This window comes from Mytilus californianus, unplaced genomic scaffold (assembly GCF_021869535.1).
Source record: "Mytilus californianus isolate M0D057914Y unplaced genomic scaffold, xbMytCali1.0.p SCAF_3, whole genome shotgun sequence".
NCBI classification, from domain to species: domain Eukaryota; kingdom Metazoa; phylum Mollusca; class Bivalvia; order Mytilida; family Mytilidae; genus Mytilus; species Mytilus californianus.
In genome coordinates, this window is record NW_026262679.1 from 49,744,147 (window position 1) to 49,888,325 (window position 144,179).

General features: G+C 31.3%; 4 protein-coding genes and 2 long non-coding RNA genes across 7 annotated transcripts; 2 read left to right on the top strand and 4 right to left on the bottom strand.

The window, feature by feature from the left end:
* Positions 1 to 7,454: 7,454 nt before the first annotated feature.
* Positions 7,455 to 36,172, bottom strand: LOC127734787 (DNA-directed RNA polymerase III subunit RPC3-like). Its single transcript, XM_052244796.1, has 15 exons — positions 35,986 to 36,172; positions 24,557 to 24,818; positions 23,280 to 23,423; positions 22,557 to 22,639; positions 21,228 to 21,332; positions 20,280 to 20,372; positions 17,783 to 17,863; positions 17,053 to 17,104; positions 15,370 to 15,430; positions 14,494 to 14,560; positions 13,906 to 13,989; positions 12,539 to 12,640; positions 10,282 to 10,331; positions 8,694 to 8,843; positions 7,455 to 7,576 (listed from the first exon to the last, which is right to left on the bottom strand). Exons 1-15 carry the CDS (start codon positions 36,130 to 36,132, stop codon positions 7,468 to 7,470), a joined length of 1,590 nt encoding a protein of 529 aa, XP_052100756.1. The 5' UTR covers positions 36,133 to 36,172; the 3' UTR covers positions 7,455 to 7,467.
* A 68-nt stretch (positions 36,173 to 36,240) lies between these two features.
* On the top strand, positions 36,241 to 50,404 carry LOC127733512 (NAD-dependent protein deacylase sirtuin-6-like). The gene is made up of 7 exons (XM_052242866.1): positions 36,241 to 36,280; positions 44,893 to 45,103; positions 45,941 to 46,048; positions 46,923 to 47,050; positions 48,275 to 48,360; positions 48,914 to 48,994; positions 49,582 to 50,404. Exons 2-7 carry the CDS (start codon positions 44,899 to 44,901, stop codon positions 50,402 to 50,404), a joined length of 1,431 nt encoding a protein of 476 aa, XP_052098826.1. The 5' UTR covers positions 36,241 to 36,280; positions 44,893 to 44,898.
* A 6,509-nt stretch (positions 50,405 to 56,913) lies between these two features.
* Positions 56,914 to 66,271, bottom strand: LOC127734786 (cyclic AMP-responsive element-binding protein 3-like protein 1). 2 transcript variants are annotated; one of them, XM_052244794.1, is made up of 8 exons: positions 65,843 to 66,271; positions 64,062 to 64,578; positions 63,498 to 63,637; positions 62,769 to 62,903; positions 62,076 to 62,203; positions 59,564 to 59,645; positions 59,099 to 59,195; positions 56,914 to 58,727 (listed from the first exon to the last, which is right to left on the bottom strand). In XM_052244794.1, the coding sequence occupies exons 1-8, from the start codon at positions 65,945 to 65,947 to the stop codon at positions 58,375 to 58,377; spliced, it is 1,557 nt and encodes a 518-aa protein (XP_052100754.1). In that variant the 5' UTR covers positions 65,948 to 66,271; the 3' UTR covers positions 56,914 to 58,374. The 2 variants fall into 2 exon arrangements, with proteins under 2 accessions (XP_052100754.1, XP_052100753.1); XM_052244793.1 differs by lacking the exon at positions 65,843 to 66,271 and adding an exon at positions 65,510 to 65,707.
* An 8,221-nt stretch (positions 66,272 to 74,492) lies between these two features.
* On the top strand, positions 74,493 to 76,681 carry LOC127734795 (testis anion transporter 1-like). Its single transcript, XM_052244806.1, has 2 exons — positions 74,493 to 75,431; positions 76,415 to 76,681. The coding sequence occupies exons 1-2, from the start codon at positions 75,411 to 75,413 to the stop codon at positions 76,649 to 76,651; spliced, it is 258 nt and encodes an 85-aa protein (XP_052100766.1). The 5' UTR covers positions 74,493 to 75,410; the 3' UTR covers positions 76,652 to 76,681.
* A 14,890-nt stretch (positions 76,682 to 91,571) lies between these two features.
* On the bottom strand, positions 91,572 to 93,226 carry LOC127734801 (uncharacterized). The gene is made up of 3 exons (XR_007997779.1): positions 93,157 to 93,226; positions 92,837 to 92,916; positions 91,572 to 91,912 (listed from the first exon to the last, which is right to left on the bottom strand). It is a non-coding gene; the product is annotated as an uncharacterized LOC127734801 (long non-coding RNA).
* A 299-nt stretch (positions 93,227 to 93,525) lies between these two features.
* Positions 93,526 to 96,644, bottom strand: LOC127734800 (uncharacterized). Its single transcript, XR_007997778.1, has 4 exons — positions 96,019 to 96,644; positions 95,622 to 95,686; positions 94,355 to 94,429; positions 93,526 to 93,605 (listed from the first exon to the last, which is right to left on the bottom strand). It is a non-coding gene; the product is annotated as an uncharacterized LOC127734800 (long non-coding RNA).
* Positions 96,645 to 144,179: the final 47,535 nt, after the last annotated feature.

Here is a 144,179-nt window from a genome sequence, read left to right on the forward strand (position 1 = left end):
ATTTTGCCTGAGGGAGTTGACACCTTAGTTTCTTTATAATTTAAAAATTTATAAACTGATAAATTTAGAAAGGTTTGTTATAAATCATGTCAGAACCGAAGTATTGCATTTGAAAATTCATTTAAATAGCAATTTTATATATGTATATATATCTTAATAAAAAACGTTATGTTATAAAAATAATGATATGTTAAGAAACAGCAGATATTACCAAATTGAATATTGCCTAATTAAGTTTATCAATTATCATTATAGATATGTACATTGGACTAATAGTTAGAATTGAAATTAAAAATTATTTCTGTCAAAATTTACATGCACATCTTAGTCATTATATAGACAAAATAACCGTTGCTTAAAGTATAATAATTCAGAATTGGATTTGACCATGAAAACTTAACGTTCATCACAGATTATGAAGTGAGGTCATGGTCATCTTTTCCTCGAATGAAACTTATCACAGAATTTTTTACTTACATGAGCATCAAAGGGGGTGCCACATGTGGAACAGGACCTGTTTACCCATCTATTGCACCTGAAATCACCCAATGTTTGGTGTGGTGCCTGTTGCTCATGTTTTAGTTTTCTCTGTTGTGTTTTGTAGACTGTTGTTTGTTTCTGCATAGTTATTTAATTTCTACCATGGCATTGTCCGTATCCCTTTGGTAACTTCCACCTCTCTTTCATAATAAGTGATAAACTCATGTGATAAGAGGCAGTTTTTTACGCAGGCACTGAACCATGAAAATGAAGTCAAGAAAAACGTACAAAGGACAGACGCAAAATTCAGAACACAAGCTAATCTTTCATTTTGGTTTGAGGGTTTTGATTCTGTTTACAAAATGAAATACTGCCAGTAAAATAATACAATTTTCAAAAGATAGTGGAATTGGATACGCGTCTTAAAATCTGGCCCAAAGGTAGATGAATTTAAAAACAAGTACTCAGGTGTTACAATGTTTTAGTAGTTTTCAAATAGAACATATTTCGTGTTGTTAACATTGATATTTAACCCCCTCCCTTTTGTTTTTTTGTGTTTTTGTTGAGCATGTACTGATTTTGTGTCATGGATGGATACCCCATATCCTTTCTTTTCTATTAGAATAGAGTTCAAGACAAAAATGTCTTTTTTGTTGATCTGGCATTGCTGATATTTTTTTTTTTTTGGTTAACAGTTTCTCCCCATCTTCTTTAGTTTTTGCCCAAAACACAAAAAAAAAGGTAAAACAGATCGACATTTAAGAGCAATCACTGCTATAGAGAGTCTTCTAACGATTTCAGCAAAATTTTACTTATTTGTAGACCTTGTATATTTTTCAAGATATTAGGCAAAATCTTAAAAAATGGTAAAAATCTTAATGAAAGATCAAGAACTCTATTAAAGAGTTGACTGACGATTTTGGCCTTTATACTCACTAACTTTGTAGATCTTGTCTTGCTGATCATTTTTGCTATTTAATGTGTCTTATGTGTATTTTTCTATTATTATGTTCAAGATAACAGACAAAAACGCAAAAAAAAATGGAAAAATCGCCATTAAAGGGCAACAACTCAAATAAGGAGTCGTCTAACGAATATGGCCATATGACTTATCTGTAGATCTTGTCTTGCTGGTCATTTTGGCTTGTTAAAGTTTTTCTCTATTATAGTTTTCAAAATAATAGGCAAAAGGAAAATCAAAATGATCGAAATCACTGATGAAGATTGGAAGAGTAGTTTGAATAGTTTTAAACCATATTTAGATATGATGTGTAAAAATCCCTTGATATAGTGCTATTGCAGACAATTGCATTTTTATTGCAGTCCTTTTTAAAAAGATAAGCATTTTTTCAGAGAATATTTAATGAGATAAATGTCAGTAGCAGTTGTACCTTAATTTGCATTTGAAAATTCTTTAAATGGCAATTTTATAAATGTATATCAGACATGGGGTAATCGAAATATGTAATTGTAATTGACCATAATTAATTACAATTTCTCAAGTAATTGAATGTAATGTGTATTTTTCCAATTACAAGTAATTGAAAGTAATGAATTGTATGGCCAAAATTTACTGTAATTGACAATTACTTTTCAAATACAACTCAATTAAATTTGAAGTATGGGATCAGAAAGATTGAATCTTGTGTTTTCTCAAAAAAATGACGAAAAGCCATGACCTTAGATAATGTAGTTAGCCTACACAGTACACTTTCTGTAATACCACGGGAGTTTCTTTTTGTTTTTGTTTTGAATGAACAAAAAATAAAAAAGAAGAAAAATAAAGATTGTAGAATATGTCATAATTTGGGTTAGTAAGTCACTGTCTTATACCTTAATTAGCGTGTTACCTACATGTATATTCAGATAGATATTGCTGCACATTGATTTAAAATTATCATCTTTAAAGGACATAGTCAATCAATAAATATAACCTCTGGCTATTTGTTTTATTATAAACTATATAATGACTGTTTTAACAACAGTCATGTTTGCATGTTAAACAGGTGTTAAGCCAATTATAGAGAGATAAATATACCTCTGGGTACATGTAACTCCTGAAGGAAATATACATATGACAAAATCTAACTTTCAAAAATTGTTCACTATATATGAATGGTGAATGAAAACTTTTTATCAGATGTCAAAATGAACTCCAAGAGTGTACTGGAACATTTTACTGTTCCAGATGATTTTCAAAATGGAAATACTTTCAAAGGAAAATGTATGCATTGTGGCACACTCATTAGTGAAGTTAGAAGGTTACATCCTGTGACTGTATATTTGTTCCGCATGGAACAAAATAGTATATTATAAAAGTTCCTGAGAACTAAAATTACATGATATATATATATATATATATGTTAATATAAAAATGTTACCCGTTGCATGTTTTGTGTTTTCATCTTTAGAAACAGCAGAAAGTACCATTATTATAAAGATTGTCTAATAAAATTTATCAATTATCATTGTAGGACATGTACAGGGAACCAATAGATTGACTTGAAACTAAGAAATTTGTCTCCCAAAATTTACATGAAAAGGTTGTTTTGGGGAATTTTGTAAGTTGAAACATAGGTATACCTTTTTTTCACCTGTAGTTGTTGCTTGTTGGTTTTGCAAACAATTAAATGCCACTGAAGATGTACAGTTGAAGGGAGGTATACAGGAATTTTCATTTCAGAAACTTGCATCATGTATGCATAAAGTTGTTTTTTTTTCTATTGCCAAAAGATGGAGAATTTTTCATTTTTGAGGTATATTCTTTTAACATTGCAAATTTAGAACATGTATTAGGTGCAGATTCTCTTAATATGTCATTAATATCCAATTTGGATGGAAAGATGATTTTCAAATGATGGTGGAGTGCACTTTTAATTTATTGTAATTTCATATTTTCCAGATAAAGCCATTGAAAATGTACTTCTTTGTCATGAAGAAATTAAGAAACTAATTCATTCTTCATTGCAAAACATTCACTGCTTTCTGTATTCAAATATGAAATCTTATATTGATAACAGATATTTGATGGAGAGAAAACACACAAAAAGATTGGTTTGCTCAAGTTTAGAGTTTCCAAATTTTACATATTGCTTCAGAACATTCACTGATGATTGTAACTTAAATTATTGATTGATAATAGATGGTTATTGGACTGATTTAGCTGGTATTTATATACCCCACTTGAATATCTTTATATATACAGATTAAACATATTGACTTTTTATTTGAAAAAAAAACCAGATATTTTTATTTGAAAAAAAACAGATATTGATAATCCTCAACTTTTAATCTTTCAGACATAATTTACCAGCCCAGTAGTCAGCACTTCAGTGTTGACATGAATTACTGTATATGGGCCATAATTATAAGTTAACTGTTTACATAATGCTTTTAATTTTTTCGAAATACTAAGGATTTTCTACCCCAGGAATAGATAACCTTAGCTTTATTTGGCAAAACTTTCCGGAATTTTGGGTCCTCAATGATTTTCAACTTGTACTTAATTTGGACTTTTTAACTTTTTTGATTCGAGCATCATTGATGAGTCATCTGTAGACGAAACACGCACCTGGCTTACAAAACTTTAATCCTTGTATATATGATAATTTTATTTAAACAATCATTTTATGTAGTGTAGATCAAAAGATATAAGTAAATAATTAAATATATCATTTCTATAAATCAAACATCATACAATTGTGTATTGAGCTATGTATCTGCTGAATTATGTAAGAATGAAGTAAATAAGTCATTTGATCAATATCATTGGCATATAGGAGGGTTGAACATTCCAATAAAGGACCCACCTTGTTTCATGATTGTTTGTTGATAATGACAGATGTCAATTAAACTGGTATTGTATCAGTACTCTTATCTACTAAAAATGACCAAACTAGCCAGCAGATTGACAAAACTTAAAAATACATACTTGAATGAACTGCTATAAAGATATTACCTAAAACTTTCACAGTTCATATGTACACAGACATGGGAATTATTGGGAACTATTTTTCAGTGTGGATAGATTTACTATATAATATTCTTGCTACTTTCTGTTTAGGAGGCCGGTGCCTCAGGAAAGAATTGGAACAAGTTTCAATCTTTCCAAACATTGGTAAAATTTGTCATTAAAGGGCAAAACCTCCTGTAAGATGTCATATGACAAACATTCTGAACATTTATGCCCATATCATCTATAGCAGTTTGGTTCAAATTGGCCTAGTAGTTTCAGAAAAGATTTCAGTAAAAGTTATCTAATGACGAACGACGACTGCGGACGCCAAGTGACAAGAATAGTTCACTTGATCTTTTGGGCCAGTTGAGCTAAAATGTTTGCATCATACAAGCAAAATTGTCTATGGTTAACTTACCTTACATTACATTAAAAGAATAACACTAAAAATACTGGACAGTTCAACAGACTTCAGGCTAAAATTTTGATTAAAGGTAATAAGACACGATGTAGTGATCACATCAATTTAAAGCGGAATACATGAGTTCATGAAACAGATTATAACACTAAATATCGTTCAATACGATATTTTCCCACTCTAAGACAGGGACTTTCTATATATAAAACAACGCTCGGCGAGTCTGAAATTAAAATTTTAACTGTCTCGAGTGGACAAATGTCGTATCACACTCGAGACAGTTGTAGAATCTATATATATATCTATATATTCACCCGAAGAAAAGTGCTTAGTGTCACATGCTTTTACATGTATAACTATGGTAAAATGTTTGATATACAATTCGTTTTGATACAGAAATAATTGTCATTGAATACATTTTTTCGCTCTCAAAATATGGAATAAAACAATTACTGTCATTTTTTTCGGTTAATATGTGGTGTAATTGACTTTAGTCAAGTCAATAAATCCACACATTAACCTCACCTAAAGACAGTAACTGCATAAAATTAAACATGCATCTGTCCACTAAAATAAATGGCAGATTTTTTCTGAAAACAGGTTTGGGAACACATGCGGAGGCAAAGATGCCAGTGATACTTTGGCAAATATTTCATGTATATTCAGGATGAGAACAAATTAACAGTTAATGCAGATTCTGCTAAGTGGGTAGACCGAGATGAAAGGTAGGAATCTTGACTGGTACTATAAAAAATTAATGTTTGATAAGGGCGGAAATAATGACTCACACTATGCAACCTTAAAGAGTTGTTCAAGTATATTTAAATGTGCAGAGAGGGTAGCACTTTCCCTACATGACACATCCAATTAAAGGTCCCAATTTCAGACTGGATGTGTCTGTGTATTTATACATCTTGCACAACCAGATGTTCCCTTTTAACATAGATTTTACTGCCAAACAGCTGTCAATGGATGATCACATTTCTATACATCAGTCAACCCTGAGGCTTCACCAAGGCATTATACTGAAACATAACTGATCATTCCCTTTCATTAAAGCCAAGAAAACTTTGATGACAAATTTTCATTGTACAATGAGTGCAAATTTAAAACTATCAACAAACGGGAAGTGGCTGCATGGCAAATGTAAAAATTGCTTACCTGCAACAACTCAACATATGAAACTGGAGACAAAATATAAAATCATTCCCCATTGAAGTCAGTTTCTATAACTAATTGGATTGCAATAACTATTTTTACAATCTATTATAATAAACATGATTGTCCAACAGGATCACACAATCAAGTATATAGTTTTATTATGCAGTCATAAAAATCATGAATATAAGGTTAAAGACAGCTGAGCCAGGCATGCCAAATGGAAAAGACCATACAGCATCTGTATTATGAGAGAGTGTGTATACAAGAAATGGATTATCAAACTAATTTTCCTTCTAATATTTAAAGCTTGATACAGATAGTTTATATTGTCATAGCTGCTGACAGATTAGCATCCCATTTTGTGATAACTTTATTATAGCTTAGTCTGCATTTCTGTATAAATGACCAATGCAAGATTCTGGGGAAATGACTTCTTAACTTTTTTGTTTATTTTCACGTGGTACAAAGAGGCACACATGTGTGCCTGTATATCTCGCCTGGTGAAAACAATCAACAGCTCTAATAACGACTTTCATATGCATGTTTCATTGTTACTCTTCGAGTTGCTGATAATTTTTGTAATTTACATGTAAACATAATGCCTATAGTTGTTTATATAACAGCCAAATTGCAAAAAAAACTAGTAAAAATCAACATTTCATGGACAATAACTTTAAAACAGATTGACACAATTTTTTTTCAATTTATAAAGTTGATTCATCTTGTCATGCTGAGCATTTATAATTCATGCAATTTATACTTTTAACCTAGCTCCTAAAGTTTTTGAAACAAAGGTAAGGAAATGCCCCAAAAGGTTAAAAAATTAATATTTCAGTGGCGATAAACTCCAAAACATGTGGACAGATTTTTCCAAAGTTTTCTGAATAGGATAGGACTTATTATGCTGACCATTTTTACCCTATCAGTTTTTCTTTAATTGCTTTAGAGATATTAGCCAAACTGTAGTTTGACCCCGGTTTAATATTTTTAGAAATTGTAGCCATGTTTCAATCCATGAAGTAGTTTCAGAGGAAAAGATTTTTAAAGAAAAGTTTTCACACAACAGACGAAAGGACCACAGATGCAAAGTGATGACATTTTAAAGCTCACATGGCCTTCAGGATATGAGAGCTAAAAATCATTGCTAATTTCAATTCAATTCTGTGACCTGTTCTTTTTCTTCCATGGTAAGAATTATTACATAAAATTAAACATGGATCTCATGATGGGAACTTGAAAATCGCAACTATGGGTGGGTGTTAAAGACTATTTGGAGAATTGTAAAATTGCCTGTATAAATTGTTACCCCATTTTCAAAGTGCCTTCCTTTGATATTATAGATGTTTTAATGGAAAATCCCTAAACAGTTTTTCAAAATTATGGTAAAATTTATTATGTTTCTTCGTTGCCATGTGTTCTTTCTTTAAAAGCAAATACAAATCAGATACTAAATTTATTTTTTCTTATGTGTACATTTTAATAGTCTGTCTTGATTTGCATAAAATAGGTACATTTCTAATACAAACATAGTGTCATCAATCTGAATCTCACTGGTTTCCAACCTGTAATAAAAAAAAGAAAACATGTACATGGTTTTTAAAAATACTTATCTAAATAAAAAAGACAGCTAATACTTGAATCATCACTTTTATCTCAAACCTTCTTAGTTTGTTATCTATCTCGGTGGTTATTATTGTCTGTTCTATTTCATATTGCTCGATAAATTGACAAACTGACGAGCAAAAGGACAAACAAGGTGAATGCAATATAGCTGGGAATGGAGTTTTTTTAAATTTAAATTATAAACACAAACATGACATATTTCTATGTAATGTTTAAAATACAAGACTAAATGTTTTGATCAATAATATCTAAGTATTATGCGGGATTTTCTCTCTGCGTTGAAGACCTATTAGTGGCCTTCGGCTGTTATCTGCTCTTTGGCCGGGTTGTTGTCTCTTTGACATATTCCCCATTTCCATTCTCAATTTTATGGTCTATCAAAATATGGAGTTTAATTTAATATATATTTGACAGTTAAAAGTATTGGATCCCTATGTATAAATTTTTTTTTCAGACATTACTTGCAAATATCATTGTAAATAATATCACAATTATGCTGTATATTTTTATCATTGAAGTTTTATTCTTAATGTAAATACATGTTGTTTTAGTTGTTAACATCTCACATAAATCTGTACAGCTTGGCTTATGTATAGAAAAATAATGTATATTTTTAAATTGTATTGTGTATAAATTGTAAGCATAAGGTAAAATGTAAATAAAATATTGAAATAAATAAAATATTGAACTGCATTATCATAGGAATCATTTTTTATATACACAGTAGGAAACTCACTTTGTACTAACAATCATACAATTTATTGATTTTTTTTTTCCTGTAGAAATTATCAATGAGCCAGGTGAGCTAAAAAGTGATATAACATATACTTCCTATGATCAAGGTGAGCTAAAAAGTGATATTACATATACTTCCTATGAGTATGGTGAGCTAAAAAGTGATATTTGGAATACTTCAATGATTTGGCTACCTATCTACACATAGATGTAATATAGATTTGAAAACAAAAAAAAATATATGTGCTTCTTTTTTCCTAGTTTTAAATGTCTGATAATATAGACTGAAATACATTGTATAAGGTAAAAATATATGCCTACATTTGAACAGTCCTTTTAACTGTGTTTATCTGATCCCTCTCTGTGGGTGTAATGGTCTGTTCTATTTCATCTTTCTGTGCATCATCTCCTCCTGCCTGCTCAATGGAGGCAATTATTGCATCTACCCTCTCTTGCTTATCGAGTAACCTCCTGTAAATATATTTGTATCTTAAATGTAGTTTAAGGGTATATCTTTGAAAATGTGCTTTGGTATCATATTTGCAGAAAATATGTGTACTGATATATATAAATATATACTTTGGATTCATTTATTTTCATTGCTACCAATTCATGTGAATGTAGAAAAAATAGTGGACACTTGAAGTTTTTAGGTTAAAACAAATATTCTGCATACATGTTTTAAGGAAATATGTGTTTTGTTAACATTTAAACTAGTGGTCCACCTTAAACCAGGAAAAATAAAACACCACATGAAAAACTATAGATCATCATATTTTCTGCACACTGATATAAAAAATATCAGCTGGGACTCACAATGTGCCCAGAAGCTTTTTTATAGCTAGCTTAGAAATTTATACTTTTGGTTGTCCTACAGGAAGTAAGCATGAAATTTTCTGCTCTGATATTGTGATGTCACTGATAACTTCTCCTTTCATATTGTGACATCGCTTTTAAATGCTCTTCTAACAACACAAATCTATGACAGACTTAGGGAGCAACTGAACAGGGTGATATAGGCACAGAAAAGTATGATAATAAAAATCAGCTGCTCGACACAATTTGAAGCCTTTTTAAACTCATTCGCTGCGCTCACTCTACAAAAAGCTTCATATTGTGACTCGCAGCTGATATTTTACAATATCTGATAATTGGTACATCCACAGTATTATCTCACTTATAATGAACTATGAAAATAGAATCTAATTTAACATATTTGTCACCCATACAGAGTTATTTCTAAATAATTTTTTTGTATTGTGGAAACATTGGACACATTCTATAGCTAAAAGAATTTTTTCTGAGTGCAAGCATCTTTATCTTATCTGCATTTATCTTTAAATCACATTTTAATCAGATATTGTGGCAAATGTTTTCTCAAAGAATATATAACTCATACAAATATGTTAAAATCATGGATTTACAAAAAATATTTTTTCAAGGTTTTCACACAACCTACTCATTTCTTTTATATAAAAATCTGAAAAAGAGGTAAGAAATAATTTGATTAACTTTGTTCCTTTTCATTCTTATTACACTTCATCCAAAAAAATTGATCCTGATTTATCTTTGACCATTCCATGTACAACCAATCTCACATGGTCACTACTTTTTACTTTGACTAGTGGTTTATATTAGAGTAACATGTATAATGATGACATGAACAGGGGCGGATTCAGGCGGGGGCATGGCGGGCGTGCACTCCCCCTAAAATTTGTAAAGCATGGGTTGTCCTCAGCTTAATAAAGAATATTTCGATAATATTTCGATAATTTTACCTCAAGAAAATTTAAGTTTGCGCCCCCCCCCCCCTAACCTAAAATCCTGTATCCGCCCCTGATGAAAATAATTTATATTCAATAATGGAAATATATGCCAGGTCTTTACTTAGATCTATATATAAACTAACCTATGTTCTGTCAATTCACTGTCTTTTCTTAACATTGCATTATACATTGCCTGCAAAAAAATTAAAACATTTACTTCAAATAAAACACTAAATTTAAAATGATAACTGCAATACTTATACCTTTGATAGTTTAAAGGTAAGTATCAAAAACTTGGTTGTATATATGTTATTTAAAATCTTTTTATTTCTTGTAGTGAACACATTTTACCATTTCTGACACATTTTCTCACTGGCTTACGAATTATTGAAATACAAATGTGTAGAAAGCATAATACTCTTGGTAGTAATTTATGTAATTTCTGAAAGATAAAAAATTACCTTGTAAAATATAAAGTATATAAGGAGATGTGGGGTACTGTGGATTCATTATTTTTTGTTGGACTCCAATTTCTGTGGATTTCGTGGGTACAGGTGAACCACAAAATTAAATGTTCAACAAATTACAAATTTTCTATCAGGTTATATGCAGACTTTGGCTAAACCACGAAATCAAAAACCCACCAAAATGCGCATTTTCCTCAATCCACGAAATTTGGTACCCACGAAAATAAATAAATCCACAGTATATGTCAAAGAGAAAGTACCCCTATACAAAAAACCTTTAACGTCGATATTCTTTTTGTTTTAAAACTTTTGAAGTTAAAAAGACCATGAATCAAAGAAGACAGATATTTACAGTGTGTTCTTATGTTGTGTTGTTACACCACTATCCCAGAATTAAGTGCCTGTCTTAGTTACATAATTCTAATCACTGATCAATAAAGCATACCCTTCTAAATCATATTCAATTGACCTTGAACCCAAAGTTTCTATAAAAGCTAATAGTTTAAAATTTCCCACTTTTTCTGAATTATATAACAACCTAAAGTGGTACATATCTTTAGTTATCCTGGAAGATAGTATTGGTGGTTGTCATAGGTCACAAATTTAAATCTGTCTGAAAACCTTGTTTAATTTTGAATGGCTAAACATTTGAATAACCTTATATATGCAGTACCTTCTGTATTTTTGTACAAATATATCATGCTTACAAAGGGTATTTGCAAAAAATACAGATTGATAGGTAATAAAAGCTAAAATAGTATTCTACACGTATCAATACAGATACAGATACAGAAACAAATTTCCAAAGCCGTTTACATTCAACCATGTTTGTTATTGAAATTGTAGAGGGCGCCCATATTATTTTTCAAAATAATAATTTACCTAAACCATATTAATATGCAATTTTTATTTCAAAATCCAATATTAACAGATACATATCAAAATCAAATACTTTGTTACAAATTTCTAATTTCTTTCGCTAGCATTGCATCACTTGAAATACAAGTTCACAAGGCTACGAAAAAAAATGAAGAAGTCACCTGGACACCAGCTTATGCATAACAATGTAAAAAACTACAAAACGTGATCAGTTATTTGTTCTGTTTTGGTGTTTCATACTGCTGCATGTGTTTTGTTTTAGCAATGGTCCTTCAAACATTAATGTAATGAATATATATGACAGTATTTCACTAAAGGAAGCGACTGTTTTAATTTCAAAGTTGTATTCTTAAGTGATATCTATAAGTACAGATTTTCTGCACACTCTTACTGTATACATTGTATGTTTGAGATTTACACGTTCTAGATTGTTTCTAGATAATATCAACCCCATAATTTTTACAATTGTTTTTCCTGTGATTTTGTCTTATTTCAACACTTTTAAAGCATTCAAGAATCATTTACAAGCATTTTCAACTTCTACTTGATGATGGAAAACCCATACCGTAAACGATCACACACCCTTTGAAATTACTGGAGTTCCACAATACATATTCAACAAGTGACAAAAAGTTTTTTTCCTAAATTCCCCAGGTGCGGAAAATTTACCAGTTTTGACTTTACAAGGCCAATTGTGGTAAATGAACATTGGGTAGATCTCAACATTCTATACATTTCTGCACCCTAGTCAGATTTCTCTATTTATAGTGTTTTTTTAGACAAATTTGTATTTTACCCCTTATGATTTATTTTTAGCCATGCTGATCTGCAGGCAGGGTCATTGGACACATTTTAAAAACAAGATACCATAATGATGATTGTGGCCAAGATTGGTTAAATTTGGCCAAGTAGTTTCAGAGAAGATTTTGGTAATATAACGGACGATGTACAACCGATGCCAAGTGATGAGAAAAGCTCACTCAACCCTGTGGGCCAGATGAGCTAAAACTTAAGTAATAGGTTTGAATATTTAACTTATATCTTATTTACTTACCTTATAAGATCTTTCTAGTACATGCTGAGCCAGTTTATGTATATCTACTTTAAACAGATAGAATGTTCTAGATGGAGCATGATCTGGGGTTTTGGCTATCTCCTATAGGTAAGCGTAACATTAATTGCAACCAGATATTTTTTTATATAAAATATCAATGTAGGTATTATTTAAATTATCAGAATTTTCAGAAATCTCAAATATTGTTGCATTTCTTTTTAATAGCGACTTCAAAGAGCTTCAATTGCTCACATGACATCCTTGACAAGGTATGGTCATCACAGGTATTCTCTTTATCAAACATTTTCTACTCCATATGAAGAAAAAACATGTAACTTAAAGTAAACATTTCCTTCTTTTTTGCAGTTTCATGTATAATTCTTCCAGGCAATCGTTTGTATGTATTTTAAAGCTAGCCTAATATTTGCATGCATTTTATAAGCTCAATGACCATATTTTAAGTCAAACTTAATTCACCTGAATCAAAGCCTATATTAGCTTTGTAGTTCATCATTGCAAAATTCATGATATGGATTGGCATGGTGAATAATTCCAATATATGCCCAATTAAATTCTGCGTAAATTATATGCCCAATTAAATTCTGCGTAAATTCAGCTCTTTGAAAAAAGTTGAAAAGTTCTTTACTTTATGGTCATTTGCATTTTAAAACAGCACTAAAAGTTCAGCTCAGTCAATTTTTTCAGATAGCAGCATGCCCAATATGTGTTTTGGATTACCTCCCTTACACTGCTTTTAAATTGTCTTAATTGTACAGTAACCAGGAAACCCTTGTTTTACCCCCTTTTTTGCCCCTAATTCCTAAACGGTTTGAGCCATATCCCCCAAAGCCAATCCTAACCATCCCTTTGTGGTATAGAAACTTGTGTATAATTTCAGAGAGATCAATACACTTAAACACAAGTTATTGTCTGGAAACTAAATAAATGCTTATTTGGGCCTCTTTTTGGCCCCTTATTCCTTAACTGTTAGGACCATAACCCCCAAAATCGGTCCCAACCTTCCTTTTGTGGTCATAAACCTTGTGTTTAAATTTCATAGATTTCCATTTACTTACACTAAAGTAATTGTCCGGAAACCAAGTGTCTAAGGACAACGACGACAACTTGATAACAATATACGACCGCAAAAATTGCGGTATTATTTTTGTGGTTGTATAAAAATTGTTTTCCTCACTTTTGAAGCTCATTATTTTGTGATTGACCCATGATCAGTTGACAAAAAGCTCCTCATTTTATGTCTAATGTCGCAATAAAAGAGTTCAACTTCAGAATTTTCTTCTTTATGCAGGGTTTAGTTTATAGACAGTTTTCTATGTTTCTAATAGCTTCCTATATTTCAAACTTACTGATGTGGTTATAAATTTCTGGGAAAACATATTATACAATAGTTCCTTAGCTTCTTTTGCTGAGATCATTGCAAAATCTTCAATCTAAAATTTAAAAAAAATGTACATTAATATCTAAATCTAAGTTAAAGCAACTCTAGACCAGATAAAATGTTATATACTAATCGAAAATTCTTTTTTGCTATTGGTCCTTAAAATAAATGACCCATAAATAATGATTTTTTTACACAGAACTTGATTAAAATAAATCATGCCCTTCTTGTAAAACTCATCTTCGCTAGCCAAGGGTTATGCTCCGACCTGCTACTCTTCATTACATGGATCACATGTCTAACTTAATCAGCTAAGGGTGAAGATGAGCAGGTATGAACCATGGGCTAGCAAAGATGTGTGAAACTACATACATGTAACAACAATATTTGATTTTTACAAGGGCATTCTTTTCATAAATTTGACCTTTGCCTAAATTTCATCTTTAAGGAAAATCAGAATCAGGTACAAGAAAAATGTGTAAATTACAAGTTCCAACTAGGTTTTCTCCTTCAAATTCTAAAAATTTTATATTTCACTACTTTAAAGTACATTAACCTGCTTTTGCTCTACATGCTTTTTCAACAATAGTACTCTAAATATTCGCAGACATTTTGATCCAAACCTGCAAAAGAAGTGATAAATGCATTTTAAACTAACTGAAGCTTTTGAACAATGATTTATAAAAAATAAATAGGGAATGTGTCCATGGGACACACATAATGCCCTCTTCTGCATATAATGTTTTAAAGGGAAATAACTCTAGAATAGTAAAAGTGACGCTACCCAAATTTGTACTTGATCTGAGTTTTGTGGTAATAAGCATTGTTTTGAGTACAAGATTCATAACATTTGGTTGATGCAAACTTAAGTTAGAGAATGGAAACAAAAAAATTCAGCATTTTTTTCATTTGTAAAGAGGCATAACTCCAGAACAGTAAAAGTGACTCCACCAAAATTCAAACTGGATCAGATGTTTGTGGTAATGAGCATTGTATATAAGATTCATGACATTTGCATTGGTTGAGGCAAACTTATGTTAGAGAATGGAAACAAAAAATTCAGCAATTTTTCCATTTGAAATTCTTGTACACATATTTTTATGTCATTTTTTTCTTCATATTTTTATGCTTGAGACTTCTATTTGTGGAAAAAAAATTTAAATGTTAGCATATGCAACAAATGCAGTATCTATTGGCATACATTAGATATAGTGTCTAATATCATTTTTAAGCACTCACTTTATATTTCTTTTTATTCAAAAAGTATATGTTAACAATTTAACACAGTCTTTAGTTTTCTATATGATGTGTGTTATTTTTGTTTGTCTTTTCGTTCTTTAATATTTTTGGTCTGCTATGTCAGTTTTTACGGGACATGTGATTTTCAAATGCCCCTTGGTATCTTCTCTGTCTAATGTCTATTTTAACTTACCTTTCTAATACAACAGATTCCAAATGAGAGGTAGCTATTTGAGTTAATGCTTTATATATATCTAGTTCTGTTAAGGGATAAAATGCTTGTTTCATCTAACCTATCTATCATTATATGCATTGCGTTGGATATAAATCAACCTTATGTAAGTTCATGTATACATGTACATGAATTCGATTGATTTTGGAACATTTAAATGTGTAATAAAAGATGAATTTTGGTCTGTTAAGTAGATTTTCTTATAGCAGCTCAATTTTGAAACAGTTACTTGGAAATTTTTTCAACTCAAAATAGGTTAACATATGTATTGATATTAATTTGCATAAGGTCGACTTCTATCAGATGCAGCTTATATGTTAAAAAATAAATGCTGGTTTAATAAATTCATTCAGGATCAAAATAAATTTAAGCTGTTACAACTTTTCATAAAAAAAGTTATGGATTATACATAAAAAAAGTTTCTACTTAAATGTCATAAAAAACGTATCTACTTTAATGTAAGGCCTTTTATGTCTGAACTCTGTATCATATTGGCTATGTATTTCAATCATTGATGTATTTTCGTTGAACCTACGTCATTTATGTCACCAAAGCTAGACACAGTGATCCTAGATTCTGTCTTTGTAAGTGGCATCAACTTTAATAGGTCCAGTCTGTATAACTATTAGCTAATAACAAGTTCATCCAGTCAATGTTGAACCAATGTAAATATGTCCTTTTCGTATCATATTGATTCTATGTCTATGCTTAGATCAGCAATTCATTAATATTGAAGCAATAATCTTTTAACTCTTCAATTTCCTATATGTGCACCAAAATAAATCAAGTAATGTTTTAAATAGATTTTTAAATACATGTACAATGGTTTCAGATGTAGATTTGAGATCAATCATCTCCAAACAAATTATAGAATTTCCATAAAGATCTCTGATTTTTACTTGTCTTGTCTTTTGAGCCAGAATGACTACAGTTTAAAGCCATTTGGAATTCAGAGACAAATTTTAATGAGTTTGCTTATTATTACAATCAAGACATAGCTCTGTCTAATTGCAGTTTATATGTATATACATGTATGATAAAATCAGATGGGATTCTGCCAGAAATCTTCACAAAAAAATCACAATCTGTTTCCTGGAGATATCAAACCTTTTACCTTTTCATCACTAACCAATAACCAATCAACAGTGCCCTCTTCCTAAACAATTTTATTTTTCTACTTTTCAATAATCAAAACACAAACATTTTGTCAAATTGATATATAGATATAAGAAGATGTGGTATGAGTGCCAATGAGACAACTCTCCATCCAAGTCAAAATTTGTAAAAGTAAACCATTATAGGTCAAAGTACGGCCTTCAACATGGAGCATTGTCTCAAACGGAACAGCAAGCTGTAAAAGAACCCAAAAATGACTAGGGTAAAACCATTCAAACAGGAAAACCAACGGTCTAATCTATATAAAAAACAAGAAACCAGAAACACTTATGAACCACATCAACAAACGACAACCACTGAACATCAGGTTCCTGACTGAATACATGAATGTCATAAAATTTTGAAAAAAAATCCCCCAGCATTTGTTACTAATGAAAATTTAAAATCACAAAAAAAACCACTTTATTTCCTTATCTTAAAAGTCGCCATTGTCACGATCGTTATATGAAGAAGAAGTATAAAGGATACTGACAACATACATTCCTCCGCCACTTTCATCGACTTTACTTATAAAACATGTCTAGAATATAAAAATACATCAAGAATAATTAATAATGAAAAACTGTGTGTGTGATCAAGCAAAAATTAATAAAATATAACATTTAAACTTCTCTAATATTAAGCCTTTAGGAAAACTTGAAATCACATGTTTTCTTGTTAACATGAATCTTGAGAAAATATATCACTTCCAAACAAGAAGAAAATTCTACTCTGTTTGAATGCATCATAATCCACTAATATAATAATCTTTAGTGCTTAGTTACTTTAAAATACTTTTGTAAAAAAAGTTTGTCCATTTTCCTCAAATCAAACATCTTATATATATGCTATAATAAAATCAATTTACTGTTTCAAAGGTCCCTTTTTATTGTGTTGTACAATGTATTGGGTTATTCTCTCATTGACTTATATCCCACATATATCTTTTCAAAGGATACTTTATTTAGCTTATTACATACATCAAATGCATTTCAATGATCTATCAAGATCATTTACCGTGGATTCATGGTTATTCAAGGGATATTATTTTTGAGGATTCCTGGGTGTACCCAATAAATCAAATTTTATATAAGCTTGTGTAGACTTTGGCAAAATAATGAAATCAAATGTTCAGAACAAACAATTTTTCCTAAATCCTCAAAAATTGGTACTCACAAAATCAATGAATGCACAATGACAGTATATTATGCCTACTTACAGAATCTTCACTAATCATAGACAAATAAATCTGTAGTAACTTCCTGGTCAGTCCAAAGTCCTTTGGTAATGCATTAAATATCTAAATACATAGGTGAAAAATATAAGTGTATGGTTCATAAATAGGTTCATAAATATAAGTGTATGGTTCATAAATAGGTTCATAAATATAATTAGTATATGACGAAATGTAATAAGAAAATGAAACTGTTGCCAAAGACTGCAAATCTCCTTGTTCATTTCTAATTTCATTTTATTATAGACCTTCATTTTAGGGGCACCTTGACTCAAGATTTTGCAATACTTGATATATTGATGTCATACAACAATCACTTTTCCATTGTGGCATTAGGCAATTTCTCTTGTGATATGAACATTTTTCAGGAATGCATGAGATGTCCAGAAATGGCAGACAAATAAAATGTGCTCCCAAACAGAGATACAAATCTTTGTCATTTAATATGAAGCATCAACTAAAAAAAAACATTCCTGTTTGATTTTTAATTGTGTAGCTATACATAGGTGTACAAAATTTAACTAGAGGAGCAGGTTAAGTACTTTGAGTTTATTGTCAGTAACTGGTTTTTATTTCTTTTATTTTCTGTGTTACTGTTGTCTAGTATAAAACAATGTTTGATACCACTTTCCATGTGCATGACTTATGATTTTGTTAAAATATTTCTAAGGTAGGTATGAGTCTTGCTCATTGTTGAAGGCCTTAGGTGACCTATAACTGTTAACTTCTATGTCATTTGGTCTCTGGTGGAGAGTTGTCTCATTGGCAATCATACCAAATCTTCTTTTTTTTTATGTGTGTACTAAGATTAAAGATGATGTAACCACAACATCATGGTAGAGTACATTTAACCAAAACATTAACCTGATATTAAGCCGAACCACTGAATCTGCATCAAAAAGTTTATATGACATAAATTTCCACATCCACATTGTAATGAACATGTTTGCGAAGTTTCATTTGATGTGACTTAGGAAAATGACAGATGCAGACAAAAAGGAGAGACAGAGCAGAAAACATAACGGTCCCTGCTATTGAATGCAAAGCATAAACAAATAAAGAATGGATACTGTTGATTCACTATTATTCATTGGATACCAATTTCCGTCGGTTTCATTGATACAGTTGAACCACAAATTTAATTGTTCAACAAAATACAAATTTCTATAAAGTTGTATCCAGACTTTGGCAGAACCCCAATATCACATATTCACGAAAATGCAAGGTTTCTGCAATCCACAATAAATTGAATCGCCAAGCGCAGCTGGATACGACCGCAGAGGTCCAACCCTGAACAGTTGGGGCAAAAATGGACACAATATTTGCCCTTGATACAGGTCTGAATTTGGATTGTAATTAAATATTTGACACATAATAGGTTTCTGACACAGAATAACTGTAGTCAAAGAACTTAGAATTGGTTAAATGTTTTGAATTTAAATTCAATTTTTTGCTTTAATTAATATTCCTTAATCAGCATTTAATAGTAACTTCTAAAAATAAATTGACAGCTAATTACCTCAAGACAATACAACATTTCTTTAAACATAATTTAAAAGCAGTGTAAGGGAGGTATTCCAAACATAACATTGTAATTTTAAGTAATTGTCCATTAACCAGGAAACCCTTGTTTGCCCTTTATTCCTAAACGGTTTGAGCCATAACCCCCCAAAGTCAATCCTAACCATCCCTTTGTGGTATGGAAACTTGTAGTCTAATTTCAGAGAGATCCATACACCTTTCCACAAATTATTGTCTGAAAACTAGAAAAATGCTTATTTTGGCCCCCTTTTGGCCCCTAATTCCTAAACTGTTAGGACCATGTCCCCCAAAATCAATCCCAACCTTCCTTTTGTGGTTATAAACCTTGTGTTTAAATTTCATAGATTTCTATTTACTTATACTAAAGTTATTGTCCGAAAACCAAATTTCTTCAGATGAAGCTGACAACGACAATGCCGCCGACGTGATCCCAAAATACGACCGCAAAATTTGCGGTCGTCTAAAAATTGGTACCCACAAAAATAAATGAATCCACAGTATCCTATTTTTGAACATCATTGACCTTGAATTTTCTTACCTCAGTTAATGTGACAGCATTAGTAACGGTACTGTAAGGGTCAGACTATAATTCACAGACACGTAGCAAAGTTATCTTACCTCAGTTAATGTGACAGCATTTGTAACAGTACTGTATGGGTCAAAACTTTTATTCACAGACACGTAGCAAAGTTATCTTACCTCAGTTAATGTAACAGCATTAGTAACAGTACTGTATGGGGCATGACTTTAATTCACAGACACATAGCAAAGTTATCTTACCTCAGTTAATATAACAGCATTAGTAACGGTACTGTAAGGGTCAGTCTTTAATTCACAGACACGTAGTAAAGTTATCTTACCTCAGTTAATGTGACAGCATTAGTAATGGTACTGTAAGGGTCAGACTTTAATTCACAGACATGTAGTAAAGTTATCTTACCTCAGTTAATGTGACAGCATTAGTAACGGTACTGTAAGGGTCAGACTTTAATTCACAGACTCGTAGCAAAGTTCTTAATACTTCTCCAGCCTTCTGTGGAAAAAAATACAGACACTAAATTAATTCACAGACACGTAGCAAAGTTCTTAATACTTCTCCAGCTTTCTGTGGAAAAAAAAAAGACACTAAATAAATATTCATATAAAAAATGCAGTTTTTATCCAACGCAATCATAGGTTTGAACATTGTTTTCAATTTAGACTTGTTTATATTTTTTCGTTTGGGTTTGTATTATATTTGCATTCGGGTTTATATGATCCGTTCATCCTTAATATTAGACTCTTCAAAATTCAAGAGTCTATCCTAAATTGAGGTAAATTATATGGCCTTCCAAATACCTTTTTGATTCCTAACATCACTGAAAAGACATTAATTGTCGATATCCAGATATGATGTACTAATTTTTGCACCTTTAGTTTTTTGTGATATACCATCTTTTCCACAAGTTTCTTGTTTTCTGTTTGGTATTAAATTGATAATTAAGATCCATTTTGTTACATCCGGTGATCCGTTTATTTGGCAATTGCCAATGGCAGTCAACAGGGTTTAAGAACATCCATTGTTCGATCTGCTCATCAAATGGGTTTTGTTAAAATATACTTTTTCACTTTTTTTTGTTTTTTGGGAAAATGTTTTTTGTGCTGTATTTAGACCCCTCTACCAAGAAATTTGTTTTGCATTCACATGTAAAAAAAATGCAGTTTTTATCCAACGCAATCATAGGTTTGAATGTTGTTTTCAATTTAGACTTGTTTATCTAATGGATATATATCCTTAGAGAGTTTCCTGCTATATATAAAAAAATATATAGAGCAACCATCAAGAACTGATAATGTGTGTATTACTAGAGCGATGAAATGTAACTTCAAAAGCATGACTGTTACTTACCTTATCTATCTTACTGGCTATAGCGGTAATCATTAGTTGATCTCTCATGTATTGATGGAACCTATCAAAGTTAACTTTCCAGTAGATTCCAGCATCATCAGGTTCCTTGATTGCAGAAATATGAAAACTGAGAATACATATCATATTTTCTGTACAAATAAATGTACAATTTTCTTCGCAGATAGAACTTTTCAAGGCAAACCAACTTATGACCACAGGACAATCATTACTTTATCTATTTTTTTAAATTTTATTCAATTTCACTAAAAAAAGAAGGTTCACTTTTAAGATTATACTACAAAAGATTTTGATTTTAAATATTAATTTGGAAAAAAACCCAACTAAGACCCCCTTCCCCCTAAAACAAAATACCATACCATAAAAACCCTAAGAATTTTTGTGATTGGAGTAATGTACCTACTATTTACAATTTTTCTCAAATACAAGTAAAATTACAGTTTGAATAACATATTGAAGAATGGTTTTTTTCTCAAGAATTAAGCACACTGGACATTGACTCTTGACTAAAATCTATTTGTTGGGTTTGACCGTTTCTGTTTCAATGATAAATACCTTATTTCTACTTTTATTTATAAATTCACATGTTAATTGATTAAGATATTTGTATTCATCGTTTTGTGTATTTCATTATCATTTTTATCTTGATCATTAATGTGGTACCAAACACCTTGACTAAAATTAATTCGACTCGTTTAATTTTCATAAAATTTTGACAAAATATTTACTTTGACCTATTGACAAAAATATAAAAATTTCAAAAAACTTGAACCAGACACATTATAGGAAAAAATTGGTTGGATATATAGCAATTTGACAAACACTAATTTTGATCATTGAGAAGCTTAATATTTCTTAACAATAGAATGTGATTAAAACGTTGAGCTGATTTTTACAGAGTTATCTCCCTGTAGTGTTATGTACCACCTTAAACTGTGTGTCTGTGACTCTTTTCGAAGCACAATACATACATGACATATATCAACAACCTGTTTCTTGTTAAGAAACACATAAGGTTTACATTTTCCTTTACATTTTTCAGACTTCATAGTTTTTTTTACATACATGTAGTTGAATAACTTCTCTAGAGTCATAATTGCCATTTTGTGTATCTCATTTTATAAATTTAAAAAAAAATGCCTTTTCCTTTCAAATACTCATATGACTTTTACCACTTACCAGTAAATGTGGGCATTATATAAGTCTGTTCGTTTGATGATTAGCTAATTAAATGCTTGGACTAATTGTATGAACAAAAAAACTGGACATAACTGCACTCTATACAACTTATCATTCAGACAATAAAATTACCTCTTTTTCTGGTGAATCGAGAATTCTTCTTTTTTTCATTGATACTGGATTATTGTCTGTAGAGTGTTTTCTTTTTCTACTACCTACACAAAATACATCAATGAAACAATTACATTATTACAGCAAATACACAACAATTACATTATTACAGCAATTACACAACAATTAAATTATTACAGCAAATACACAACAATTACATTATTACAGCAAATACACAACAATTACATTATTACAGCAAATACACAACAATTACATTATTACAGCAAATACACATAAATTTTAAAGTATTGCAAACTGGATTTTTTATAAGACATACATTCGTACCATTTTAAATTTGATAACCTTTAACTATATTGTAAACAGAAAAGGTTTCAAAAGACAGAGTAAGTTGAACTTATTCTACTTGTTTGTCTCTTAAAACAGTTTAAATATCAAAAGAACCTTAAAAAAAACCAGCCTTTTTGAATCAAAATCAATGAATATATGGCTTATCTCTTATTACATGCTTTTTCATCTTAATTTTTCTTTCATGGAATAGACCCTCTCTAAGTTATCAGACTTCCAAAAAGGACAAAAATCAAGTTTTTTAGGAATTTCATGAGTAAGTTATCAGGCTTATCACTTACAGAAGGATTTATCATAGGAAAAGTTTCAGGAAACAATTATTTAAAAAAGCCTTCGGAAACGTGACAGATATTACTGGAGAGTAATGTCTACACAAACCTGTGATAGGTATTTTGTATAAATCGTCAGCAGTATCTTCACCATTGCTAGTATTTGTTCTATTTTTACATCGCTGCAAGAAATGTGTATTGACCAGACAGTTAAACTTTTCCTGTACAAATGAGCTGGCTATTTCTGGATGACCTATAATGTATACAATGAACAATGTATTTTAGTTAAATGCATCAATATAAAAAAGAAAATGTGGTATAATTGCCAATGAGACAACTCTCCACAAGACACCAAATGACACAGAAATTAATAACTATAGGTCACTGTACAGCCTTCAACAAGAAGCAAAGCCCATACCGCATAGTCAGCTTAAACAAATCTTTTATCATCCTTCTATTTTTGCTTGATAGGTTCATCTCTCGTCATGAACATGAAAAGCATGAAAAGGATTATTTTCAACAAATACATGAAAAGATTTAAGTTAAAATTTCCACAAAAAACAAGCATTCCATGAGTATTGCATGGCAATACATAGTCCCCTACGGGTTAAAAATTCATTGTATTGGAACAAAATTCTAACTTGATCTATAACTTATCATGGTGTAAACTATATACATGTAACAAATATCAAGTCAATATCTTCAAGCATGACGAAAAAGATGTTGAAAACGATTATTTAAAGTGAATTTTCTAAGTCCAAGGACAAAAACTCTGCACAAAATCATCAGACCAGAACAAAATTCCATCTTGAGCTGTAACTTGTCATGATAAAACTATATACCAATTATCAAATCAATATCTTCTAGAATGAAGAAAAAAAGTGTGGAAAACTGATTATTTTAGTGAATTTTCTAAGTCAAAGGACCATAACTCTGCACAAAATCATTAGACCGGAACAAAATTCGAACTTGATCTGTAACTTGTCATGATAAAACAATATACCAAATATCAAAAGTGTGGAAAACTGATTTGCGGGACTGACGGATGGACAGGCAGACAGAGTGCAAACCTAAAGTCCCCTTTGACTTCGTCTGTAGGGGACTAAAAACAAAAGAAAATTGTGAATTGTTTGAAGAATTGAACAATTTTCGTATTCATATCCCATTATGTTATCAACCTGATATGAATGAAATATTTTCCACTGGACTTAAAAACCAATCAATCATCATAATCATTCCAATTAACAGGTAGCAGGTTATACACTTATAACTTTTGAATAAACTGCTCTACTTCGATTAAAAATGAGTTTTTTCTTTAATAAACCATTATCATGAAAATGAATTATTTTATAATGTTTAGAAAACCATTATCCACAGAGTACCTACCAGCATTAGTTAGGGCTTCATTTAATTTATTAGTAACATTTTTTACAACTTGTGTCATTAACATCTGTCCATTCTGTAAAATCTCCTCCGCCACAAGTTCAGCAGCATCCCCGTATAATGTCTTTGCACAGTATATATAATTAGGAAATCTAATTCTCCTTAATACAATTTCAGAATCTATCAAATATTCTAGAGTTCCTTTACTATCTGTTGTGTAATCACAAATGTTATGTTGCAGAAGGACACACAAAACTTTCTTTGTCTACAATATAAATAATATAAATATTCAATTACCTGATAAATAGTGAAAAACTTAACATGCTTAAAGAGGCTATTCATATACTAAGTATATTGCACTACATGTATATTGTTGGTCAGGGTTAATACTTATATATTTTCATTAATTTCCTGTCAGTCTCAAAAAAAATCTCGGTAGAGTGAAACTGCATCATTTGTGCATGTACCATGTTTGATTTCTTCCAAAATATAAAAAATAATTCAGGTCTGACTTTGGATTGTAATTAAATATTTGACATATTATAAGTTTCTGAATAAATGTAGTCAAAGAACTTGAAATTGATTATATGAATTGAATTTATATTCAATTAAAGATTTCTTGCTGTTGTACAATACTTAGTAAATCTGTTGTCAGACTATAAACAAATAAAGTTCAATTAATTCCCAATTTCATATTAGAAATTTATGAAAATAAAAAAGAGAGCTTACATCAATAGATATAAACAATTCACCAAAGTTTCATGAGAATTGGTGACAGCATTTTTGAGTTATTGTCGGAAAACTGGAAAATCACCCCTTTTTTTAATGAATAAAACCCCATAACTCAGAAATGTAAATTGTAAAATTTATAAAATTCTAAAGGGAGCTTACATCAATACATACAAACAATTCACCAAAGTTTCATAAGAATTGCTGAAAGAATTTTTGAGTTTTTGTCCGAAAACTGGAAAATCCCCTCTTTTTTTATGAACAAAACCCTGTAACTCGGAAACGTAAAATCTAAAATTTATAAAAATCGAAAGGGAGCTCATGTCAATAGATATAAACAATTCACCACAATTTCTTGCAAGTTGGTGAAAGCATTCTTGACTTATTGTCCGAAAACTGGAAAATCCCCCTTTTTTTAATGAATAAAACCCCATAACTCGGAAGCGTAAAATCTAAATTTTATAAAAAGCGAAAGAGAGCTCACATAATAGATATAAACAATTCTCCAAAGTTTTATGCAAATTGGTTACAGCATTTTTGAGTTAATGTCCTACATGTTGACTACAGACAGACGGACGGACAACGGTATACCATAATACGTCCCATAAACGGGCATATAAAAAGAATTAAAAAAAAATCTGCCTGCCATCTATTTAATATTTTCTCGTGTTAGGCATGTTAGGGGAAACCAACATTTAATTTTTAATCGCCTTGAATTAATTAATTAATAACTTTTTAAGATAATTCTTGCTTACAATCTAAAATTCTACCAATGCCATTGTTCACAAATGTTAAATTTAATAGGTATGCTTGAACTAAATAGCCCAGTGTTTCTCAATATCAACACCATGTATGATCGGTACAGCGGATATAGGTACTAACCAAGCAGGGCGTGATAGATTTTTACCTGACATGGGTAAGAAAATCTTTGTTTTGTTTTATCTACATTCAGTGTACATTTCTCAACATCTGAAATTCCTGCTCCCAAATAATTTTCCCATCGATTTTTTCCTATTTATAAGACAACTTTTATATTCTAATAAGATTAATAAACTTTTGCATGCGCAAATAGTTGTGAATGTCAACACCAACTTTTAATTTCGATACAGTTGTCGAGCCATTTACGTGTTTTATCTGAATGAAAGCTAATACAGGGCAAAAGTAATTATAGTAACCAATCATAAACCTACCTGTGATAACTCATTCCATGAAACATTTTGGGTAATAAACAAGTGTGAAAAGCTATATACCGTACATTCACTTAACTATGCACCATACAGAAGGATTTATGTGGTTAGTTATACACCGTACAAAATGCTTCTTTTCGGAATAAAATATCGAAAAATATCATATGTATGAAAGATTTCAATGCCAATTATTGAAACAGCTATACTTATTACGCACACACAGTGGCCTTCTATCAGAAAAAGAGTTGCAATGAATATAGAATCATATCGGATGAGACGAGTGCCAACTTCTGTGACAAGAATTTGCACATGTTTTTAGTAAGCGTTCTTGTTTTGGGAAAATAATGAGACTTCTCTAATCATCAACCTACGACCAAATCATTTCTTAAAACAACAATTATGTTTAGATTAAAGTACACATTGATATTATGTAAGCAAAACAGATTTTCTTACCGTGTCAGGTCAAAATCGATCACACCCACTTGGTTAGTACTAAAATCCGCTGTACCGATGATACACGGTGATCAACAGACTCCATTTAAACATGTTAAACTGACTGATTAAGACCTTAATCTCAACTGTTATAAATGTTTGGCAGTGTCATTATCATGATTATGGTCATAGGGTATATTTTTAAATGTCCAATGTCTATGGACGATTTTCTAATTGGTTGTCAGATATCTCATTAAAAGTACATGCAAGAGGAAATTCTGACTAATTTATAGTGATGTTTCCATTACAGAAACATATTCAAGTAATTTTTTTTACATGTATATTTTAAATATCAGAATTATACTATATTATATAATAAGACTGAGCAACATGATTCCCAAAACAATCAGGGGTGATCTCAGGTGTTCTGAAGCGTAAGCAGATCCTGCCTCACATGTGGCACCCATCATGTTGTTCATGTACACATTGGATTTACCAATTTGGTTATAAGTCTGATTTTAATTGTGATGCTGTATTTGAAGAAAAGAAAATGGAATTGTGGTTTATACAACAACTGCAACATTTAAGTCATCATCTGTAAAACCAATATTCTAACTGGTGATGGAGGCAGAAATCTTTTCAAGGGGATGACTTCAACTTTACCAATTAGTACACAAGATAGGCACCAAAGATCATGTGGAGTTTGCTTTTTGTACCTGTCTTAGGTGGGTAGACAACTTATGTCTACCCAGCTTTATTTCCTTAAAATTACAGGCTACAAGAGCGCAATTATTTGTTTACATTTTACGGCTTTTGATTGGATGATACAGGATTGGAATTACTTTTAATCGAAAGCTTATCCAATCAGGTTTAAAAAATGCAGAAAATCATATTCACATTTTACAAAGTATAGAAAATATCTTCCATTTCTGCACTATGGAGCCATAAAAAATATGCCTTTTTCGTTAAAAGCAAAAAAAATAGAAGATCTTTTTCAACTGCATTTTAAGTCAATTTTTGCCGCATGACCACATATATTTTTTGGGTTGTAATGCAACACTGGCATTTCTAGTAACAGGAACTGCTAGCCGTTTTCCCCTAGTTTGTGTAGTCTATGGACAAAAAAAAATGGAACACCACTGGTACCCTATGGAAAATGCATTACTAATAATTGCACTCTTGTAACCTACATGTTTGTTCAATCACTCTAAATCTTTCATTCATATTTTGTTGACTGTATTAAAAGATAAACCTAAACTATACATTATTAATGGGACACTTTTAAACAAGGTCACATGAATGAGATACTGTCAGAACAGAGTAAACATGGTGAAGGGCTGTTCATGCTGTACTGTGAACATCCTTTCTACAATAGGTCGATAACTATATTGTGGAACTGCACAAGGTCATGTTCTCCTTCGACTGTTAATGTTTTGAAAACACTTAATCCATGGATTGGATGTTAGATGTGTATGTACTAATTGATTTTTAAGACTGAAACACATGATTTTTTATATTGTTATTTGCTTCGAACTAGCTAACAGAAACTGTGGGTACTCCATTGTACTCTCAGATCTGTACTTTGTGTCTCCTGTGCTTTTGTTATAGTTTTTATGTGCTTTGTATCGATCTGATGAGTTAAAGTGAATCATTGGTATATATTTCCTCAGGTAGAAATTACTTTGCCAAAATATAGATATTACCATGATTTTTTCTAAAATATAATAATAAGTAAGGACAACCAAAAACACCTTTTTTGTGTATACAAAGAAATCTAGGAGATAGAATTTTAAAATAAATATGAGAAGATAAGTTTTAAAATATGCTTAAGAAAATAAAAAGAAAAGATGGTGTCACAGAACTTATTTTCTTGCTACAAGTAAAAAAATCTGAATTTCTTTAAATTCCTTTATCAAATTTGGCTATTTGAATTATCCCCCTTAAAAGAGGGACGAAAGATACCAGAGGGACAGTCAAACTCATAGATCGAAAACAAACTGACAACGTCATGGCCAAAAATAAAAAGACAAACAGACAAATAATAGTACAGATGACACAACATAGAAAACTAAAGACTAAGCAACACGAACCCCACCAAAAACTGGGGGTGATCTCAGGTGCTCCGGAAGGGTAAGCAGATCCTGCTCCACATGTGGCACCAGTCGAGTTGCTTATGTTATTACAAATCCGGTAAATAGTCTAATTCGGTAAGTCACATTCGTGAAAAAGGGAAGGGTATTGTAGTTACGACATAAGGAACATATCCGATATCATCTGTGAAACGGTTATTCCATAACGGTCAACCAACTGGTGATGGCGTCCGTAAAATTTACGAAGGGATGACTTCAACTTCACCATTTGGAACTCTTGGTTTAATAGCTTCCTTGTGAGCAGCAATCCTCTATCAAGGAAATCATGATAGGAAACACAAGCCCGGGAATATTGTATCAATTGGGAGATATATACTCCGTATGCAGGCGCTGCTGGAATGTTGCTACATAGAAATGGAAAGTTCACAATTGGGAAGCTGAAATCATCTCTTTTGTCGTAAAGTTTTGTTTTCAACCGACCCTCATTGTCAATTTCTAGATGTAAATCAAGATATGAGGCAGATGTCTTAAATGTCCATGGGAAAATTGATTCCAACAAACCCAAATAATTGATGTTGGTTAAAACAGTCTAAATAATGCAATAAATCACAGACCTGCCAACTATCCCAATTTTGGCGGTATCATCTCGATTTTCATGCCTCAACCCGAATCCTGATATCGGGATCGTAAAGCAAGTCAAAATCCTGATTTTCACAAATATACCCGAAAAAATTATTGGGTATCGATTTTGAGGTTTTTCTTCAAATCTATAATTTTACCTGGCGACATATTTATGACAAGTTTACGACCCTACGCTAATCAACGGTCACAACAGGTGTCGTAATTTGTTGTTACATGTATTTGGCTTTTCTGATTGGTCATAACAATCCTCAAAATTAATTAATTTGTAAACAGAATTGGTCAGTCGGCATTTCACATTTTTATTATTTATCATACGATCACAATCTGAACGTTAAACGTAGTTTCATGACAAAATCGTAATTAACTGAAGACAAAAACTCACAGTAATGAACTCATGAAAAAACTGTGATTATCTTGAAATCCGTTAAAATTTCTGAAATCGGACGTGTTTCTGTCAAGTTCGGATTTAAAATTGACGCCATTTTGTATTCACTTCTACTGTGTATAAGCCTCCGCCAGTAATAGCACCTCTGAACATAAAGAAAGATAACTCAAATTTTATCCATTTTCTCTTTAATACTCACATAGACTAATTCAAAATCTGTCTTCATCCTTCTAACTTAAGAACATTTAGGTTTCGTTTGATTCCTGGTGCAAAGACAAGGTCTTTAGAGGGGAAAAAAAGGGGGGAGGGGTCTTCACTTTGTCATATTTTATAATGCCATTTTTCTCTTTTCATAAGTTATTTTGCCAATTAATAAGTACAAGAATCATGCAAATAAAAGAAATCAAGGCTTAAGCTTCTTATCTCATCATCAGTATACCAAAAGAAAAAAGAGATACATGTATGAGACTTTTTCAAGAGTAAAAAACAGTGCACACAGAAACACGGCAAAAAATCTGGTCACACACTAAATCCCCCATGGAGATTTTCAAAAGCTGGCAGGTTTGAAATCACCTTATTTTTTCTTTAATCAAATAATCAGTCTTATACATACATTGCCAATCTGTTGCAAATTTTGTAAGCTAATGCAAATAACTAGACTGATTGCATACTTTTACAATCTAAGATGGTAGTATACAGTAAATGTATCTTAAGCCCTTTATCACTGATTTTTATAAGTGTATTTTGTTCTTATGTTGTCCCAGGTGAATATACCACTTTTGAGTTTGTCCTTCATCGGAAAAAAATCGTCAATTATGCGTGCCTTTATCAGTCAGGGGACTTATTGAAATGAGTGATTTTTAAATCACTTATTTAAGTAGCAAATTTGAAGTTTTGTCACAAATTGTGATTTTGTAGTTTTACCAAAATTTTAAACACATAGGTTTAGATAATATCTTTTCATTAGTAAAATTGAAAAAAATGAACTTTTTGCTTCTTTTAAGCAGCAAGGTTTATGCCTTTGATGCAATCATTTAGCTGCAAATTCTATTTTAGTTGAAATAAAATGCTCCGCTGGGGCGCAGCTTGATACGACCGCAGAGGTCAAACCCTGAACAGTTGGGGCAAGTATGGACACAACATTCAAGCTTGATACAGCACTGAATTTGGATTGTAATTAAATATTTGACACAGCATAGGTTTCTGACACAGAATGAAAGTGGTCTAAGAACTGAAAAATTTTCAATTTACATACTGTAAATTCAGAAATTATTGCGTGCATTTATTATTGCGATTTTGTCATTTTGGACTAAAATGCGATTTTAATTTTTGCGATATTGAGAAAAATCCTGTTTAATTCATATAAAAAATTTCAAAATGCGAGTTTAAATTATTGCGATTATAACCCTGTCGCATTTTTCGCAATAATAAAAACATCGCAATAATTTCTGAATTTACAGTATTCATACATGTGATGGACTGTGAAACTCAGATCAGGAGATTGGGAAATTTTGGTCAGGAGATTAGGACTCAGATCAGGAGGTTTTTAATCGACATTAATTTTGTTGTAAATGTAACCGTGTGCTGTAAAAATGGTCTTTTAAAGTGTGTTTTCTTCAACTTTCCATCCAATTTATTATGTTTATAGTACCCTTGTACTTATAAAGTTTCTCCATCTTTATATTCTACATGTTCAATCTAACATTGTTTTTTTCCAGTATGTTCTTTAAATTTTTTACTTCATATTCTATAAAACAATCATTGCAACCAGAACATTTGTTTAGCTATCTGCAAATACTTTTTATTTATTTTTTTTTTCTCTTGCAAATAGTTTTTATTTGCAAACTCAGAAAATCAATCTATCTGTAAAATTAGGGTCATTGTTATTATATAAATTTCAATTTAAGCCTTAAAAGGAAGTATAGAATCCTCAAATAATTTTCAAATTATTATTTTTTTATTTGTCCTAAGACATTTAAAATCATTTAATAACCATCCTTTTATGATTATTTGTTCAATTTATATTTTATTTATATTCTTTTAAAAATTTTCATTATTAAAAGGAAAGTAACTTAAAACAGGATAAATCAAGGGAAGTAACCCAATAAATACACAGTTTTTGTTACACAACGGCAGTTAGCCTGAGGAAAAATCGTTGATTACCAGTATGTTTGACACCCAAGCTGACAAGTGAAGCCATATAATTATGCATGTTAATTGATTTACAGGTAAAATATAACTTCAGGTAATGTCAGTTACACCAGATGCCTGAGATGATATGTTGGGCAGAAATTTTTCATTCATGAAAAATTTCATACACGGGATTTTTTCCTCTTCAACGGGAGGTCGGGAGGAGACCCCTGAAAACGGGATTATTGTACTCCCATCGGGAGGTTCACATGTATGCCTATTCAAACCATATCATTATTATTTGCTTTTATATATAAATCAGAAATAACCAATTTAAAATGGAAAATGTTAAAGAAAAAAAAGGAAAAAAAAAATCCCCCCCCCCCCAATTTTTTGGACCCCCTTATGATTCATCACCCCCAAACTCAATCCCAGCTTTCCCTTTATGGTATGGTACCTTGCAGTACAATTTCAGAGAGATTCATACACTTGAACACAAGTTATTGTCTGGAAACTAGAAAAATGCTTGTTTTTTGGCCCCTTTTTGGCCCCAAATTCCTAAACATTTAGGGCAATTACCCCCAAACTCAATTCCAGCTTTCCCTTTGTGATATGGAACCTTGCAGTACAATTTCATAAAGATCCATACACTTACACACAAGTTATTGTCATGAAACTAGAAAAATGCATGTTTTTTTGCCCTTTAAAGCCCCTACTTACTAAAATTTTGAGGGAAAACCCCCAAAATCAATCCCAGCCTTCCCTTTGTGATATGGAACCTTGTAGTACAATTTCATAAAGATCCATACACTTACAAACAAGTTATTGTCATGAAACTAGAAAAATGCTTGTTTTTTGCCCCTTTTTGGCCCCTAATTCCTAAAATTTGGAGGAAATTACCCCAAAAATCAATTCCAGCTTTCCCTTTGTGATATGGAACCTTGTAGTACAATTTCATAAAGATCCATACACTTACAAACAAGTTATTGTCATGAAACTAGAAAAATGCTTGTTTTTTGCCCCTTTTTGGCCCCTTATTCCTAAAATTTTGAGGCAATTAACCCCAAATTCAATCCCAGCATTGACCCTTTGTGATATGGAATCTTGTGGTACAATGTCAAAGAGATCCATATGCTAACACACAAGTTATGTCTGGAAGTTACAAAAATGCTTATTTTCGGCCCCTTTTTGGCCCCTAATTCCTTAACTGTTGGTACCATAACCCCCAAAATCAATCCCCACCTTCCTATTGTGGTATTGAACCTTATGGTAAAATTTCATAGAGATCCATTCACTTAAACTAAAGTTAGAGTGCGAAAACCATTGTGTATTCGGACGACGACGCCGGACGACGACGACGACGACGACGCCAACGCCAACGTCATACCAATATACGACCTCAAAATTTTTTTGCGGTCGTATAAAAATGCTTATTTTTGGCCCCTTTTGGCCCCTAATTCCTTAACTGTTAGTACCATAACCCCCAAAATCAATCCCCACCTTCCTTTTGTGGTATTGAACCTTATAGTAAAATTTCATTGAGATCCATTCACTTAAACTAAAGTTAGAGTGCGAAAACTAATGTGTCTTCGGACGACGACGCCGGACGACGACGACGACGACGCCGACGCCAACGTCATACCAATATACGACCACAAAAATTTTTTTGCGGTCGTATAAAAATGCTATAAAAATGGCTTTACATAATTATGAACTGATACTTTCTTAACAGATTTTTCCCAGCAGTGGGAGTATTTTTCCTGTAAAATTCAAGGTTTCATCTTATAGATTATGTAACAAAATTCTACTGTTCGCGATCAAAATTTCACTGTTTGGGGGTGTTGAAATTAGTAGGGCTTATTAGAATAATGATACTTAAAGAAGTGATTTTTTGGAAGGATATTGAGGTATGATACTTAAACAAGTGATTTTTATGTCATTATTCTAGATTTAGTACAAGGTCATCACCTTACATGACCCGGTCATCCTATCAACACAGATGTTTGTTCTGATAATTTTAGCAACATAATTAGTCCCTGGATCATTAGTATTCTATATTTAAAGCTACATTAAAATTAAATCACTTAGTCTAGTGATTAATTTGTACTACTTAAATAGATGATTATTAAAGAAAGACAATTCTTACTTCCAACCTTTATGGACATAATGTTACTTGAATCAGTGATTTAGAAAATCACTCATTTAAGTAAGTCCCCTGACTGTTTATGACGTTATTTACCAGATAGAGGGGATGGCCTGTATCCCTACACTATTAACTTTCATCAAGCGTCTTAGTGATTGTCATTGTGCAGGATAAATTAGAAATAATGTTTGTTCTGTAGGTACTTAATCACAATTCCCTAATGACAGCAGTGCTGATTGTCAATTATGAGAATTCAATTTGCCGAATAATTTGTGCAATATAGCATCATAGTTTTCCAACCACTTGCTCAACATGGGAACGGAAGTGATGATGCCCCTAAATGCACGAATGATGTTCACTAAAACCAAAGTTTTTGACGGAAATGCATCAAACTCGAAAGTTGTCTATTATAGTTATCTCGTACCATTGCAAACTCGTACCAATGTCAACTTGTACCACTAAAAACAAACTCATACCAATGCAAACTAGTACCACTGCTAACTCGTACCACTGTAAACTTGTACCATTGAGTAATTAAGAAATTCATTTTTTTAATAAAGATTTGCAAAAACAATTCATAAAACAGTCGTATTTATGTCAAAGTTTTCATTAAAATCTGGTACAAAATTCAAGAAATTCATTTTTTTAGAAAAAGATTAAGGAAAAAAAATGATAAAACAATCGCATATTGTCTAAATTCAACTTTTTTTATAAAGATTTAAAAAAATTTGATAAAACATTTGTATATTGTATATATTTTTAATGGTATGAGTTTGCAGTGGTTACGGGTTATGAATGGTAGGACTTCTCAGTCGTACGAATTGACTTTTAGTGGTACGAGTTGACGTGGTACGAGTTAACTTGCTTCCGTCCCAGGTTATGGGGAGGGTTTGGTGCCAGCTATTGAGCTAACATATTAAGGTTCATCTATACACTTCCACAAAAATGGCTGTGTTTACACCATGAAATTTTCTCTGAATGCAGACAAAACTGTGTAATTCTAATAGTTTTAATTCCTGGCAGCACCTAGATATATACAAGTTGTATTCATTTTGTGTTTTAAAAAGAAAAAACCTTTTGTGGATTTTGCTAAACATTTTCTTTCCTTGCCACAGGTGGTGTAAAATAAACAAAGTCATGTGAAATCTTTGAGATGGTCCCCCTCAGCATATTGTATTGTATCATATTGATTGATATGGACAATAGAGGGACAATAGAAATCTACTCACAACAAAGGTGATTTAAATAGTGTAAATGAGTGAACTGTATCAAAGAAAACTCAGGTGTTTGTTTATTTCTCCATCTTCTGTGGCAAGGAAAGAAAATGTTCATCAAAATCCCTAAAGTGTTTTAACTTTTTAGAACATAAATTGGATGAACCATTAATTTATCTAGGTGCTGCCAGGCATTAAAACTTTTAAAATTACAGAGTTTTGTCTGTACTCAGAGAAAATTTCATGTTGTAAACACAGCCATTTTTGTTAAAGTGTATAGATGAACCTTAACCTGCCACATCAGTACGTACCTTACCCAAGTTAGGAGCCTATATATTATTCAGTGGTTGTTGTTTGTTGCTGTATAGCATAAAATAATTTTGTTTTACCACATCTTTTTTATAATCATGTTTCATTGTTTGATTTCATAATTATCATGTTTAATTTTATATAGTTTCATTATTTAGATCAGTGATGCACCTGTTCTAAGGAGAATTTGCTCTTTAATGCAAGGTATCTAAGTGCACAGATATTATCCTTCAATAGATGGCATCCAACTGCTTCAGCAACTTCTCCAAAATTATCTTTTAATATGCTTTTGCATAGATTACTTTTATTATGTGACATGCTGTTTCGTCATGAAAATGGTTGGTAAAGTCAAAAGAGTTTCCAATTAAACAGAGAAGTATGGAAAAGTTCCGAGACCTCCCAAAACAAAGAAGGTAAAACCTGAAACAAAAGCGGTTTAGGAAACTTTTTTGCAGTACAGACAACAGTATAATTTTATGGGTTTTTAGATCTAATAATCGAGTCAGCGACTCTTTTCACAAAAAAATCTTACGATTAAAATTGGTCGTAAGTTATACTGAAATGTGTACGTGTATGACTTCCGAATATTTTCACTCTTAAGATTTTTTGTGAAAAGAGTCGCTGAATCTTAAGGTTCATCATAACAAATGAACAAAAATGGCTGTATTTACACCCCAAAAACTACTCTGTGTACAGACTTACCTGTCCAGTTTGGAAAGTTTTAAGGCTTGGCATCCACTAGACTGTTAAATGGCTAAAATGCATTTATTTGTTTCAGAAAGATATAATATATATCACTTTTGGATTTTGATGGGCATTTTTTTTCCTTTCTGCAGAAGGTGTAAAAATAAACAAACACCTGAATTGCTTTGATACTGTACACTCTGTTAAACCCTTTAACTCACCTATAGTTATGTAGATACCTATTGTCTGTCTTTTGTCTGTGTCAATCAAGAACAATCAATACAATACAGTTTTTACCTGACAGTCAGGGATATAACTCTATAGGGTTATTACAGAAAATAACTTGCATGTGTTATTACAGATACTTTTATGAGTTGTCTACTCTTTAATCCTTAAATTTACTAAACCTGTAATAACATATGTTTGTTATTTGTAAAATAAATCATAAATATTTTTATTTTTAGTGGGCTCTAGGGAACTCTTGAAACTTTGCGCAGAAACTAAATGCATAGCATTGATGACTAACTATTAATTTAGATTAATACATTTTTCATTAACCATGGTAAATCAATGAGACAAGGCTTTTAAGTGATTGACTTAGCTGTAATAACAAGGCTTAGTTATGGCATGTAACTTATTAAATGAGACACTTGGAAATTACTGGGAAGCTTGCGCAGAACCTTATTACATGCTCTGATCATTACTTCTTACAATAAATTAAAATACATTGTAATTGAGCATGATCTATGTCTGAGCAAATGCTTTGAAGTGATGTAGAGAAGCTATAATAACACCCTTTAGTTATTACAGGCATATTTGTTCTGTAATATCATAGGTGTGATATGCATGATTGGCAAACTATGAACTGTTATATCTTTCTATAGTTAAGTACCGGTATACATAAAGACAGTAGCAATATCAATAGAACTTGTATGTATACATTTTAACAAAACTAATGATGTATATTGTCCCTTTGAAACATGTAACATACATATGTTATCACAGTTCTTTGATTTTTTCGTCCACAATAACAAGCGTATGTTATTTTTCTCTAGTAACCCTAAAGAGTTATATCCTTGACTGCCTGAGCGGGAGCATCTTAAAGTTTTATTCCAACTTAGTTTATTTTTGCACCTTCTGCAGAAAGGAAAACAATGGCCATCAAAATCCAAAAAAAGATTTTATTTTTCTGAAACACAAAATGCATTTAACTTTTATATATCTAGTGGATGCCAGGCATTAAAACTTTTCCAACTGGACAGGTTAAAGTCTGTACTGAGAGTAGTTTTTGAGTATTTACGATTAAAACGTCTTAATCCTTATAATTATACAAGTTTAAGCAGTATAAATTGATGAAAAATAAACAAAATAATTTTTATTCAGGAAGATATATATTTTTTTTGGTATATACATGTACTGCTTAAACTTGTATAATTATTCATATTCGACTTTAAAGTTATGATAACTGTATGTTTATGATTTCCAATAATGTATTAATTTTTCTTCATTTAACATGTTTAAGGTGTTTTAAAGAATTTCTTCTTGCAGTACTTTAAATTCTTTTAATTTTTAAAGTTGTCGTAACCTTTTGAATAATTACGTCCGCCATTTTGTTTTCAACAAGGAATTTGCATACAACTTACAAGACATGCTTATCGATTTCCTGAATTATATTGCACTTTTATTGAGTAAACACGACTAATATCTTTAAATTGCATACTTTTAATATTATTTGAAGTAGTAAAAACCATGTTTTCGGGACAAATCAATTTGTACTTGGGATATCAAATAGTTCTTGTAATCCTCGGGAAATCGTGGTACCGGTTAAGTTCAATATAAACTATCAGTCAGGGGTACTACTTGTACAAGTAATTTTTACTTGAAGAATTTAATATTAATATACTTATATAAGTAAATTTGTAGGATACTTATACAAGTGTTTTTTTTGTTTACTTGTATTGGTAAATAATTTTTAGGCTTTAGTTAGTTACATGTTGTATGTCCCTTAAACATTCAGATTTTTTTTACTTATATAAGTAAAAAAGTCATCCTATCTTCTTTTCTTGATTTCTTAGGACTTCTTTGCTCTAATAGAATTTTTATGTTTGTCCTTTGTAGATGTCCTCACTAATCATTTAAGTGTAATTTCATGGCCAATGAAAATCTCCATTGTCTGTTATCTTCAAAACACTGCTCATTTACAAGCCCCAAGGGGCAAATTTTGAAGGCCTTGCCCAAATACTGAAGATCTTTGCACAATAAGTTTCTTTGTTGAATTAATGAGATGAAACATTGAACTCTAATAAAAAATTATGAGCTAACCTGAGAAAAATTCTTAAAGGCATGTTTTGATATCTGAAAACTTGAGAATTTTTGTGGGATTGTAAAAAAAATTATTTATACAAGTAAATTTTATAGAAAATTAAGGGGAGATTATTCAAACATTATAATTTACTTATATATAAAGTATATTATTATTTACTTCTTCAAGTAAATAAAGATCACTTGTACAAGTAACTAGTACCCCTGACTGAATATAGAAAGACGAAAAATATATACAAAATTAAATGCGAGCTTTTATTTATCAATCCAAGCAACAGTGTAAAGTATTAAGTAAATTGATCTTTGCTAATCATTGCTAATGTAAGTCAGTTTGCAATATGAGAAAAATTGCCTAAAATCTGGTAGTTAAACTTAAAGTCCTGTAACTGGAACTGCAAATAAAAAAAAATGAATTCGAAAGGGAGCTATCTTTTAACAATCTTAAGAAGAGATTTAACATGTTAAGGTAAATTAATCTAAAAAAAAACTATTGACACAGATATATATATATCATGGATATGTCTTGCCTGTCTGCAGAAAATTTAAAAAAAAAAGACAATCTGATGGAAATTAACATTACTATCACAAGTAGTTCCTATCAAACTGACTTCAGCAGAAAAACTTGAAATTAAGAATTGCTATTTAATTCAAAATCACTGGACCATGAGGCATGACCTAGGGGGCAGGGTCTCCAAAAAAATTGTCAAACTGTCATGTACTGATACAAATGCAACTTTATATAAAATATCATTGATCTACCTGTATCACAAGAAGTTCCTTTCAAACTAACTGAAGAAGAAAACTTAACATTGAACATTGCACATTAATTGAAATCCCCTGGACCATGACCAAAACCCCAGGGTTAACGACCTTAAAATAGTCACACAACTGACATGTACTGACAGTTACTGCTGTCAGATAGTAAACAAAAACTATAGTAAATGTGTGAAATATAAAAAAATATTCTAAATTTTAGTTCAAGTCAAGTAATGAAGTCAATGTTGAAAAACCAATTCAAACTACAAGGTCACCATCAACAAATTATTTTCTTGATGTTGCTTACTAACATGTTGACTAATGCCTAGCTTGTAGAATTTTTTTTGGCGTGGCCAACAACATAAGTTACATCATAACATGTTTTGAATAGAAAACGATGTAAGACATATAAGAGCGTTTTATTTTTTTTTAAATTTGAAACGATTTGTGTCATAAATTTTTTTGGGTTATAGACTGCTTTATAGGGGGGCAGGTAGGCAGCGACATTGAAAAATTCTACTTTTATTTTTGACTCCATTACTGTAGATGTTTCTTTGTATGTCAAATCATACATACATGTCCGTCATATCATTATCTATTATAATATACATGTATATTGTATATAAAAATTGCTATATTTTAGCTAAACTGTCACCTAAAAATGAACCACACATTTTATCTTTATTTTTTTCAATGCTGCGTGTTTGTATTGTTTTCTGTCTATCGTTTTGTTATTTATGTCTTTCCACTTTTCTGTGGAAAGACCTATTGTATTTGATCTGATTATCATGATTATTATTTTTTTCTTCCGCCAAATTTTGTTATCGCGTAAAATTTTTGTTTCGCAATATGTCGCTAAGATATTTCTTATATAGTATCATACTAGTTATGCGCTTTTTATTTTCACCCATTCTAAGCCGAACAATTTTTTTGTAAGAGTTATCTCCCTATTCACTGTTTATCAAGTGTGTGCATCTCCTTTGTAACAAAAAAAGATATCAACAAAATTCTTTTTCTAAATTGTTCCTTACATCCTCAGGAATTTTTGGCTAATTTGGATTGAAGCGATTCAATGAAATTTTAAAGGAGTTATCTACCTTTACCAAATAAATTTGTCGGTATGTTTTTTTAACTCATAAACCGTTAACCGTATAACCATGGAAACTTCTTATTTGTGTCCCCTAGGTCCTAACTTAGAAAATGAGGTCAAGGTCAAAGGTCAAGGTCAAGTTCTCTATTTTGACTTTTCCTTGTTTTTGCATTTTCTCCGACACTTTTAAAGATATATATAAGAGAACAAGTGCAAAATGTTTGCTTTGTTGTAATGAAGATATGTTACATTTGGTCTAAAACAATCTAATGAAATCTTATAGTAGTTAGTGCCCCTGAAATGTCTTAATTTAAGGTTAATTGATTATTACTTCAACTTGGTTTATTATAAAGCCATATGACCTTTAACAAAAGGTTGGGTGACATATGACCTTGAAAAATGTCAACCGGAAGTGACCTTGAGAAAACCAGACGTATCCATTTTTGCACTTTTTTCATGGAAAAGTACTCGGAATCCATATATTTTGTAATATAAATACATAAACTTATCACTAAAGACCAGAAGTGACTTTCGATAAACCGGAAGTGGTCAATTATCTCCTGTTTTACATGCAAAAGTATATAGAAATTATATATTTTTGGAATCAGTGTGAAAGAAGCTATCATATGAGACCGGAAGTGACATTTACTTCACTGGAAGTAGCTAATTATCTCCCTTATTTCACTCAAAAGTATATAGAAATCATTTATTTATCGCATCAGTATGAAGAAACTTATGATTTGATGCCAATTCCAACTTTGAGTAAACAGGAACTAGCTTCTTTTCAATAACTTAAAATTGATGTGGAAAGACCTTCAATTGTTCTCTGAACAATTGGTTTTTAATTATATTATGTGTTTGTTTGTTTGTTTGTTTGTTTGTTTGTTTAGTAACAATCCTATTGTTTGGATTTTAGACTTATAAAATTCTTATTCTTTTACATGTTTTATGACTCATTTACTATTGCAAAGTAAAGATGTTCCAAAATCATTACCAATGACATGCTCACCTGCATATACATGATATACAACATGAACATGGAAGTATGATAATGTATTGAAAACCAGTAAAACATTGTAAAAATTGAAAACAAAATTCAGATGTATTTCCATTTAAACATTTGATATTTCACTTATATAAATGCCGACACCATAACTACATTTACTGTGACATTCAAGGTGTTAAATAAAATTGAGAATGGAAATGGGGAATGTGTCAAAGAGACAACAACCCGACCATAGAACAGACAACAGCAGAAGGTCACCAACAGGTCTTCAATGCAGCGAAAAATTCCCGCACCCGGAGGCGTCCTTCAGCTGGCCCCTAAACAAATATATATACTAGTTCAGTGATAATGAACGCCATACTAAACTCCAAATTGTACACAAGAAACTAAAATTAAAAATAATACAAGACTAACAAAGGCTAGATGCTCCTGACTTGGGACAGGCGCAAAAATGTGGCGGGGTTAAACATGTTTATGAGATCTCAACCCTCCCCCTATACCTCTAGCCAATGTAGAAAAGTAAACGCATAACAATACGCACATTAAAATTCAGTTCAAGAGAAGTCCGAGTCTGATGTCAGAAGATGTAACCAAAGAAAATAAACAAAATGACAATAATACATAAATAACAACAGACTACTAGCAGTTAACTGACATGCCAGCTCCAGACTTCAATTAAACTGATTGAAAGATTATGTCTTCATCATATGAATATCAGGCACAATCCTTCCCGTTAGGGGTTTAGTATCATACCATCATAAAATATATGAGAAGAACATAACCCGTGTCATGCCAACAACTGGTTTTTAAAGTCGATTTGAAAAAAAATAAGTTTATAATTACAGTTTATACAGTTATATGTTTTATGTTACACTTACTTATTTTGTAAATACAAACATATAAAACTTAAATCCTAATATTTTGTCCCTTCATTTGTCCATAACAATATCTCCATTAACAGATTAATAAGCATACATTTGTAGTTCACAATACACATGTACAAATGTTATATCATATATTATCATGATTATATGTACTGTAAATTCAGAAATTATTGCGATGTTTTTATTATTGTGAAAAATGCAACAGGGTTATAATCGCAATAATTTAAACTCGCATTTTGAAATTTTTTATATGAATTAAACATGATTTTTCTCAATATCGCAAAAATTAAAATCTCATTTTAGTCTAAAATGACAAAATCGCAACAATAAATGCACGCAATAATTTCTGAATTTACAGTATTCAGTTTTAGCATATATATATTTCAGCAAATTTGGTGATGTTTATGTCAGAATTTCAAAATGTCTACACGTGCTTGTTGTGTTAAAGATTGTCGAAATAATGGAAGAAAATTGATTAAATGGAAAGAACAATTCTGTGACTTTCATAATTGTAATTTTGGAACATCAAGATGTATATGTGAACCTCCTTTTACACTTTTCCCATTTCCAACTGTACTAAAAAACTCGTACAACAGGAGAATCTGGACAAAAAATGTAAACAGAAGTATTGGAAATAAAATCTGGACCCCTACTGAAGAGTCTCGTATTTGCTCCAAACACTTTGTAGATGGATTTCCTAATGACAATAACCCGTATCCAACATTGTGTCTTGGTCACGAATCGGCTTCTACAGTTACTTTTGCTAGACCACCTCCAATTGACCGATCAATTATAGATTTGTCTCCATCTAAAAAGAGAAAACATCAAGATTCTCCCAGTGACAATAACCCATATTCAACATTGGGTCTTGGTCACGAGTTGGCTCCTACAGTAACTTTTGTTATACTACCACCAATCTACCAATCAAATATAGATCCAACTCCATCAATAACGAGAGATCATCAAGATTCTGACAGCACAGCCACTAATTACCATGAAGACCATAACTATTCAATTGCCTGTCTCTCTTGTGAACAGAAATCTTATGCAATGACCACAACGGTAATGATATACTGTTAAATCAGAAGTTATTGCGTGCATTAATTTATCATTGCAATTTTTCAAGAATGGACAAAAATGCGAGTTAAATTATTGCGATTTCCAAAAATCACTGCATACAGATCTATGTTTAAGTTATGAGAACGCAAGTTCTTATTATTGCGTTACCCACCCAGTTGCATTTTTCACATTAATTAAAACCTCACCATTATTTTTGAATTTACAGTACATTGTTTAAATACATTGTATTCTTGTACTGTATTGTATTGTATTGTAATTTTATTGTAAAACCAAGAATGTATTTATCAAATTTAATATTTAGATTGCTCCTAATTATAATCTTCATATAAGGACATATAATGTATCTTTCCTTTATGGGGTCAGATTACATTCCCCAATCTTCACAGCCAAGTTAAATTAAAAAATTTTGGCCTCATCATTTTCATTGTATATTGAATCAAAAATATTTTAAACGGTTGGGATAGATTGGCACTGCTTTTATACTTTTATGAAATTCAAAAGTACAAATGTTGCTTTGAGTCCCTTTACATATACAGGATTTGTTTTGCTTCATTGCACTTACCATTGTTACTAGGTCATGCTTCAATGACTTTGAATTCATTAGCAATTTCCAATGTTAAGTTTTCTGCTTTAGTTAGTGTGATAAGAACTACTTGTGATAGATCAATAATATTTTGTATAAAGTTGCATTACTGTTTGTACAACTCAGTCTGTACATATCAGTTTGATGACTATTTTTAGGCCCTGCCCCCTAGGCCATGGTCCAGTGACTTTGATTTTATAAGCAATTTTCAATGTTAAGTTTTCTACTTAAGTTTGTTTGATAGGAACTACTTACAATCGACAAAGATATTTTCTATAAAGTTACATTACTGTTTTTACAACACAGTCTATTGACCATTTCAAGGTGCTGTCTGCTAGTTTATGGTCTAGTGGATGAAAATACATGTACCGACTCACAAAACTGCATGTGATGGTGTATTTATTAGAATAGGCCTAAATGATGCTAAAATATAAAGAAAATACAATAATAGGCAAAAAATGTGAAGAGTAGAGGAAATGAGCCAAAAATATGAAGTATGGGATAGAGAAAAATGACCTTAAAAGTAAAGAATACAGAAATAAGGGACCTTTATACAGACCCTCATCATGATCATGTATGATTTTGAGTCCGTAACTTATACATGTTCTACACCTTATTCCTTTTTTCAACAACCCAATCCACTGATTACAGTATTTAATTATTTCTTTTACAGTTTGGGATGTCGGTGAATTACGCAGATGGTTTATCACCATATGAGCATAAAGGACCTTGTGGCCAACCAGAACTACAAGATACTCCTGAAGAAGGAGAAAGAAAGATAGCAGAATTGGTAGAGTTGATCAAATATAGTAAACATATGATTGTCATCACAGGTGCAGGGATCAGTACCTCAGCTGGGATACCTGACTTCAGGGGGCCAAAAGGTAAGTGTAAATGACAGGGAGCAGGAGAGTATGTTTATACATATGTTTAACATAATAAAGAGATGGATTACTCTTTATATATATGAAAGAGGAAAAAGATACCAAAGGGACATTCAAACTCTCAAGTCAAAAGCAAGCAAACAATGCCATGGCAAAAAAACAAAAAAAACAATGTCATTGAATGAAAAGATAAAACAACAGTACACAAAACACAACATATGAAACTAAAGACTGACCAACATAAACTCCATTGAAAACCTAGAGTGATCTTGTGTACTCGGATGGGTAAGCAGATTCTGCTCCATATTTAGCACCCTCTATGTTGCTCATGTAAATACAAAGTAAATTGCAGCAGATTACATGAAGGAAAAGAGAACAGGATTTTGATATATAGGACAATTAGAACATTAAATTCATCATTTGTCAAACAACAGACATATTCTATAACCGTCAACTAAAAAAATCCATACTCTTGTATTCATTATATATATGTATTGCAATTATGGCACTATCCTGATTTATTACCAAACACAAAAATCGATATATGTAGTACAATATAAGATAGCAGTACATGTTGTTGGTATTCTTTCTGAACACTGTGTCTAATTCATACAGATTTAGAAGTATAAAAACTGAAGCAATCAATTTTTTATATTGAAGAAAATTTCCAGTTAAACAAGAAAAAGTCTTTAGATGAACTGAAATTGAAACTCATTTACAGTTTTTATCTGGTCCTTGTGTATGATCTGTTATGTTTTTGGTAATCTGGCTTTGCAGTTTGCACAAGTGGAATTTATGCTAATATTTGTGTTTTTTTTTGTATATTATTGAAAACAGGAGTTTGGACTTTAGAAAAGAAAGGCATCAAACCTGAATTTAGTGTAACATTTGAAGGTGCAAAACCATCTCCTACACACATGGCACTGGTAGCACTAGAAAAAATGGGTAGGTAATGAATAAGTTAAACCATCTCCTACACACTTGGCACTTGTAGCACTAGAAAAAATGGATAGGTAATGAATTAGTTAAACCATCTCCTACTAAGTAACTGACAAGGGAGATAATTGCACAATATTTTGGCAAAATGTGCATTGCTAAATAAAAATTCATGATTTTGCTGGTTAATGTTTCTATGCCTTGAATGCCTGATCTATATGACTAATGGTGTTTGTGACTGTAAAGAATAGCACACATTCCTCCCTCTGATATACTTCTAAAGAAACCTTTTAGATTTAGAATACAGAATAGACTATTTTTAGATTTAGAATACAGAATAGACTATTTTCATAATACCAACTACAGAGAATCTGAGAGTATATGACTTTTTGACAGATTAACTTCTCTGTTGAAGGAAATTCTAGTAATTAGCCAAGTAAAAGCAACTCAAAGTAGTAAACTCAAGCTTACAATCAGGGCTCTTTTCAGGAAAAAATAACTGTTTTCCAATGACTTTGTGGTGTAAAGAAATAAAAATAGAATACTTTGAATAGAATTTAACAGATTTTTCTTTTTTTTTAATCAGCTTTTGAATGATCATTCAGTCTTGTATTGATTTCAACTTGTCTGTCCATTCTCTCCTTTGTTCAATACATTTTTTTGTGACTATTTTGGTCAGAGGCATTGCTGAGAAGAATGACTACATATTTGGTCAGCAGCTTGACGGTGATGTGTTGTAATGTGTTAGTACTTTATTGGAACTGTCAGACACCAACTTCCTGTTTTCCAATTCTTTGTAGGGATATGCTTAAAAAGACAATACATTCAATTTTTTTGGTAAAATTAATGTGTTTTATACTTAAGGTAATTTCCTAATTTTCAGGTGTGCTGCAATGTGTCGTATCTCAGAATGTTGATGGATTACATCTGAGATCTGGTTTCCCTAGAAACAGATTATCTGAGCTCCATGGTGACATGTTTGTAGAACAGTGTGACAAATGTAACACACAAGTAAGTGTTTAAACATTCTTTTATATTGATATCTAATAACCTAATCTACAATTATACCAGACTTAGGAAGTTTAAGATCTAGACATATTGCAAGATGTAGGAGATAGCATGTTGTTTTTTTTAACTTTGCAGGTTGTATATTTACACTTTTAGTATTCAGCTAAACTTAGTCTCCCAAAGATCCATCTCCCCTATTGATTGTACTTTTAAATTACGACGTCAAATTGTGATTTGAAATTTTCAGTGCTTGTGGGATTTTAAGTAATGGCTGCTAACTTGGCATACATGTGCTAATAGGTCTATAATTTTGACTTCCTATATAGCCAAGTACTGGGGATTTATTTATTTTCTTGAGTATCAATTTTCATTGGTCAAAGAAAAAAATATGTTCATTGATACTTGATCATATGGTTTTACATACAATCCTGTGAGAAATGTATACTTAGTTGAATTTTTGAATTGGTGGTTTATCTAGACCTACAAAATTCACAAAATTTGGATCCAACCAATAATAATGAATCCACAGTACTTTACACTTTTATGGTATTAAAATAAAAGATTTACTGTAAACCAACTATTTTTCGCAACCGATTTATGATTTTTGTGACTTTCGCGAGTAAAAAAATAACGCGAAAATTAATCGCCGTGAATATGTAAAAATATTATCTATCCTTATTGAAATACATCAAATAGTTTAAAAATCGCGAAATTAAATCGTCACGTAGTGGACTAGAATGGGCTAAACGAGAAATAAAGTATCCACGAAAATAAGATGGTTTACAGTATTTATAATTATGTGAATACATTAAAGCTTACATAGATATCAAAACTTTCAAAACATTGTCTTTCCCAAAAAGTTTGTTTAGGCAGGGATATAGTTTTGTCCTTGGTTTTGTTTCTGTTGGCAAAAAATTCTAAAATTGTAAACAAAGGCTGTAACTAGATTATAAGAAAGTAATGATTTTGATTATATCATGTATATTAAATATTAATTGATTGTTTTTGGTGTGTTTTAATGCCACTTTTAACACTATTGGAATGTTGTAGTGGCCAATTTTGTTTTGTGGAGGAAGCTTGTGAGAACCACAACTTCCAGTAGAAAAACTTGCAAACCATGTCAATTAAGATTGGAGTTGAGCGCATCTGCCATGTACTAGGCCCTTTGAAAGTAATACATTGACATTTATTTCAATTAAAATAATCTATAGATGTTTTGTTTTACAGTATATAAATGCTACAGTTGTACCAACCATGGCATTTAGGCCCACAGGAAATCCTTGTACACAGAGAAAGTCTAGAGGATTGTGCAGGTAACCAGTTGAATGGTGTCAAAGACATATAACTGCTGTCCAACTATTGTTTTTGTTGAGAATACCAGTTCATGTACATGAAAAAAACTAAATATTAAAAATTATATTTTCTACATGAATTTTGCTTCATTGGTGTAGTATTGTTAGACAATTTTATTTAATTATTGAAATTATGCCTGACCATAATGAATATTAAAAAATATAAGAATTTAGTAGGCTTTTAACATTATGCATTTAAGTCAAAAAGAAATTTACTCAACTTGCATTTGCTTGATTTGAAGAAAAATTAAGCTTGACCTTTGCAATAAAATTGAAAAAAAAAGTCAAAAGCCTAAGACTAAAAAGTTCAATTTGAGCTATTTAATTGAAAGGGTTGACCTAGTTGTTCAATTTCATTAAAATCAGTTGTTAGTTTTCCCTACAATAATCTCCCCCTGGAGGGAGTGTAGCTTATCACAAAATGGGATTTTATATAGATTGGTAGTTGTTAATCTTGCTGGAAGGTCTTCTTCTGTTGATAGAAAACATATGAACATTCTTCATTTACTTACAGAGGAAAATTGAGGGATACAATACTGGACTGGGAAGATGCTTTGCCTGATGAAGATTTGGATAGAGCTTTTGCAAATGCTAAGTAATGACATTTTAGTCTTGTATTTTAGTGAATGAATTTTGTCGTTTAGCAAGAAAGTGTAGTTTTAGAATTATTAAATGCATGTTTTGTATTTCCACCATTTCTGGCTTATGATTTATTAATCAAAATTTGTTAGATTATTCTTGACGCATATATAACTAGACAGGTTCTTGATTGCTTGAATATTTTTGCTTTTACTCCATTAGGTATCTTCTGATAATTTTTTTTTAATATGTAATAAATAATCATTATTTCATAAATAATGTTTGTGCATTTAGTGTTTCAAAAATATATAACTAGTAACTTATAACAGTTGCTTCTATTACAAAAATAAGAGGATGTGGTATGGCTGCCAATGAGAGAACTTTCTTCATAAGACCAAATGTAAGAGAGGTTCACAATTATAAAAAAAAATGTATATCCCATTCAGCAAAGTAAGCTGTATAAATGCCTTGGAATGACAAATGACGAGCAATTCAAAGGAGAAAACTAAGGACTAAAAGTTCATTCGAATGAAGATATAGATAATTCTTCAACCATGAATACAATAGTTTTCAATTTATTTTAGAAGTATTATTTTTTTACAGGAAAGCCGATCTGTGTTTGTGTTTAGGGACATCTTTACAAATCTTACCATGTGCCAATTTACCACTTCAAGCGAAGCGTAATGGAGGAAAATTTGTAACTGTCAATTTACAAGCAACAAAACACGAAAAGAAAGCTGACATGAAAATTCATGAACCTGTGGATAAAGTTATGACTGAGGTTTGTAGACGGCTAGAGATTGAGATTCCAGAGTACTATAATCCGGTAATTTGTTTGGAGTCGATGCATACAGAAAAATCGGAAGAAAAGTTAAATGTTGTTGTCCGAGAGGAATTGTTAATGGTGGAAAATAAAGATCCCGTGAAAAAAGAGGATATTAAAAAGGAGGATAAAGATGAAAATGAACTTAAGGAAGAGTTCATTCAAAGCAATCAGTCTCAAAACTTAAATAGAATTGAAGGACGTGAAATTAAAAAAGAACAAAACACTATGTGTGAAAGAATATCAGACAATAGTCGCAAAGAAGTTAAATGTAACAAAAATGATCTCAATCAGGCAGCAGTTGTTAATAGTGACATAGATACCATTAATGAAATGTCAAAACTAGACAGGTCTTCACAAGGGCAAGGCAGATCTGATAAAGAGACAATACTCTCATTAAAAGAAGAGAGTGATCAGGGTATAGTACCAGCTAAGGGTGACGGACATCAGCTGAATGCTCACAATGATATCTGTATAGCTGACAGTTCAGCAAGTTTACACATGTACATTGTTAATTCATCAGAGATACCGAAGTCACCAGACAGCAATACAGATATTGAGGATGACAATTATGAAATACCTCAAAAAATAAAAAAGTTGTAGATATTTCAGAAAAAAATTATTTTTTGTATATCCATCCTTGATCTTTTGAGGGCTATAGTGTTTGGTTACTGTCTTTTTGTCCTTGTTTATCATTGGGTTTAGATATTTCTAAGAGATCAGTGACTTTTCTTCCTTAGGTAGTCCTTAGTCCTTGGGAAAATTCATATGAGTAACTATGGTAAAAATTGAATATTCCTTTCAAGATCTTACCCAATACAAGTAAATAGGAATAATAGTTTGTCTTTGAAGGTATCTTCAGTAGTAAGGAGGGTCCATACAAAAATTAGGTCACTTAAAATATGAATGACTTTGGTAAGTTTTGCATAAAAATTCCTGTTTAAGCAGTTAGTGGTCTTAGAACAGTGGATGTTTTTCTTATTGATAAAAATTAATAGACCCAAAATGAGTTTATCTTGACCAACATAAAAAGCATAAGAGACTGGTTAAGTTTTGTTTTCGGTTTCACATCTACACTTCTATAAAAAGTAGATCAAAGAGGAATGATATTTTGTCAATGGTTACATTTTGCAAACAAATGGGTGTCTATTTAAAGATTGAATTTTCCCTGATATATGCAGTTATGACTCTTTTTGTTTTTTGTGTTTTTCTATTGTAAAGTTTGAGCTTACTACTTTTGTACAAAGAAATTGTAAGTAAAGGGTACCCAAGTGGAATGACAATATGTGCCCTCTATGAGCTAATTCTCAGTATACTAGTTTGGAAAGGAAAGGATAATGGTTGGAGGATTATGAGAAAATAAAATTATTCAATACTGGTAAATTACCAAAGCTTAAGAAAACAGTGGGGTTTTTTTTGGCCATTGACTGAGTCAAGAAATATGCTGGAGAATCTTCGATGCTGACCTGAAGAATTCACATCTAATAGCAACATCATTCATTCTGGTTGCATTACTGTGTCAACTTTAAGGGTACATTTCACAAGCGTTATTCATGAAAGGACCTTTTGACCTTTAAATACAGCAATTTGAAACAGTAACTATTTGTAAGGCAGGTTTGACTATATCTCTTAATAAGAATTATGTTGAACAAACCTGTGTTTCTTTAGAGCAACTGAATAACTATATGTGAAACTTGGATCACCTTGATCTACCTTTAACATGTTTAACATAGATGGGCTCAAGTCTTAGGTCCTGGTGATGGAGATCTAGGAAAATACCAATTCTTACAAAAACTTGGTCAGTAGACAAATTCATTATAATTCATCGGTAATAGTATTCTTTTTAATAAGATCATTGTCAAATGGAAGTTAAAAGTACAAGTTATCCTTTATCCCTTTTATGTATTATTCAAGTAATAGTTAATGAAACAGCAAACTAACAACTCAAATTTACCAAAAAATAATTTAAAGTAACAGTACTCAAAAATCAATATACATATATCTTGAAAAATTCAGGAGAAATTGGGCAAATGACCAGTTTGCAATACTTATGACACAAATATTTGATACAGGTATAATTTAGGGAGCATGCTAGTAAGGGAATGTAATCAACAGATTTCCTAATGTGTACACAAATCAGGTGCATATCTACAGTGTAAATACAAACATTCTAATAAACTTGATGGTTCTCATCTGACATTATCATGATTATTATCAACTTATTTGGACTTGATGCTACTAGGTCAAAAAATGATCATCAATGACAGGATTTCACTCAAGAGTTGGGTGCTGACACAATTACAGTGGACAAAACAAACCACATTTCAATTGTTCCAAAATGTCGTAACTCTGAAGAGGCCTTGCTACCAATCGGTTTAAGTAGTTCAACAACTGTATCACTAGTCTGTCAACACTGAGTTTGTGAGTTCATAGCAGGTGGGTCCAATCTTAATTGACTAGGATTGCCAGTTTTCCTGTAGAAGGACAGTGGTTCTCTCCAGGCACTCCGACTTTGTCCAACAGTAAAAACTGGCCGACACAAAATAGAAAATAGTGCTGAAAGTGGCGTGAAACCCAAAAATTCAATCAAAATCAATCATCATAACTCTAAACTAATGACCATTACAAATATACGTAAAACAAGCATTCTGAGAGTATTGCATGGCAATACATAGTTCCCAACCGGTTAAAAATTCATTGTACAGGAACAAAATGCTAACTTGATCTATAACTTGTCATGGTGTAAACTACTGTGGATTCATTATTATTCGTTGGATACCAATTTTCATGGATTTCGTGGGTACAGTTGAGCCACGAAATTAAATATTCAACGAATGACAAATTTTCTTAAGGCTTGTATGCAGACTTTGGCAAAACCACGAAATGAAATATCCACGAACATGCAAGTTTTCCTTCATCCACGAAAATTGGTATCCACGAAAATAAATGAATCCACAGTATATAACAAATATCAAGTCAATATCTTCAAGCATGACGAAAAAAAGTGTGGAAAACTGATCATTTAAGTGAATTTTCTAAGTCCAAGGACCATAACTCTGCACAAAATAATCAGACCGGAACAAAATTCAAACTTGAACTGTAACTTGTCAAGATAAAACTATATACCAATTATCAAATCAATATCTTCAAGCATGACGAAAAAAACTGGAAACTGATTATTTGTGTGAATTTTCTAAGTCCAAGGACCATAACTCTGCACAAAATCATCAGACCGGAACAAAATTCAAACTTGATCTGTAACTTGTCAAGATAAAACTATATACCAATTATCAAATCAATATCTTCAAGCATGACGAGAAAAACTGGAAAACTGATTATTTGAGTCATCAGACCGGAACAAATTCGAACTTGATCTGTAACTTGTCATGATAAAACAATACAACAAATATCAATCAATATCTTCAAGCATGAAGACAAAAAGTGGAAAACTGATTTGCCGGACTGACGGATGGACAGACAGAGAGACAGACAGACAGACAGACAGACAGACGGACGGAGTGCGACTCCTAAAGTCCCCTTCGACTTCGTCAGTAGGGGACTAATAAAGGCAGTAATCTTGAATTTCATACCTCAAGTAAATAAGACAAAATAAGGTACAAGTTTGCCATATTTTACTGTTACAATCTAACATTAACTGAAACACAGACCAGTGCATGTGTCATGTCTCAATTGTTCAGCAACAAATATTTATGAATCATGAGATTGGGCAAATGTTCATTGGCAAACATTTAGCACAATAAAACAAGAAAAATATTGTATCTTTCATTTTAGCATATGAAGTTCAAGAATTAGTCTCCTAATTTACTTCTTTTAGGTCATGATTTAGTAAAAAGGGTAAACTATACTAGATTAAATTCTATCCAATACATCAATACCATACAGTAAAATGTATATCAATGCTACAACAGTGAGATGATGATATTAGATTCTTGTCTTCTTTTTTTTTTATTCTATAAAAGATTATACTGATTCATGCAAAGCAGATTTAAATGTAACGCAACATAAACGAGTAATCTCCATGCAAAGCAGATTTAAATGTAACACAACATAAACGAGTAATCTCCATGCAAAGCAGATTTAAAAGTAACACAACATAAACGAGTAATCTCCATGCAAAGCAGATTTAAAAGTAACACAACATAAACGAGTAATCTCCATGCACACAACATAAACGAATAATCTCCATGCAAAGCAGATTTAAAAGTAACACAACATATACGAGGAATCTCCATGCAAGGCTGATTTAATAGTAACACAACATAAACGAGTAATCTCCATGCAAAGCTGATTTAATAGTAACACAACATAAACGAGTAATCTCCATGCAAAGCAGATTTAAATGTAACACAACATAAACGAGTAAACTCCATGCAAAGCAGATTTAAATGTAACACAACATAAACGAGTAATCTCCATGTAAAGCAGATTTAAATGTAACACAACATAAACGAGTAATCTCCATGTAAAGCAGATTTAAAAGTAACACAACATAAACAAGTAATCTCCATGCAAAGCAGATTTTAAAGTAACACAACATAAACGAGTAATCTCCATGCAAAGCAGATTTAAATGTAACACAACATAAACGAGTAATCTCCATGCAAAGCAGATTTAAATGTAACACAACATAAAGAGTAATCTCCATGCAAAGCAGATTTAAATGTAACACAACATAAACGAGTAATCTCCATGCAAAGCAGATTTAAAAGTAACACAACAAATCTACTTTAACCATGACTTTGATCAAAGTTGAAAATACAAATGTATGATACATTGACCCTTTACCTTAGTGCTCAGGTGTAGAGAATATATCTGCCTGCACTGTGAATTCCATTTTCCTGTGAAACTACTTATATTTTTTTTATTAAATCTATTGAAAACTTTATAAAACATATAGGTACCAACTAAGTTAACTACTTTTGGTAGGCCTGCTAGGCCATCTGATGCAATCTCTGCAAATACATAGTCAAGATAGCAAAGGGAGAGAAATATCACTATAGCTAATAAAATGCTCCGCTGGGTGCAGCTTGATACGACCGCAGAGGTCAAACCCTGAATAGTTGGGACAAGTATAGACACAACCATTCAAGCTTGATACAGCACTGAATTTGGATTGTGATTAAATATTTGACACAGCATAGGTTTCTGACACAGAATGAATGTGGTCTAAGAACTTAAGAATTTTTAATTTATCTATTCAAACCATATCATTATTATTTGCTTTTATATATAAATCAGAAATAACCAATTTAAAATGGAAAATTTGAAAGAAAAAAAAGGAAAAAAAAGGAAAAAAAAATCCCTCCCCACCCAATTTTTTGAACCCCCTTATGATTCATCACCCCCAAACTCAATCCCAGCCTTCCCTTTGTGGTATGGTACCTTGCAGTACAATTTCAGAGAGATCCATACACTTGAACACAAGTTATTGTCTGGAAACTAGAAAAATGCTTGTTTTTTGGCCCCAAATTCCTAAACATTTAGGGCAATTACCCCCAAACTCAAACCCAGCTTTCCCTTTGGGATATGGAACCTTGTAGTACAATTTCATAAAGATCCATACACTTACACACAAGTTATTGTCCTGAAACTAGAAAAATGCTTGTTTTTTTGCCCCTTTTTGGCCCCTAATTCCTAAAATTTTAAGGCAATGACCCCCAAAATCAATCCCAGCCTTCCCTTTGTGGTATGGTACCTTGCAGTACAATTTCAGAGAGATCCATACACTTGAACAAAAATTATTGTCTGGAAACTAGAAAAATGCTTATTTTTGGCCCCTTTTTGGCTCCTTATTCCTAAACGTTTTGGGCATTTACACCCAAACTAAATTCCAGCTTTCCCTTTGTGATATGGAACCTTGTAGTACAATTTCATAAAGATCCATACACTTACACACAAGTTATTGTCATGAAACTAGAAAAATGATTGTTTTTTTGCCCCTTTTTTGGCCCCTAATTCCTAAAATTTGGAGGGAATTACCCCCAAAATCAATCCCAGCATTCCCTTTGTGATATCGAACCTTGTGATACAATGTCAGAGAGATCCATACACAAACACACAAGTTATGTCTGGAAGTTACAAAAATGCTTATTTTTGGCCCCCAATTCTTTAACTGTTGGTACCATAACCCCCAAAATCAATCCCACCTTCCTTTTGTGTTATTGAACCTTCTGGTAAAATTTCATAGAGATCCATTTACTTAAACTAAAGTTAGAGTGCGAAAACCAATGCGTCTTCGGACGACGACGCCAACGTCATACCAATATACGACCACAAAATTTTTTTGGCTGTTGTATAAAAATCAAGTTTCTCTGGATCTTGTTGTTGGTTAAGTCAACATTCTTGTCAGTACCTGTAATTGTCCGTTTTTAATTTTTTTTTTTTATATCAAAATTTAAAGATATTTATCTAGATAGTGGCTGATTAACCACACACCTTTCCATCACTGGTCAAGTTACTGTGACCATTAGAGGTCTAAAGATTACTTGTGTTGTTGGATTTTTGTTATTTCTTTTTACTCAAGTAAAAAGTCATATGCAGGATACTTTACCTGAATAAATGCAATACCCAAGGTATATAATTATATACATATACAAGTGACCCAAGGACAGCATTAAATGTGTTTACTAAGTTATAGGTTGTGTATTTGTAAAAATGTATTTCATTTTAAAAAGGTACAGGATGTCAAATATTTAACTGTTCAGTTTTAGGTAAAATACCACTATATTTTTCTTCAGTTTTAAACGACACTTTTTGACAGAGAGACCAGCTGGGGATTTGCCATCGAAAATGGTTTCCCCCGTTTTTTGGTGGGTATTTTTCTTTTTTTTTCAACAACATATTGCAAATGCTGTTAACAGATTTCTTCACTGGTACAGCTATTTCAGTGGTGGGTTTCGTGTTGCTCAGTCTTTAGTTTTCTATGTTGTGCGTTTGTCTTTTTTTTTTCTTTTTTTATTTGCCATGGCGTTGTCAGTTTATTTTCGACTTATGAGTTTCAATGTCCCTTTGGTGTCTCGATTTGCCTCTCTTTTCCATTTAGAAATGGTGCACAATTATTCTCAACAATTAATGACGGATAAAACTCAAAATTCAAAAATATTCTTTATTTACAACAACATAGTATAAAACAACAAGTAGAAAAACAAAATATAACCCTCACAAGAAAGGATTATTATAAAATGGTTTCATTTGTAAGATGAAAAGATGATAAAAATATATGATCCTGTCAACAATCAATCAAATGTCAAACTGATTGCCATTTATGTTAAGTTCCAAAAATCTCATTATAAACTTCTTCTTGAAATACTAAAAATCTTACTCTGCAATGTTTTCAAGCATTTAAATACATTCCCAGCCAATAAAATGTATGAAAAATCAACTTTATTTACATTTGGAAAGTAAAAATCGTTTCATAAAGTGTCTTTAAAATTTCATCTAGAAATTACTCACTAAAATTTGTGCAAAGTTTCAAACTATACATTAAAGCTTATATATAATATGTTATTTGTACAGTTTCAAGCATAATACTTCAAGATTTTACAAAACAAATGGTCAAGATGACCCATAGAGAATAATAAACAGAACAATTTAACAAACATAGATATATGACACAGTCAATTAAAAGAAACATATGTTTATGGTATTGAAACATATTTTGCAACAAATCATTTACGGAAAAATATGAGAAATTCTCCAGTATCCTTGTCAACAAAACTATATCATGACTGAATTGTAATGAAGCCATTATGAATTAAAATTGTGTAAACTCATGCTTATTGTACATTTGTTTTATATTTATATTCATCAACATAGAAAATTAGTTGTGTTTTTTTCTTTTCTCTAAATTTGCAAATTAATTACTATCTTTGGTTATTATGCTGTGAATTTCTAAGATGTCCTTTTGTTAAATTTTAAAAATTCCATCAAGAAGATGGTTAGTCTTTTTTCTTAGGAGAAAAGTATTACCAATTTTGCACAAGATTCCTGACATATTTTTCTGATAGTTTTCTTTAGACAAATGTTCCATTAAATATGTGTGTATTATACAGTAGTAGCTGAATTGCTGATAACAAAACTAATCAAAATCATACATAAGTGTAATTAAGACATGCATGTTTAACAAAGAAAATAAAGCTATGTTAGATGATGAGAATGCTAAATCATATAAGTGTATTTTGGCTTATTCCAAAACTCTAAATCCACTGATCATGACCCCCCTTCATAAATTAAAATAATCACAATATTACAAACTTATCATCTGGTTGGACTTTGAAAAATTGTTAAAATAAGGAGCTTGCAAAAATGTTCAGCCATCAGTATTTTTATTTGTGTTTCTGGGATACTCAGGCATGCAGATTGATCCTTCAAGTGCTTAGCTTAAAATTTTGAGTAGAAATACTTTTGCAACTAAATCAATCAGTAACCTCTAAGACTATAAAAAGTTTGGGATGGACAAGCCCATTATACATGTAGCTATTTCATAATGCTGTACTACATGTTAGTAACAAAAATATCATTTACCATTCATCCCTGAGAAAACAATAATTATGTCATAAATCTCCATTTATGCTGTGACTTTTTTTTTCACTGTCAGCACTGTCCAATTGATCTGCTGTTTTCTCGTTATTAAAGTCAACCTGAATTTGTTCCTGATTGATATTGTTGCTTAATTTCACATTAACATGATTGATATCGGTTTCATTGTCATCAGCTGATTTAGAATGATATAAAATGTCTTCATCCACGATAGTATCAATGTGTGTATTAGGTGGAACTGGAATTGCTGGTGTTTTTGGCGGTATTTCAAACGGTGGACCAGGTTTAACTGTCAGACCATAAGGATTGTCATCATTGTCTGTATCGAAACCATTGTCTCCATTGTGAAGCAAACTTCTGGATTTTCCTGCAAACAATTTATAGCATTATTGACTTTGTCCATTCCCGTTTTCTTATGAAAAGTTAAAAATTGACCTGAAATCATTTATTCATAGCAACAGAACAATTTGCTTTAATAAATGTAAATTTTGTCAATTATCTTGAAAAAAAGAAGTAATATAGTCTATTGAATTAATACATTAATTTGTAGATGTCCTTTTTATTATTTGTTTGATGTCTAGTAAACATTTCCATTTTTCTTTTACTTGTACTATTTGGCAGAAAAAGCAAGCGACTAAGAGTTTTTTCTGAGCCCTGGTACTTAAGAATACTATTAGTTAAACGAAAAATTTTAATCACTGAGACAACAATTTCAAAACAGTTTAACATAATGCTTACCTGGAATTGGAACATTCCTTACTCCTGTCAAGGAATCAAAACTTTTGAACGGATTGAAGGTTGGAACAATAATGAAAGCAAATGATAACAGTAGTACCTAAAAATAGATTAAATGCTTTTATAATTATCTATGAATCTTTCATTGATACATGTATTTGCTAACATAAAACAAAATTTCATTTGATTTAAACCAAGTTATTACAAAGTTGTCTTCATTTTTTAAGTTGAATACGTATATGGCGTATATATATATATATATACTGCACTGTTCTACATGTATATTAACACATCTGACTGCTTTAGATGATTGATTGCCATGCTTCTTTAGAATTTGAATCACAAGTTATTTTCTTTTTTTAAAGTGTGAAATTAACATCAGTGTTGAATGATTGACATGGTTCTTTTAGACTGAATATGATTATGTAATGAAATTCTGTCTGTAAAAAAATAAATACGGGTACATACCATAACACATGTTGATGTCTGTGGTTTGGATGTCTTTGAAACTAAAAATGTTTGTAATTTCTTTAACTGCTGCATCAATGTTCTGAAAAACAGAAATAAATGTTAAAACTATATAAATTCAAATTAAATCTTTTATCGGTAGTATAAACTTATATTAAGAAAATACATTGAATTATTTAAATGATTTTGTAACAAGGCATAGTATGGTCTACACACTACAATTTTCCTGATTTGACAAAACAATCAGTTATATAATTTTTTTTGGCTTTATATCAAGATCTAAATTAAAAATGAAATATTTAGCAAAACTTTTCAAACCCTGTTGCTTTCAACTCTGACTGGAGCATAATTCCTTAATTTAAATGTTGTAAAGAACCAATTCAAAAATGATGATGCATTAAGCATTTGGCTGTTGTCTGCTCTATGGTCGGGTTGTTGTCTCTTTGACACATTCCCCATTTCCATTCTCAATTTTATTAAGAGAATAAAATGCTCCACTGGGGCGCAGCTTGATACGCCCGCAGAGTTCGAACCCTGAACAGTTGGGGCAAGTATGGACACAACATTCAAGCTTGATACAGCACTGAATTTGGATTGTAATTAAATATTTGACACAGCATAGGTTTCTCACACAGAATGAAAGTGGTCTAAGAACTTAAAAATTTTTAATTTACCTATTCAAACCATATCATTATTATTTGCTTTTATATATAAATCAGAAATAACCAATTTAAAATGGAAAATTTCAAAGAAAAAAAAGGAAAAAAAATCCCCCCCAATTTTTTGTACCCCCTTATGATTCATCACCCCCAAACTCAATCCCAGCTTTCCCTTTGTGGTATGGTACCTTGCAGTACAATTTCAGAGAGATCCATACACTTGAACACAAGTTATTGTCTGGAAACTAGAAAAATGCTTGTTTTTTGGCCCCAAATTCCTAAACGTTTAGGGCAATTACCCCCAAACTCAAACCCAGCTTTCCCTTTGTGATATGGAACCTTGCAGTACAATTTCATAAAGATCCATACACTTACACACAAGTTATTGTCCTGAAACTAGAAAAATGCTTGTTTTTTTGCCCTTTTATGGCCCCTAATTACTAAAATTTAGAGGGAATTACCCCCAAAATCAATCCCAGCCTTCCCTTTGTGGTATGGTACCTTGCAGTACAATTTCAGAGAGATCCATACATTTGAACACATGTTATTGACTGGAAAATAGAAAAATGCTTATTTTTGGCCCCTTATTCCTAAACTTTTTGGGCAATTACCCCCAAACTCAATTCCAGCTTTCCCTTTGAGATATGGAACCTTGTAGTTCAATTTCATAAAGATCCATACACTTACACACAAGTTATTGTCATGAAACTAGAAAAATGCTTGTTTTTTGCCCCTAATTCCTAAAATTTGGAGGTAATTACCCCCAAAATCAATCCCAGCATTCCCTTTGTGATATGGAACCTTGTGATACAATGTCAGAGAGATCCATACACTTACACACAAGTTATTGTCATGAAACTAGAAAAATGCTTGTTTTTTGCCCCTTTTTGGCCCCTAATTCCTAAAATTTAGAGGCAATTACCTCCAAAATCAATCCCAGCATTCCCTTTGTGATATGGAACCTTGTGGTACAATGTCAGAGAGATCCATACACTTACACACAAGTTATGTCTGGAAGTTACAAAAATGCTTATTTTTGGCCCCTAATTCCTTAACTGTGGGTACCATAACCCCCAAAATCAATCCCCACCTTCCTTTTGTGGTATTGAACCTTATGGTAAAATTTCATTGAGACCAATTCACTTAAATTAAAGTTAGAGTGCGAAAACTAATGTGTCTTCGGACGACGACGACGACGCCAACGTCATACCAATATACGACCACAAAAATTTTTTTGCGGTCGTATAAAAACCACTGTTTTTTCCATGATCTGATTGGTCAAGACATCAGGACAGGTTTATTTTAACTACAATACATCAAAGCAATTTGTGAAGTGGAACTTCTTTTTGAATTTTAGTCCTTGTTCTGGGTTAAAAAAATGTAGTATGGGATCAATTAATGGGTACCTTAAGGGTATTCCCAGCTCTGTTTCAAAATAACAAATTTTTTTTAGGCTGTTATAAATTGATAGTATATAAATAATGGAACTAAAAAAATCAGAAATAAATGAAGGTTTGTGTCCTTGTTTTTGAGATATAAGCCACTAGATTTGTCATTCAGTTGTCACCATTTTTCTTTGAAAAACTATAAAAAAAAATAAGGATTTTATAAGATTTTCAATAATGGCTTTTTAAACTATGTAATAAAATTATGAAAAGAAAAGTAGGGGATAGGGACAAAATTTTTAATGGCACTTAAAACATGGATAAAACCAGAGGATTCCAAATACCTGACAAAAAAATCAAAAACAAGATGAACGAACATCCTTAATTTGGATAAAAATATTTCATAAAGTTTTCAAAAAATGTCTGCATATAAGCTTTTCTGTGGCCTTTACAAGTCATGACACCTACTGATTTTGTTGTTCTAAGCCATCCACCTTTTTCTTCAAGTTAGCATTTTCTGATGTACACATTTTGACTCGTTTCTCCAACCCTTCAACATAACCCATCTTTCTCTTCCTACTTTCTTTTGCAGATATCTAACAAATAAAACATGAACTTGCAATTATCATTTTAAATTTAAATCCTGTCTAAAAATTTTAAACAATTATATATTATATTTTACTATCATGTAAGTCTCTTCAATGCCTTTTGTAGGCAAACTTTCTACCAAACTATGCAGTATGGATATTGCTCATAAATCATTGTAAATAAATGATCAGACTGTTTGTTTTCTTGTTTCGATTATTTTACATTTGTCATTTTTGGGCCTTTTAAAGCTTGCTATGCAGGATGGGTCTTGCTCATTGTTGAAGGCCCTATCCTGACCTATAGTTGCTAACTTAAATGTCTCTGGTAGATAGTTGTCTCATTAGTAATCAGGCCACATGTTCTAATTCTATATCAGACATACCCCCTCCCCCACTTTTTTTTTTATGTAAATCCAAATTTGTTGCCCTTCATCCTAGTAGAACAAACCTCGCAAAACCAGCCTTATTTGTTGTTAGATTTGTTATCGTTATGAGTATAAATGTATGATACTGATATTACATGTACAATCAGTCAATCAAGCCATTTTTTAATAAACTCGTAATGGTTTCTTACCTTATTTCTTATTTTTCGTCTGACTGCCTTAAGGACTCTTTCTTCATCCTTTGTAAGTGGCATATCTGTAGGGAGTACAACTCCTTCTTTAGCCAGTAAGTCTATTTCTTCATCTGTGAGCTTTAATTCTGGGATCTGTTAACAAGTTAAATGTATAATCATAAAATTTTAGATTATGGTAAGTGGAAAGTATATTTTTCAGTAAAAAGGGATAAACCAGCATCCTCTTAGTATTAAATCATTTCTTTCATGATAATAAACTGCTGCCACAAACAAATGTCTTGCCTGTGTAGTATGTTATCTGTGCAAAAGTTTCAAAGTCAATGAACCATCAGTGATGGGTTGGGGCAAACTTTTAATAACAATTGTTGAAGAATCTGATTCTAGAAACACAGCATACTTAATTTGAAACTTTATTCAAACAAAAACTAAATATAAAATTTTTTTTTATGAAAATACCATCCTTTAAAACATGTTAATTTATATTTCTATGTGTTCGGGATCTTCCCTTCTCTTGTTTATGACTTTTTGTCAGATATTCAAAATCCTCTAGTTTTATCCATGTAGTGCCATTAAAAATTTGGCCCACTTACCGACCCCTATTCTGTATACTAAATCTAATTTTTAGGGCACATGTAATATATAAACCATGAAAACAAATGCATAGTCATGTGATAGTTAAGGTTAACCATAAAAACAAGAGCACAATGGAAGTACTTGATTCATTACCTTTGATGATGTTGATGTGGAAATATCTTTCATGGTAAATGGTAATGTATCACAAGATGTAACTTTGATGACACGAATAACTTGACTAGAATCCACTGTCGCTGTTGTACTGGTAACCTCATTCAGTGGACTATCAATACCTACAAATGTATATGTATATTGATTTATACGAATACATACATTGTAAACATTCTATTTGAGAACTTATTTGCTATAAGTCGCATAAAAAAAAAATGGCAACTGACAAGGAAGTTGACCACTTCTCCCTCTCTCTCATGGAAGAAGAAGTCACTTCTTCCTCTCCAAAATCCTAGATTAGGCCGTGCATATCATAGTTTGGATTTAAGAATATTTTTTTTATTAAAATCAACTGGTTTCCCATAACATTCTTTAAATCTATAAATAAATATTCTGACATGTGTATTCAGATCTTTCTACAATGTAAGTCCCATTAAAATAATTTCATTCAACTATTTAATGATGATCTTTTTTGGTCGAAAATTTGAAAATATTCACTACAAAATGATCCTGTATTAAAAAATACAACCCATTTTATATTCTTACCAAAATTAATTGATGTTTCCTGATTTACAGCATTTGTACTACAAATTTCTTTGAGGAAATCTTCGTCAGTAGTATTCATCAATAAACTAGCATCAATTCCATCAATATTAATGTCTTTCATGTCTAAATCCTCAAGTGATAGTACATTATTTTGTTGATCGATACCAGCTTGTCCTACATCACAATTGATTTCCATCATATCAGGGATTAAGTTTGATTGACTCCTAGGTGATCCCGACATATCTCCTGACCGTGGGCTTTGTTGCTGGTCTGTTGATCTTGGACTATACTGTTGGTCAGAAGACACACTTTGAGGTGAATAAGCATGACCACTTGAGCTCATTGATATTCCACTGTCACTGTTTGAAGGTGATTTTTGCGCATAATAATCATGATCTGAATAAATGTCTTTTGTTTTATTTTCCAATTCTGGTGGGTCAAGGAAATCAAAGTTGTTTATGTTAGCTTCATTTAAGGCAGATTCCAAAAGATCTCCAGAAAATAAGTCAAGGTCAGACTGAAAAAAAAAATGTTAAATGAATTACAAATATTTTTAGACTATTAGACATACATTGTGTACATTTGTATAAATGTCAATTTATGTATACTTTGTATTTGTCAAAAAGTTATAAAAAAATCAAAACATACTTTAAATGTATTTATTTAGCATGTTAAGGGCCTCCTTTGTCTATTCTCAATTTATTCGTTTTTTCGGTTGATATCTCCATACAAAAATTTCCTTATTTAGTATTATTTCATAAATAAAAAACTACTTTGACACAAATGTTTGATAGCCAATACTAGTTAGTCTACAGATTCCATCTTTCCCTGTCAGTGAGAGTACAAGAAATGTTTAAAAAGAAATTAAATTAAAGAAATAACATGTAATAATCTCGTCTTTGTAGGCATACCTTTGAATTGATCTTAAATCACACACAAATGTAAATATATATATACATTTTATTCTATAAAAAAACAGGTAGCAACTGAGTATGAAAACAAAACAATTGACTTTAAAAGTTAACAAATGTATCCCACAAAACAGTCCCAAAATGGGATTACACAATGTACATACAATGAAATTGCACATTTGAAAATCACTGTAGAATTTTTTAGAGTTTGTAGTTGATTCTCATGATTCTGTTGGTACATAATGTAGCTTTTAACTTTGATTAAACATTGGACTGTTTGCAGGTGAAACAAAAGCTCAATCATAGCCAAATATCCTCTATTTTCAATTGCTTGTCTGATAGAATGCACCTATTAACATATTATTATTTAAATACAATGTTCATTTATATATGCATCAAGAATGTCTCCAAGGTTTTTTTCAAATAATATCAAATTAATGCCATGTATTGTTTTTCGTGTACATTTTACATGTGTGTACATTCAAGCACGAGTACATGTTATTGTACAAATGTATACAAAGCCATCTGACAAGTCACCTCTTGAAATATATCACTCCAGTTATCACTAACAGCATCTTCCTCAGAATCTGAATTTTTTGTATCATGGTACTTGTTTATTACTGTAAAATCTTCATCCAAAAGAGGGAAAGGTATTGCATCAAATAAATCAACATCATCACCTGCTAGTAGATCCATGTCCATGTTGCTTAAATCACATACACTGAATGACAATTGACAACATGGAATTGCTTGTGTGGAAGAAAAATCTATTTTTAGATTTATGTGTCAGCAATATGTTACATCAGAAGGATACAGATTAGTTTACAAGCTACAGTGATGTCAGTATCACTGACGGTAATATATACTTACAAAGTCCAATGGTGGCACATGCGGATTATCGAACTCTTTAGTCAGTACACCTTCTTGATCATCAAACAGCAGATCTAGCACTTGCAAATTCGCGTCGACTTCCATCAATATGTCTATGTTATTAACATCTATTAATGGAAATTGACAAAATATCAAAAATGACGTGTAGCAAATTTCGTCAACGTTTGTTTGTTGTTAGGGGATTCCCAATATGTGACAATGACGCACCAGTAATGCAGTATTGGCAGTAAAAACGAATATGTATAATGGAATGAACAGTCAACAGTTAAAAAAATGTCACCATCTACGATTTTTTTCTTAAAAATCAATGTTTCTGATTATTGGCAAGTCCACTTATTTGTTTGTTTCCTTTTCGTAGAAAATTACACCACAAAAATGACGTGGAAGCGGAAGTAAACACACCTTTCGTAACTTCTCTAGAGTTTCTAATGAAAATGATTTCCCGCCAAATCAAAAACCATATTAGCTTTTTAAACAAACTTGTCTGACTTCATCTAGATAGAAAATGTATGCGATATCTAACCAAAGAAAGTTAACTTAGAATTTAATAGAGGCTTCGAACTTATTTGAATTATGTTGTAGTAATATAGATACCTTATTTTTTAAAATAAAGGACACGGCATCGTACGCATAGTGAGCGCTTAGACAGCCTTAAGTAACTTGCAATGGCCGATGACAAGTGAAACTTTATTAGACTTTTAATTACTGGATCTGTCAAAATCTCAAGTTACCGATCCGATAAAACAATCAATAAAAAAACAAGAATCAAAACATGAATACCGGATGTAGAATACTTTTTAGACATGATCTTTCCGCAGTATCTGGCCTGAGGCATTTTATTTTTTATTCAGTGCAGTTCAACTTTATAATATGGTCGTACATTTACTTAGATTTACATTCACTTCAATCTGAGACACAATGTTAGGCTCCAGTTTTACTTCAACTTTTAATAATTATCCACAAATTCGTCAGGCATTTCAATCCCACACCAGCTAATTATTATATACATTTTCAAACTGGTCCATGATATGAATCCTCATTTGAGACGGGGTTCCATGTTTAAACTGCCGCTTACTTGAAAGATAACAAATGGTTAAAAAAAAGACATACATTAACAACACCATGATCAAAATAAAAGAAGTCAAACAAAAAAGTTCGCATACCGTGATAATACACAGAAAAATCATTTGAACCCGAAAAAACTAGGATGAACCCAAGTACATCGGGAAAGTGATTTGAAATAAGAAGATGTGGTATGAGTGCCAATGAGACAACTCTCCATCCAAGTCACAATGTGTAAAAAGTAAAAATTATTAGTTCTTATTCCGTACACCAGTTGAAAGAATGAAACATCACTCCCCGGCACAAGGTACTATTTTCCCATACGTACATCTCTGAAGTTATTTTAGACTTGATTAAAATCCCGTACAATATTTATTTTATAGTTTTATGATATCAAAAGTGTCGCGATAACGCCTGTTAATGTCAAATATAATTGTACTTTATAAAACAATGAATACGGGGATACTACATATTTTCAAGCTTCCTTATTCAGTTTCAAAATGAAAACTGAATAAAACTGATGTCATGGCTGATAATTACAAAAACAAAGATCATTACCGTTTGACAAATCATTCTGAATAGAGGCTCTGAAATTAAGCTATGATTAAAGAAAAACAATTAAGACTTGAGATTAAGGTTTTACATTTTCTAGTTAGATATTTTCCTGGTAATAGGATACGTTTCTAACCTGACATAACAAATGTTATCACCGAAATTATAAACGCTTCAATCCAAATTAAGCCGGGAAAATCTTAACATTCCTTACGAGCCACAAAATGTTTAGAAAGTTCTGATTTTTTTTTTTAGAGTAATCAAACTAAGTGAAAAATTTAATGATACTATTACACATGATGTAGTAAGAGTTTTTGACCTTACATGTCAAAATTGGGTCTCTATTAAATTTGTAAATGTGAGAAAATCTTTAAATTAAACTTTTCCAATTATTTGGCCGTTTGAAACCAAATTCGGAATTTTCCAAGTCGTTCTTAATAAAAAAAAAAATTATGGCGAGGTTAACTTTTAACCGTTTGTTTGTTTTCATTTTGTACATGAGATTTTGTATTGTGACTTAACCCTTAACCATGTTAACACTGACAACAAACAAAATATACAAAGAAAGACCAACAAGATAAAAACACCAAAAACCAACAACGACCCCCTAAAAAACAACGTTAAATATTAAACCAATAAAAAGAAAATGACAAGATACAAAGTGAAACAAACAAAAGACCTTTAGAAAACCTTAAAATGATTGTTTTCTTATAAAATGAAAAAAAAACCTAACATGATGGTAAGTCAGATGATTCTCTTTGAAATAAAAGATGATATCAACAATCCGCGTCGTTAACATTAATAACGACCATGGCACTCATTGTACATGTATTGTTATAGCAATATATAGCACATCATTCCATATGACGTGTTCCAATCTTTGGTACAAAAAAAAACCAAGGTTAAGTTGAGATGATTAGTTTTACATACAATATTAAAAGGTACACGATTCTGTAAGTGTTTGAATATTGCTATATTTTAAAATGCCAATACCCTTCACAGCATTTGCTAATACGTCAGACAGTATAGTTAGAAAGATTACCGCTTATTTTATGTTTGGAGGGAGCAACCTTTTAATTGTAAGAATAATAATCGTGGTGGTGGCTGGGGTAAGGCAGAAAGAGTTTTCTCGAAACAGAATCAACCTATATGAAATAATGAATAAGGGCATACTATATTTGTTTCTATTTACTTGTTCAGTTTTATAATAAAAACAACTGAATCAAACTGATAATTATTAAATTGCATTTAATGTGCAATAAAGCAAGATTAAGAATACATAATCTAAGACATGCCATGAAAGAAAATCCCTACAGAAAAACTCACTTTCTTTTAAAAAACCAATAGTTTCTCTGGTCTGTAATATATTTACTTATAGGGTCTTTGCATCGGCACTAAACACATTTTTTTAAAAACCAGTTGTTGGCATGACACGGGTTATGTTCTTCTCATATATGTTATGATGGTATGATACTAAACCCCTAACGGGAAGGATTGTGCCTGATATTCATATGATGAAGACATAATCTTTCAATCAGTTTAATTGAAGTCTGGAGCTGGCATGTCAGTTAACTGCTAGTAGTCTGTTGTTATTTATGTATTATTGTCATTTTGTTTATTTTCTTTGGTTACATCTTCTGACATCAGACTCGGACTTCTCTTGAACTGAATTTTAATGTGCGTATTGTTATGCGTTTACTTTTCTACATTGGCTAGAGGTATAGGGGGAGGGTTGAGATCTCATAAACATGTTTAACCCCGCCGCATTTTTGCGCCTGTCCCAAGTCAGGAGCCTCTAGCCTTTGTTAGTCTTGTATTATTTTTAATTTTAGTTTCTTGTGTACAATTTGGAGTTTAGTATGGCGTTCATTATCACTGAACTAGTATATATATTTGTTTAGGGGCCAGCTGAAGGACGCCTCCGGGTGCGGGAATTTCTCGCTGCATTAAAGACCTGTTGGTGACCTTCTGCTGTTGTCTTTTCTATGGTCGGGTTGTTGTCTCTTTGACACATTCCCCATTTCCATTCTTAATTTTATTATATGCTCATTTCCAAGTACTTATTTTCTTGGACCATAATGTTCAGTTCTGTATAAAGATGGCGAAGATACCATGAGGTCCATGTAAAGCCACAAATTGAAGAAAAACGTATAACAAAAAAGAAAAGCTCTAAAGAGCATGTATCGCTCACCTTGATCTATGTTCTTTTTCAACATTGAAGACTTGAACATATATAATTCATAACTAAGAATTCTTTCTTGATGGTTTTTTTTTTGTCTTGCTGATCATGTTTTCTCTTTACAGTTTTTCTTCATTAACAGTTACTATAGTTCTGGTAACAAATCGTCGATTAGGGGCAATAACCCCGACAGAGAGTGAACTCGTTAGTTTTTTCGTTTGAATTATTTTACATTTGTCATTTCGGGGCCTTTTATAGCTGACTCTGCGGCATGTGTTTTACTCATTGTTGAAGGCCGTACGGTGACCTATAATTGTTAATTTCTGTGGCTCTTGGTCTCTTGTGGATAGTTGTCTCATTGGTAATCATACCACATCTTCTTATTTTTATAATTATTTAAGATATATTGACATATTTATATATTTTGTCCTGCTGCTCATTTTCCCTTTTTTTAAAGTTGATCTTTAGTTATTATGGGATTCAAGATAGACCAAGATAATAAGCAAAAACGCAGAAAAAAACCGGGAGTGACCTAAGGTTCACGGGAAGAATAAGTAGTACCTGCTGTAATAAGGGTAAACGTCGCTGTTCAAGATAAGTAAATTGTAGATGATAGGTTGCATTTAAGGATGGAATTAAGGCGCCGATAAGGGAGCTACCATTTGATTTTTATGGGTGGGGGGGCTAGGATGAAATTTGAAAAAAGGGCAGGACAGGAGTTTTGAGTAAAAAAAAAGGCAGGATGAGCAACTTGGCAAAAAAAAGGCAGGATGACAATTTATGTAAAAAAAAGTCAGGATAAACTAATAAAAAAAATGCAGGACCGAATAGAGTGAAAAATAAAAAGGTAGGACAGAGACTACAACTAAAAAAAATGCAGGACAAAATTTTTCATCTTAGCCCCCCCCCCCCCCCCTAAAAATCAAATGGTAGCTCCCTAAATGGGATATAATTGTGGTCATCTCATCCATGACACAGATATTCCATACAGGTCAACCGAATCCTGATGGCGTCCGTAAAACTTTCGAAGGAATGGCTTGACTTTACTATTTGGAACCCTTGGTTCTATTGCTTCCTTGTAAGCAAGAACCACATATAAGGGAAATCGTGACATGATTCGAAAGCCATGACTATCGTATCAATTGGGTGATTTATATTCAATATGCAAAGGCTGCTGGAATACTGCTACATATGAATGGAAAGTTCACGATTGAAAAATTATAATCATCTATTTGATAGTAAAGTTAAGTTTTCAACCGACCCTCACTGTCAATTTTCATGATTTATGAACCAGATTTAACTATATTTTCCGTATCCTTAATTTCAAGTTCAATGGGATAAATACTCTCAACATAGTTACCAAACTTTGAATTATTCAGTGAGGCATATAGCAGAACGTAGAGTTAAAGGATGATGCCAGCTTCTTTTCATTTCTCTTTAGAAGCTTCTGTGCATGAAGTCTGCCTCGTGCGAATAAGGATCAATGTAGAAATAAGGAGACGCGGCAAGCATGCCAATGAAACAACTATATCAACCGGTGACCAGGACGAGGATGTAAACAATTATAGGTCACCGCACGGCCATCAACAATGAACAATACAGCTTAAACCATATTCAGTAAGCTATAAAAGGCCCAGGATTAAAACTATATTGTGAACAATTTCAAAAGAAAAATAACGCCCTGATTAAAACTAAATACATAAAACGAAAAACGATCATGACAGACTGTAAGCGACGACAACAACTTGACTAAATGCTCCTGGTTGGAAAAGACACATACAAAATGTAATGAAAATACATTATAAAAAAATGCAACTAGAACGAATATTATTATAATTTTTTCTTTTCAAAGTTAGAAATAATTTAATATTGGTTTTATATCTATATTTACTTAGATAGTAATCACAGATCAGGTAGCTGTTTCCGTTATTGAGGTGCAAAAGTTACAAGTTGCAATAATTATTGCACTTATTACGTATTATTCAATCAAGGAAATTCAAATGTCACACTATAATATCGACTGACATAAGGTAGATTTCTTGTTACACTAACTTGCTAAAATAAACATTTATATGAACTGCATAAAACTTATGAGAGAGAAAATTGTTAAATTTCATACATATCAAGGTACAAAAAATAACATAATTTTTTTTTATTTGGTGGGCCGAAGCGCCTTTCTGGATTTAACTTCACCAGGAACGCTCAAATCCAAAAACTAAAGCCGAGGATGTATAAGTACGTACTCGAATACAAGATTAGCTATATAACCAAACAAAAGAACTTTAAAATAACAACTTACTCAAGCTATGATCAACTTTGCCAATATTTCACCGTTGAAAGTGGCCAGAGTGACATCAGCATTGCACGACTACTTATTATTAATAATAAACATTGTAACTAAATCGTATAAATATAAAACGATTAGAAAAGAAATTGCAGAAAAAACAGGAATACATTCAATAAACTAAGTTTGATATTCTTTATTGCAGTTCATTGGTTCATATAAAACAGATACATGTAGCAATACAAAAGTACATACTTGTAATATTGTCCTTGATAACCGTTTGATCCTTCAAGCAAATTATATCATAAACGCATCTTTTATTTGTTTATTTACAATTACGAATCTAGATGTCTCTTTGAAATAGAAAATATATCATCGATCTACAAAGAATAATTTATCGTAAATTTTGTATGAAAACATGACACTTTTGTGATGAATTCTATTATATTGTGCAGTTCAGCAGTCGTCCGTCACATAAACTTGTCACTTTTCAGCACAGGTCAGCCTTTGTGGTTATGTTACACGATAGACAAGATAGTATAAAATCACCGGCACGCAAGATGATGATACAGTTCCATATTGACTAGCTGCAGTACTAAGAAGTCTAAGGTAATTGAAAAGTTGTATACCGTATTGTATGTAACTAAATCTTTAGAAAATTGAATTTCACATAAAAAGGGAACTGTTACCGTAATTAAGAATAGATCTTTCTTTTTCTTAAGTGTTGTGTAAATATGTTTTGATAATTGTAACGACCTGTACACTTTATCATTGAAAATTGAAATTTTGAAGTAGCGCACTTAACTATGAATAACTTGATTTTTACTATTATATTAATTTCCTTGTATATTGTATATCTTCTATTATTATCTGTAAACTTTATATAATGGAAAAATCAATATTTATATATATAATTCCCAATTTTTTTTCAGACATCAATATGATTTTGTTTGTCACCCTCATTTTCGCTAGTACAGCTGGAGTTCTGGCAAGCGGGAAAGGAGGTATAATAATTTGTTTATCCAGTAGTGTCTCAAAGTGTCTGGCTTCTTTTATCTGTTTATATATATATATGTTTAAATAAAGCAAATTTGTTTTTAAAAAAAATGCAGCTTTGGAATCAATTTAAATAAATCGAGGGTGTTCAATTAAAAAAAATATATATAGGTAGACCGGTGTGCTTCTTTTAAAACAAGCTTTGAAAAGAAAGATCTTTGGGGTGAAATAGACGCCTGTGTTTTTTTTTCACATAACAAGATTTGGAAGATACGGATTTTAAAAAATATATAAACAATGTATAAGAAATAATAAGGCAATGTATCATGGCTCAGTGAGATGTAAAAATGGTCATGCATTCCGCATATTGAAAAATGAAAAATATGAGAGTAACTGAACAAACGTTTTTAATACATTGCTGAGGAAAAGATAAATAGGTTCCGAAATATTATGTAAAAGCTGAAAACTGTTCTACAGTTGCGAGAATCTCTGAAGTGAAATAAATTTGCATATCGCAATGTTCTGTATGAAACCAATTCAATCAAAAGTTGCAGTTTCAGAACAGTTTTTTTTTTAATCAGTAAACCATTACTTGTTTAATGATATATACAAACTGATTATGAAACTTTACCAAAAGGCATCGATTCATATTTCGATATAACAAGCAATTGCATACCTTAGACAATTCTTTCTTAATAGTTCTGACTTGATCATGATTTAATGTAAAATAGTTTATTGTTCTTTCACACCATTTTCTATCTACATGTAGTACAATCTATTCATCTAGTAACGTAGACATCCTTCCTTTTCAAATATTCGGCATTGAACGTTCTCGATGAAGGTCAATCCAGAAAAGCGCGTTGGAAGCGCGCATGAAATTTTTAAAGTGTTTTTTTTCTTCATTATTGTACTATGTATAAAGAAAATAAGTCTGCAATCCAATAATTCTCCCTCGATGATTTTCATAAAATAAACATTTGCATGCGGAATGCTAAATTTAATTGTAACTTTAGTTTAAAGACTTGAAAATGATCTACCAATAGACTAAATTCACATACTTTCAAAGAGAAGAAAACATACCACACCAGGACACATCAAATAGTCATTATAACGTCCAAGTAAAACTTATACAAACTATAACTCATGCACACAAAAAACATAGAAAGTCATTCTACATGTGGAAAACACTAATACTTCTATTACTTCTAAAATGATAATAAAATAATCTTATATCTTACTTGAAAGTAATAGTAAATCAAAAGATCACTTTATTGCATTTGAAGAAGAAGACATAGTCATGTGTTTTGGGGTAATATGACGTCAAAAGGGGGTTAATTTCAGATCTTTAGATTGCACTATCATGAAAAAATCACATTTTCTATGGAAATTAGTACTTTTATCTAATTCTTCAAATTGAGTTAAATATTGATTAATTTAACAATTGCTCAGACTTAAGGAATAGCTATGACACAACAGCATAATTTGTAATAGCTATGATTTGTGATTTAATTCTCAAATGAAACATGGCTTGTGATAAATATTTTTTGCAGGAATTGGTTCTGGTGTAAATAGAGCCATATCTGGTTTCCAAAGTGGACGTCTTAGTAATGATGGAATTGTAGATGGGAGGTTCGGTGGTGGTTTAGATGGAAGGAGATTAGCTGCAGCATTAGGTGGAACTGTCGCAGGAACTGCAGCAGGGCTAGCATCCGCTCTTAGTGGAGGATTAGCTTCTTCACTAGATGGAACAGGAAGATTTTCTGGAACAGTAGGAGGCAATTTCAGAGGCAGATTTGGACCCGGTTTGAGTGCAACTGGTCCAGGTTTGACTGCAACTGGTCCCGGTTTGGGTTCAGCTGGTCCTGGTTTGAGCGGATTTGGTCTCGGTTTGAGTGCATCTAGCTCCGATTTAAGTAGAACTGGTCTAGCAGTGAGTGGCCTATTCCCAAGTGTAAGTGGATTAGGCCCTAGTACCAGCAGATTTGGTACCGGACGAGATGACACAACCAGTAGAGGAGGTTTCATCACCATAAGTTACCAAGCATACATCGGATTGATCTCTTATATTTCATCCCTCGAAAGAACCCTTACTATTAATACAGGTGTCAGAACTGGTTTTGGAGGAAGACAGCCCGGAAGCAATTTTGTAAGTGGATTTTCTAGAGTAGTATCTACACCTGGAGGTCAAGGAATTATTTCCACTTTTCAACCAAGAGGCTTTGTAAGTAGACCTAGTGATGAGCTATCAGTCAGCCGCCCTGCAGGCCAAATTGTTGCATCTTTCCAACGAAGTGGCAGTGTTAGCAGTCCAAGTGGCGATTTGTCAGTTCGCGTTCCTGTAGGTCAAGTTAATGCACCTTTCCAGCCAAGTGGTTTTGCTGGTAGACCAAGTGATTCTACTTCAGCAAGTTTGGAGGGGAGTTTTGGAACAGATGGCTCTAGTACATTTGGACCTGTTTGGAGATTTGGAGTAAATGGTGTCAGAGGTGTTGCAGGTAGGTTAACATTCATTTGTTTAGAAACAAATTTGGTCGAACTTTAAAAACAGACATTTATATGCTTTATCTCAACACTGTCATGGTGCATGAATACGTGCATATGTGTTAATAATTAATATATGTAGTTATTATACTAACATTTGTTTTTTGCAAATAAAAATTTTAGTATAATAATTAGACAAAATTATAATAGAGCATACTGTTGACTATTCTATTTTTGATGATACCAATTGAATATTACAAATTTTTGATGCATTTCCTGTGATGTATTTAACCTTATATACAGTATTTATGTTAATATATTTTTTCTGACTTCAGTAACAAAATGAGTTTGCATTGTGTTCAGTGTTTAAGGTTCAGTACACTTTAATCTTTCTAAAAGTTAAATATATCAATTTGTTTTCACAAATAGGAGGGCCTGGGTTAGAATTTTAATGTTTGTTTTATTCACACATTGTTGTCAATATAATGGAAATATATGCGACGGTCATGCAAGTGAGAGGTTTAGCTAGCCATAAAACCAGGTTTAATCCACCATTTTCTACATAAGGAAATGCCTGTAACAAGTCAGGAATATGACAGTTGCTTTCCATTCGTTTGATGTGATTGAGCTTTTAATTTTGCCATTTGTTAAGGGACTTTTCGTTTTGAATTTTACTTGGAGTTCGGTATTTTTTGTTATTTTACTTTTTACATATGACCGTTCAATGAATCGAAAATTCATTCATTACTGAAAAATGAAAATAGTAAGTCATTTCGATCATCCGAAACGCGTTTCTGAATTTACCTTGATCAAAGTTTTGCAATTAACACTAAAAACCTGCTGATATTAACTTGAAAACTGAAATAATTGATGTGTCCGAAAATTTCGCTTTCGATTCAAACATTGTGTCTTATCCAATTGTTTTTTTAACAATGATCTATATGCTTTTTAACCAAAGACATTGGACAAATGGGTTTAAATCTTATATAATTCTTAGATCGTAGCGGAGTTAGAATCACAGACGGAAGAGGAGTTGCAACCACAGACGGAAGTGGATTCAGAATTACAGATGGAAGTGGATTTAGAACCACAGACGGAAGTGGAGTCAGTATCACAGATGGAAGTGGATTTAGAACCACAGACGGAAGAGGATTCAGAATCACAACAGGAAGTGGTGGTAGAACCACAGACGGAAGAGGATTTAGAATCACAGACGGAAGTGGAGTTAGAATAACAAGGAGAAATGGATTAATAGTTAAAGCTGGCAGAGGTTTGTATAATTTTCTGATATTTTTAATAACAGAGAAATAATATGCAACGAATGTTACCAATAATTTTTTTTGTGAATTTTTTTAATATTTTTCTTTTTCCGTAGACTAATATAATGGGCAGTACGGTGACCTATAGTTGTAAACTTTTATGTCATTTTGGTCTCTGGTGGAGAGTTGTCTCACTGGCAATTATACCACATCTTCTTATTTTTATATATATTATTAATTCATAACTAACAAACTAGTTCCTTCTTGGATACTTTGACATCAAAATAAACCAAAAACAATACCTGATAACCGTAATTGTTGTGAAATAAAATGACCGAAGAATTAGACAAAATTCTTATTTTCTATGTAAACAGGTGTAAGTTTTATAGCGAGAAGACACCAAAGGGGCAATCAAGACCAATAAGTCAACGAGAAAATTGGAAAAAGCAAACATCAGTCCACAAAAAAATACATAGCGACCATACGATTGAGCAAAACGAAATGCTAAAAAACGGGGGCTGAACCCAGGGAACCCTAAAGAATAACCAGTTTCGTAGTATATTTCTATCAAAGAAGACGGCGGACAAATTCTACACTACTAGATACTTAGCTAATGATTCAAGGGCTGTTTTCTGCTCTTTGGTCGGATTGTTAGTAGATAGATGTAAGAAGATGTGGTATGAGTGCCAATGAGACAACTCTCCATTCAAGTCACAATTTTTAAAAGTAAACCATTATAGGTCAAAGTACGGCCTTCAACACGGAGCCTTGGCTCGCACCGAACAGCAAGTTATAAAGGGCCCCAAAAATGACAAGTGTAAAACCATTCAAACGGGAAAACCAACGGTCTAATCTACTAGTATATAAAAAACGAGAAACGAGAAAGACTTATGAAACACAGGCTTAGGACAGGTGCAAACAAATGCAGCGGGTTTGAACTAGTTTTTTTGGCTCCAAAGCCTCCCCATAACCTAGGACAGTGATGTAACGGTAAAACATAAGAACAAACTATGCAAAACAATAAACGAAAAACATATGAGAAACAGCAACAAAGACAACCACTCAATTACAGGCTCCTGACTTGGAATAGGCATATATAGAATTGTTGTCTCTTTGACGCATTCCTCGTTTCCAATTTCTCAATTTTATCTATTTTACGTTTAAAATGATCCAAATGGAAATTCTATAATTGAATAAGTTATGACATAAAGTATTGTTATTTAATACTTAAGTAAGCCTAATTCGATATAGCACACACATTTATGGTATTTATTTCATACATTTCAGGTACCTACTAAACCCTCTTGGGAGGTGTTTATCTGAAAGAAATGTCACTTTTTGCTTGAGATCTCCATTTACTTCTATCTTAGTGAATTTAGTCAATAAAAAGCTTTATATTTAACGAATGATAGTTTATTCATTTTTCATTTTTTGATGGTCTCTAATGTCGTTTTTTGCCACACTACAATAGCGTCTTTTTCATGAATAATACATAATAAAACACTATTTAGATTTCAACCAGATAAATGGCACGTTACTGGTATTCATGGGTATTCTAACGGCCTAGTTTTCATCTCTGATATTGAACGTAAAATGAATTCCTACGTCAGGTAATTGCAATTTTAGCCTAAGATATACATGTTATAAAAGCTATAAAATCATATTCTGAAAAAAGGTAACAATGCAATAAACGAACACAGTGTCAGAAGTATAAACCAAGAGGTGCAGTACACGAAGCAGAGGGATATCATACTTAATATGATATATGACATGTACACGTGACATACACTCTTGTGATTTTTCGAAGAAGTCAAGCCCATTACTGACCCGATAGTAGGCTGAATAGTAGCATTTGTGGGATACTCATTCCATTGAGGTCCACCAATTCGAAATTGACCATGATACCAATTTCAGTGTATACATGTAGTAAGCATTAACTGAGCCAACTGTATCTGTATCTGTATATGTATATATTCTGCCAGTATAGGCACACCTTCAGTACGAAATTATAATATCCAATCACCAATAGAATAATAATAAAGTCTGTACACTATACAAGTATGTCAATATGTTCCTTCACATATATATATATATATATATATCAAGTCTTACTTATGAAATTTAAAATGTATATATATTTTTTTAAATAATAATTGATCCACAGTCCACACACAACTACTATTTAGCTAAATTTGTCTTTTTAAAGTTTTTTCTGTCCTGTGTTTAGGAGCGTGTACCTTTGCATATGCAGGTTATATACAAGTGTTCTACAAGCAGGTTCAACATGAAAGCTACATAGATCACTATTTTGAGTGCAGGCACATAATTTCACAAGGTAGTAAGGGTTAATTATCATATGGGTTAAGTTTACATCCAAACTATTGTTAAATAGTTCTAATATTCTAAGACACAGTGTATACGAATACGAAAGTTTTATTTTGATTCGGTTCACATATAACAATACAAACATAAGCTCTTAAGAGCTTTTTACCGAATATAAGGTAACACAAACACACCATTAAAACACACAACATGCAGACATGATATATAACAGCACAATCATATTGAAAAACATGCAAAGCACTATTAAAATACATATATATCTAAAGCCAAAGCTGAAGCACAACTAAAATTTAAGCACAACTAAAATTAAGCACAAATAAAATATAGCACACATGCAAAAATTTAAGGCATGATAACATGTTAGAGCAACTTCTAAAATATGAAAAAGCTTATCTACAAGCAGAACAACAACATTTTGAACCATTCCAAGACTGTATAAGGCTCTTAAATTGAGAAAAACTGTTTTCAGTCCTGAAATGGTCAGGTAGGCTGTTCCACAGAGTAGCAGCTGTAAATTTAAAACTTTTCATACCAAACTGTGTAGTTTTTACATGTGGTATATCCAGTATATTACTATATCTGAAAAAATATTTACAATCTTTTACATTTAATAAATCATGTAAACAGACAGGTGCTAATTCATTGACTATATTAAAAGTTTCAATTGCCATTGATCTTTGTCTTTTAATATGCAGTGAAGGCATCTTAGCCTTTTCAAGCAACTGTTGATATGAGCTTGAATGGTCTTCGTACACAAACCTTAGTGCTCTTTCTTGCACTTTTTCTAATTTTTTTGAATTTTTCTCGGTACAAAAATGCCATGCCAAAGGGCAGAAATTGAAGTTTGACAAAATAAATGTATGGAAAATAGTAAGCTTACCTAGCTTGTTCAGATAAGCTCCCAAACGTTTCAAAATATTTAGTTGCTGAGATGCCTTCCTGCATATTTTACCAATATGAATATCAAAATTTAGCTGATAATCTATATCAATGCCAAGTAATTTGACAGTTGACTCACACGAAAGATCAGCACTTTGGATACGTATAGATAGATTTTTGTTATATGTCTTTTTCCCAACTGCTAAGACCTGAAATTTGTCGGGGTTTGCCTGCATTTTATTTATTTTGAACCACTCAATAAGTTTGAGTGATTCAGATTCCAAAGTAGAAATCAAAACATCATAATCAGGACTACAGTATGATAAAGTATTGTCATCTGCATAATTATACAGAGTTCCATTTTTTATAAATAAGAATATATCATTGATAAAAACATTGAATAGTAGGGGGCCCATGATAGAACCCTGGGGAACCCCCTTATGAATGTCAGCCCGCTTGCTAAGAATACTATTTATTTTAATTTGTTGTTTCCTGTTTGTCAAATAAGATTTAAGTAGTGAAATAGAATGAACAGAGACACCATATGCTGATAATTTATCAAGCAGAATTTCATGTGGTAGGCAATCAAAAGCCTTTGAAAGGTCCATTAAAACAGCAGCTATATACTGGTTTTTATCTAATGCTGCACGCCAATCTTCTATCAGTCGTAACAGTGTGATCTGACACCCATGGGCACGTCTAAAAGCACACAGATAGGTATGACTGCTCACGTATTAATTTAAGACGATTTTCTCTTTCCGGTTCTAGTGGAGTACATGAGATCAGGCAGTGTTCTATAGTTTCGTCCTCTTTATTACATATTTTACAGGAAGCAGATTTCACATTTGTTGAATTTGGCTCTATTTGACTGTAGTATGTAATTTCCTGTTGTGAGTTTTGTTCTGATAGGTATTCTGTTGATGTCTTACAGTTTGAGGTGTTTGTTGTAAGGATTGGATGAAGTGCTTTGATCTTATAGGCACCTGATATGTGTTGTAAACTTGAATGAATAACCTTCAGAGTTGTAATTTATCTTTTCACTCCAGTATGTACAAATTTTCCTTGTAATTAGATTTTTCCACTGGAATATTTCCAAGAGGATATGTTAAGAATTTCTGGCAGTCAGACAAATCATATTTAAGGCATATTTTCTTTACTTCTATAAACCAGCTTTTACTTGTATGTGATTTTATTTGTAGCTGTCTTTCTGCCAATCTCTATTCAATTGATGATCATGTTTTGTTGGCTCTAGTCATGTTTCCGAAAAGTGTTAGAGCTTTAAGGTGTATTTCAGCTTCAATTGGTAGCATTCCAGGAATTGAAAATATGGCAGTCAGATTTACACCACAAAATCTACTATGAGTACAGACAAACTGATGCATCTAAGAAAGACTCAAGGCATGGCAGGAACTTGATATATAAAAGTTATATGTAGTCTATGTTTCAGAAAATTAAAAACTTATCTGGATTTTGATGTGCATTTTTTCCAGTCTGCAGAAGATAGCAAAATAAACAAACACACGAGTTTCATTTGATACGGTCCACTCAGTTAAACATTGTTTGCAGATGTCTATTTCCCATCTATTGTCCATTTAAATCCATACTAATCACAACATTTATTATATGAGGGAAGCTACTCAAACCTCTTTCCCAACTTAGTTTATTTAGTTAAAATCCAGAAAAGTTTATAATTTTCTGAAACATTAATTGCATTTAGAATTTAATTATCTAGTTCCTGTCATGCCTTAAAACTTTTCCAGGTGCACAGCTTTGTACTCAGAGTAAAATTTGTGGTGTAAATACGGCCATATTAGCCAAAAGGTTATGATGAACCTTATCATTAGGTTATGTTTAACCACTTATAAGTATTAGATACACCGCCAAAAGTTTCAAAGTCAATAGACCATAACTGAGGGGACGACTTCATGGAAATGAGATATGCCAATGCTTATATAACTGCATACGAAATATCAAAGACTTACCATAAGTGGTTCCCCTAAAACTGACTTAATCACGAACTTTAATATTTAAACTATGCAAAGTTTCAAAGCCAATGGACCATGACTGAGGGGATGGGGCCAAATAATCTTCTGCATACCAAATATCATTTATTTACCTCTAGTGGTTCCCCATAAACTGACCTAATCACGAACTTTAACGTGTAACCTATGCAAAAGTCAATAGACCAAGACTGAAGGGGTGGGGCAAAATAATCTCCATGGAAATGAGATGTGCCAATACTTATACAACTTCTACATAACAAATATCATTGATTTACATTTGGTGGTCCCCCATCTAATCAAAATCTTAACAAGGTGTTGAACGGCTCCCCCGTCGATAACAGCACACCTAAGTCTAGCTTTTTGACTCCGTCTAGGCGAGACAAAAAAAGTTATATGTGATATTCGTGACTGTGTAACATTTATGAATTGACATCTACTATCTCTGAACTGAGTTTTGATACACATATTTAATAGTACGATCTACATTGTTCGGCCCTTATCTAAATTGACTCGCTATAAAGTTAAATATTTTTCATACTTTTAACAACTTCCAAAAAACGTTTTTCATAACGATTCACCGATTGTTGATTCTTTAACCCCCATGGCAAATATTGCATGCATATTTAGGACTAATAAACCAAATTAAAACAATTAAAGAACCAATAGTAGAAGTAACTAAGGATATGGGGTATTCATCCACGACACAAAATAAGAATATGCACAGCAACATACACACAAAAAGCAAAGGAACAGCGCTTTAATTGCTGTTCTTAATCTCATTGAGGCCTTCAAAACGGAGCAAAAAAACTCTCACCTCATTGCAAGTTTAAGACGACCCCCTAGCGCCGGTTTTAGCGGATTTTTTGGCAAACTGAAATAAACTTTAGTACATTTGTAAGAAAGCTTAAGTTATTAACTTATTATGATCTTGACCTTAGAGAAAGTGGTTGCAAAATAAATAGAGATCTTACTCCCATTATATGTGACCATTTATCCAAGTAAGGTTTGAATCCAATATGTAATATTTAATATTTTAGATAATATCTGGCAATCACTTTCCTGCAGAAATTGCACTCTATTTTTAGTTACTATGATATTATCCTTTGACATGGTGACCTCAAAATCAATAGGGATCTTCCTCTCGTTATAAGTGACATATATCCCGGTAAGGTTGGAATCTGATATAATGAATTTGAGTGTATATAAGCTTCTGGAAAAGAAAATAACAGACAGACGGAGGGACGAATGGACAGATAGACAGACAAAAGGATGAACGGAATTACAGACAGGAAAAAAATCTACATAGTATCGGGTATAATTCATACCAGAGGTAGGTAAAAGTATACATAGTAGGTAGACTAGGATGAATTGCATTGGACTGCCATTGGTAAATAACGGATACTGAGGATGGATACTGAATAGACAGAAAAAGTCCCACCTAACACTGTTCAATATTCATCATATTTTTTTGCAAAATAGGTTTTCATAAAGAAAAATATCATTCTATTCTCCATTGAATTCAAAATCACATACTTAATGCTTCCTAGAAAATATTTTACTTCTACATATCTTTTGTATGGTGTCTTGTCTATAAATTCATAATTATGGAAACATTTGTTTAATTGGCGGGACAAGAATGTACTAAACACATTTTTTTTTTATCATTCTGTTAAACCAATACCTCCAATGAACATACTGCAGAAACTTTCCTATCCAATTTTCAGTCTTGTAATTGACAGCTTCATAAGCAAGCCTAAATGCAAAACTGCTCATCTTTTAAAAAGAATATTCAAAGACAATTCTTAACAAAGAAAAAAATCTCATGCACAAAATAATTAATAATGTATGTTGTGTTAAACTGTGGCATGAAAAGGCTCTTTTAAAAGACCGCACCATTTTCAGTATACATGACATTCTTTCACTTTTCGTGTATATGAATATAAAACAAATCGTTTTCCCCCCATTCAGATTCAATTCAACATTGGTCCTGAACATGCATGAAATATTTGCCACTGGATGTTTTTAAGAAAAAAAATGACTGCATAAAATAATCAGAAAAAAATATGACTTTTTTTATTTCACTCCATAAAATCAAAACTAGTTGATAAGTTTGCGGTTGGTGTTTAACAGCACTTTCAGTAATCTTGGCCGTTTATAATTGGAGGAGGTAGACTGAGTACCCGGACAGAACCACCAATCTTTAGCAGGAAAACTCAGGCAACCATTGTTTATCAAAATCTGAGTCGAACCATTGCCATGACAGGTTTCAGAATAACATTTAAGTTGAAGGGCTAGTGACAAGACTGGTACCATCAGATGTAAATTTGGATAGAACAAAATATTATTTAATAGCTTTTATATGAACAAAGCAAAATGTCTAAAATGCTAGCTCATCAATGGAATATGACTTATAAAACTGACCTAATATCTGGAGGATATAATGAATACTTCTGATCCTTATACATTGACATGATCAAAACCTTTACAGTTTTGTGTCAATTGAACGTGACTGCGAGTCCAGGCGTAATCTTCATAGAAATCAAATGCATATTTCTAACTCATCTTCAGTTGGTACTGATAATTTTATCCATCAAGAAACATGAATAAAAAAAATCATAAGGGGGTCCGCGGAACCCTGTGTCTCGCCTGCGATTGCTGTTGTCAGTGTAATAGTGTAATGTTGACTTAAAATGTACGTTATTTTATTTGGCGGCATTTTGTCCGAGGTTATGGTTGTCATTCTGATGATTGTTTTACATCTAACCCCCTTGTTTATTAATTTTGTATGTACATTGTGTCATAGATTAAATTTATTCGTTCAGTGTATGTTCACTTGTTTTTATTATTATGTCTTTTGATTGAGTTCAGCCATTTCAATTGATATTTTATATTTTGTCTTTTTATGTTGTGATGCTACACTATTGTTTCAGGTAGGGTGAAGGTTGGCGCCTATTAAAACGTTTAAACCCGCTGCATTTGTTTGCACCTGTCCTAAGAAAGGAACCTGATGTTCAGTGGTTGTCCTTTGTTGATGTGGTTCATAAGTGTTTCTCGTTTCTTGTTTTTTTATATAGATTAGACCGTTGGTTTTCCTGTTTGAATGGTTTTACACTAGTCATTTTGGGGCCCTTTATAGCTTGCTGTTCAGTGTGAGCCAAGCCTCCGTGTTGAGTTGTCTCATTGGCACTCATACCACATCTTCTTATATCTATTAAAAAGTGAGTCCATTTATCGGTAAAATACAGAATTTAAAAACGAATTCAAACATTTTCTTGGGATGCTATTTCTTAGCCTGGAAGATTAGCTTCTGTCCACTGAAGTTTCATAACAATCCATGAAGGTTTACAAATAAAATTTAATCCCAGACTGTCTGCAAATAATAACTGTAAATACACTTAGTCCATTTATCAGAAAAATACGGGAAAATAAAAATAAATATTTTCAAAATTTTGCTCTGGATATTGTATTTTGGTTATTATCAAGCTTCTGTCCAAATTTAAGAAAATTCCATTAAGGTTTTACAAAGTAATTGATGATTGAAAAACTTTTAACATCAGACTGAATCTGAATGTTAACTGTAAAAAAGAACTTGTCTATTTTTCAGAAAAATACGTAAAAATAAAAATAAATATTCTCTAAATTTTGCTCTGGATACTGTATTTTGGTCATAAACAAGCTTCAGTCTAAGGTTCATAAAATTCCATGTAGGTTTGACAAAGTTGATGTCTAAAACAAACTGTTATCACAGAGATATGTCTCGCTTTTTTGTAATTTTGATTATACAAATGTTGAAATTAAAATGGCAATACTTAACAAGTTAGGCTAATATTCAAAGTCAATGAACCATGACTAAGGTACATGGCTAAACCATCTCCATGTAAATGAGATGCGCCAATGCTAATACAACTGCATACCAAATATCATTGACTTATTGGGGCCTCGGAGTGGTCTAAGTAGTTACTACTGTAATCACTAGCCAGTCAACACTGAGGTTGTGAGTTCGAACCCCGCTCGTGCGGGTGCACTCGACTCCAATCTTAATTGACTAGGATTGTAAGTTTTCCTATCGAAGGTCGTTGGTTTTCTCCGGGCACTCCGGCTTCCTCCACCAATAAAAACTGGCCGCCACGAAATAGCCCAAAAGCGGTGCTTAAAAGTGGCGTTAAAACACCAAAAATCAAATCAATCAAAAATCATTGACTTATTATAAGTTGTTCCCTTTAAACAAACCTAAACACAAACATTAACTTATAAACTATGTAAAAGTTTCAAAGTCAATGAACCATGAAGAGGGGATGGAGCTATATAATCTTCATGGAAACGATACTTACAAATGCCAATAAATTTGCATACCAAATATCATTGACTTCAAACATTAGCAGTTCTTCTTAAACTGATCTTATCACAAACTAATACATGAAAACTAAGCAAAAGTTTCAGTCAATAGGCCATGACTGAGGGGATGGGGCCAAATATTCTACATTGAAATGAGATGTCCTAATGCTTATACAACTGAATACCAATTAACATTGGCCTATACTACCACTAATGGTTCCCCTTGAACTGACCTCATCACAAACTAATACATGTTAACTAAGCAAAATTTTCAAAGTCAATAGACCATGACTAAGGGGGCTGAGCCAAATAATCTCCATGGAAATGAGATATGCCAATGCTTATACAACTGAATACCAATTAACATTGACCTTCCACTAATGGTTCCTCATAAACTGACCTAATCACAAACTAATACATGTAAAATAAGCAAAAGTTTCAAAGTCAATAAACCATGACTGAGGGGGTAGGGCCAAATAATCTCCATGGAAATGAGATGTGCAAATGCTAATACAACTGTATACCAAATATGATTGACCTACAACTTGTGGTCACCACAAACTAGACCTAATCACAAACTAATACATTGTTGACGCCGCCGCCGACGCCATAAAACAGCATACCTATGTCTCGCTTTTTGACTCCATCAAGCGAGACAAAAACTAACCACAGACTGAACCTTGACGTTGACGCCGCTGACGATGGAATCTAGGATTCTAAAAATATAAAAATTCGTTATTAAAGGGCAATCACTTCAATAAGGTCATTGTTAACTTATCTGTAGATTTTGTCATGTTGATCATTTTGGCTTTTTAAAGTATCTTTCTTTTATAGTTTTTAAGATGTTAGGCAATCGCAAAAAATTGGTAAAAACCGTCATCAATAACAATAACTCCAATAAGGAGTCGTCTGACAATTTCTGCCATTAGACCCACTTTTTCAGAATAAAGATTCTATCTATTATAGTTTTCAAAATAATAAGCAAAAATGAAAAAAAATTGAGAACATTTTACATTTAAGGGCAATAACTCATAAAAGAAGTCGTCTGACAGTTTTTGACATACATGGACAGCAGAAAAATCTCAACATTCTGAATTTTTCTGCCCTTGTCAGAATTTCTCTAGTAATAGCGGTTTTTCAAGATAATAGACAAAACTTGCATTTTACCTCATGTTCTACTTTTAGCCATGTCGGCCATCTTAGTTGGCAGGCTGTCATTGGACACATTTTTTAATTAGACACCATAATAATGATTGTGTCCGAGTTTGGATGAATTTGGTCCAGTTGTTTTAGGATAAGATTTTTGTAAAAGTTAAAGACGACGGATGACGATAACGGACGACTGATGCCAAGTGATGAGAAAAGCTCACTTGGCATATCAGCCAGGTGAGCTAAAAAGGGGATGGGGATGACTGTTTGAGCACCAAATAATTTTCAATCAAATTATTCAAAGTCTCAGCAAACATAAAGTAGTTGTCTGACAGATCTGAAAAGTGCTCACAATAATATCACACATCACTGTTGAGCTGCTGACCAAAATTGTAGTCATTCTGTTCAGCGCAAGTACATGAAAAAAAATGTGACAGAAATATATGTTAAACAAACAGGTAGACAGAGGGACAGACAAGGTAAATGCAACATAGCCCCAACTCTTACAGTAGGAATATAATAAGACAACAAGCCATCATTGCTAATTTTCAATATATTTTTTTATTAATGAATATTATTATTTCAAAAACCATACACAAAAAGCTTAATTCATTTATTCCATATCAACATAGCAGCTAGAATACATTTCTCTTAAGTAAATTATATTACAAGCAATTATATATGTAACAAATGGTCTCTATGAGCTTGTAATCAGTGAATGGTTTGATTGCAACTTTGTAATACAAAAAGAGTACATCATTCTTAAAATCACAAATTTTCGCATACAAAAACAGAAATAAAAACAAAGCAGTATACTTTCCATGTGTGAACAAAAAATCATTAAGCAAAGAGCATGAGTTATAGTGTTAAAAAAATCATTATGAGTAAATAAATGATGTGAGAGTACAATTGCTGCAAATTTAGAAATTATTGAAATATTTTTGTTTTTTTTATACATGTATTCTTTTATTGTAAAAAGTGTGTCTTGATAAAGGGAGATAATAGCTGTTTTTTCATTCCATTGTAAATATTTGTAAAAATTGTCATAGCTTCTTTTAAAATTATTAGCAAATACATTTTAATTTAAAAACAAATCACTTGAATGTTTTAATAAAATATCATGCTCTCCCCCTTCATCTAACAATTAATTATTAAAAATGTCTATAATAAAACAAAATTTAATCCAAATAATGAAAATTAAAAAACGAATATGTAATTACTTTTAGTGCTTTCAATTAAATCAAAAATACTTTTCTCTCTTTCTAGATTTATTCAATCTTAATCTACTGGTAGATTCAAGTAATTTTATTGAAAAGAGCTTATAAATAAGAGATGGACTACAATAAGATGAATGAAGCACCTGCTGTTAGATTGAAACAGAATAAACCTTCACAAAGTCTTGTTCTCTCTCTCTATCACATATGCAAATCAGATGAATTTAAAATGTAAAAAGAATTTAATATCCAAAAGAAATCATTAAATTTCAAACCAACCCACACTGCTATTTCCTAGAACTTAGTTTACAGCTTTTTCATTTTTAAAATTTTTTTAAATTTTTTTTTACATTTTTTACTCATTTTTTTTTACTAAGCTCTACAAAATGGCAAATTTTGATTACATCTGATGAGCTCCTATTACATGTATAATTAATTACCTTTCACCAAAGAAAGTGACCAGAATAAGGAGGTTAACAAGGGGTATTCCCACCCTCAGTTGCCATGAACTTCACCCTATTAGCTCCTCATTCATCACACCTGGATTTTGCTTTCTGTGTTGAAAGGTTTAAAAAATGACATAATACACATAGATTAGAACATGACTGTGATGTTTAAAAAATTGAGAGCTTGTCAATTAAATTTTGATCCATGTCCTATTCAAGTGTATATTCTTTGTTCAATTAAGATATCATAGATTCAAGAAGAAAGAAATTATCAAAGAAAAAGTAATGCTTCAAAATACTATCTTCCACTTATAGATTTATCTTATCTAAACCAACTGGCAGGTTTTGGAAACTTTTTCTAGACCAGTCTTCTAAAAGTTGTAAGAAGCAGTACATGCTGTTTGGTTTAAAGAGAATAAACCTTCACAAAACCTCTCTATCACCCTCACACATACATCAGATGTATTTAAAGTTGTAAGAATTCTTTTGGATCTAATACAACTTATAAATTTCAGAACAACCCATACCGCCATTTCCTAGAACTTAGTTTACAGTTTTTCTTTTTTTCTCTCTCTTTTTTTTTTTTTTCATTATTTCTTTACTAAGCTTTACAAAATGGCAAATTTGATAACATCTGATGAACCCTTAAGGAAGTAAATCACATGTAATTAGAATAATCAATTAACTTTCATCAAAGGATGCAACGAGTATTAGGAGGTAAATAGGTGTATTCCTTCCCCTTGCCACAACTTCAACCTATTAGCTCCTCATTCATCATACTTTAGATTACACTTCCCATGTTGAAAACATAAAAAAAAAAATACACTTAATATATAGCATGATTGTGATAATTTAGAAATAAAAATATTTATTATCTAAATTTTCAAATATGTTATATTGCAAGTGTGTCTGAAATGCATTTTAAAAAGTACAGTTTTCAAATTTACTCATCCAAGATTTATCCAATTTTAACAAATTGTCAGGTGCTTTATTATTTCATTACAAAAAGTCTTAAAAAAACACCTGATGTTTTGCTGAAAAAGAATAGACCTTTACAAATCCCTCTTTCTCTCATTCATACACTGCATTTTTCCTTCCTCCTAGATTCATCTTGTTTAAACCATAAATGCCAAAAAACCAGTAGCAGTGACAGTCTAGTCAAACCGCTCTTTAAAAAAATGGTAATAACATTACAAGCTTTATGGTTGAAACAGGATAAATCTTTACAAATGATCATACTCTCTTACATTTTATCATGATGAATATCAAAATCTGAATTTAGAAGAAAAAATACATTTTTAATCAAACATAAAAAATGAACAAATATTCACAAATTTAAACCTAGCTCTCTCTCTTCCTTACACACATTTCATTCATCGACTTTCTCTCAATTTCATTACTAATGAATAAAAAAGTACATGCTAAACAAAGTTTTATTTCATTAGTGTAATTTAACACTATTTTATACTTATTGACTGAGTATGAGTGGAATAGCAAGTTATTGTCCCCCGAGGTGCAACTATTGCCCTGAGGCATAGCCAAGGGCAAGAGTTGTATCCGAGGGGACAATGAACTTACTATTCCATGAATATCCAGTCAGTAATTTAGTGTTTTATTACACCGAAAGAGACAACAGACACAAAGTTATGCCAAGGACTGAAGGACACAGCTGACAAAAATTCATTTCTACATTTGCAAGAGACAACGGACACATAGTGATGACAATTATCCGATTTTTAATATGCTTAATATGCCTTAATCCTTCCAGATCTCCTTCGGAAAGCAACGCAAAATGCCCTGAATGAGCCATGATCCTGTCGTCTGATGCGACTTGATGTGTGTTCGAACGACTCGGGAATCTACGTTAATAATTGAGATGAATTTTGATAGTCCTGAATGAATTGTTAAAAACCCATTAGCCAATCCCGTAGCTGCAGTTGAAATTCAGTGAAATATAATGACGCTTGCGTTCAAATAGTTTTATCAAGGGCAAATTGTTGAATGAACCTATTTGACCGCAAGCGTCATTGTATTTCACCGAATTTCAACTGCAGCTACAGGATTGGCTAACAGGTTTTTAACAATTCATTCGGGACTATCAGAATTCATCTCAATCACTAACGTAGATTCTCGAGTCGTTCGAACACACACCAAGTCGCATCAGACGACAGGATCATGGCTCATTCAGGGCAATTTGCGTTGCTTTCCAATGGAGATCTGGAAGGATTAATTAAGGCATATTAAGCATATTTACAATCGGATAATTGTCATCACCTTGTGTCCATTGTCCATTACAAATGTAAAAATGAATTTTGGTCAGCTGTATCGTTCAGTCCTTGGCATAACTTTGTGTTTGTTGTCTCTTTTGGTATAATAATTTAAAACACTAATACTGACTGGCTATTTGTGGAATAGCCAGTTCATTGTCCCCTCGGATACAACTATGGCCCTCGGCTACGCCTCAGGGCAATAGATGCACCTCGGGGGACAATAAACTAACTATTCCACTCATACCCAGTCAATAAGTATAAAATATTCCTTTGTTTTGTTGTTTAATTAAAGTTTCTTATTGTGCACATCATTATTATAATAATAATTCCAGTCTTTTTTTTTTGTTTTTCAAGTCTCTTGTTTTGCATAACATATTCCTGAGTTAATTTGTTGTTTTTGAGTCTTTTTCCTTGCACAGCATTTTCCAGAGTCCATCAGTGGTTTGTAGTCCATATTCTATTACAGCAAATTAATTCCCGAGTTATATTTTGTAACTGTGTCTCTCTCTTTTAAAAACTAAGTTCTGTTTGTTAATGTCCATCCTTCTGTTTCATCGTTTTCCCAATATGTCCAGGATTGGAAACATCAAACATTACCTACAAATGGATGACAAATTTTATCACAAAATTCTTCACTACAAAAAGGAGAAATAAAATAAAAACACTGTTCCTGCACATCCAGTATTTCCTTTTGAATCATCATTGACAGTTTGGATGATGTTTTCCTGCTAAGTACAGAAAGGTTCTAATGATTTTTACATCATTTAGTGTCTATTACATTGACTTTCAGTTTACAATGCATTGGCCTGGCTGAGGTCGCTGGCAATTTAATGTTTGTTTTTTTTTAAGATTCCAAAAATATTTCAAATGGCAAAAGCATTCTGTGGTTCTTGCATAAAAACTGAAACATACAGTGTCAGGTCAGGATGTTATTTCAGCCTTATGAGCAAATCAGATGATTGTAAATTATAAAAATATTGTATTTAATTAAAACTGAAGAAAAAAATTACTAAAATTGTCTCCCTTGAAATAATTATTTTCTGAGCATTGCATTGTTACTCCTTTGTCAATAGGGTTGCATGATGCACACATTTTTTGGTAATAAAAATGTATTCAAAATGATTAGTTATTAATGAAAAAAAAATTTCCCTTAGCAATGAGTCAGATTTCAGAGTACTAATGAACTTTTGTTGTCACCCATATGTTCTATTTGCAATAGTAAGTTGTTCCCCCTTCTAGGAATGGATTGTATACACAGAGTAGAAAAATCTGAGTGGTAATTTTATGTTAGAAATAACTAGTTTTAAAAATATAGCTACAGTAGATTATACAAATAATTGAAAACTGTCATGTGTCAACTAGTTTTGAGAGTATAAAATATATAGTAATATAATAGTTAGAAAAAAGGGAAATAACTGTCACCAAGAATTCTTTAACATTAGGAATTTTATATAAGGATACAACTAATCTCTTTTCAATGCATTTGTGTAGTGTTTTTAATAGTAATTAATGCTGCCTTACCTAAACACCAGATAATGTCTTTCCATTAAATCTTCATTTAATCATGGCACTTTATGAATACCAGCATTGAATGAATTAAGCTGAAAAATAAATTTAATTATCATCTTGTTTTGTATCATGAGATATTTATTCTTCAACTTCTATGTGAAATAATATTTGATCATTCTGATTGGATTTTTTTCTTGTGTATTATTCCAATAATTATGGTAACAAGTTAAGAGTTCTAAGGTAACATGGCAAGAAAGCTGACTGGGTCTTTTTTATACATAACCATTAAAAATCGACATTCTAAATATCAAAATTAAATCAAGAAAAATTACCTCGTTATTTGCATTGAACCACTTCAGACTTGAGGTAAAAATCTCTTTAAAAGTCTTCCTGTTTGCTATTTTCATCCTGAAAAAACAAAATTCCTTGTTTTTGTTTTGTATGGAAAAATAGAAGAAAAAAAGTTTAAAGTTACAATATATGTTATAATTAGAAATGCATATGACCTGATTTTAAAGATATTTAAAATTTAATTCCCATAACTTAACTTTGAAATATTTCATTCACCTGACTAATTCTTCTAATTATAATTATGAAATGGCACCTAACTTTTCTTTGTGCCTTTCTTTAATACAAAGATTGAATGGATGCATCAAAGGTGAAAATTATTTCCTGAATAATATTAAAATATGCTACTAACAGTTCTGTTGATGAAATGTTTTTTCTCATTCTCAAGTCTATAGAATTTTTGACAGCAATTTATCTCAATTTCTGTTCAACACTGAAAATATAAAAAGTAAGTTCATATATATCTTAAAATACTAATTATTTATATATAAATGATCTTAGGTCCTGAATTCAACATCAAAATTATTTTTCTGCAAAAGATTTTTTTCACCCTGAATGGTGAATTACAAATTAAACATAATTTCAATTTCTTGACAGATTTAAATTTGAAAGTGTTCCAGTTTAAAAGATTATCAACATCCTTAATTTTAATGTAATCATTTATTTTGTGTTACAGAATTTTCACTAAAAATCATGGTTGATTTTTGCCAAATTTTATGTTCACTAGTTACCTTCCCTTAAGGATGTTCGCTTCTCGTTTTAGACAGATATTCAGAATCCTCTGGTTTTATCCATGTAGTGCCATTAAAAAAACATTTCCCTGTTAACTCCTACTTTTCTTTTTATAATTTTATTATATATAGTTAAAAAAGCCATATATGAAATTCTTATAAAATCCTTTTATTTTTTCATATTTTTTGAAAGAAAAAGGTGCCAATCTTAAATAGATGAAAAATCTAGAGAGAATCATTTCCTGCCAAATTTTCAATGGCTTATATCTCGACAAGGACAACGACCCTTAATTTTTTTCTGCTTTTTTGTTTCCATTATTTATATACTATCAATATATAACAGTCTTTTAAAAACCTTGTTATTTTGAAACAGAGTAATGAACATCCTTAAAGAGACAGAGCAACAAAACAAAACCATTGCTCTCTTTACATTAAATATTTTTTAACAAACCTGAGATAAAACAGGATATAATTTCCAAGTCCTGCAGCAACATTGAATAAAACCTTTTTTCTGTGATATCGGCATCTGAAAAAGGATGTAAATACTAGCCATAAATTAAGAAATTATTGTATGCAATTATTGTTGTAAATTTTGAAGAATGGCTGGAAAAACTTGACTTCTTATTGCGATTTTAGAAAAACATGCATACATATATTCATATTAGATATCAGAATGCAAGTTCTTAAGGGCATACGATACAGTTACAGGGGAGATAATGACATTGCTAACGTAAAATGTTACTTTCGCGAAGTCAAACTCTGACATCAGGAAAAGATGCCTTTTTTCAACTGATTTTTATCATTCAGACTGATTTAACTTGAAAACGAGTTCATGGACCCCACTTTTTTAAAATGAAATTAGGTTTGATTACGTATGAAGATTATTTGTACCAATTTTTATGAAAAAGTCACAGAAGAAATTTTATAAAACTAAATATACAGGAAAAAATGCTGTTTTTTTTCTAAAATCATGAAACTGTGATAAAAATTATTTCCAAAGAATTGTTATACAAACTTAGAGCATACTAATTATGTAAAGAAGATTTTCCAAATGTTTTTACAAAAATCCGCTTGTGTTTATCTTTTGAAACAAAAAAGTTGTATGTCTATCCAAAGAAACGAAAACGAAATTTTGAGTCTACGTCTAAAATTTCGACCCCATTTATCTCTTAAAGTAGCACATGAAGGTATATTTTTTATTACATATTTGAATTGACTAGGTGAAAAATAGCTTGTATGCAAATTTTCGTCAAAAATTCACCGTGGGATCAAAACTGTATCGTATGCCCTTAATATTGTGATACTCACTCAGTTGCATTATTCACATTATAAAAAAAAACCACAATAATTTCCGAATTTACAGTAATCTAAAATCCATATTGACATCAAAATAATTTTACTGCAAAAGAAGATAAATCCACCCTGAATTCCCAAATCCACCCTGAATTCCCAAATCCACCCGGAATTCCCAATTACAAGTTTAACTTATTCCTTAAAATTTAAATTTATGTATTCCAAAAAATGCTCATTAACTTATCAATATAGCAATGCATTACTGTGAACAATCAATATTTTTATCTCTTTCAAATTTAAATGTGTTCCAGTTTAAAATAATCAACATCCTTTCTTTGCTACAGAATTTTGATTGAAAAAGATATGTCAACCTGTCACAGAGTAAGAAAAAAAAAAACCATTACAATAAAATATTTTTAACAAACCTGAGATAAAACTGTATCAAATTTCCAAGTCCTGCAGCAACATTGAGTTAACCTTTTCTTGGTATCTGAAAAGAGATGAATTAACTTTGGTAAATGAAATATACTTCACAAGACTGGCACTTTATTTTTCATAGTCCATTGATGGCAAATCTATAAAAAAGTTTAATAAATATGATCTGCAAAAATTTTGAGTTAAGTGTTTAAAAAAACATTACTTCGTTTTTTCTGCTCATTAACTTATCAATATAGAATGCATTACTCTGAATAATCAAAAATATATTTTATACCTCTAGTTTTTTCACTAGTTTACTATATCTTCTGTTAGGTTGCTGTCTTCATCAAATTTTTCAAATATTGCAACTTATGCAAGCAAAATAATATTAACAAAATGAAATACCTTAAAATAAACATGAAAATGCCTTGATTTCTTGATACATCTGAAATGACCATCTTTCTGGTTGAAATTAGTCTGTTGTCACCAATGGAAAGCTTATCATCTGGCATCAGTACTAATGCTCTGGTCATGGAGATCTCAAGCTAGGATAACCATCTTTCATAATGTTCCATCTCATTGCAGACAGTTAATGTCCAGTTGCAAATGTTTCATGCATATTCAGGACCATAATTCCAGTAGGTAGGTTTTGCAAAGTGGGTAAACAGGGTTGAAGGGTGTAACGAAAATTTAAACTACCATAGAAAAAAGGGGCAACTTGAAGGGAGAGAAATTTTGCCTTGCAACATGCAACCTACAGACCCCTCAGAGAGTTGTTGCAAGGGTTCTTTAACGTGCAGAGATTACTCTTCCCTACACAAGGTATCTACTTTAACGTTCAAATTCAGAAAAAATTCATTGAAGCTTCACCTCAACCTCCAAAATTAGACATTAAAATGGCTCTAATAATCAATACCCTTGCCTTACAAAGTTAGCTAGGACGCAACCATCAGTTCCAAAAATAATACTAAAAAAATGATAGTAAATGTAATGTCTATGTAAGAAAAATCTACCACTTGCATATAATTGCAATTTTCATGATGGTATTGAAGAATAAAATGGATAAGATATTAAAATGTTCAAGAATTGTTGCATTATAAAAGTATTTTTTTCAAAATAGCAGAGTGCATTTGATCTATACATTTGTGAGGGTTTTTAGTAACACACAGAGGGTTAAAGGTGTATGATACTGGGAATTTTCCACCACTTATACTGAGCCATGAAGTTGTTCAAAATCAATATACAGAAAGTAGCATTATTTATACCTCATAAAAGAGAAAAAATAAAGGTATCATTGAATGAAAGTGTCCTTCAATATCAGAAATCAAATGACCTCTGTTAGCCACAGATTGATCGAATTTTTAGCAAGCTCAGTTGACAACATTTGTCAATATTTGTAAGATGTATATAAAAGTTTTATATCTTGTTTTCCCCCATGAATTTTGCCATGCATCTATATTAAAAGAGAATTATTTATAGTACATGGTGACACAATCTAAAAAATATATATATAAACATCATCTGGTTGTGTGTTTTTAGATGTCAACTAATTCTGCTTTCATCTATGCAATTTAAACCTTGAATTTAAACAAAAAGGGGTTTAAAATCTCAACAGTGCAGTTCCAAACCAGAAACAATACAAATTTAAATAAATTTACTGTCTGCTCAATTTCATAAATAACATTGTTTTCTTTAGTCTTTTTCATGTTTTTCTGTAATTTTAAGTATTTTAAATGAAAATGAGACACCAAGAATATCTTCTAAAATATGTAAAAAAAAAAACATGCTTCAAGCAATTCATTTATGAGGGTGTGGATTGGGTTTACAGAATAGAGAATAATGGGCAAAAAATATAAAGAATAGAAAAAAATGGCCTAAAAAATTAAAGAATACAGAAATGAAGGACTCCCATCCAGATCCTCCTATATGACCATGACAATATTGAAAACTTTTCTTTTACAAAAATATCTAACAATATTTTATTCTAAATCTGCTTTTAAGCATTGAATATTCAAAATTTGTGAATACATTTAAAACAGAAACCATTACAAAGCTGCTATCAACACTAAATTCTTTAAATAACATAAATGATACAAGACAACTATACAGACAAGGAACTGGACAACTTTAGTATCTGGTAAATGAATAATAATGCACTACAATGGTTAAATAATAATTAAATAATTTTTTAAAAAATCAAATTTTTACTGAATCAAATGTGATATCCATAGAAAAAAACTTTTTAAAGCTTAAAATATCATATAAATAAACTTCAGAAATGCATAACTAAGAAACAATAGGCAACATTTCAACTATCAAATATAGTAAAAAACCATTCAAACCAGCAAAAAAGCAAGAAATCAAGAAATCACAATTCAGAAATGACCACTTCAATGAAGTTTAGACATACCAATGATAAAGATAAAAAGGTTAGGTTTGTTAGATTGATTGTTAAATGTTAGTACAGAAACGGCTAGTAAGCAAGATGTATTTCTGAATTCATTATTTGATATTTAATTGCATTAGTACAATAACTTGTGAATAAAAATATTTTTTCTGTCAATTTACAATGTAACTGCATATATTCACCTTTACATAAGGTAATTAATTATGACCATTAACACCTAATAATATCTTGAATTTATTGAATTGCTTATTATTCACCATTAACAAAATATTAACAGACATCCAAATTGATTTTTCCATTAATCTGAAAAATGTTTTTTTGAAAATTTGTTGATGATGGCAGTCCTTTGATAGTCTCCACCTAATATAATTAACTTTTTCTAGATTAATTTTTTTAAAGCTTGACATAAAAACAAGTCACTTAATTGTCAAGGGTGGATCCAGCATCCAGCATTTTGGAAAGGGTGGGTGTGTTGGTTTGGGGGGGGGGGGGGGGGAGGTGGTGTAATTTAATAAAACAGATAATAAAGTTTTTGGAAATTTTGTTTAAGGGTCTCCTTGAATGAAAAAAAATATAAAAAGATGTAATACCAACAATTTGATATATGTGCTTCTATATATGGATGCAAGCTAGCATACATCTGATACATTAAGGATATAAGCTGAAATAAATCTAATATGTTAAGGATACAGGATATGACATACATTTGATACATTAAGGATATAAGCTGAAATAAATCTGATATGTTAAGGATATAAGCTGACATACATTTGATACATTAAGGATATAAACTGAAATAAATCTGATATTTCAAGGATACAGAATATACTACATTTGATACATTAAGGATATAAACTTAAATAAATCTGATATTTTAAGAATACAAAATGACATACATCTGATATTGTAAGGATACAAAATGACATACATCTGATATTGTAAGGATACAGACTGACATACATCTGATACATTAAGGATATAAGATAGAATAAATCTGATATGTAAAGGATATAGGCTGACATACATCTGATACATTAAGGATAAAAGCTGAAAAACATCTGATATGTTAAGGATATAGGCTGACATACATCTGATACATTAAGGATATAAGCCGAAAAACATCTAATATGTTAATGATATATAGGCTGAAATAAATCTGATATGTTAAGGATACAGGATATGACATACATTTGATACATTAAGGATATAAGATGAAATAAATCTGATATGTTAAGGATACAGGATATCACTTACATCTGATACACTAAGGTTACAGGATATGACATACATTTGATACATTAAGGATATAAACTGGAATAAATCTGATATGTTAAGGACACAGAATGAATTACATCTGATTCATTAAGGATATAAGCTAGAATAAATCTGATATAGTAAGGATACAGTCCAGGGGCGTTTCTAGGATATTTGAAAGAGGGGGCGTAGAATCAAGAAAAACTTTTTGGACCTTTGTTTTGCTAAAAAAACATAAAATAATGATAAATTGCCATATTCAATACAATTTAAGAAGATCACGATAGTTTTTTTTTTTTTTTTTTTTTGAAAAGATGTACGCCCATTACGCCCTCACCTGGACCCGCCCCTGCAGGCCGACATACATCTGATACATTAAGGATATAAGATAGAATAAATCTGATATGTAAAGGATATAGGCTGACATACATCTGATACATTAAGGATATAAGATAGAATAAATCTGATATGTTAAGGATACAGAATGCCATACATCTGATACAAAATAAAATAAATAAGGATATAAGCTGAAACGAATCTGATATGTTGAGGATACAGGATATCACTTACATCTGATACATTAAGGATATAAACTGAAATAAATCTGATATGTTAAGGATACAGGATATGACATGCATTTTATATATTAAGGATATAAGCTGAAACAAATCTGATATGTTAAGGATACAGGATATGACATACATTTGATATATTAAGGATATAAGCTGACATACATTTGATACATTAAGGATATAAACTGAAATAAATCTGATATTTCAAGGATACAGAATATATTACATATGATACACTAAGGATATAAACTTAACTAAATCTGATATTTTAAGAATACAAAATGACATATATCTGATAGTGTAAGAAACAGGCTGACATACATCTGATACATTAAGGATATAAGATAGAATAAATCTGATATGTAAAGGATATAGGCTGACATACATCCGATACATTAAGGATAAAAGCCCAAAAACATCTGATATGTTAAGGATATAGGCTGACATACATCTGATACATTAAGGATATAAGATGAAAAACAACTTATATGTATAGGATATAGGCTGAAATAAATCTGATATGTTAAGGATACAGGATATGACATACATTTGATACATTAAGGATATAAGCTGAAATAAATCTGATATGTTAAGGATACAGGATATCACTTACATCTGATACACTAAGGTTACAGGATATGACATACATTTGATACATTAAGGATATAAACTGGAATAAATCTGATATGTTAAGGACACAGAATGAATTACATCTGATTCATTAAGGATATAAGCTAGAATAAATCTGATATAGTAAGGATATAGTCAAGGGGCGTTTCTAGAATATTTAAAAGAGGGGGCGTAGAATCAAGAAAATTTTTTTGGACCTTTGTATTGTTAAAAAAAAACATAAAATAATGATAAATTGCCATATGCAATACAATTTAAGAAGATCACGAAAGTTTTTTTTTTTTTTTTTTTTTTTTTTGAAAAGAGGTACGCCCATTACGCCCTCACCTGGACCCGCCTCTGCAGGCTGACATACATCTGATACATTAAGGATATAAGATAGAATAAATCTGATATGTAAAGGATATAGGCTGACATACATCTGATACATTTAGGATATAAGATAGAATAAATCTGATATGTAAAGGATATAGGCTGACATACATCTGATACATTAAGAATAATAGCCAAAAAACATCTGATATGTTAAGGATATAGGCTGACATATATCTGATACATTAAGGATATGAGCCGAAAAAAATCTAATATGTTAAGGATATAGGCTGAAATAAATCTGATATGTTAAGGACACAGAATGAATTACATCTGATACATTAAGGATATAAGCTGAAATAAATCTGATATGTTAAGGATACAGAATGCCATACATCTGATACATGAAGGATATAAGCTGAAATAAATCTGATATATTGAGGATACAGGATATGACTTACATCTGATACATTAAGGATATAAACTGAAATAAATCTGATATGTTAAGGATACAGGATATGACATACTTTCTATACATTGAGGATATAAGATGAAATAAATCTGATATGTTTAGGATACAGGATATGACATACATTTAATACATTAAGGATATAAGCTGAAATAAATCTGATATGTTAAGGATACAGGATATGCCATACATTTGAAACATTAAGGATATAAGCTGAAATAAATCTGATATGTTAAGGATATAGGCTGACATACATCTGATACATTAAGGATATAAACTGAAATAAATCTGATATTTCAAGGATACAGAATACATTACATTTGATACATTAAGGATATAAACTGAAATAAATCTGATATGTTAAGGGTACAGGATATGACTTACATCTGATACATTAAGGTTACAGGATATGACATTCATTTGAGACATTAAGGATATTAACTGGAATAAATCTGATATGTTAAAGACACAGAATTCCATACATCTGATAGATTAAGGATATAAGCTGAAATAAATATGATATGTTGAGGATACAGGATATGACTTACATCTGATACATTAAGGATATAAACCAATAAATCTGATTTGTTAAGGATACAGGATATGACATACATTTGATACATTAAGGATATAAACTGGAATAAATCTGATATGCTAAGGATACAGGATATAACATACATTTGATACATTAAGGATATAAGCTGAAATAAATCTGATATGTTAAGGATATAGGCTGACATACATCTGATACATTAAGGATATAAGATAGAATAAATCTGATATGTAAAGGATATAGGCTGACATACATCTGATACATTAAGGATAAAAGCCCCAAAAAATCTGATACGTTAAGGATATAGGCTGACATACATCTGATACATTAAGGATATAAGCTGAAAAACATCTAATATGTTAAGGATATAGGCTGAAATAAATCTGATATGTTAAGGATACAGGATATGACATACATTTGATACATTAAGGATATAAGCTGAAATAAATTTGATATGTTAAGGATACAGGATACGACTTACATCTGATACACTAAGGTTCCAGGATATGACATACATTTGATACATTAAGGATTTAAACTGGAATAAATCTGATATGTTAAGGACACAGAATGAATTACATCTGATTCATTAAGGATATAAGCTAGAATAAATCTGATATAGTAAGGATACAGTCCAGGGGCATGTCTAGGATATTTAAAAGAGGGGGCGTAGAATCAAGAAAATTTTTTTGGACCTTTGTTTTGTTAAAAAAAACATAAAATAATGATAAATTGCCATATGCAATACAATTTAAGAAGATCACGTTAGTTTTTTATTTTTTTTTTTTTTTTAAAAGAGGTACGCCCATTACGCCCTCACCTGGACCCGTCTCTGCAGGCTGACATACATCTGATACATTAAGGATATAAGATACAATAAATCTGATATGTAAAGGATATAGGCTGACATACATCTGATACATTAAGGATATAAGATAGAATAAATCTGATATGTAAAGGATATAGGCTGACATACATCTGATACATTAAGAATAAAAGCAAAACATCTGATATGTTAAGGATATAGGCTGACATACATCTGATACATTAAGGATATGAGCCGAAAAACATCTAATATGTTAAGGATATAGGCTGAAATAAATCTGATATGTTAAGGATACAGAATGCCATACATCTGATACATTAAGGATATAAGCTGAAATAAATCTGATATGTTAAGGATACAGAATGCCATACATCTGATACATTAAGGATATAAGCTGAAATAAATCTGGTATGTTGAGGATACAGGATATGAATTACATCTGATACATTAAGGATATTAACTGAAATAAATCTGATATGTTAAGGATACAGGATATGACATACTTTTGATACATTGAGGATATAAGATGAAATAAATCTGATATGTTTAGGATACAGGATATGACATACATTTGATACATTAAGGATATAACCTGAAATAAATCTGATATGTTAAGGATACAGGATATGCCATACATTTGAAACATTAAGGATATAAGCTGAAATAAATCTGATATGTTAAGGATATAGGCTGACATACATCTGATACATTAAGGATATAAACTGAAATAAATCTGATATTTCAAGGATACAGAGTATATTACATTTGATACATTAAGGATATAAACTGAAATAAATCTGATATGTTAAGGGTACAGGATATGACTAACATCTGATACATTAAGGTTACCGGATATGACATACATTTGATACATTAAGGATATTAACTGGAATAAATCTGATATGTTAAGGACACAGAATGCCATACATCTGATACATTAAGGATATAAGCTGAAATAAATATGATATGTTGAGGATACAGGATATGACTTACATCTGATACATTAAGGATATAAACAAATAAATCTGATATGTTAAGGATATAGGATATGACATACATTTGACACATTAAGGATATAAGCTGAAATAAATCTGATATGTTAAGGAAACAGGATATGACTTACATCTGATACTTTAAGGTTACAGGATATTACATACATTTGATACATTAAGGATATAAACTGGAATAAATCTGATATGTTAAGGATACAGCATATGACATACATTTGATACATTAAGGATATAAGCTGAAATAAATCTGCTGATATGTTAAGGATATAGGCTGACATACATCTGACACATTAAGGATATCAGAAAGAATAAATCTGATATGTAAAGGATATAGGCTGACATACATCTGATACATTAAGGATAAAAGCCCAAAAACATCTGATACGTTAAGGATATAGGCTGACATACATCTGATACATTAAGGATATAAGCTGAAAAACATCTAATATGTTAAGGATATAGGCTGAAATAAATTTGATATGTTAAGGATACAGGATATGACATACATTTGATACATTAAGGATATAAGCTGAAATAAATCTGATATGTTAAGGATACAGGATATGACACACATCTGATACACTAAGGTTCCAGGATATGACATACATTTGATACATTAAGGATATAAACTGGAATAAATCTGATATGTTAAGGACACAGAATGAATTACATCTGCTTTAAGGATATAAGCTAGAATAAATTTGATATACTAAGGATACAGTCCAGGAGCGTTTCTAGGATATTAAAAAGAGGGGGCGTAGAATCAAGAAAATTTTTTTGGACCTTTGTTTTGTTAAAATAACATAAAATAATGATAAATTGCCATATGCAATACAATTTAAGAAGATCACGATAGTTTTTTTTTTTTTTTTTTTTTTGAAAAGAGGTACACCCATTACGCCCTCACCTGGACCCGCCTCTGCAGGCTGACATACATCTGATACATTAAGGATATAAGATAGAATAAATCTGATATGTAAAGGATATAGGCTGACATACATCTGATACATTAAGGATATAAGATAGAATAAATTTGATATGTAAAGGATATAGGCTGACATACATCTGATACATTAAGAATAAAAGCCAAAAAACATCTGATATGTTAAGGATATAGGCTGACATACATCTGATATGTTAAGGATAAAGAATGCCATACATCTGATACATTAAGGATATAAGCTGAAATAAATCTGATATGTTAAGGATACAGAATGACATACATCTGATACATTAAGGATATAAGCTGAAATAAATCTGATATGTTAAGGATACAGGATATGACATACATTTGATACATTAAGGATATAAACTGAAATAAATCTGATATGTTAAGGGTACAGGATATGACTTACATCTGATACATTAAGGTTACCGGATATGACATACATTTGATACATTAAGGATATTAACTGGAATAAATCTGATATGTTAAGGACACAGAATGCCATACATCTGATACATTAAGGATATAAGCTGAAATAAATATGATATGTTGAGGATACAGGATATGACTTACATTTGATACATTAAGGATATAAACTGAAATAAATCTGATATTTCAAGGATACAGAATATATTACATATGATACACTAAGGATATAAACTTAACTAAATCTGATATTTTAAGAATACAAAATGACATATATCTGATAGTGTAAGAAACAGGCTGACATACATCTGATACATTAAGGATATAAGATAGAATAAATCTGATATGTAAAGGATATAGGCTGACATACATCCGATACATTAAGGATAAAAGCCCAAAAACATCTGATATGTTAAGGATATAGGCTGACATACATCTGATACATTAAGGATATAAGATGAAAAACAACTTATATGTATAGGATATAGGCTGAAATAAATCTGATATGTTAAGGATACAGGATATGACATACATTTGATACATTAAGGATATAAGCTGAAATAAATCTGATATGTTAAGGATACAGGATATCACTTACATCTGATACACTAAGGTTACAGGATATGACATACATTTGATACATTAAGGATATAAACTGGAATAAATCTGATATGTTAAGGACACAGAATGAATTACATCTGATTCATTAAGGATATAAGCTAGAATAAATCTGATATAGTAAGGATATAGTCAAGGGGCGTTTCTAGAATATTTAAAAGAGGGGGCGTAGAATCAAGAAAATTTTTTTGGACCTTTGTATTGTTAAAAAAAAACATAAAATAATGATAAATTGCCATATGCAATACAATTTAAGAAGATCACGAAAGTTTTTTTTTTTTTTTTTTTTTTTTTTGAAAAGAGGTACGCCCATTACGCCCTCACCTGGACCCGCCTCTGCAGGCTGACATACATCTGATACATTAAGGATATAAGATAGAATAAATCTGATATGTAAAGGATATAGGCTGACATACATCTGATACATTTAGGATATAAGATAGAATAAATCTGATATGTAAAGGATATAGGCTGACATACATCTGATACATTAAGAATAATAGCCAAAAAACATCTGATATGTTAAGGATATAGGCTGACATATATCTGATACATTAAGGATATGAGCCGAAAAAAATCTAATATGTTAAGGATATAGGCTGAAATAAATCTGATATGTTAAGGACACAGAATGAATTACATCTGATACATTAAGGATATAAGCTGAAATAAATCTGATATGTTAAGGATACAGAATGCCATACATCTGATACATGAAGGATATAAGCTGAAATAAATCTGATATATTGAGGATACAGGATATGACTTACATCTGATACATTAAGGATATAAACTGAAATAAATCTGATATGTTAAGGATACAGGATATGACATACTTTCTATACATTGAGGATATAAGATGAAATAAATCTGATATGTTTAGGATACAGGATATGACATACATTTAATACATTAAGGATATAAGCTGAAATAAATCTGATATGTTAAGGATACAGGATATGCCATACATTTGAAACATTAAGGATATAAGCTGAAATAAATCTGATATGTTAAGGATATAGGCTGACATACATCTGATACATTAAGGATATAAACTGAAATAAATCTGATATTTCAAGGATACAGAATACATTACATTTGATACATTAAGGATATAAACTGAAATAAATCTGATATGTTAAGGGTACAGGATATGACTTACATCTGATACATTAAGGTTACAGGATATGACATTCATTTGAGACATTAAGGATATTAACTGGAATAAATCTGATATGTTAAAGACACAGAATTCCATACATCTGATAGATTAAGGATATAAGCTGAAATAAATATGATATGTTGAGGATACAGGATATGACTTACATCTGATACATTAAGGATATAAACCAATAAATCTGATTTGTTAAGGATACAGGATATGACATACATTTGATACATTAAGGATATAAACTGGAATAAATCTGATATGCTAAGGATACAGGATATAACATACATTTGATACATTAAGGATATAAGCTGAAATAAATCTGATATGTTAAGGATATAGGCTGACATACATCTGATACATTAAGGATATAAGATAGAATAAATCTGATATGTAAAGGATATAGGCTGACATACATCTGATACATTAAGGATAAAAGCCCCAAAAAATCTGATACGTTAAGGATATAGGCTGACATACATCTGATACATTAAGGATATAAGCTGAAAAACATCTAATATGTTAAGGATATAGGCTGAAATAAATCTGATATGTTAAGGATACAGGATATGACATACATTTGATACATTAAGGATATAAGCTGAAATAAATTTGATATGTTAAGGATACAGGATACGACTTACATCTGATACACTAAGGTTCCAGGATATGACATACATTTGATACATTAAGGATTTAAACTGGAATAAATCTGATATGTTAAGGACACAGAATGAATTACATCTGATTCATTAAGGATATAAGCTAGAATAAATCTGATATAGTAAGGATACAGTCCAGGGGCATGTCTAGGATATTTAAAAGAGGGGGCGTAGAATCAAGAAAATTTTTTTGGACCTTTGTTTTGTTAAAAAAAACATAAAATAATGATAAATTGCCATATGCAATACAATTTAAGAAGATCACGTTAGTTTTTTATTTTTTTTTTTTTTTTAAAAGAGGTACGCCCATTACGCCCTCACCTGGACCCGTCTCTGCAGGCTGACATACATCTGATACATTAAGGATATAAGATACAATAAATCTGATATGTAAAGGATATAGGCTGACATACATCTGATACATTAAGGATATAAGATAGAATAAATCTGATATGTAAAGGATATAGGCTGACATACATCTGATACATTAAGAATAAAAGCAAAACATCTGATATGTTAAGGATATAGGCTGACATACATCTGATACATTAAGGATATGAGCCGAAAAACATCTAATATGTTAAGGATATAGGCTGAAATAAATCTGATATGTTAAGGATACAGAATGCCATACATCTGATACATTAAGGATATAAGCTGAAATAAATCTGATATGTTAAGGATACAGAATGCCATACATCTGATACATTAAGGATATAAGCTGAAATAAATCTGGTATGTTGAGGATACAGGATATGAATTACATCTGATACATTAAGGATATTAACTGAAATAAATCTGATATGTTAAGGATACAGGATATGACATACTTTTGATACATTGAGGATATAAGATGAAATAAATCTGATATGTTTAGGATACAGGATATGACATACATTTGATACATTAAGGATATAACCTGAAATAAATCTGATATGTTAAGGATACAGGATATGCCATACATTTGAAACATTAAGGATATAAGCTGAAATAAATCTGATATGTTAAGGATATAGGCTGACATACATCTGATACATTAAGGATATAAACTGAAATAAATCTGATATTTCAAGGATACAGAGTATATTACATTTGATACATTAAGGATATAAACTGAAATAAATCTGATATGTTAAGGGTACAGGATATGACTAACATCTGATACATTAAGGTTACCGGATATGACATACATTTGATACATTAAGGATATTAACTGGAATAAATCTGATATGTTAAGGACACAGAATGCCATACATCTGATACATTAAGGATATAAGCTGAAATAAATATGATATGTTGAGGATACAGGATATGACTTACATCTGATACATTAAGGATATAAACAAATAAATCTGATATGTTAAGGATATAGGATATGACATACATTTGACACATTAAGGATATAAGCTGAAATAAATCTGATATGTTAAGGAAACAGGATATGACTTACATCTGATACTTTAAGGTTACAGGATATTACATACATTTGATACATTAAGGATATAAACTGGAATAAATCTGATATGTTAAGGATACAGCATATGACATACATTTGATACATTAAGGATATAAGCTGAAATAAATCTGCTGATATGTTAAGGATATAGGCTGACATACATCTGACACATTAAGGATATCAGAAAGAATAAATCTGATATGTAAAGGATATAGGCTGACATACATCTGATACATTAAGGATAAAAGCCCAAAAACATCTGATACGTTAAGGATATAGGCTGACATACATCTGATACATTAAGGATATAAGCTGAAAAACATCTAATATGTTAAGGATATAGGCTGAAATAAATTTGATATGTTAAGGATACAGGATATGACATACATTTGATACATTAAGGATATAAGCTGAAATAAATCTGATATGTTAAGGATACAGGATATGACACACATCTGATACACTAAGGTTCCAGGATATGACATACATTTGATACATTAAGGATATAAACTGGAATAAATCTGATATGTTAAGGACACAGAATGAATTACATCTGCTTTAAGGATATAAGCTAGAATAAATTTGATATACTAAGGATACAGTCCAGGAGCGTTTCTAGGATATTAAAAAGAGGGGGCGTAGAATCAAGAAAATTTTTTTGGACCTTTGTTTTGTTAAAATAACATAAAATAATGATAAATTGCCATATGCAATACAATTTAAGAAGATCACGATAGTTTTTTTTTTTTTTTTTTTTTTGAAAAGAGGTACACCCATTACGCCCTCACCTGGACCCGCCTCTGCAGGCTGACATACATCTGATACATTAAGGATATAAGATAGAATAAATCTGATATGTAAAGGATATAGGCTGACATACATCTGATACATTAAGGATATAAGATAGAATAAATTTGATATGTAAAGGATATAGGCTGACATACATCTGATACATTAAGAATAAAAGCCAAAAAACATCTGATATGTTAAGGATATAGGCTGACATACATCTGATATGTTAAGGATAAAGAATGCCATACATCTGATACATTAAGGATATAAGCTGAAATAAATCTGATATGTTAAGGATACAGAATGACATACATCTGATACATTAAGGATATAAGCTGAAATAAATCTGATATGTTAAGGATACAGGATATGACATACATTTGATACATTAAGGATATAAACTGAAATAAATCTGATATGTTAAGGGTACAGGATATGACTTACATCTGATACATTAAGGTTACCGGATATGACATACATTTGATACATTAAGGATATTAACTGGAATAAATCTGATATGTTAAGGACACAGAATGCCATACATCTGATACATTAAGGATATAAGCTGAAATAAATATGATATGTTGAGGATACAGGATATGACTTACATTTGATACATTAAGGATATAAACTGAAATAAATCTGATATTTCAAGGATACAGAATATATTACATATGATACACTAAGGATATAAACTTAACTAAATCTGATATTTTAAGAATACAAAATGACATATATCTGATAGTGTAAGAAACAGGCTGACATACATCTGATACATTAAGGATATAAGATAGAATAAATCTGATATGTAAAGGATATAGGCTGACATACATCCGATACATTAAGGATAAAAGCCCAAAAACATCTGATATGTTAAGGATATAGGCTGACATACATCTGATACATTAAGGATATAAGATGAAAAACAACTTATATGTATAGGATATAGGCTGAAATAAATCTGATATGTTAAGGATACAGGATATGACATACATTTGATACATTAAGGATATAAGCTGAAATAAATCTGATATGTTAAGGATACAGGATATCACTTACATCTGATACACTAAGGTTACAGGATATGACATACATTTGATACATTAAGGATATAAACTGGAATAAATCTGATATGTTAAGGACACAGAATGAATTACATCTGATTCATTAAGGATATAAGCTAGAATAAATCTGATATAGTAAGGATATAGTCAAGGGGCGTTTCTAGAATATTTAAAAGAGGGGGCGTAGAATCAAGAAAATTTTTTTGGACCTTTGTATTGTTAAAAAAAAACATAAAATAATGATAAATTGCCATATGCAATACAATTTAAGAAGATCACGAAAGTTTTTTTTTTTTTTTTTTTTTTTTTTGAAAAGAGGTACGCCCATTACGCCCTCACCTGGACCCGCCTCTGCAGGCTGACATACATCTGATACATTAAGGATATAAGATAGAATAAATCTGATATGTAAAGGATATAGGCTGACATACATCTGATACATTTAGGATATAAGATAGAATAAATCTGATATGTAAAGGATATAGGCTGACATACATCTGATACATTAAGAATAATAGCCAAAAAACATCTGATATGTTAAGGATATAGGCTGACATATATCTGATACATTAAGGATATGAGCCGAAAAAAATCTAATATGTTAAGGATATAGGCTGAAATAAATCTGATATGTTAAGGACACAGAATGAATTACATCTGATACATTAAGGATATAAGCTGAAATAAATCTGATATGTTAAGGATACAGAATGCCATACATCTGATACATGAAGGATATAAGCTGAAATAAATCTGATATATTGAGGATACAGGATATGACTTACATCTGATACATTAAGGATATAAACTGAAATAAATCTGATATGTTAAGGATACAGGATATGACATACTTTCTATACATTGAGGATATAAGATGAAATAAATCTGATATGTTTAGGATACAGGATATGACATACATTTAATACATTAAGGATATAAGCTGAAATAAATCTGATATGTTAAGGATACAGGATATGCCATACATTTGAAACATTAAGGATATAAGCTGAAATAAATCTGATATGTTAAGGATATAGGCTGACATACATCTGATACATTAAGGATATAAACTGAAATAAATCTGATATTTCAAGGATACAGAATACATTACATTTGATACATTAAGGATATAAACTGAAATAAATCTGATATGTTAAGGGTACAGGATATGACTTACATCTGATACATTAAGGTTACAGGATATGACATTCATTTGAGACATTAAGGATATTAACTGGAATAAATCTGATATGTTAAAGACACAGAATTCCATACATCTGATAGATTAAGGATATAAGCTGAAATAAATATGATATGTTGAGGATACAGGATATGACTTACATCTGATACATTAAGGATATAAACCAATAAATCTGATTTGTTAAGGATACAGGATATGACATACATTTGATACATTAAGGATATAAACTGGAATAAATCTGATATGCTAAGGATACAGGATATAACATACATTTGATACATTAAGGATATAAGCTGAAATAAATCTGATATGTTAAGGATATAGGCTGACATACATCTGATACATTAAGGATATAAGATAGAATAAATCTGATATGTAAAGGATATAGGCTGACATACATCTGATACATTAAGGATAAAAGCCCCAAAAAATCTGATACGTTAAGGATATAGGCTGACATACATCTGATACATTAAGGATATAAGCTGAAAAACATCTAATATGTTAAGGATATAGGCTGAAATAAATCTGATATGTTAAGGATACAGGATATGACATACATTTGATACATTAAGGATATAAGCTGAAATAAATTTGATATGTTAAGGATACAGGATACGACTTACATCTGATACACTAAGGTTCCAGGATATGACATACATTTGATACATTAAGGATTTAAACTGGAATAAATCTGATATGTTAAGGACACAGAATGAATTACATCTGATTCATTAAGGATATAAGCTAGAATAAATCTGATATAGTAAGGATACAGTCCAGGGGCATGTCTAGGATATTTAAAAGAGGGGGCGTAGAATCAAGAAAATTTTTTTGGACCTTTGTTTTGTTAAAAAAAACATAAAATAATGATAAATTGCCATATGCAATACAATTTAAGAAGATCACGTTAGTTTTTTATTTTTTTTTTTTTTTTAAAAGAGGTACGCCCATTACGCCCTCACCTGGACCCGTCTCTGCAGGCTGACATACATCTGATACATTAAGGATATAAGATACAATAAATCTGATATGTAAAGGATATAGGCTGACATACATCTGATACATTAAGGATATAAGATAGAATAAATCTGATATGTAAAGGATATAGGCTGACATACATCTGATACATTAAGAATAAAAGCAAAACATCTGATATGTTAAGGATATAGGCTGACATACATCTGATACATTAAGGATATGAGCCGAAAAACATCTAATATGTTAAGGATATAGGCTGAAATAAATCTGATATGTTAAGGATACAGAATGCCATACATCTGATACATTAAGGATATAAGCTGAAATAAATCTGATATGTTAAGGATACAGAATGCCATACATCTGATACATTAAGGATATAAGCTGAAATAAATCTGGTATGTTGAGGATACAGGATATGAATTACATCTGATACATTAAGGATATTAACTGAAATAAATCTGATATGTTAAGGATACAGGATATGACATACTTTTGATACATTGAGGATATAAGATGAAATAAATCTGATATGTTTAGGATACAGGATATGACATACATTTGATACATTAAGGATATAACCTGAAATAAATCTGATATGTTAAGGATACAGGATATGCCATACATTTGAAACATTAAGGATATAAGCTGAAATAAATCTGATATGTTAAGGATATAGGCTGACATACATCTGATACATTAAGGATATAAACTGAAATAAATCTGATATTTCAAGGATACAGAGTATATTACATTTGATACATTAAGGATATAAACTGAAATAAATCTGATATGTTAAGGGTACAGGATATGACTAACATCTGATACATTAAGGTTACCGGATATGACATACATTTGATACATTAAGGATATTAACTGGAATAAATCTGATATGTTAAGGACACAGAATGCCATACATCTGATACATTAAGGATATAAGCTGAAATAAATATGATATGTTGAGGATACAGGATATGACTTACATCTGATACATTAAGGATATAAACAAATAAATCTGATATGTTAAGGATATAGGATATGACATACATTTGACACATTAAGGATATAAGCTGAAATAAATCTGATATGTTAAGGAAACAGGATATGACTTACATCTGATACTTTAAGGTTACAGGATATTACATACATTTGATACATTAAGGATATAAACTGGAATAAATCTGATATGTTAAGGATACAGCATATGACATACATTTGATACATTAAGGATATAAGCTGAAATAAATCTGCTGATATGTTAAGGATATAGGCTGACATACATCTGACACATTAAGGATATCAGAAAGAATAAATCTGATATGTAAAGGATATAGGCTGACATACATCTGATACATTAAGGATAAAAGCCCAAAAACATCTGATACGTTAAGGATATAGGCTGACATACATCTGATACATTAAGGATATAAGCTGAAAAACATCTAATATGTTAAGGATATAGGCTGAAATAAATTTGATATGTTAAGGATACAGGATATGACATACATTTGATACATTAAGGATATAAGCTGAAATAAATCTGATATGTTAAGGATACAGGATATGACACACATCTGATACACTAAGGTTCCAGGATATGACATACATTTGATACATTAAGGATATAAACTGGAATAAATCTGATATGTTAAGGACACAGAATGAATTACATCTGCTTTAAGGATATAAGCTAGAATAAATTTGATATACTAAGGATACAGTCCAGGAGCGTTTCTAGGATATTAAAAAGAGGGGGCGTAGAATCAAGAAAATTTTTTTGGACCTTTGTTTTGTTAAAATAACATAAAATAATGATAAATTGCCATATGCAATACAATTTAAGAAGATCACGATAGTTTTTTTTTTTTTTTTTTTTTTGAAAAGAGGTACACCCATTACGCCCTCACCTGGACCCGCCTCTGCAGGCTGACATACATCTGATACATTAAGGATATAAGATAGAATAAATCTGATATGTAAAGGATATAGGCTGACATACATCTGATACATTAAGGATATAAGATAGAATAAATTTGATATGTAAAGGATATAGGCTGACATACATCTGATACATTAAGAATAAAAGCCAAAAAACATCTGATATGTTAAGGATATAGGCTGACATACATCTGATATGTTAAGGATAAAGAATGCCATACATCTGATACATTAAGGATATAAGCTGAAATAAATCTGATATGTTAAGGATACAGAATGACATACATCTGATACATTAAGGATATAAGCTGAAATAAATCTGATATGTTAAGGATACAGGATATGACATACATTTGATACATTAAGGATATAAACTGAAATAAATCTGATATGTTAAGGGTACAGGATATGACTTACATCTGATACATTAAGGTTACCGGATATGACATACATTTGATACATTAAGGATATTAACTGGAATAAATCTGATATGTTAAGGACACAGAATGCCATACATCTGATACATTAAGGATATAAGCTGAAATAAATATGATATGTTGAGGATACAGGATATGACTTACATTTGACACATTAAGGATATAAACAAATAAATCTGATATGTTAAGGATACAGGATATGACATACATTTGATACATTAAGGATATAAGTTGAAATAAATCTGATATGTTAAGGATACAGGATATGACTTACATCTGATACATTAAGGATATAAACAAATAAATCTGATATGTTAAGGATACAGGATATGACATACATTTGATACATTAAGGATATAAGCTGAAATAAATCTGATATGTTAAGGATATAGGCTGACATACATCTGATACATTAAGGATATAAGATAGAATAAATCTGATATGTAAAGGATATAGACTGACATACATCTGATACATTAAGGATAAAAGCCCCAAAACATCTGATACGTTAAGGATATAGGCTGACATACATCTGATACATTAAGGATATAAGCCGAAAAACATCTAATATGTTAAGGATATAGGCTGAAATAAATCTGATATGTTAAGGATACAGGATATGACATACATTTGATACATTAAGGATATAGTCTGAAATAAATCTGATATGTTAAGGATACAGGATATGACTTACATCTAATACACTAAGGTTACAGGATATGACATACATTTGATACATTAAGGATATAAACTGGAATAAATCTGATATGTTAAGGACACAGAATGAATTACATCTGATTCATTAAGGATATAAGCTAGAATAAATCTGATATGTAAAGGATACAGTCCAGGGGCGTTTCTAGGATATTTAAAAGAGGGGAGTAGAATGAAAAAAAAAGTTTTGGACCTTTGTTTTGTTAAAAAAAACATAAAATAATGATAAATTGCCATATGCAATACAATTTAAGAAGATCACGATAGTTTTTTTCTTTTTTTTTTTTTTTGAAAAGGGGTACGCCCATTACGCCCTCACATGGACACGCCTCTGCAGGCTGACATACATCTGACGCATTAAGGATATAAGATAGAATAAATCTGATATGTAAAGGATATAGGCTGACATACATCTGATATGTTAAGGATACAGGATATGACATACATTTGATACATTAAGGATATAAGCTGAAATAAATCTGATATGTTAAGGATACAGGATACGACTTACATCTGATACACTAAGGTTCCAGGATATGACATACATTTGATACATTAAGAATTTAAATTGGAATAAATCTGATATGTTAAGGACACAAAATGAATTACATCTGATTCATTAAGGATATAAGCTAGAATAAATCTGATATAGTAAGGATACAGTCCAGGGGCGTGTCTAGGATATTTAAAAGAGGGGGCGTAGAATCAAGAAAATTTTTTTGGACCTTTGTTTTGTTAAAAAAAACATAAAATAATGATAAATTGCCATATGCAATACAATTTAAGAAGATCACGTTAGTTTTTTTTTTTTTTTGAAAAGAGGTACGCCCATTACGCCCTCACCTGGACCCACCTCTGCAGGCTGACATACATCTGATACATTAAGGATATAAGATACAATAAATCTGATATGTAAAGGATATAGGCTGACATACATCTGATACATTAAGGATATAAGATAGAATAAATCTGATATGTAAAGGATATAGGCTGACATACATCTGATACATTAAGAATAAAAGCAAAACATCTGATATGTTAAGGATATAGGCTGACATACATCTGATACATTAAGGATATGAGCCGAAAAACATCTAATATGTTAAGGATATAGGCTGAAATAAATCTGATATGTTAAGGATACAGAATGCCATACATCTGATACATTAAGGATATAAGCTGAAATAAATCTGATATGTTAAGGATACAGAATGCCATACATCTGATACATTAAGGATTTAAGCTGAAATAAATCTGGTATGCTGAGGATACAGGATATGAATTACATCTGATACATTAAGGATATAAACTGAAATAAATCTGATATGTTTAGGATACAGGATATGACATACATTTGATACATTAAGGATATAACCTGAAATAAATCTGATATGTTAAGGATACAGGATATGCCATACATTTGAAACATTAAGGATATAAGCTGAAATAAATCTGATATGTTAAGGATATAGGCTGACATACATCTGATACATTAAGGATATAAACTGAAATAAATCTGATATTTCAAGGATACAGAATATATTACATTTGATACATTAAGGATATAAACTGAAATAAATCTGATATGTTAAGGGTATAGGATATGACTAACATCTGATACATTAAGGTTACAGGATATGACATACATTTGATACATTAAGGATATTAACTGGAATAAATCTAATATGTTAAGGACACAGAATGCCATACATCTGATACATTAAGGATATAAGCTGAAATAAATATGATATGTTGAGGATACAGGATATGACTTACATCTGATACATTAAGGATATAAACAAATAAATCTGATATGTTAAGGATATAGGATATGACATACATTTGACACATTAAGGATATAAGCTGAAATAAATCTGATATGTTAAGAATACAGGATATGACTTACATCTGATACTTTAAGGTTACAGGATATTACATACATTTGATACATTAAGGATATAAACTGGAATAAATCTGATATGTTAAGGATACAGCATATGACATACATTTGATACATTAAGGATATAAGCTGAAATAAATCTGATATGTAAAGGATATAGGCTGACATACATCTGATACATTAAGGATATCAGATAGAATAAATCTGATATGTAAAGGATATAGGCTGACATACATCTGATACATTAAGGATAAAAGCCCAAAAACATCTGATACGTTAAGGATATAGGCTGACATACATCTGATACATTAAGGATATAAACAAATAAATCTGATATGTTAAGGATACAGGATATGACATACATTTGATACATTAAGGATATAAGTTGAAATAAATCTGATATGTTAAGGATACAGGATATGACTTACATCTGATACATTAAGGATATAAACAAATAAATCTGATATGTTAAGGATACAGGATATGACATACATTTGATACATTAAGGATATAAGCTGAAATAAATCTGATATGTTAAGGATATAGGCTGACATACATCTGATACATTAAGGATATAAGATAGAATAAATCTGATATGTAAAGGATATAGGCTGACATACATTTGATACATTAAGGATATAAGCTGAAATAAATCTGATATGTTAAGGATATAGGCTGACATACATCTGATACATTAAGGATATAAGATAGAATAAATCTGATATGTAAAGGATATAGGCTGACATACATCTGATACATTAAGGATAAAAGCCCCAAAACATCTGATACGTTAAGGATATAGGCTGACATACATCTGATACATTAAGGATATAAACAAATAAATCTGATATGTTAAGGATACAGGATATGACATACATTTGATACATTAAGGATATAAGTTGAAATAAATCTGATATGTTAAGGATACAGGATATGACTTACATCTGATACATTTAGGATATAAACAAATAAATCTGATATGTTAAGGATACAGGATATGACATACATTTGATACATTAAGGATATAAGTTGAAATAAATCTGATATGTTGAGGATACAGGATATGACTTACATCTGATACATTAAGGATATAAACAAATAAATCTGATATGTTAAGGATACAGGATATGACATACATTTGATACATTAAGGATATAAGCTGAAATAAATCTGATATGTTAAAGATATAGGCTGACATACATCTGATACATTAAGGATATAAGATAGAATAAATCTGATATGTAAAGGATATAGACTGACATACATCTGATACATTAAGGATAAAAGCCCCAAAACATCTGATACTTTAAGGATATAGGCTGACATACATCTGATACATTAAGGATATAAGCCGAAAAACATCTAATATGTTAAGGATATAGGCTGAAATAAATCTGATATGTTAAGGATACAGGATATGACATACATTTGATACATTAAGGATATAGTCTGAAATAAATCTGATTTGTTAAGGATACAGGATATGACTTACATCTAATACACTAAGGTTACAGGATATGACATACATTTGATACATTAAGGATATAAACTTGAATAAATCTGATATGTTAAGGACACAGAATGAATTACATCTGATTCATTAAGGATATAAGCTAGAATAAATCTGATATGTAAAGGATACAGTCCAGGGGCGTTTCTAGGATATTAAAAAGAGGGGAGTAGAATGAAAAAAATTTTTTTGGACCTTTGTTTTGTTAAAAAAACATAAAATAATGATAAATTGCCATATGCAATACAATTTAAGAAGATCACGATAGTTTTTTTTTTTTTTTTTTTTTTTCGAAAAGGGGTAAGCCCATTACGCCCTCACCTGGACCTGCCTCTGCAGGCTGACATACATCTGACACATTAAGGATATAAGATAGAATAAATCTGATATGTAAAGGATATAGGCTGACATACATCTGATATGTTAAGGATACAGGATATGACATACATTTGATACATTAAGGATATAAGCTGAAATAAATCTGATATGTTAAGGATACAGGATACGACTTACATCTGATACACTAAGGTTCCAGGATATGACATACATTTGATACATTAAGGATTTAAACTGGAATAAATCTGATATGTTAAGGACACAGAATGAATTACATCTGATTCATTAAGGATATAAGCTAGAATAAATCTGATATAGTAAGGATACAGTCCAGGGGCGTGTCTAGGATATTTAAAAGAGGGGGCGTAGAATCAAGAAAACATTTTTGGACCTTTGTTTTGTTAAAAAAAACATAAAATAATGATAAATTGCCATATGCAATACAATTTAAGAAGATCACGTTAGTTTTTTTTTTTTTTTTTTTTTTTAAAAGAGGTACGCCCATTACGCCCTCACCTGGACCCGCCTCTGCAGGCTGACATACATCTGATACATTAAGGATATAAGATACAATAAATCTGATATGTAAAGGATATAGGCTGACATACATCTGATACATTAAGGATATAAGATAGAATAAATCTGATATGTAAAGGATATAGGCTGACATACATCTGATACATTAGGAATAAAAGCAAAACATCTGATATGTTAAGGATATAGGCTGACATACATCTGATACATTAGGAATAAAAGCAAAACATCTAATATGTTAAGGATATAGGCTGAAATAAATCTGATATGTTAAGGATACAGAATGCCATACATCTGATACATAAAGGATATAAGCTGAAATAAATCTGATATGTTAAAGATACAGAATGCCATACATCTGATACATTAAGGATATAAACTGAAATAAATCTGATATGTTAAGGAAACAGAATGCCATACATCTGATACAAAATAAAATAAATAAGGATATAAGCTGAAACAAATCTGATATGTTGAGGATACAGGATATGACTTACATCTAATACACTAAGGTTACAGGATATGACATACATTTGATACATTAAGGATATAAACTGGAATAAATCTGATATGTAAAGGACACAGAATGAATTACATCTGAATCATTAAAGATATAAGCTAGAATAAATCTGATATGTTAATGATACAGTCCAGGGGCATTTCTAGGATATTTAAAAGAGGGGAGTAGAACGAAAAAAAATTTTTTGGACCTTTGTTTTGTTAAAAAAAACATAAAATAATGATAAATTGCCATATGCAATACAATTTAAGAAGATCACGATAGTTTTTTTTTTTTTTTTTTTTTTGAAAAGAGGTATGCCCATTACGCCCTCACCTTGACCCGCCTCTGCAGGCTGACATACATCTGATACATTAAGGATATAAGATAGAATAAATCTGATATGTAAAGGATAAAGGCTGACATACATCTGATACATTAAGAATAAAAGCCAAAAAACATCTGATATGTTAAGGATATAGGCTGACATACATCTGATACATTAAGGATATGAGCCGAAAAACATCTAATATGTTAAGGATATAGGCTGAAATAGATCTGATGTGTTAAGGATACAGAATGCCATACATCTGTTACATTAAGGATATAAGCTGAAGTAAATCTGATATGTTAAGGATACAGAATGCCATACATCTGATACATTAAGGATACAAGCTGAAATAAATCTGATATGTTGAGGATACAGGATATGACTTACATCTGATATATTAAGGATATAAACTGAAATAAATCTGATATGTTAAGGATACAGGATATGACATACTTTTGATACATTGAGGATATAAGATGAAATAAATCTGATATGTTTAGGATACAGGATATGACATACATTTGATATATTAAGGATATAACCTGAAATAAATCTGATATGTTAAGGATACAGGATATGCCATACATTCGAAACATTAAGGATATAAGCTGAAATAAATCTGATATGTTAAGGATATAGGCTGACATACATCTGATACATTAAGGATATAAACTGAAATAAATCTGATATTTCAAGGATACAGAATATATTACATTTGATACATTAAGGATATAAACTGAGATAAATCTGATATGTGAAGGGTACAGGATATGACTTATATCTGATACATTAAGGTTACAGGATATGACATACATTTGATACATTAAGGATATTAACTGGAATAAATCTGATATATTAAGGACACAGAATGCCATACGTCTGATACATTAAGGATATAAGCTGAAATAAATATGATATGTTGAGGATACAGGATATGACTTACATCTGATACATTAAGGATATAAGCTGAAATAAATCTGATATGTAAAGGATACAGGATATGACTTACATCTGAAACTTTAAGGTTACAGGATATTACATACGTCTGATACATTAAAGATATAAACTGGAATAAATCTGATATGTTAAGGATACAGGATATGACATTCATTTGATACATTAAGGATATAAGCTGAAATAAATCTGATATGTAAAGGATACAGGATATGACTTACATCTGAAACTTTAAGGTTACAGGATATTACATACATTTGATACATTAAAGATATAAACTGGAATAAATCTGATATGTTAAGGATACAGGATATGACATACATTTGATACATAAAGGATATAAGCTGAAATAAATCTGATATGTTAAGGATATAGGCTGACATACATCTGATACATTAAGGATATAAGATAGAATAAATCTGATATGAAAAGGATATAGGCTGACATACATATGATACATTAAGGATAAAAGCCGAAAAACATCTGATATGTTAAGGATATAGGCTGACATACATCTGATACATTAAGGATATAAGCAGAAAAACATCTAATATGTTAAAGATATAGGCTGAAATAAATCTGATATGTTAAGGATACAGAATGCCATACATCTGATACAAAATAAAATAAATAAGGATATAAGCTGAAACAAATCTGATATGTTGAGGATACAGGATATCACTTACATCTGATACATTAAGGATATAAACTGAAATAAATCTGACATGTTAAGAATACAGGATATGACATACATTTGATACATTAAGGATATAAGCTGAAATAAATCTGATATGTTAAGGATACAGGATATGGCAAACATTTGATACATTAAGGATATAAGCTGAAATAAATCTGATATGTTAAGGATATAAGCTGACATACATTTGATACATTAAGGATATAAACTGAAATAAATCTGATATTTCAAGGATACAGAATATATGACATTTGATACATTAAGGATATAAACTTAAATAAATCTGATATTTTAAGAATACAAAATGACATACATCTGATATTGTAAGGATACAGGCCGGCATACATCGTGATACATTAAGGGATATAAGATAGAATAAATTTGATATGTTAAGGATATAGGCTGACATACATCTGATACATTAAGGATAAAAGCTGAAAAACATCTTATATGTTAAGGATATAGGCTGAAATAAATCTGATATGTAAAGGATATAGGCTGACATACATCTGATACATTAAGGATATAAGCTTAAATATATCTGATATGTTAAGGATACAGGATATGACATACATTTGATACATTAAGGATATAAGCTGAAATAAATCTGATATGTTAAGGATACAGGATATCACTTACATCTGATACACTAAGGTTACAGGATATGACATACATTTGATACATTAAGGATATAAACTGGAATAAATCTGATATGTTAAGGATACAGAATGCCATACATCTGATACATTAAGGATATAAGCTGAAATAAATCTGATATGTTGAGGATACAGGATATGACTTACATCTGATACATTAAGGATATAAACTGAAATAAATCTGATATGTTAAGAGTACAGGATATGACTTACATCTGATACATTAAGGTTACAGGATATGACATACATTTGATACATTAAGGATATTAACTGGAATAAATCTGATATGTTGAGGATACAGAATGCCATACATCTGTTACATTAAGGATATAAGCTGAAATAAATCTGATATGTTAAGGATACAGAATGCCATACATCTGATACATTAAGGATATAAGCTGAAATAAATCTGATATGTTGAGGATACAGGATATGACTTACATCTGATATATTAAGGATATAAACTGAAATAAATCTGATATGTTAAGGATACAGGATATGACATACTTTTGATACATTGAGGATATAAGATGAAATAAATCTGATATGTTTAGGATACAGGATATGACATACATTTGATATATTAAGGATATAACCTGAAATAAATCTGATATGTTAAGGATACAGGATATGCCATACATTTGAAACATTAAGGATATAAGCTGAAATAAATCTGATATGTTAAGGATATAGGCTGACATACATCTGATACATTAAGGATATAAACTGAAATAAATCTGATATTTCAAGGATACAGAATATATTACATTTGATACATTAAGGATATAAACTGAAATAAATCTGATATGTGAAGGGTACAGGATATGACTTACATCTGATACATTAAGGTTACAGGATATGACATACATTTGATACATTAAGGATATTAACTGGAATAAATCTGATATATTAAAGACACAGAATGCCATACGTCTGATACATTAAGGATATAAGCTGAAATAAATATGATATGTTGAGGATACAGGATATGACTTACATCTGATACATTAAGGATATAAACAAATAAATCTGATATGTTAAGGATACAGGATATAACATACATTTGATACATTAGAGATATAAACTGGAATAAATCTGATATGTTAAGGATACAGGATATGACATACATTTGATACATTAAGGATATAAGCTGAAATAAATCTGATATGTTAAGGATATAGGCTGACATACATCTGATACATTAAGGATATAAGATAGAATAAATCTGATATGTAAAGGATATAGGCTGACATACATCTGATACATTAAGGATAAAAGCCGAAAAACATCTGATATGTTAAGGATATAGGCTGACATACATCTGATACATTAAGGATATAAGCAGAAAAACATCTAATATGTTAAAGATATAGGCTGAAATAAATCTGATATGTTAAGGATACAGAATGCCATACATCTGATACAAAATAAAATAAATAAGGATATAAGCTGAAACAAATCTGATATGTTGAGTATACAGGATATCACTTACATCTGATACATTAAGGATATAAACTGAAATAAATCTGATATGTTAAGAATACAGGATATGACATACATTTGATACATTAAGGATATAAGCTGAAATAAATCTGATATGTTAAGGATACAGGATATGGCAAACATTTGATACATTAAGGATATAAGCTGAAATAAATCTGATATGTTAAGGATATAAGCTGACATACATTTGATACATTAAGGATATAAACTGAAATAAATCTGATATTTCAAGGATACAGAATATATTACATTTGATACATTAAGGATATAAACTTAAATAAATCTGATATTTTAAGAATACAAAATGACATACATCTGATATTGTAAGGATACAGGCCGGCATACATCTGATACATTAAGGGATATAAGATAGAATAAATTTGATATGTTAAGGATATAGGCTGACATACATCTGATACATTAAGGATAAAAGCTGAAAAACATCTTATATGTTAAGGATATAGGCTGAAATAAATCTGATATGTAAAGGATATAGGCTGACATACATCTGATACATTAAGGATATAAGCTTAAATATATCTGATATGTTAAGGATACAGGATATGACATACATTTGATACATTAAGGATATAAGCTGAAATAAATCTGATATGTTAAGGATACAGGATATCACTTACATCTGATACACTAAGGTTACAGGATATGACATACATTTGATACATTAAGGATATAAACTGGAATAAATCTGAAATGTTAAGGACACAGAATGAATTACATCTGATTCAATAAGGATATAAGCTAGAATAAATCTGATATAGTAAGGATACAGTCCAGGGGCGTTTCTAGGATATTTAAAAGAGGGGGTTAGACTCAAGAAATTTTTTTTGGACCTTTGTTTTGCTAAAAAAACATAAAACAATGATAAATTGCCATATTCAATACAATTTAAGAAGATCACGATAGTTTTTTTTGTTTTTTTTTTTGAAAAGAGGTACGCCCATTATGCCCTCACCTTGACCCGCCCCTGCAGGCTGACATACATCTGATACATTAAGGATATAAGATAGAATAAATCTGATATGTAAAGGATATAGGCTGACATACATCTGATACAATAAGGATATGATAGAATAAATCTGATATGTAAAGGATATAGGCTGATGACATACATCTGATCCATTAAGGATATAAGATAGTATAAATCTGATATGTAAAGGATATAGGCTGACATACATCTGATACATTAAGGATATGAGCCGAAAAACATCTAATATGTTAAGGATATAGGCTGAAATAAATCTGATATGTTAAGGATACAGAATGCCATACATCTGATACATTAAGGATATAAGCTGAAATAAATCTGATATGTTGAGGATACAGGATATGACTTACATCTGATACATTAAGGATATAAACTGAAATAAATCTGATATGTTAAGAGTACAGGATATGACTTACATCTGATACATTAAGGTTACAGGATATGACATACATTTGATACATTAAGGATATTAACTGGAATAAATCTGATATGTTGAGGATACAGGATATGACTTACATCTGATACATTAAGGATATAAACAAATAAATCTGATATGTTAAGGATACAGGATATGACATACATTTGATACATTAAGGATATAAACTGGAATAAATCTGATATGTTAAGGACACAGAATGAATTACATCTGATTCATTAAGGATATAAGCTAGAATAAATCTGATATAGTAAGGATACAGTCCAGGTGCATTTCTAGGATATTTGAAAGAGGGGGTGTAGAATCAAGAAAAATTTTTTGGACCTTTGTTTTGCTAAAAAAAACATAAAATAATGATAAATTGCCATATTCAATACAATTTAAGAAGATCACGATAGTTTTTTTTTTTTTTTTTTTTTTGAAAAGAGGGGGCATACGCCCATTACGCCCTCTCCTAGACCTGCCCCTGCAGGCTGACATACATCTGATACATTAAGGATATAAGCTGACATACATCTGATATGTAAAGGATATAGGCTGACATACATCTGATACATTAAGGATATAAGATAGAATAAATCTGATATTTAAAGGATATAGGCTGATGACATACATCTGATACATTAAGGATATAAGATAGAATAAATCTGATATGTAAAGGATATAGGCTGACATACATCTGATACATTAAGGATAAAAGATAAAAAACATCTGATATGTTAAGGATATAGGCTGACATACATCTGATACATTAAGGATATCATTCGAAAAACATTTAATATGTTAAGGATATAGGCTGAAATAAATCTGATTTGTTAAGGATACATGATATGACAAACATTTGATACATTAAGGATATAACCTGAAATAAATCTGATATGTTAAGGATACAGGATATGACATACATTTGATACATTAAGGATATAAGCTGAAATAAATCTGATATGTTAAGGATATAGGCTGACATACATCTGATACATTAAGGATATAAACTGAAATAAATCTGATATGTTAAGGGTACAGGATATGACTTACATCTGATACATTAAGGATACAGGATATGACATACATTTGATACATTAAGGATATAAACTGGAATAAATCTGATATGTTAAGGACACAGAATGCCATACATCTGATACATTAAGGATATAAGCTGAAATAAATCTGATATGTTGAGGATACAGGATATGACTTACATCTGATACATTAAGGGTATAAACTGAAATAAATCTGATATGTTAAGGATACAGGATATGACATACATTTGATACATTAAGGATATAAGCTAAAATAAATCTTATATGTTAAGGATATAGGCTGACATACATCTGATACATTAAGAATATAAACTGAAATAAATCTGATATTTCAAGGATACAGAATATATTACATTTCATACATTAAGGATATAAACTGAAATAAATCTGATATTTTAAGGATACAAAATGACATACATCTGATATTGTAAGGATACAGGCTGACATACATCTGATACATTAAGGATATAAGATAGAATAAACCTGATATGTAAAGGTTATAGGCTGACATACATCTGATACATTAAGGATAAAAGCCGAAAAACATCTGATATGTTAAGGATATAGGCTGACATACATCTGATACATTAAGGATATAAGCCGAAAAACATCTAATATGTTAAGGATATAGGCTGAAATAAATCTGATATGTTAAGGATACAGGATATGACATACATTTGATACATTAAGGATATAAGCTGAAATAAATCTGATATGTTAAGGATACAGGATATGAATTACATCTGATACATTAAGGTTACAGGATATGACAAACATTTGATACATTAAGGATATAAACTGGAATAAATCTGATATGTTAAGGAGACAGAATGAATTACATCTGATACATTAAGGATATAAGCTAGAATAAATCTGATATAGTAAGGATATAGGCTGACATACAGTCCAGGGACGTTTCTAGGATATTTGAAAGAGAGGGTATAGAAGCAAATCAAATTTTTTGGACCTTTGTTTTGCTAAAAAAAACATAAAATAATGATAAATTGCCATATTCAATACAATATAAGAAGATTACGATAGTTTTTTTTTTTAAAAGAGGTACGCCCATTACGCCCTCACCTGGACCCGCCCCTGCAGGCTGACATACATCTGATACATTAAGGATATAAGATAGAATAAATCTGATATGTAAAGGATATAGGCTGACATACATCTGATACATTAAGGATATAAGATAGAATAAATCTGATATGTAAAGGATATAGGCTGACATACATCTGATACATTAAGGATAAAAGCCGAAAAACATCTGATATGTTAAGGATATAGGCTGACTTTGTAAAGAGAGTACATTTGAATGAGAAAATTCACTGACAGCTACTATATCCTGTTGTAGGCACTTGCTAATACTGTTTTAGGAGGAACTGAAATAAACAGCATATGACCAAATGACAATAGACAGCAAGCCATAAAGGAAAGAAATTTGGTTGCTGAATTGGTAAGTAAATGTGAAGATATTATAGCAATTACATTTTTATTAAGAAATATTTTTCATTATCAGAGAAAATCTGAGTTATCTCCCATAATTCACTCAATGATATTCATTAAGTTATCTCCCTTAGTGTGAAACTTACGTGAAAGTAATCTCTCTTACTCTACAGCTATAATTTGGTGTTGCATTTTCCCAACTAAACGTATATTCCTTACAGTTTTTCTACAGAATAATGCTGAAAAGTAAAAAAAAAATCATATAGTACCAAATTCAAACTCAGAAAAGAAAGTTACTAAGTATTCATGCAGGTATTTCAAAGATTTTTCGATAACCCACAATATATTATTATAATTTGAAATTACAAATTGCAGAGTCATCAGGCTCAAACTAAACCTTATGTAAAATTAATATGGTTGTAAGTTAGGCGTACATTTTGAGATCCCCCTTTCTCTAAATTTTGTGTTAATTTTTTTCGTAAAATTTTGACTAATTTTCACCTATTCAATGTTTTTTTGCTTTTATCCAATGGATATTACTATAACAATAATTTATATATGATGCCCCTTTATTTTATTTTCCTGGAATATGGATGGATAGCAGCTAGTTATTGTCTGTATAATCATATATTGTATTTAGATGGTTATGAAATCTTTTCAATTGATTGGATGTTTAAAATCAAGCTGCAGTTTTGGAAGGGGGAGGGGGTTATATATAGTTTATTGTAAAAAATATATTCTAACTCAAAAGAACTATTTTGAAGGAAAGAAAAATTCTGATTGTTTTTGCCATTAAATTTAGTGGTTCCAGTAAGTTCGTGAAAAAAAAATTGTGCTCTACACGAACTTTTGAATTATTGCGAACCCAATGAAAGTTTTCCACAGTGCCATCTCTATCTTGACCAGGTATTTAAACTTTTGTAAGATCACCTGTCCTATTGAATAAATACAATAGCTATTGTTCTCCATGTAGTTTTTTCACTGGGACCTTTAAATTTCTTCTCAGAGAAATCTATCACTCATTGATTAATTTACCTGAGTAAAAAAAAAATCTAGTAAATAGAGGAAAATATATTTTTTATACTCAAAACTGCATGTGATGTTATATTTATTCAATATTGATAATATATTTTCAATCGGTTGAATGTAAACAGTGATGCAAACATTAATAAAATATAAAAAAGAAGATGTGGTATGATTGTCAATGAGACAACTCTCCACAAGAGACCAAATGACATAGAAATTAACAACTATAGGTCATTGTACGGCCTTCAACAATGAGCAAAGCCCATACTGCACAGTCAGCTATAAAAGGCCCCGAAATGACAATGTAAAACAATTCAAACGAGACAACGGCCTAATTTATGTACAAAAAATGAACTAAAAACAAATATGTAACACATAAACAAACGACAACCACTGAATTACAGGCTCCTGACTTGGGACAGACACATACATGCAGAATGTGGCGGGGTTAAACATGTTAGCGTTGATTTATGTTATATTAATAATATATTTTCATTCAGTTTAAACATTGATTCAATCATAAAAAGTTGATTTCTGACAAAACTTTCAACATTGTTCCTTTTAAAAAAAAATTTGTTTGACATGAATAAAAACTTGAAAATTATGATGTTAAAATTAAGATCTTCTTAAATGTATTCTATAACTAAACAAAAAAAAATCAAATTTCATTAGGAACATTGATAAAACTTTTGTTAGAAATCAACTTTTTATGATTGAATCAATGTTTATATTAAACTGAACGAAAATATATTATTAATATTGAATAATTACATCATCACACGCAGTTAATGAGTATAATAAAAGTATTTTTGTCTATGTATAAGAACATTTTTTTACTCAGGTAAATTAATCAATGAGTGATAGATTTCTCTTAGAAGAAATTTAAAGGTCCCAGTGAATAAACTACACAGAGAAAAATAGCTATTGTATTCATTCAATAGGACAGGTGAACTTACAAAAGTTTAAATACCTGGTCAAGATAGAGATGGCACTATGGAAAACTTTCATTGGGTTCGCAATAAGTGTTCCCCTTTTCAAAAAAAAAAAAACTGATGGAAACATTACAATGATCTGACCACTTTATACATGTAAGTTACAATAAATTTATACTATTAAAACTTGATTTGATACAATCTATCACCATTGATGATAAAAAAAAATCACTGTAAAATAAACAAAAACATTCCAGATATGTCTATTATTCAAACATACACAGAATGCATATACAAATAAAAAAAAAGAAAAAAACAAATGCAAACAGTACTGTTGTGTTTTCATGATTAAGTTATCTCCCTTTGTGTGAAACTGACCTATAAGTTCTCTCTCTCTTGATCTACAGCTATAATTTGGTGTTGCATTTTCCCAACTATCTATATATTCCTTTCAGTTTGTCTTGAATTATGCTGAAAAAGTATAAAAGTTCATAAAGGACCAACTTCAAATTAAAAAAAAAAATCGGTATTCATGCAGGTATATTTCAAAGATTTTTCAACATGTTCAATGACACATAATATTTTCACCCAAGCGGGCTAAAAAATGGTGAAAGAAGATCTTAAAATAATTTTATAATCTGAAATAAACTAGACCATCATATGTAAAATTTTCTTGAAAATGGATGGATAGGACCTAGAACACTTTAAGGCATCATTCCATCCCTTAGTTTAACATTAAATAAGTGATAATCGATTAAATTAAATATTAACTAAAAAATATTAAAACACAACAAAAAAATAAAAATATATTAAGCCGTTCCATTTCCCAAGCGGTTGTGCTTTAAAACATCAATGATGTTTTAAAGCATCATTCCATCCCTTAGTTTAACATTTGGCCTTGAAATTTGGAAGAGGATTGGACCCGTACTGTAACTTTTCTTCTTTTTAAGGATAATGTACCCTTTTGTTGTTTCAATGCTAAACATATGAAAATTTTATAAAAAATCTGCAGCCTTTCCCAGTGTATTTCTATATTTGACAATTCGGTGTTTAATAGACATGCAGAGGATTATTGCATGCAGTACTAGCAATGATTTCCCTAAAAAAATTATATAAATATATTGATTTGATTAAAACAAGTATAAAAAAGGACTTATTCAAGTACACTTTCTTGGGTGCGCTCGACTTTAGTGTCTCAGAATGAGGTTTTTATGATTGTAAAGGTTGTTTAGGACTTTTTGTAGACAATAAACGCTAGCACATCATGGACAAACATGTCAGTAATCTATGTTTACAATTTTTATAACAACAATCTCTGTAATAAAGTCTGTGGGTTTTTCGCAAAAATCTTGGCTTTATTTGCCACTAAATCCCCATTTTCTATTAAATGCAATGAAATACTTAACTGTATCAACGTTTCCCTTTGGTATACATGTATGTACACGATGGCAGGTTACTTTTATTCTGTATTTTTACTGTTTTGATATTGTAGCACTTTGAACATTTCGTAATACACAGGCCTACAGAAGGGGTTATTAACCTTTAAAGTAAGTATGAAAACAATTACTTACCTTTCATTCATAGGTACTTAGGGACAGGACAATGTTTGTTTTAGCCCTCCCCCATTTTTCCAAAATCCATTATTTTTTTGTTTTCTATTAATTTCAATTAAATTTGCGTTTTTCTGTATTATATGAACACAAATGTACTAAAAATAACTTGTATTTGCTATTTACTATCAATTCCAAATGTACTTTCTACAGTGGTCTCTGATATATTATATAGAGAGATCTATAATATATCTGTGACCACTGTGGATAGTACACAAGGAATTGATAGTTAATAGCAAATACAAGTTATTTCTAGTATATTTGTGTTCATATAATACAGAAAATGCGATAATAATCTATACTATTAGTTTGGGTTATTTTGGGAAAAAAATAAAAATAAAGGCGTCTGGATATTGTTTCCGTCATCAGACGGACTTTTCAGTCATAGACAAGACTTCCGTTTAGGACTGTTTTAAAATTACACATAATTTTCATAAGTACTCGGGGACAGGACAATTATTTTCGCGTTTATCTGCATGTATACTATGATCATACTACTATAAAATATAGAGACTCTCTATATAATATATCAGTGACCGCCGTGGATGATAAAGTTGGAATTGATAGTAAATAGCAAATACACTTTAATTATTTATGATAAACAATTATGTATGTTCATAGTATACAGAAAACGCGAAAATAATTGAAATTAACAGAAAACAAAAAAATAACGGACTTTGGAAAAAAAGGGAGCGGGCTCTGAGAAAATATTGTCCTGTTGCAGTACCTATGACTTTTGATACCTTTCCTGAAATTCTCCAGTCATAAAATCTTTTACAAAAATTCATCATACTACAGTTTACATACTTTCAACCACGCTCTAAATGCCCGCGATTTCGCGGGTGTGTTCTAGTAATTATTGAAATTAATAGAAAACAAAAAAATAATGGATTTTAGAAAAAATTCTGTTTCTGTTGTAAAGGCAAATAGCTGAAAAAATATTGAAAAAGGATATTAGCTTACTGGCATGTTCTATCGATGCTTAACGTAACAGTTACACTTGTGAAGTAACTGCAAACTTTATATTCAAATCCTTAATTTCGTTCAAATGTAATAAATGCCTGCGCATAGAGCATTTCCGCTCAATTTGACCTTGACCTCTGACAAGTTTATTCGATTTGAAATTTCAAAAATAGTGTTCATTAATAGATTGGTTATTCCTTGCGTCACTTCTGGTGGCAAATATTTTGTGCATATTCAGGACGACCAAGTAAATAAAAACGACTGTCATAAAATGTAGAAACTTGATAAAGAATAGACGAAATGGGGGTTTAGGGCAGGGACATCTAGTATTAGACCACCGTTAGGCAAAAATATGCTCTATTTTAATGAATATGTATTTTCAGTTGGTGCCACTTAAAAAAAAATATCAAGATAATTGCTATTGCGAAGTTAATTTTAGTAATTTTACTGCATTGACCCAGAACAGGAACATATATAGATATACTGTTCCCAGCCCAGAATCATAAAAGTACTATAGTAAAAGAGTTTGTCCTCGAAGTACCTAAGGGCTCGTGTTAGGCAATGGAAAAGATAATATAAACGGAAGAGCTTGAAAAATGTTATTATAAAGGCCATGAGCCCGCTTAAAAAAATTCATCAGTCGCTACTATAAATACTACGAAATAATGAATACAAAATGAAATAAATAAGTAAGTCAAATATTAAAGATTAATATGTCGCTTATATGACCTCGAAAATCAAAATAATATGAGGTACTTTTGATTTAGTATATCATGAAAACAAAAATGTCCGCAAAATATTGGAATGGAAGTTTTATGTCATTAAATATAACATTCGAAACCATATACCGAAATATCTCGAGCCATGAAAGCATATTTTTTTCTTTCCATAATGAAAGAGTGCATATAATATATATTTAAGTCAGAACTTCATCGAAAATTCAACGTCAGATAGTATTCTGTATCATGTGCGAAATTTATGAGAAAATGAAAAAAATTTGAAAAAGTCGACTCGTGTTTTGATCCATCACTTACATAAAACGAAAATAATTTGGGAACGTATGAAGAATTAAATATCTACCTTGCATGTGTGGTGTTACGAACAGCTTCAAATTTAACATCAAATATTTTGCTTCTTTGAAATATCACACGTCTATTTTAAGCAATTCGGCGGGAAGTTTTCCACTGGCCAAAAATTGGGGGTCACAAAACTTCAAACCAATGAAAACCCACAAAACAAGACACACCCTCGCGGCACTAAAACTACTCACAAAGTTCATTTGACCACAGCCTTGTTGAACAATTAACTTTTGATCTCAACTCGAGCAAATAGCTATAGCCTACGGACAAATAATGATAAAGAACGAACATTAATTTTGATTCTTAATAAGAAGTACGTGAAATGTTGCTTTTTTCGTATGTATTTTTTTAACAACATATATACCAATCGAAGTCTTAAATACGAACTAACCGGAGAAATTGCCCTAAACGGACGTATGCACCAGATATCTATATTTCATTACAGCAAACTTATTTTAATTTATAAAGAACTGATAATATATTTATTTCCTGACACAAGCAACTTGAGGAGTGTCTAGCTGACAAGTTTCTAATTTTTGTACTTACTCTACATCAAATGACCTACGTATCATTTTGTTTTTAAAATATGCATGAAATATTTGCAGCTGAACGACTAACAAAATTAAACTTAAGTTAATTAATCGGTATATCAGAATAAAGTAGAAAAAATAACGCCTCTCCTTGCATTGTCATATGATTGGGGGCTCCATCCATGACACAAAATCAGTACATACGCAGCAAAAACACACTCAAGGCAAAGGAATAGAGCTTGTATTGCTGTTCTTCATCTCAAAGTCACAGTGAGGCCTTCAACACGGAGTAAAAATAAACTCTCACCTCACTGCAAGGTTAAAACGGCCCCTAGCACCGGCTTGAGCGGAATTTTTTGCAAAAATAATTTGGATAGATGTAAGATGTAACGCCACCAAATCGGGCGCGGTCAAAAAAGAACATACCGGTTTAAACAAAATACTTCCTACGCATAGGTGTAAATATAAAACTACCGGTATGTAGAATATATTTTAGTAATTAAGGTATCAGAGGAAAGGTGAAGGACTGAAAATTTTGAATAATACAAAAATGTATGAATGAATTTTAAAATTGAGGGTATATATTGCCTGTTTCTAAGATATGAAGTACCAATTCCAGTAACCATTACGGTCTGATGTATAAATGACGGTATATTGATTCCGCCCCCATAAAATGTTTGGAAGTGAAAAATTTAACGTGCATAGGAATGAGGGCCAAGAATAGGTGGTGTGTGACTTATTAAAATTTTAGTACACAAACTGGCCTAAAATTGAGATAATGATGTGGCACACATATAAGAGAAGTTATCTCAAGAATAAATACACCATAACTTTAAATATACAGAAGATCATACATATCAAGCACGGGGAAACTTTCTACGGCCTCTACACAGCACGAGAGACAAACTCCGTTAATATAATAGAAAAACAAAGGATATGGGGTATCCATCCATGACACAAAATCAGCACGTCATGCACAGCAAAAATGCATTAAAATACAAAGGAACAGCGCTTTTGTTGCTGTTTTTCATCTCAAAGTAACAGTGAGGCCTTCAACACAGAGCTCTCACCTGAATGCCATTAGCACCGGTTTGAGCGGTATATTAATGATGTTCTTTCCAGTAACAATCCAAACTTTTATGATTGGATCAAATTGATATAATTATCCTCCTGAACCAGAGATTAAGGAAACCACTTATACAGCTTCCTCTGCCTCACATTTTTTTAGACTAATACCTCGAATTTGACTGCGGTCATTTCAATACCAGAATCTATGACAAACGAGAAGATTTCAATTTTGCAGCAATATTCGAACTTCACCCGCGCATGGAGTATACATTTCTCAATTTATACGATATTCAAGAGCTTGCAGCTGCTACTCAAACTTCATCTTTGTCCGGTCAAAAAAAACATGATCCAGGATTTTGTCAAAGAACGTCTAGTTTTTTTTTTGCTCAAAAAGTTCATCGGCAAGTACCAGGACCTTATAGATAATTACTCAGTATAACACAGGGTGGTCTTGAGTTATAGGTTCTTCGTGCTGATGCTGTGCATAAATTCATTTACAGTTTTTCACTTTATTTGTCTTTGTATTATTATGTTCCTTTTGATCGTAGGACTCTAGACGTGTCTCGGTATTGGTGCATCCAGTTATCGCGGTTTTTGGCTTTGGCGGTACTTTATCGGGAAAGTGTATATGAAATTATGTTTTACTATACTGTATGCACTATCAACTACACAAATTTTTTTGTTGGCGTCTTTGTCAGGTTTATTAATATGTTTGTTAACATTCTTAAAGGGGCATTAGCTGTCAAATTCAAGTTCACTATTTGACTCAAATTCTCATATTTGATTTAAACCATACTAAAACGTATATCCAAATTACAAAAAGTCTAAAATAGACAATTAACAATGCATTGACTCGATAATATGTATCAGCATTTCGTGTGTATTTGTGTCTAGACGACACCCAATTAACTACCGAGATGACCTCCGAATACTGCCGACGGTCTTATAACCTAATGGGTGGCTTTAAAATGCCATTTAAATGTTCTTTGTATCTGTCATATTTTCTTCAAAAGCAAAAAATGCATTATACCCCTATGTTCCATATTAGCCATAGTGGCTATGTTTCTTGACGTACAAGGAAATAAAATACAAAATTTATACTAGATACTCTGAAACTCATTCAGCCCAAGTTTGGCTGAAATTGATTCAACAGTTTCAAAGGAGAAGATTTTTTAAAGTAAGCGAACTAGATGAACAAATTGTGAAAAATTGTCTTTAAAGGGCAATTACTCCTTAAGGGGTCAATTGAAAATTTTGGTCATATAAAAACTTATTTGTAGATCTTTCATTGCTGAACATTTTTGCTGTTTACAGTTTATCTTTATCTATAATGATATTCAAGATAATAACCGAAAACTGCAAAATTTCCTTAAAATCATCAATTCAGGGGCAATAACCTAAAAATCAGATACCCGATTTGGCGGATAATTTCAGGGCAGGTAGACCTTGACCTAATGAATACTTTAATTTCTTGTCTGGTTTGCTTTAAATGCTTTAGTTTTTGAGATATAAGTCAAAAACTGCATTTTACCCTATGTTCTATTTTTAGCCATGGCGGCCATGTTTTCTAAGGAAACAGAAAATAAAACACAAACTTTATTTAAGATAACCTAAGAATAATTCAGCTTAAGTTTGGTTTAATTTGGTTCAGTAGTTTCAGAGGAGAAGATTTTTTAAAGTTAGAAAACATGATAAACAAATTGTGTAAAATTGTCTTTAAAGGGCAATAACTCCTTTAAGGTCAATTGACAATTTTGGTCACATCAACTTATTTGTAGATCTTACTTTGTTGAACATTTTTGCTGTTTACAGTTTATCTTTATCTATAATAATATTCAAGATAACCAAAAACTGCAAAATTTCCTTAAAATTACCAATTTAGTGGCAGCAACCCAACAATGGGTTGTTAGATTCATCTGAAAATTTCACGGCTGATAGAGATTTGCTCTAAATGCTTTAGTTTTTGAGATATAAGCCAAAAGCTGCATTTTACCCCTATGTTCTATTTTTAGCCATGGCGGCCGTTTTTGACGAAACAGAAAATAAAACACAAACTTTATTCTAGAAAAAAGACGAGACGTTCTTTGACATATTAACCCTGGTTCATCAACTTTCTGCTGCGAGGGGCCTCGGTAGCCGAGTGGTCTAAGTAGTCCAACTAATGTATCACTAGCCAGTCAACACTGAAGTTGTGAGTTCGAATCCCGCACGGGGCAGGTGCACTCGACTCCAATCTTAATTGACTAGGATTGTCAGTTTTCCTACCAAAGGTCGGTGGTTCTCTCCGGGCACTCCGGCTTTCTCCACCAATAAAATCTGACCGCCACGAAATAGCATAATAGTGTTGAAAGTGGCGTTAAACACCAATCAATCAATCAACTTTCTGCTCAGACACTGGTGACATTTTATAAAGTCTGGGTAGCAGCTGCAAGCTCTTGAATACCGAATGAGTTGGGAAATGTATATCCCATATGCAGGTGAAGTTGGTATATTGCTACTAAGGTGGGGGAAATTAATAATTTCAAATTAAAATCGTCTCGTTTGTAATAACAACAAAGAGAGGCGCACAGTTCGTTCCCATAGGAATGCCGACAATTTGTTGAAAAAGTCTACCTCCAAATTCAACAAATATGTTGTCAATAAGAAACCCCATACTGATCACTTGTTCCTCTGTGTAGCATGATTTACCTTTTTGTTCTCTATTAGCAAAATATGCCGTATGGTATCCCAAAGTAATAAATTTATAGCGTATGCTACCATTTCTATATTGAAAATCATTGTTGATTATTTTATTTAGACGATTTTTCAATTTCGCCAGGGGAATGGTGGTATACAGGGTTAAAAATCAAAAGTTTTGATAGAATTAATTTCAGAGAGATCGAGATTTAAAATTATCCAGAAGTTCTTCAGATTTCTTTAAAATCCACATATGGTTAATACCACTACGCGAGTAAACAGTTTCACAGTATTTCTGAAGACCCTCTTTCACTGCGGACATATTTTTTTGTCAATCTTTTGGACAATTCCTTTGTAGAACATGTATATGAGCCGGCAATGTACCTTAAGTTTGTTTGTACGGAATTTTGTGAAGCTTAGGTATCCAATATAAACAAGGTAAGTCCTCAGATTTACTGTTCAATGTAATGTTCACTGAAGCCATGCAGGACTTATGATTCGCCAAAATCTCATCCTTGTCAAATGATATGTTTTTGTATGTGGGATTACCTGAGTGCTCATTTATTCCTAATTCTTTTACAAGACACTCATAGTAGTAGTACGATTTATATACAAAGGCAATATTATTTGAAGCTTTGTCCGCAGGAACAACAACATAGTTATCGTGAAGAGATGATAGACATTTCACAGCTTCTTTGTCTCTTTAAACGGACTTTGGTCGATCATTCACACAGTTTTTCAACTTATAAATTCGACGTCTTATCAGAGACCTGATTGTTTTGACCCATTCTGACAAAGTGTCCTGTTCAACTTCTGTGAGCAGCTTTATGACCAAAAGGTACCAACAAGACCAGCCAAATCCATGATGGAGTTGGAACCCTATTTTTTTTATTTATTCTAAAAGTATCGACAGACAATTTATCAATAAGTAAAGTATGTTGTAACATCACGACGGGTGCCACTAATGAAACATACTCTGCTTAACCTTCCGGAGCACCTGAGATTCCCCCAGTTTTTGGTGGGTTTCGTGTTGCCCAGTCTTTACTTTTCTATGTTGTGTTTTGTAAACTTGTTTATCTTTTCGTCGTCTTTATTTTTTTTTCTTTGTCATGTCATTGCCAGTTTCTTTTTATACATGTATATGAGGTTGAATGTTTTCTCGGGGTAAAGAGAGATGTTGCGTATAAATTACATGTACTTACACGAGCGAAACGTCGGTTGCTACATGTGGAGGAGGATCTGCTTACCCTTCCGGGGCACATGATATCACCCCCGGTTTTTGATAGGGTTCATGTCGCTCAGTCTTAAGATTTCTATGTTGTGTCTAGTATACTGGTGTTTGTCTTTTGGTCGTTTTTCTTTTTTTTTGCCATGTCATGGCCAATTTGTTGTCGACTTGTAAGTTTGAATACCCCTTGGTATTTTTCGACTCTCTCTTACATGTACCCATGTTGAGTTATGACCTCTGATTGAAATAGCACACAGTCAACATGGACAAATAGAAAAAATGTCAATATAAAAATGAGCATATTCGTCAGTCTGTTTTTTTATTAGATGTTTTTTTTTCTGCTTTGTATCAATCTGTAGAGTTAAGCCCTTTTCAACTTATTTTTATAGTTTGTTCTTACGGTGTGCTGTAAACCACTGCCCCAGTTTAGGTGGGGGTAGAGCGCTGACAAACATGTTTAACCCCGCCTCATTCTTTATGTGTCTGTCCTTAGTCAGGAGCCTACAGTTCAGTGGTTGTTGTTGGTTCTTGTCTGTCATATTTGTTTTTTGTAAATTGTTTTGTTATTAATTATGCCGTTAGTTTTCTCAATTACTAGAATTAACCGATTGTTTTGACCCATTCTGACAAAGTGTCCTGTTCAACTTCTGTGAGCAGCTTTATGACCAAAAGGTACCAACAAGACCAGCCAAATCCATGATGGAGTTGGAACCCTATTTTTTTTATTTATTCTAAAAGTATCGACAGACAATTTATCAATAAGTAAAGTATGTTGTAACATCACGACGGGTGCCACTAATGAAACATACTCTGCTTAACCTTCCGGAGCACCTGAGATTCCCCCAGTTTTTGGTGGGTTTCGTGTTGCCCAGTCTTTACTTTTCTATGTTGTGTTTTGTAAACTTGTTTATCTTTTCGTCGTCTTTATTTTTTTTTCTTTGTCATGTCATTGCCAGTTTCTTTTTATACATGTATATGAGGTTGAATGTTTTCTCGGGGTAAAGAGAGATGTTGCGTATAAATTACATGTACTTACACGAGCGAAACGTCGGTTGCTACATGTGGAGGAGGATCTGCTTACCCTTCCGGGGCACATGATATCACCCCCGGTTTTTGATAGGGTTCATGTCGCTCAGTCTTAAGATTTCTATGTTGTGTCTAGTATACTGGTGTTTGTCTTTTGGTCGTTTTTCTTTTTTTTTGCCATGTCATGGCCAATTTGTTGTCGACTTGTAAGTTTGAATACCCCTTGGTATTTTTCGACTCTCTCTTACATGTACCCATGTTGAGTTATGACCTCTGATTGAAATAGCACACAGTCAACATGGACAAATAGAAAAAATGTCAATATAAAAATGAGCATATTCGTCAGTCTGTTTTTTTATTAGATGTTTTTTTTTCTGCTTTGTATCAATCTGTAGAGTTAAGCCCTTTTCAACTTATTTTTATAGTTTGTTCTTACGGTGTGCTGTAAACCAATAACCCCAGTTTAGGTGGGGGTAGAGCGCTGACAAACATGTTTAACCCCGCCTCATTCTTTATGTGTCTGTCCTTAGTCAGGAGCCTACAGTTCAGTGGTTGTTGTTGGTTCTTGTCTGTCATATTTGTTTTTTGTAAATTGTTTTGTTATTAATTATGCCGTTAGTTTTCTCAATTACTAGAATTAACCGACTATACGGTATGGGTTTTTCTCATTGTTGAAGGCCGTACGGTTGCCTATAATTGCTTACACCCACTTCATTTGAACTTTGGTGGATAGTTGTCTCATTGGCAATCATACTACATCTCCTTATTTTTATATATTAAATATGATATCAATCTTGTTGATTCTAATAAAAACGTTCTACCCTGCCTTTTAGTAAAGATACAATAAAAGATTGTTCTTAGTCATTTATTGTTACTGACAGGTCTAGAAATTGAATTTGTTCTCATCATTCCCTCCGTAACAGTAAGCCATGTCGCTTTCAGGTTCACAATTTGTATCGGTGTCACAAATACCTACCAGGAACTCACCTTGTGAGTCGTAATATTTTGTCGGTCCAGAGTTATTTTGAAAATGCCCCAAGGTCAAATTTTTAGGTTGAACTTGACCTTTGATCTTACATCTTGTTATGGGATAATCTCAGAAATCATTATACTTACAGAAGTCTTGAATAGTGGAAACTGTTTGGGTCATTAAGGCGGAACTTTGTTACATTTTGACTGAAGAGATTTGACCTTTCCGGAAGGGGCATAACCCCCGTTAACGATGTACGAAAAGACCAAATTAGCTTCAACTCTTTAACCAAAGGTCCTAGACCCATGGGGTCTTTTGTAATGACATCGAAGACCAATGACCTTGACAAATATCATAAGGTCATAGATCATGTCCCAGATAGCGAATTATGTGTTTTTACCATATTTTAAGGGTTTTATGTGTGTTTTAAAGTTTTTAAGTTGACCTTAACCTTTGACCTAATACCTTGTTATGGGATATCGCAGTTACCAGTATACTTACAGAAATCGTGAATAGTGAAAATAAGTTTGGGTCATTAAGGCGAAACTTTGTTACATTTCACCGAAGATATTTGACCTTTCCGTAAGGAGCATAACTCCCGTTAACGCTTTCCGAAAGGACAAAACTAGCTATTACTCTTAAACCAAAGGTCCTAAAACCATGGGATCTTTTTGTGATGACATCGAGGACAAATGACCTTGACAAAGGTCATAAGGTCAAAGCTCAAGTCATGTCCCACATAGCGAATTACGTGTTTGATCCTATTTTAAGTGTTTTGTGTGTGTTTAAAAGCTTTTCAATGCATTCTACGCCTATATGAACAAATATTTCTCATCATGAAAAGGAAAAATCTCTCAGTTGTTTTATATTATATGATTTATTTTAAAAAAAATATGTCATATTTTAAAATTGTACCATACTATTTCACAAAGAGTATGATTGACATAGGTTCAGTATTGGATATGGAAATGATATTAAAGGAAGAATCTTATACGTGGTGGTATTTCTCTCATTTTTTTATTTTATTGGTTTATTGCTTGTCGTTAGTTTTAAATGGCGCTTTAAGTTATATTTTGGACGTTAGGTCCTTGGCAATCGTCTCGATAGTCTTTTTTTAAGAATGGCGTCTCATTAATTTTATTTTTTTTCGAACTATAACCCGAATACTTTTAAAAGTCGTTGCTGCTGCTCTACGATTGGTACGAGTATGCAAGCTGGAGAGTTCCGTTACGGGAAGGGACTGGGTTATTCGGGTTAACCGTACTATGGACTGAAAGAGAGTGACTTTTAACAAATGATGAAATGAATATATTAAATTACTAGCCTTGGAGAATCTGTTAATCAAGGACATTTGGGATGCTCTTTAATTTAAACACTTTCTAGAATTTTAATGAATAGTTCTCGTATTTTGTTTCACCAAAATCATTATATTTAAGAAAAAAATATTAGTTTCCCAAATCACGAAAATTCAAATTTAACTAGTGAAAGGTCAGAAGTTTTAAAAATAACAAACACAGTCATAGTAAAATTGAACCGGAAAATTCATTAAAAATTGATAGGTAATAGCTGTTGTACTAACATTGACAAAAACGTTAAATGAAAAAAAAATTTCGATTCAGTTTACGCTAACATTAACATTTTGACCAGTCGGAAAAAGAGATATTTTCATGTCCACTTAACAAACATTTTGTTTTTAAGTATTACACAGAATTCATTATCATTATATGGATATTCATGACTTAAAACATCCTTTTATTTATTATTTATGTAGTGGTCTAACATGTTGATATTGACGCTTGAGTTTATATTTTAATACTTAAAAAAAAATCAAACATATTGTTTGTCACTATTCACATATATTAAAATCTCAAAAGGCGGAAAAAAAACATTGCTAAGTGACACATTTTTTTTATTTCAAAGTCGATAACATATTTTGGCCTCCCTTTCATAAATCAGAAAACATTTTCTGACATGACATCGAATAAATGTCTTTATATCATATTCAAAAGGTTAAATAAGAAAAATGTTCACTTACCTCAGAAAAATAACGTATACATAGAGAATCTTGTTTCCTATATATTTTCTTAAATGTTACTTGTTTAATAAATTTTGCGTTACAATTTATTTTTTGAATACCTCTTTTGTTCTTATTATAATAAAAATCATTATAA

What these genes read in the sequence shown, in the direction of transcription:
- LOC127734795 (XM_052244806.1), top strand. Translation starts at nt 75,411, where the DNA reads ATGGTGTCAGAGGTGTTGCAG. An exon ending in TGGTGTCAGAGGTGTTGCAG is followed by an intron (nt 75,432 to 76,414) that starts GTAGGTTAACAT and finishes TATAATTCTTAG; the next exon opens with ATCGTAGCGGAGTTAGAATC.
- LOC127733512 (XM_052242866.1), top strand. Translation starts at nt 44,899, where the DNA reads ATGTCGGTGAATTACGCAGATGGTTTATCACCATATGAGCATAAAGGA. An exon ending in GTGACAAATGTAACACACAA is followed by an intron (nt 47,051 to 48,274) that starts GTAAGTGTTTAA and finishes TTTGTTTTACAG; the next exon opens with TATATAAATGCTACAGTTGT. An exon ending in AGAGCTTTTGCAAATGCTAA is followed by an intron (nt 48,995 to 49,581) that starts GTAATGACATTT and finishes ATTTTTTTACAG; the next exon opens with GAAAGCCGATCTGTGTTTGT.
- LOC127734787 (XM_052244796.1), bottom strand. Translation starts at nt 36,132, where the DNA reads ATGTCACATAATAAAAGTAATCTATGCAAAAGCATATTAAAAGATAAT. An exon ending in CGGAGGAATGTATGTTGTCA is followed by an intron (nt 15,431 to 17,052) that starts GTATCCTTTATA and finishes TAACAGAACTAG; the next exon opens with ATATATATAAAGCATTAACT. An exon ending in AGTGAATTGACAGAACATAG is followed by an intron (nt 8,844 to 10,281) that starts GTTAGTTTATAT and finishes ATATATTTACAG; the next exon opens with GAGGTTACTCGATAAGCAAG.
- LOC127734786 (XM_052244793.1), bottom strand. Translation starts at nt 65,674, where the DNA reads ATGGACATGGATCTACTAGCAGGTGATGATGTTGATTTATTTGATGCA. An exon ending in GACGAAAAATAAGAAATAAG is followed by an intron (nt 62,204 to 62,768) that starts GTAAGAAACCAT and finishes TTTATTTGTTAG; the next exon opens with ATATCTGCAAAAGAAAGTAG. An exon ending in GGCTTAGAACAACAAAATCA is followed by an intron (nt 59,646 to 62,075) that starts GTAGGTGTCATG and finishes TCTGTTTTTCAG; the next exon opens with AACATTGATGCAGCAGTTAA.